The sequence below is a fragment of the Megalobrama amblycephala genome, linkage group LG22 (genome assembly GCF_018812025.1).
Source record: "Megalobrama amblycephala isolate DHTTF-2021 linkage group LG22, ASM1881202v1, whole genome shotgun sequence".
NCBI classification, from domain to species: Eukaryota; Metazoa; Chordata; class Actinopteri; order Cypriniformes; family Xenocyprididae; genus Megalobrama; species Megalobrama amblycephala.
The window spans coordinates 14,274,913-14,419,091 of NC_063065.1; the positions used below are offsets into that span (position 1 = coordinate 14,274,913).

The following is a 144,179-nucleotide window of genomic DNA, read 5'->3' on the forward strand; positions in this document are numbered from 1 at the left end:
TATCTATGTATACTTGCATGCAAAAAAACGTTTTTTTTTACGACTTTTGTTTATTCCGATTCTAAGATTTAACCTTAAAAAATACAAAAAGTGTTTTGTAAACAATAGTTAAGCGATTTTATTAGGATACATGTACCTTCTTGTAGCTAAACTTATGAAACGATGAAGTTTTCATATATTTTGCAATTTCGTTCTGACATAATTTCAACATTCTAAGCTTTCTCACAAAGAAAACTGATGATAACATACATGCCACATAACAATGTGATTTAATCACAGAGGAAAAGACTGCTGAGGTTTTTTCATGCACTGTTTAATCACATTGAACCATCTAACAGATAAATTAGTTTTCTCATTGCATACATCATGTCTTTAATTTGCAGCCCTTTATCACAACATTGCATATTAGTTTCAGTGAAAAGACTCCATCAACACAGCTTGGTTGCACATGATCAGATTGGTCCAAGCAGCTATCCGTCTCATTGTAAGGTTTTATACATTTAGATGCCTTTTCAAAGTTTGTTTGCTGTGCTCTTTACAACTCGCATCTTCTCTGTTTCTCTGCAGATATGTGGACTGAAAAGAATAGAAGGATGGTTTGTTTTTGTGTAAGGAGCTGGTGCGATGCATGCCTCTCTTTGGCCGTGAAGGCATCCCTCCATCTTTTGGCGAAGCAGTATGACTGTGGCATTGAACTCGGGCCCGTTTCAAAATGATCTCCTCACGTTTGTGCTTCTCAAAGTGCGTGCTCCTGCTCAAAGAATTGGTGTGTTTCCTGAGTAAGCTGGGTGATAAATAGGTGGATTTTGCCAGGCAACATGAATGTTCTGAAACCTTCCAGGGACGAGCCAAGCCTGGCCTCAGCGAGGAGCTTGTAGAGCTTCCAGAAAAATGTCTTCCATTCTTTTTCCTGTTATTTTGGGGGCTGTGTGGTGCATATAGTGGACTTTGCAGGGCCACGGCATGCAGTGGACTGGGATAGCGATACACTTCCATGCCCTGGTGACCTGGAAGGTCAGAACGGTAAGTGGGTTGCAGGACCACTTTGGGCTGAAGTATGTCTGAAACATCTGGCCAGTGCGAGTCTGGATACAGATCCGCCACAGATCGGAAACCATCCTCGGGAATCGCCTCATCGGAAAAATGGGATTGAACTCCTCTATGCTCTTGCAATAAAATGGGTCGGCGTCTCAGAGGTTTCTCATCTGTGAAACATTCTCTATCTCCAAAAGAGCTGTATTTTAAGGAGGCCAAAGATGCGGAGAGGGAGCTGACAGTATCGTCACTGTCAGAGGGGGTAAAAACATCCCCAAAGTTGCTATCGCAAAAACCAGAGCTTGCTCTTGACCGACTTTCCATGTGCGAGTCAAGTTCTTGGTGATGCCAGCTGCTTTCCGTCAGGCACTGATGATGAAGAAGGTCCTCAGATGAATGACTGGAACATGACCCAATTCCTCTGGATTTTCTTGCCTCATGAATGGCCTCCTCTGAAAAACTGCGCCTGAGCTTTAGTCGGAAAGAGTCTTTATCCACCCAGTAATGATGCTGATTATTTGTTGAAGTTGAATCTTCAGGATCGGCTTCAGGTTTTCCCAGGGCCGTCTCCACCATTGCTTTATGTCTGACTCTCAGGACCTCCAACTCCAGCAGCCCTGCCAAAGTAGCACGAAATCGCTCTCTGATACGTTTCCTCCCTGTGCTGGTCCATGGCACCACTTCAGCCTCTTCTCTGTGCACAGCGGTGGATAACATCCTGGCTGAAGGCTCAAAATCAGGCTGCCTTTCACATTGGAGGTCTTTATAGTAAAGTCGCTCATATCAATGCAAATACATTTAATTCAAGACCTTTGTATTGGTCTACCTCTGTCTATTGATAAGATTTTCACTAACCTTTGACCTTAGGTGAAGAATATGTTCAAGATAAAACTTAATGCTATCAATGTGAGCTTTAGAAGTTGACAAGTTTAACTGCCAACTAAGGTTAACCAAGATCAATATCACTGCAAGTGATAGCTGTGGCTTTTTGTTAATATTTTTGTCACTGTGAGTACTTTTGCTGTCCATGTATTATGTAAAATTAATATTTAATTTTGTAACATTTAAAGAGGTCAAATGAGAAATATTTAAAATATTTTTTAATGCAGCACACAACTCAAACATATAACCAAAATGCTTTTTGATAAATCAGACTGTTTTTGTATGTATATTGATTTAAATCTTTCTTCTACCTATAGTTAAATCAATCAGAGTTGAAAATGGCCTGTAATCTTATTCCTAAAGATTTAACTGTTGGTTGTTTCACCATTTACTGATGCTATTAAATATGAAAACATCAAGGTGCTCTGTATTCTTTAACTTCTAATATTGTTTTCGTATCTCTTCATTCATTCAAATACACTCAAGGGATTGTTACTACTACTATTGTTTAATCATCATTGCAATATATTCACTCTACCTTATCAAACACTACCAGCTTGTTAAATCTTATTTAACTTACTCCACCTTGATTTACAATAAAGCATTTACTACAACTGAAAAAACAAGACACTCAATTTCTGTGTGTATCTTTTTATTTACAAGCAGATATCAAAACATGTAATCCTGCATTTGAAGATGTGACCGCTTAAACAGGACCTTGATACACCCATCAAACATATTTCAAGACAGAGCTTCATTCATCAGCATCAGATTCTTCATCATCTTGGCTGATCTGGAAGTAGCGCAGCTCATAGCTTTCCTTATCAGATGCCACCACCCTCAGCCAGTCTCGCAGGTTGTTCTTCTTCAAGTACTTCTTTGTGAGGTACTTAAGATACCTGAGGAACATGGGGTTGTTAGTATATAGGTAATACTTTTAAATAAAACACATAATAAACAACAGAATCAGTTGATGTAACTAATTTCACCTTTTAGAGAACTGCTTCTCTGATGTGACGTTGATCTTGTTCTTCTGACGCACAATTTGCACTACATTTCCCAGGTTGCCTGTTTTGCCATTAACCTTCACCTTCTCTTTCAGAAATGTTTCCTGTTAGTAATAAAACAGCATGACCACTAGGGAAGAGAACCCTAGGCATTTAACTAGGGAAGGGAACCCTAGTTATGACACGCCATTAGTGATGCAACTACCTGCACACAATTTATGATATTTATAATACTGTTTTAATTTAAGTATGCAAGGTTAAAGGATATTCAGATCAGAAATTAATAGTGAATGTAATTGAAATGTACAGATTTAACAGAAAAAAAGTAAAACATTAATTTGATCATCTAGCCAAAAAAAACATTGAGTAAAAAAATATCAAAGACTTTTCCATGCCCATAAGAACCCTGACAATCATATAAGTCGTGTTTAGTTTACTTACAAAGTTGGCAGAGTCGAGAATCCCATCCTCCACAGGATGAGTACAGTCCAGGGTGAACTTCCAGCCAGCACCCTTTTTATTCTTTTTCACAACGGTCTGCCTTTTCTAAAGAAACATATGTATATGTTTTATAAATAAAACTGAACTTAATGTTAATATTTGCTTTATAAACTCTGTCATAATCAAATACATTTATGTTTGAATTCATGTCATGCTAAAATGCTCATCCACGTGTCTGCCAAGTGTACGTCAAAATAATGAATTAAAATATTATTTCATATGCAAAAACTAACTCTGGGTGATATATTATTTTCAAATATATCATATCTGATATTTTGTTTACACAAAGCAAAAAATAAAATGCATTTAACATAAAAAGCTGTCTCCGGTCGACACATACCGGTGCCATCTTGGTGAGGTTGGCTTGAAAGAGGAAGTGCCGTATGTCCGCGCAAGAGTTCACGAAATTTCTCGTATTTGATTGGCTGTCGGTTTGGTGCAGGTCTTTTAATAGGTACTCTCTTTAGCGCCTGATTACAATTCCTATAAAATCATGTTACGATAAAGGCTGTTTGAACTACGTTATAATGACCATAATGTCTGTATCAGTTCGCTTATGTATTAGCATAGCATACAGATACCCGATTAGCGACGTCCAATTTGTGAACGATCGTTCTTTACAGTCGGATCTTTTGAATTAATCAGGCTGAACCGATTCACACAACCGATCTGGGGTGCGTTATCCAAAAGCATAATTGCTAACCTGTTAGCAACTTAGTTGGTTGGCAATGGGAAATTGTATTGCAACCAACAAAATTGCTAACTTAGTTAGCAACTATGGTTTTGGGAAACGCTCCCCAGAACAATTCGAAATGAACTGGTCTGACTTTGACTCTCTGAGCGGTTCTCGAGTCAAGTAGAAGCATTTGAAGTGAACCGAGGATTTGACTTTTTAAGCACATGTAAAAAAAAAAAAAAAAAAAAAAAAAAATATATATATATATATATATATATATATATATATATATATATATATATATATATATATGGCACACTGGGGAAGTAATATAATTATGCATGACGTAAAAGAATCAGTTTTTTGGAACCGGTTCTTTGAAACGAACTGTTCGAAAGAGTTGTTCACTAGTTGTTCGATTCGCATGGAAAGATTTAATGTTTTTCCAATTTTTTTAAATTAGTCAATTACAAATTGACTACAAAATGTTAATAATATATAGCTATTCTGTTTCAGCATGCAAATACACCCGAGTCTGAAAAGTTATGCATTCCACAGCCACAACATGTCTTTTGTATCACTTACCATTTAATCGAGATGACTTTATTCCATCTTATATTTCGTGTAATCCCTATACGTAGGCTACCTACTTCATGGCTCGAATGTATTTGGACGTTGCTGACAATCCCGTTTAACATACAATGAACATGCAATATATCTTGCATGCTTTAATTTTGTGATTTTCCCATCTGATTTTCATTATTTTCCATGTATACTCAAAAGTTTGAAGGCAGAGACTGGCCTACTAAGAAATCATGACTCATCCTTACATCATTGTGCAGACATACCAAGACAAACTTGGGTGAGGCCTCAGCAGACACAATGGGTAAAACCTGAGCTGCCAGTTGTTAGGCAGATTTCAAATCTTGAACAAACTTAAATAGTCACATAAAGATTCCTGTTTGTTTGGTTAAATTTTTAATGTCACTCAGCTACACAACAGCAAAATTTGAAATTAATCCATCTGAATACTTCATGTAAAGACATAACTGAACATATGAGAGAGCGCTCACTAGGAGCCAGTTGATGGATGAAGTTTGTGTGTTTGAATATACTGCAATGCCACATGTCTCCAAGACTGAAGTGCAACACTTTCATTGAGTCAGTGTTGTCTGGGCACCCGGCCACGAGTGGGAAATGAGCGTTTGGCTCCACCCATGCAGAGGATTTGGCAGCCCAACCCAACAAAGCTTTGTCTTTCCTTCCCAGTTATGGTCCATGCCCTCACTTTCTAAAATTATGTCCCATGCCATTTATATAAGTTCTTAAACCTTAAATTTAGCATTTAAAACCATACAATAGACATTAAAGAATACACATAATATATACACATGAATGTATATTTTGTACCGTCTTAGTTCAAGAACATAAACATCGCATGTTGTGCTACTGAACACTTAGGTGATGTACCTAAAATCATACTTCAAAACAGACACTTTTTGAATAAAGTATAATATCTGTACCTTAGTAAATGAAGTCGTCCCAAATGACCGGACAGGTTAGACTAAGTAACTTTTAAACACAAGGATATTCATTCTCCACAGACTGAGAGATAAAAGAGCTCACGTTAAATATTACCAGAAGAAAAATCAGCTGTGTATATGAAGCAACACCTTGACCAGCATTCAGGAACTTCTTTCAGTACTGATGAAGTGCTTCATAAAAAAAATAAAAAATAAAGAAAAGGTAATCTATTAGGTTTTTATTTTTTGCTCTCTCCAGTCAGGTGACAAAGGCCTCGAGTGAACAAAGGAAGATTAGAACTCGCATGAAAGATTCAGTCCTTAACAAGAGCCTGAGCTCATTCTGGGGCAGCACTGATAAGAGCCTACCTGGAGACAAATACAGGCTTCAACACTTTATTTAATGTCGTCACTGACAGCCAAAATCAAGCTGGCTGCTATATTGGGTTACAGAGGTATTCGCACATGGCCATCACATCCTTTCCACTTCTGTACAATTAGAGACTGGCATTTAAGAGGACATTTCACTGGAGTTTATTTCTCGGTCATAGCGATTTTTACTTGAGAACGTACTCAAAGTACTGCAAGAACAAGGAAGTGCCAACTACCAGTGTGCATCTCACTTTGGGGGGGAAAAAAGGCATTCAATTGAGAGAAATTAACCATAGTGCCAGCAATGGCATTGATCATGTAAGGAGAAAAGTAAAAGTATGGCACCCAGAAAGGGAGAGGAAAAAAAAAATAAGTTCAGTGTCAGTTGGGGGCTTCCTCTCTTCGCAACACGTTGCATAAATCCTGCTCACTAGTTACTATTAAGAAATTCAAGAATACAAAAGGAAAAATGGATCCCATTATTTAACGTTCAGGAATGTAAGTGGTAAAAACTTGAGGGGAAGAGAAAAAAAAAAAAAAAAAAAAAAAAAAAAAAAAGTGGAATGGGGGAGGTCGAGGGGTAAACACTGACAATAATAAACTTCTTACCCGAGAGAATGCCAACTGACCCGACAAGTCCAGCACAGTATTGGAAGGAGAAGAAAAAAGGAATACAATCACAACAAAAATGTGAGGTTGTTTGTGAAGGCCATAGCTTTGGTGACAAATAAAACCAAAAAAACAAATGCAAGAGATTTGTTAAAGTGTAGCATGTTGCAGCCTGAGCAGCCCAGTCTCTCTTCCTATTTGGTCATGGGTTTGACAGCCACTGCAGATTCTTCGCCCATAGCTGAAAGCACAGTAACCTGTGAAACAAAAAACAATGAGTGCTTTACATTGACAAGCAGCAGCTAAAAACTAATTCCTTCATTCAAACCGGTGCACTTACCAACATCTCTTCACCAGCTGCAAATTTGCTTTCGATTTCTTTGCCCAGGTCACCGTCTGGCACGCGCAGGTCCTCACGCACGTCACCATTGTCCATCATAAGAGAGAGGAACCCCTCGCTGATGTCAACCAGCTAGGAAAACACAAGGACACTGTTCTTTTAAAAAGGAAGAAATGATTTTGCGTAACAGAAGAATATCTAGACGTCTAAGAAAAGCTAAAGCGTTGCTGTGTTGTGTTGTTTCTCTGGTGGAAAAGATTCACCTCAGGCAACCAATTAAGTTGAAACAACTCAAAGTATGAAATACAAAATATCAGCTGTGCACTGAACCAATAATGCTCTAAAAAGGAAATTGAAAAGAAAATAAACCTAGAAAGATACTGACCATTTCAGTTTGGGACGCAAGAACATTAAGAGCTCAAAAAGTCTTCAAAAAGCAATGCAAAACATGCCAATAATTTCAGCACACCAACAACTAGCACATTAAATTTGTGTCCAACTAGTTAAAATGACTCAATGCACTTAGTAGAAATAACGAGTAATAATGTATGTAATGTAAAGTATGGTGAATTCTGAATAAATCTGACAACACTGCATTGAAGATTGTAAAAAGTTTGCCTTTATTGCACAAAACTTGGGCTACAGGTCAGGAGAACTGTAACTGACTTCGGTAAAGTTGGTTTTATATTCGCACATTCGGACATCCGTATTCAATAGCCTTGTTAATCACACTACATTGGACATTCGGCGGACATTCACAAGTAAATATGCCATTAAAACAATACTTGCCTATTTTGATAGACTGTGAAAAATGTTGTAAGTTGACAATCGTTGGTTGTCAATATGTCGCTGCTTAAAATTCGCAAACATTAATTTATTGCACATTTATTGGAAAGTCTGAATTTATCAGAAGTCCGAATGTGCGAATATAAAACCAACTTTACCTAAGTCTATAATTGAAGGCACACAAGTCACATGTACTCCCTCTAAAAAAATCTTGAATTTCATAAAGCCATGCATGCCTCACCTGGTAGTCATTTCTTTTGGTGTTAGGCACATCCATGTTGTGGGTGGAGGGGCAGATATCTTCATACTTCTTATTTGTGAATATGTCAATTCCAACCAAGTGAACCTGCAAAGGCAGACTCGAGTACTTAATACCAACACTCGCAGGTTAAAAACCACCATGCAAAAAAGCGATATCCAAATATTACCTTTGCATGACCATGCTTGCCAGTCTTAGAAGTGGACATTTCAACAATTTTGCAGGGGCGACCCTTTAGCACCACGAATCCGTTCTTGCGCAGGGCGCTGCACTGCATGGGGTAGGTGGCAGAAGCCCCGGCATCTCCGCTGGTGAAATCAAGATCTGGATCTGCCATGATGGGGATCTAAACAAGGGGCACTGGAGGGAAAAAAAAAAAAAGGACAAGGGGAAATTAGTACGTTTTCACTTTCTCACAAAAGAACATCATAGTTAAGTCACGTGCTAATGAGTCAGGTTTCCACTGCACGAGATAGCCACAGTCAGGCACCAGGGCTGCCTTATAAACTCAATAGCTCATAGCAGTTATATATTAATCATTTACCAAAAAGTTAAGGAGCTATTTTATAGCGAAATCACTAATTAAACGACTTATTTATTAGCACTCAACCCCGCCGCATCTTGCTGCTCTAATTTCACCACGTATCGAATCAAAGCCAAATAAACGTCAAAACTTGATTCAACTTCAGCTAACGGTCGTTTCTGTTGACAACGTGTCGTTTAAATACTTAACGAGCCACACCTGACACTTTACGGTCGTTATTTTGCACTCAATGAACACAATGACCACGCCGAACAGGCCAGATGGACTCTCAGAAGGCTATACATGCTAACTAGCTTAAATTATCACGGCTTCACCATAAAGACTCATTATAAAAAGACTACGCGGAGTATCTCGTTAAGTCGTTGATTCAACGTCACCGTTTACAGAAACGCTAACAATAAACCGCGCGAAACGCGTCTGATTCGCGTGGCGCACGTCAACGTGGTTTCGCCGCTGATCAATGATTCGGCTAAGAGGCTAACGCCCCATCCTTCCGTGTAACTGAGCATTTGAAACACACATAAATATGTTACGACAGGTAAAATATTACTTAACTAACAAAAGCGGGGGGAAAACAGGTCTCGTGCGGGTTAGCTAAAGTTTCTCACGTGTCTCTTTTTCAGTTAAGTCACTGCGCGCGCGGGGAAAGGCCTCGCGCGTGCGGCGCTGTGTGTGTGCTCGCGGCCTGCGAACTAGAGAGCCCCTCCACAAGCCGCATTAAAGAACCACCGTAACGCGCTTTCTCACGACGATCCGGTTACGTTCACCACCAAGATGCGCACGTTCAAGTCCGACAGCATTTAAGAGAAAACATAAAGATTGGAAAGTTCTGTGTAATTTTTCGTCACAGTTCTAACACGCTTCCATGCAGCACTTACTTCCAAGAAAAAAAGGAACGTCAACGCGCAAGCGCGGCCAATTTTAATGCGGCATCCGTACAGTGGGCGGGATTCCTCTTCTTCTGCAGAAATGAGGCTGGATTGGGCTTGAAGCGTATGCTTAGTGCCTCTTAGTGCTTAGGATCCGTGGACTGAACTCATGATTGAACTTCATGAATGGTGCCACCTGCCATATATATATAGCCTATATAAACACACACACACACACGGTGATTGGGACACTTTTTACCATTTTACCACCAGATGACTTGGAAAATTCACCCTTATTTATATATAATATATGTGACCCTGGACCACAAAACCATGTCGTGATGTACATCATCTGAAAGTTGAACAAATAAGCTTTCCATTGATGGTTTGTTAGGATATGACAATATTTGGCTGAGATACAACTATTTGAAAATATGGAATCTGAGGGTGCAAAAAAATCAAAATATTGAGAAAATTGCCTTTTAAGTTGTCCAAATGAAGTCCTTAGCAATGCATATGCACTCACAAAAAATATATTTTTGATATATTTATGGTAGGAAGTCCAGGGTCACACACACACACATGTATATATAGGCTATATATATATAACTTGGGTAAAGTTGGTTTTATATTCGCACATTCGGACATCCATATTCAATAGCCTTGTTAATCGCACTACATTGGACATTCAGTGGACATTCACAAGTAAATATGCCATTAAAACAATACTTGCCTATTTTGATCGACTGTGAAAAATGTTGTAAGTTGACAATCGTTGGTTGTCAATATCATGTTGCTGCTTAAAATTCGCAAACATTAATTTATTGCACATTTATTGGAAAGTTTGAATTTATCAGAAGTCAGAATGTCCGAATATAAAACCAACTTTACCCAAGTATTTATATATATATATAAGTTATATATAACTTGATTTACTTAATTTAAAAACTTATTTTTGCTGGAATTGTATTAAGTTGTTTATTGACAGATATTTTAATAATTATTATAATATATAAATGATATATGCTCTATAAATGAGTCAAAACTCACGTTAGACAAATGCTTTCAAACACCTAGTCCAAAATTGTCAGATCTGAATAAATTTTGTGAATTCTGTCCTTTAAATAAACATCTTCAAGTCATCATGAAAGCAAAATTGTGAGTTTTCTTAATGTAATTTAAGGAATATTTTTATCTAGTTTATATATATATATATATATATATATATATATATATATATATATATATATATAAATGGAATTTTTTTAATGGAATATTTTATTTTTTTAATGGATTTCTTACCATGGATATGACAAAACAGTTTATGCATATTATTAATATAAAATATATATAATTGTTTAATATTAAATAAGTCAAACAGCACACATAGTCTGGTTTGATGTGTCAATTTATTAAAAAAAAAAAAAGGCAAAGAAAATGTCTGTTTTGGGTGACAAGTGAACACATTGGGTGAGTTTCCAAAATCTGAAATATTTCCATTTATCCATTTCACATTCTCCTCATTCAGAAACGCTTGACTCCATCTGAACAAGACCAAAAACTGGAGTTTCAGTCAAAGTAGAAAAGAGTCTAACATGAAGACTGACAAAATCAGTAATGCTCATTATTGCTAACAGCTTTTCTAGACCGATCCATCAACCTGCTTTGATATGCAGTCTTCAGGGTTTCCTCTTTAAACATAAACACACTGAGTATTGATTAACAAGACTAGAATAGAGCCACAAACAACCCTATAATATTCAAACATATTTGCAGTTAACAGGGGTGAATTTATTTCATACGGAAAGGGCACTGAACAATACTGCATTAAAATAAAAAACAAACAACTTATAAAAAAAACCTAAAAATTGTTGTAAAATAAAGCACTCATATTAAAGCATCTCTGACACTATTTCATAGTTCTTAGACAAACTAATTCAGAATACAGCTAAAGAAAACAATCCCTTAAAATAAAAAACAGCAATACTACTGCTGCTTTCTAAATACAAGATTTAAGCACTGTACAAAATAATAAATAAAAGGGATCAGAATATCAAGCAAAACTGGATTGTTAAAAGTTTCATGACCATAAAATATTCAGTTTAGCTCTTTTGTGGGTTGAATGACACAAAGGAGATTTTGGTGATTTAGTTTGATTTACACCATAAATTGTAAGCAATAAAATATAACACCCACTACATGGACTAGGCACAGATTCAATGAGATCACCATCTCTTAAAAGTCCAGGCTACATTTAAAGTTACATTTGGAACAAATCTCTAGTTTAATAGCCTTAAAAATCTATTTATAAAATATTACAGCCTGCATATTTTGTGAACAAAACATATGCCCAGTTTCAGCTTCAGAATGCTTGTAATCTTGAAATCTCACAATTTCTCATTTTAGTGTCAGTATGCTTGTATTACGCATCTAATTGGTGGTTTTACAAGCTTAAAAACATAAAAACGGCATGTTTAAATCAAACACACACACACTCATTCAATCACACATCCATACACTGGAGCAACCATAATAAAATAACAGCCAATATCCAGAATGCTCGGTTGTGCTATAAATCTCAGAGTTTAATACACGCAAAAAATTAAGAGAAATACAGAAATAAAACAACAACTCGCTCAGCCCGAATATAAAGGATGTACTTACAGTATTAATGTCCATATTAAGAAAGAAAATGAGGTCAAGCACACATCAAAAGACTTTCCACACAAAGCAACCACACTGAAGGTGGTGCGTGAGAGAGGATGAAGAAGTCAAACGACCTCACAGTTTACATCTGTGTTGATAATATGGATGGGAAGACCCCATAAGTACTTCAAACCTGCACACACATCCACTCAGTTCACAGTTTGATGGATAAAAAACATGAAGTCTCAAAAGATCCTAGTTGTGTCAAGTGAATTTCACACTCTATTGCCCTTACAGAACAGTAATGAAAATATAGAAAAGTACATAAAGGACTCGATGATTCCATCTATTTGAGTAAAATGCCATGTCGTTTGGAAGGACTTCAAGTCTATTAATGGGCGATTCTGCAATTAGAGGCATTTTTGAGTACACGAAATCACGACAAAATGTTCTTCAAATTGTTTCATACAACATTTATGATTTTAACGTTCAAGTAGAAATAACGTGACGGTTCTTAAAAAAAAAAAAAAAAAAAAATTGTGAATCAAAAATCTAATGACTGGTATTGGAGAAAAAGAATAATAAAACTACAAATAATCCAAATAAACGGAATATATTATTAGGATAAAATAGATAAAATGACAGAAATTTCCCCTTAATGCCACCCTAGGGCACTGAAAAATTCCCCTAATTGAAGAATCACCCTAATATGAAGTGTAGGCTTGATTTGGCTGTTGCACAAGACATTGCACCATGAATTATTAATTATTATTTTGTAAAAAAAAAAAAAAAAGCTTCCATTTCTGAAAATTTCTGTCTGGCGCTCTACACTTAAACACCTCTGAATGTAATACATGTAATGACAACATAGCCTTCTTTAACATTAGTCAATTTACAACATACTTAATCGCCAATTGAAAAATCCTATTATAATTGAATAAACTTGAAAATTGACTGATCTACTGGTTGCATTTCAAAAAGACACAATTCCCCCGGGAGAATAAATACTTGCCTCTTCAAACTACGATATTGCGTCACTTACAAAGTTTTCATTTACGGCATCAGTAGTCATTACCGACATAGAAAACTGAACCGGTCCAACGGGTGAACAGAAACGAGGTAGCCTAAAAGGAAGCTCTATAAAACACTACCCTTCGTTCACCGATTCATGTGATTCACACAGAAGAGGAGATGGATCAGAACCACATACAGCATCGCACATTTCTGTCACAGTTCTTATGCATTCGTTTCGGAGGGCAGGACTCTTTTCCAGAGAGAAAGTGGATATTTACAGAGGGCGGTAGTGAAAGTCCCTCTAGAAACAGCTGGAAATTATATATCCATCTTGAGGAGAGGTGAGCAATTGACTCACCAGGCTCGATTCCCTTGGCCTTTATTGCACTTTGCTGAAAGTCATGATAAAACAAACTTAAAAATACAAAACCGCAGCACATTCTTATCCTAATGACATGTGGAGGTGTGTTACTCCTGATATGAAAACAATTGCTGGTTTGTTAATGGAAATATATCTACCGTTTTTTGTATTGTTGGTGGAAAGCATTACATTTCATCACTCATTCACATATACACACACACAGCAACTTTCATACTCTAACAGAATCTTAATGTACTTTTTTATGTTTCAATACAAAGCTCTGTAGTATTTACCATTTAGCTGAAGACTAACTGATCATATTCAATCCATGTGGAAATTTCTTTTCATAGGGCTAGTAAAAAAGGAATAGTTCACCCAAAAATGAACATTTTGTCTATTGTCTTTCAAAACTTTTGACTGTCTCAGTGTCCAGGCTGTTATTTTTCCATACAATGTAAGTGAATGGTGACCAGGGATGTCGATTTTCATGATTCATTAGTAAATGATGACTTACATTTGAGCCTGTTCCTCACAGAAAACATTATATGGCTTCAGAAACTAGAAATATAGTGCACAAGTTATTATTGTGTTTTTTTTTTTTTTTCTTGGTCATCTTAATTATATGGAAGAGAGCAGCTTGGACATTCTGTTAAATGTCTCCTTTCTGAATGTGTGTGACTGAAGAGTCGGTCATACCGTTTTGGAATGACATGGAGAGTAAGAGAATTTGAATTTTATGATCAACTATCCCTTTAACCCACAATATGCATGAATACGTTGCAGAGACAATAGAAATAAACTGAAAAAAGTTCTGTTTTACAGCACAATCTCCCTGAGCACAAGGAAAACAGTGCAAATCATGTGATGTGAATACTATAGAGCTTTGGCATAAAACAAGGAATGCACAGTATGAATATTCAGGATCATTTATATTTCCTATTATATGTCCATATCAGCAGGCATCAATTTCCATCCAAAAAATGAGCATGTTCCCTTTCCTTACAGAAAAATGCATAAACATCATTATGGACTTAAAAAATAAAAACGAGCAGCTTTGCAAATTCATTTTTAAGGCATTCTGTGGCCAGCCCGAAGTGTGTCTGCTCCAACATAATGTGGTAATTCATAAAGTATGATACAAGACTTAAATATCAGTTTCAATTCACACATTAGAGTGATTTTCACATGACACAAACATCTGTGTGCATTCCAAGCTGAAACATAAAAAAGAAAAAGGGTCGATCACACAAATCAGGCTCAATGGATTCATCCCGCAAGGGAGGTTCACCGACGTTCAGCGCAACCGTGATAAATTATTGTGTCAAAAAGTGTCTTAACAGTACAAATATTCACTCTACTCTGTGGGTCTTATTTCCCATATTTCCAGTCTTTACCTCCAGAAGAATCTAGATACATATTTGTAAGGACAAAAACATCAGAACCCCACATATGTTAAGGAAAGAGCCATAAAAACAACGCAGACTGGTGGTTCTCCTCCGGCACCCCTTGCTGTTTGTGGGGGCGTGTGGATTTTGGGTTTGTCTTTGACTCTTCTGAGAAGGACCCAGCAAGGTTTGGTCTTTTTGCCATCTGCCAGATTATCCAGAGCACCTGGATTTTTCCTGTCTTTCCTTTAGTCACACTTTTCAATAAAGTAGAAAAGGTCCACAGATACAATGCAGGGGAGGGCGGGAATGAATTACCAATTCATCATGGAGTTTCTGTTCAAGGTCATGAAGAAAACTTGGCTGCTGCCTCCTGATCTGACCGAGGCAAAGAACACCTGCAGGAAAGAGTCCAGACGGAGGAACGGACGTCATTATATTGGCTCTTATTCACACAAAGGAGCAAACTGTTACAATCTACTGCCTTTTGTGATTTTCTACATTCAGTTTTTGTTCGTTATCAGTTAAGAGTTAATATATTTAACTGAAGCTAAAAATCATACAAAAAAAAAAAAAAAATCATGCACTGAATAAACATAAACTGAAATAAATAAAATATATAAAAACTTTTATTTTGGCTAGTTGCCAAGGCAACATGTTCTATTTTATTATGTTTAACTTAATGTAATAAAATAAATTAAAACAGAGATAAAATTAATAAAATCTATGGACAGTATAACTATAAAAAAATAAAAAATAAATAAATAAAAAAAAGACAAAAACACAAGATTACTAAATGAAAAATATAAAAAAAACCTAATTTAAAATATTAATAAAAACTATGATACTAAAACAACACTTATCAACTGACACATGACACATCCATAATAAAAAAAAGAAAAATCTTTTGAAAATATCATTTTAAAAACTCAGTGTATTTATGTAGGTTTAGTTTTGAAGAAATTTTATACTATTTACCATTTTTTAAAAATATAATGACAGCTAAAGGTTTATACGCCATGAATAAAAATCAAGTAAAAATTTAATAATGTGTTCCTTAAATTTGAATTATATTTTTATTATATTTTATTTGTAGTATTAAAGATAAAGGTAAAAAATATAAGGATTTTGTTAAATACTATCAAAATGTATAAATAAAAATAAAAATAGATATAGATATACTACATAAATAGATATATATATAATTTTATTTTTTTAAAGTCAGCTTGTATTTTGGCATAACCTTTTATATATATATATATATATATATTATTTATTATATTTATCAAATATTTTATATTTACATATTATTTATTTTATATATATATATATATATATATATATATAAATAAATAATAATAAATATAAAATATTTAATATATATAATAAATAATAAATTATATATATATAAATAAAGTTATATATATAATATAATAAAGTTATATTTATTATTATTATATTTATTAAATATTTTATATTATATATATATATATATATATAATATATAAAAATAAAGTTATATGTATTTATTATATTTATTAAATATTTTATATTTATATTTATTCATTATTTATTTTTATATATATATAAAAATAAATAATAAATATAAAATATTTAATATATAATAAATAATACATTTATTATATATATATATATATATATATATATATATATATATATATATATATATATATATATATAATACATTTATTATATATATATATATATATATATATATATATAAATAATACATTTATTATATATATATATACACACACATATACATATTATATATATATATATATATATATATATATATATATATATATATATATATATATATATATATATATATATATATATATATATATATAAAAAGAGTCTTAAAACAAATACATTTTATTATATTTTTGAATAAATTATAAATAAAACAAAATAAGCAGCATGTAATTGGCCCACATAAAGGCTAATTTAAGGGTGTAATTTTTAAATACTTTTTAATGTACCCAAGAAAAAAAGTAAATTAAAAGTAAATTATGTTAATAACATATTATAAGACATGATCTTTACAGTTATCGAACGTAACTGAATCAACACTGAACTGACCTTAGCTGAACAATGACACTACTGATTTGAACTTTGTATCACTCGATCATTATTTTCCTGTTTATCACTGTAAGCTGCTTGTAAAACAATCTGTATTATATGAAGCGCTAAAGGTGACTTGACTTGACATACTTTATCATTTCTCTCCGAAAGGAACTTCAGTCGCTGTGCTCGCTTGTGCATGAAAACTCCGTCGAGGTGTCCCGTTTCCACGGAGCGGATCTCAATGGCTTTCTCTCCCCAGCCCATGATCTGGTTGGAGTGGATGTAGGCTGCAGAAGGGGAGGGGGGAAGGTAGCGAACATACACAAAAGACAAAAGAAACATGTGACAGGAGAGCGCTGACACCAAATGCAGTACATCATCAGAGCACCCCGTTCCTCAACGACTTCTGACGTCCAACAGCAACTTGAAACTAGCCCAGATCCAATGAAAACAAGCCTGCCAAAGCCACCCCACATCATCAGGAGGTCATTATTGCAGCAGTTTCTGAGCATCACAAATTAAAGCATGATTGAAGTACCAGTAATTATGGTTATTAGGAACAAGGAACTAGCATCCAAATCCAGAGCTCTTTGGATACTCATGAACTAACATCAACTCTCTCCGAGGACTTCCTGTGCCCTTCATAGAGATAATGATGATCTGGTTGTTTTGATTTCCTTTGCTGCTGATATCTTGTGTAGAAAATGCATGAGTTATGAATTTTACTTTGTTATTATGAATGCAGAATCACTGAAGAGTTGAACATAATTTGGATGAAACATTAATTTGTTCAGAACTGAGGGGGTGGGCGGCTGCTGGTCTACATCTGAACCCTCAGTATCAGACGACAAATGACAAAAGACATCCAACTAAATCATAACATTAACATTCTTCATGGATGAGAGATGAAAACACATATACAAACAAACATTAAAGCTGGAAATTAATTTTAGAGGCACAATATCTGATGCATGATAGTAGTTAAAGCAAGAGCTGGAAGACACCAATATCTATACAGACAACAAGAGTTACATCGAAACTGATGACGGTCTCTCTGTCCTGAAAAAATCTATTTAAATAGGTTGAATATATTTTTTTTTTTAGTTTTGGGTAAATCTCATGAAAATGGATCACATTTCACTCCAAAATCAAGAGAATGTTTTTTATATATATATTTTTACATGAAAAAAAAAAAGCAGCAATTTTTGAATTGTGAAATGTGAATCTTTTTGCATATGGACATTGTTAACCAAAAAATTTGCTGTAATAGTTTTTTTTTTTTCCAAGCAAAACACTTTACATGAAGAAAATCAAGCATATTTTAGATAGAGATTTTAAAAATATATATATTTTTTTTTTCTTCATGACAAACAATTTGCATATGCAAATGAAGTAGCAAAACATCAAAACATAATATGGATGTAATACATATATAATACGAATGTCTTGTTTCTTTATTATGATTTTAGGGTGAAATATGACCCAGACATGTTTTCTGACATTCACCCAAGTACGAATATAGTCTAAAAATAAGATCCAAGGTCAAATCAGAAAAATTTTTGGGCTTTTGCTCAGAAAGGAACTCAGATTAAGTGGTTATTAATAACAAATATATATATATTAGGTTAACAGTGTGAACAAAACAGTACACAAGATGTGCCAGACATACAGACAAACATTGCACTCTGTGTCAGGGTTTAGTTTAAGTGGGCCAAGGTGGGGTGGGGCGGCATAGGTCAAATTATATGGGCAGAAAAGCGGTCTAGTTAAGTGAGGGACAGGAAAGACAGAAGAGCAATGAGTGGACAGAGACATGCGTGTTTGTGTGTGAGGACTGATTCAGAGAGGCTTCATTCTGAGGGGTGACGGGGACGGTCAGGTGCACTCGCACAGACCGGCATCAGGGCTCTAGAAGGAGAACAGGAGCGTTTTGTGTGAAATAAACAACCAAAACCTACCAACAGAGGTGGGCATCTCTCCCCACTGGAGCACCACGTCTTTAGTGATTCTGCCGTATGTGTTCACATAGACTCCCTCATCTTCATAACACAGAAGCATCTCCATGCCGTCGGTCTTGGGAAGCACCACAATGGCGTGAGGGGTAACACTGCCCTGAATCTGGGAAGGGAGGGGTGGGCGCAGATGAGCCTTGGGGTGACAAAAACGAGCCGTAGTGCAAAACATTCCCCCCACTAGGTGACGCTCTCCCCCCTCCCCCGGGCCGGCCCTGTCAGTCATGTTTTCTGCTCCACTGTCTCGTGCTATGGGTGGCCAGAGCTTCTCCCTTCGAGAAACTGCTGCAACAATCGAGACTCCTGCCCTTTCTCTCCATCACACCGACGCCTGAGCCCAAAAGCGCCCTGCTAATAGGCTACCATGGGGCATTGGAACGGTTTGGCTGCTTTGGTTCGTGTACGTTTGGTTTGTCAAAGGTCGTAGATCGGGGACATGTTTTCCTCTTACAGTGGAGATGCTTTTCTATCACACTTGATAATATTAGAACAATACTTACAATATCATGAAATCTGTTTTAGTCAACTTCATAACCATTCATCTACACACAGAACATTCATACGTGCTGCTCTAAACTGTGTAATCAGGGTCCAAAATTCACTTTCTGCCAAACCAGGTGATTTCAGGCCAATTTAAGAACTTGAAATTGTATCTTTCATTATTTTTATTAATGATATATATTTATATTAATATATTAATTAATGAATACTTTTATGTATTACTTATACTATGATTTAGCGGTTTTTATATATGTGACAAATTATTGGTCATTGTGGTAGCATCATATATATTTCCTATATTTTAGGCATATATTTTTATCTTATATGTTTTTAAATGCACAAAACAACACCTATGTAGTTTATTAAGTTAATAAAAAGTTAGTAAGATATATGCTGATAATAAATGATGCTGATAATAATAACTTATGATGCATTTCTCATTGAGGGACAATTTGTTTAAAGACATGAGTTGCGCCAGATGTCTTTAATAATGTCTTAATATTAAAAAAAAAAAGAAGTTTTGATTTAACTAGTAACAGTCCAACTTATGTCAGACAATTAATATGTATACCCTCTGTTGGCTTAAGCCTAGTCCCAGACTAAAATGCATGTTTGAGCTGTTTTAACTGAAAGCAACTTGCACTGACATATCTTAAAATATGTCAGTATTATGTCTCAAGATGCACACCAGTAATGTTTTTTTCTAAGGCACATTTATAAAAGCTACTTTAAAGCCCTAATTCAACTAAAGCCTAATCCTAGTTTAATCTAAGCCCTGTCTGTGAAACTGGGCCATTACATATTAAACAAAATCATTTATTTTTTGCAGTCACTAAAAAGTTACCAGCCAACTGGAAAGAATTTTACTTTTCTCACCAAAGCCGTTTTTTTTAACTTGCATTTGGTTTGAGTGTTAAATTTGGACCCTGTCTGTAATTAAAAGACACATATGTGATACAGACATCAACACTACAGTGCATGCCAGTGTCCCTGGGGAGGAGTCGTCCTATTTAAAGCCACTTGGAATCAGGGTAAGGAGGGGAGAGCTGCCTTCGCTCGGCCTGTCGTCACTTACGTGGGATGGAATGTAGATATCGTATGGATTCCCAGAGTCGACATCTATCACGTGAAAACCAACGCTGGAGCCATAGATAACCTTTAACCTCTGACCCTCCTCCACTGTCAGGTCCACAAGCAGAGGCTTGTGCTGAAGATCTGTGAAAGACTTTGGAGAGACAGAAGAGACACTGAAAACATGACAAACAAGCTACTGAGGGACTCTAAACAATGACATTTACAACGAAATATGCTCTGTGCAGGTGTACTCTGAACGCTCTCACACTCACTAGGCACTACAGAACTAAAATAGCTACTTAATTTGCACATTTCGTGCTCTGCATTGCAAAGGCCTATTTTCTTATAAAGAAATGCAGTTTAGATGCTCTTTTTTAAAAAGGGGGTAAAGGGGGTCTCTCTGGACTGGACATTTGTCTCACCTTGAAAGCCATGAATTTGTGGTATGGTTTGGGAGCCCAGGCATAAATCTCCACTGCATTCTTCAATGCAATCACCAAGAACTTAATCCTCTCATATTTGACTGTTGAACAACAAATACATGTGAAAATATTACTAAGATTTAAAAAAAAGAAATGGGAATATACCAGACACACAGAAAGATGGATAGACAGTCAGATAGACAGATACATAGTCAGATAGACAGATAGACAGACAGACAGTCAGATAGATAGATAGATAGATATAAAACGACAGACAGAACGACAGATATATAGATGGACAGAACGACAGATAGATGGACGGACAGATAGATGGACGGACAGACAGACGGACAGAACGACAGACGGACAGACAGACAAGACGGACAGAGAAGACGGACAGACAGACAGATGGACAGAACGACAGACGGACAGAACGACAGATATGTAGATGGACAGAACGACAGATAGACGGACAGACAGAACGACAGTTGGACAGAACGACAGACGGACAGACATACGGACAGACATACGGACAGACATACGGACAGACAGACAGACGGACAAAACGACAGACAGTTGGACAGACAGACAGTCGGAGAGACGGACGGACAGACAGTCGGACAGAACGACGGACAGAACGACGGACAGAACGACGGACAGAACGACAGACAGAACGACAGACAGAACGACAGACAGAACGACGGACAGAACGACAGACAGTCGGACAGAACGACAGACAGTCGGACAGAACGACAGACAGAACGACAGACAGACACGACAGACAGACAGAACGACAGACACGACAGACAGACAGACAGACAGACAGACAGACAGAACGACAGACAGACAGACAGAACGACAGACAGAACGACAGACAGAACGACAGACAGAACGACAGACAGAACGACAGACAGACGACAGACAGACGGACAGAGACAGACAGAACAACAGACAGACAGACAGACAGACAGACAGAACGACAGACAGACAGAACGACAGACAGACAGAACGACAGACAGAATGACAGACAGAACGACAGACAGATGGATAGACGGATAGACATACTGACAGAACAACAGACAGACAGATAGACATACAGGCAGATATATAAATAGATGGATGGATGGTTGGATAAAGTAAATTTAGGTATAAAAACAATTATTTGGCCAAAAAGACCAAAGGGACATACCGACTTTATAATGGACACAACCCTCTAGATCACCAACAGTAATCCATCCTTGTTTTTTTTCTACCTCAGGGTCATTGTGAAGTATCCTGTTTCTGAGCCATGACAGATAATAGACCCTCAGTTTATTCTTTTTGCCTGTGAAAAAAAGAGGAATTATAAACCTCTAATTACATACATATAATCCAGAGATGTAACAAAACTAACTGAATAGACAAAACAGATCTTTGTCCAGTCAACTGGAGAGTTGATGATGAACTCACCTGATATGGTGACCAGGACATTGAGACCCTCCAGAACGTCCATCTGTTGAAAGCGCCTGCGGTTGATCAGATTGTAGACTTTGCCTTGACCACTGCGATCTAGTAACATGAGCCCATTTTCTGTTCCTACTAGCAGGTTCACTCCTATAACGATCAAAAACAATCTGAAGTTCATAATACGGATCTGAAGTGATATGAAGGCATTTATGCTCCTCTCAATTAGGAACAGATGTTGAGTATAAAGTCTGAACTCACCCCATAGTGCAGCACACAGGATCTCAGAGTTGAAGCGCTTCTTGTACTTGCGGATTTCCGGTGTGTCGCTGTGTGGCCGGATATTGGTGGGATTGACATTAACAATTGAAATTTTCCGAGCCTCATTCAGTCGAGCTTGTTCCTGTTCCTGCTCCTGCCTCAGGAGCTCGTCTGCAAAATGAGCTGCGTGGCCGAATAAAAACACCATAATCACGGACTGTTTTTCTTTGCAGTAGGATCTTGGTGAGTGCTCATCATATCATGTATGTGAAACATTAGCACACCTTTTTTAACAACAAAGGGCCACTGCCAGAGCTGGCGCTCCATTCTGAGCATTTCCACTAATGAAAAGGACACCAGCTCTGTAACTATTTCAGTGAAAAAGGTGCATAAGAGGTGGATAAGTCACCTGAAGCAGGGTTGTCCTCGTCGTCCTCTGTGGGGGAAGTCTGATACACTCGTGGGTCCACAAAAGGAGTGAAGGAGGCTTTAGATCCAAACTGCCAACATGGAGAATCAGGATGTGAGAAACAAGCATCCACAAACCATGTAAACAGTCTCATCTAATGACTGACTGTAGGCCACAAATGCAAGAGTTTCCAATATGAACTAAACGCAACAAGTGCACAGTTTTGTCTGCAGTTAGAAAAGTCCATTTACCGTAAAATGTTAGCAGGAAAAGCAAGCACTGCAAAAGTTTTTTAACTAATCAGTATTGTATGTGTGTTTGTTTTCTTACAGATTTATTTCAAGATTGTCCAAAAGTTTAGGATGTGTAAGAATTTTATTTTTATGAAAGAAATTAATACTTTTATTCAGCAAGAACACATTAATTTGATCAAAAGGGACAGTAAAGATTAGAAAATGCTGTCTATTTATCAAAGAATCCAGAATAAAAGTTAACTGTTTTCAACAATGATAATAATAAAGTTTTGTGAGCACCAAATCAGCATATTTCTGAAGGATCATGTGACACTGAAAACTGGAATTATTCACAGGAATAAGTTACTTTTGAAAATATATTAACATAGAAAATAGTTATTTCAAATGTAATATTTCACAATATTACTGTTTTTACTTTATTTATGATCAAATAAATGCAGCCTTGATGAACTTAAGAAATTTCTTTCAAAATCTTTAAAAAAAAAATAAATAAAAATAAAACAATCGGTGTATGTGTGTAAATATTACACTTTTTTTCCAAGTGAATTAATCTTAACACGGCGTTTAGATATTTTCACTGAAAAATAAGTAAAATACTGATTAATAAAACATTTTTGCAGTAAAGCACAAAATCAGGCCATTTACGAGAAGGGAAAATGGGGCAAAAGGGAGAAAGCATCTTATTGACAGGCCACTGTCCTACATGTATAAATGTTTAAAAAAAATGGAAGCTTAAAATGATAGCAAATGAAATAAAGAGAATAAATATGAAACAAACAGAAAATTTTTTAATAAAACCAAGGAAAGGAACATGAGTTATGACGAGATCTGGGCTTCAGTGAATCTACAACCAGATAAACATGTGCATCTGAATTGAATGGGGATTGATTAGATGTGTCGGGTTAGAAATTTGAGGGTTGGAGTGCAGGGTGGCTCTAACAGGCTTGTCCGTCACCTACTTCAGCCACAGAGTCCAGGTCCAGCCCACTAGAATGCCGCCCAGGACCCTCGCCAGGCGAGTGGCTTTCCTGCACTAGATCGGGCAGATTGGAGTTACCGGGGAAACCATTGCTCTCGGCATGACCGAGCTTTCTTTCCCCAAACGTCTGCAGAGAGGAACAGAAAGAGGAGTAGGGCTACACTACTGCAGGCCCCTTGCGTGGCTAAGCCATCTTGCAGAGATATTTGGGAAATGCACAGAGTGTGCCTCTGTCAGCAAGTGTGCGACAAGCTTGATCAGAGATTTTGTTGGAGAAATCAGAAGAAGGTGAAAGAAATACCAAAACATAACCCAATAAAACAAGGCTTAACAAAGGCAAAAATAAACATGAGTTGGTAAACTAAAAGAGAAATAAAACGGTGACACACTAGAGGAATGAGTGTAGGGAAAGGAACCGGTCTAGGCAGGTACACCTACCTCTCGCATCATTAGGGTGCTGTCTTGTGAATTTTTGCCAAATGAATCATTGGCATGAGAATCCTCCTGGTTGCCCATTGAGTCAGTGCCACCCTGGCCAGCAGAAGGCCTGTTGGAGAATAAAAATACTCAAATGACGTCTATAAAGGACGAAGCTTTTTTTTTAAAGATATTTTGTCAGAATCAAAACAAAACCAAAATCAGTTTTGTTATATTATATATATATATATATATATATATATATATATATATATATATATATATATATATATATATATATATATATATATATATATATATATATATATATATATATATATATATATATATATACACACACACACACACAGCTCATGAAAGTCCAAAATCCAGTATCTCAAAATATTAGAATATTTCCTAAGATCAATCAAAAAATGGATTTTCAAAACAGAAAAGTTCAAGTTCTTTAAAGTATGTTCATTTGTACACTCAATACTTGGTCGGCAGCACATTACAGCAAATGACTTGCTCTAGCACAAATTACAGCATCAGTGAAGTGTGGCATGGAAGTGATCAGCCTGTGGCACTGCTGAGGCACTATTGAGCCTTCAGATCATCTGTATATTGTTGGATCGACTGTTTCTCATTTTTCTCTTGAAAATATCCCATAGATTCGGGGGTCAGGCATGTTGGCTGGCCAATAAAACACAGTAATATCATGGTCAGCAAACCACTTGGAAGTGGTTTTTGCACTGTGGGCAGGTGCTAAAGTCCTGCTGGAAAAGGAAATCAGCATCTCCATAAAGCTTGTCAGCAGATGAAAGCATAAAGTGCTCCAAAATCTCCTGGAAGATGGCTGCATTGACTTTGAACTTGATAAAACAATGGACAAACACCAGCAGATGTCACGGACCCCCAAATCATTACTGACTTCAGAAACTTCCCACTAGACATCAAGCAGCTTGGATTCTGTGCCTCTCCAGTCTTCCTTCAGACTCAGGGACCATGATTTCAACATGAAATGCAAAATTTACTTTTATCTGAAAAGAGGACTTTCGACCACTGTTCACTGTCCAGTTCTTTTTCTCCTTAGCCCAGGTAAGATGCTTCTGACGTTGTTTCTGTTTCAGAAGTGGCTTGGTAGTCCTTTTCCTGAAGATGTCTGAGTGTGGTGACTCTTGATGTGCTGACTCCGGCTTCATTTGACTCATTGTGAAGCTCTCCCAAGTGTTTGAATCGGCTTTACTTGACAGTATTCTCAAGCTTGTGGTCATCCCTGTTGCTTGTGCACCCTTGCCTACCCAATTTCTTCCTTCTAGTCAACTTTGCATTTAATATGCTTTGATACATCACTCTGTAAACAGCCACCACATTCAGTAATGACCATCTGTGACTTATTCTCTTTGTGGAGGGTGTCAATGATTGTCTCCTGGACCATTGCCAAGTCAGCAGTCTTCCCCATTAGTGTGGTTTCAAAGAACAAGAGATACCCGGAATTTATACTGTAGGGATGGTCATTTAATGAAACTCAAATGTAAATATTCTAATATTTTGAGATACTGGATTTTGGACTTTCATTAGCTGTACGCTCTAATCAACAAATTAAAAAAAAACAACCTTTTGAAATGTTCTACTTTACATGTAGGGAATCTAGAATATATGAAAATTTCATTTTTTAAAAATAATTTACAATAAAAAAAAAAAAGAACTTTTTCACGATATTCTAATTATATGACCAGCACCTGTGTATATATGTGTGTATATATATGTACATATATATGTATATATATATATATATATATATATATATATATATATATATATATATATATATATATATATATATATATATATATATATATATATATATATATATATATATATATATATATATACACACACACACACACACACACACACACACATATACACACATATACATATACACACACACACACTCATATATACAAGATGAAAAGCTTAACTTAATTAGAAATGTTGCCTTGGGTACTAAATAAAATAAGTTGACGTTGAAGCTGAAGTACTAAAATTTGTAAAATAAAAATAAATTAAAAAGATAAAAAAACCTACAATATAAAAATGACAAAAGCACAAATTTACTAAAATTATAAAAATAAAAGCTAATTCAAAATATTATTAAATACAATAATAGTATACAAATAATACTAAAATAAAACTGTATCTGACAGACTTAAAGTCACAACAACAACAAAAAAAGAAAGAACAGTTTTGGTGCACTCACATAATGCGTGGAATATCACTAACAGGCACAGTTCCATCATGAGCCCCGCCTTCTCCATCCTCCTCCTCACTGCTTTCTGATTCTTCACTGGACGAGGAATATCCGTCACTTTCCTGGGAGGCCGGTTGGTTTCCTCATTGGTTCGTAGCTCGCGGAGTTCTTTGGCCAGAGCAGTGAGGTCCTTTAGGGCAGGGAATGACGGGTCAGGTCGGAGAAGGGAGAGGAAGACAAAAAGAAGAAGTATAAGGTTTAATTCATGCCTTTAACTGCTTGATTTGATCTCTAGCGAACAATAAATCCACCAAAACGTAAACAGCTTTTCATGTTTTAAGCCTGTGAAGAGCACACGCTACAATAATTTATCCGTTAGTAGGAGTCATGACGATAAACTTCGTTTCGCACATTTAGGTCATGTAAATGGCACCGAAGAGATTACCAGAAACAAACAAATAAGCAAAACATTACAGATAAGCAAATCAAGTAAAACATTTTATAAAGATTTACAAATCAACTCTGAAGGTGGGGAAAAAAAATATCCGCCATCATTTCGGAGAATGATGCACAACTGTATAAACCATCACATGCACAAGTCAGAGAAATAAGAACACATTGAAGAACTGAAGCAGAACTAGGGGTTGTTCCTGAGGCCTGTGCCCTGCATGCAGAAGGTTAGTAGGAATCAGCAGCTCCTGCTCTGTGCCCGTCTTACCAGCTCCTCCTGTTGACAGGCCACCAGGCAGCCAGATAGAGAAAAAACATCACTGAGAAACCAGAAGTCAACTCAACAATAATGCTTGAGATGCTAATTTCCATTTTTGACTGATTGCACGACCTAACACCTGGAGTATAATGCTGTAAACAATCAAGAGCGTTTAAAGATGCCATGTTTCATTTGACACAAAGGAATAGAAGTACAGTACATTTAATATATTGTACTGTTGATTACCTGAGATGCTAACGAAAATGTTTAGCCAGAAGGGCTGGGACAATACATCGATTCTTGATTCGCGATACAAAGAATCTGGAGCGATTGTATCGCGATTCTCTCTCAAATCGATTCTGAGCTTAGTTTTTAACAGCAGATAGCACTGCGTGCTGTAGAAACAGCTGTACTCCGCTTGCTTCCAGTTCCTTTACACACACAACTTAAATTTAAAATAATCATTCATAAATTTTGAAAAGGTTGAAGTGAATTACAAGGATGTTCGCAGTGGGCTGTTTACATTAATCTCGCGTCATAAAAGCATTCTGAGCCGAGATGCAAGTATATTTAACCACTTACATGACTTATCACTCTCCAGCACTCTTCTTCGTAAGCATTTGAGTGTACAGTTAAAAACTAGCCTAGAGCGCCATCTGCTGTTAAAACTAAGCTCAGAATCGATTTGAGAGAGAAAATATCAGAATCGATCCAGAATCATTGTATCATGAATTGTGAATCGATGTATTGTCCCAGCCCTACTATCCAGTGGTCACAGAACACAGGAAACATGGTATGCGACCAATTGTACGTTATCTAATACCAAAATGATATTGTATCTGAATCATGAAACATGAGCTGAACCAATTTCTGTGCAAACTGTTCGCTAAATCATTCTTATGTAAATTGATGCATTGAATGTAATGTGACAATATATGTAAAAATGGGTTTATGAACAAATTTGTTGTAATAATCTGATCTGTATGCTACAATTTATGTAAGAGTAGTTTTATTAAAAAATTGAAAGAAGTTCATTCTGTTTGTTTGCTCACACTTTAATGCATCATTATGCTGCGTTCACACCGAACGCGTCTGGGGCGTCTGAGGCGTCTGATTTACATGTTAAGTCAATGTAAACGCGCGTCTAGGTGTCCTGCGGCAAGAATCAAGCGTCTAGCGCGGCGCGAATTGAGCGTTCACACGGCTGATGCGTGAATTGAGCGTCTGAACAAATCTGAACTTTGGCGTGAATTTGCGGCGCGTTAACCAATCAGGGACTCTGCTTTGGTAGTAACGTGTTTATGATGTGATCAGTGGTGGAGACCAGAACAAAGATGTCGCTGCGTGTGGCCACCCTGAGCTCTATGATGTGTCATAATATTTTTATGGAGACAGAAATAAAAAGGACATTGCCTGGAAGAGAATAAGCGAAGAAATCGGACAATCTGGGGTGCGTTTCCCGAAGCGAACTATGGTCGCAAGTTCGGTCGTTACCAATAGAGTTCAATGGGACTTACGACCATGGTTCACCAACGATGCTTTCGGGAAACTCACCCCTGGTTAGTTGTAAAACTTTTTGCATTATTTTAGCCGTTGATACTAGCCCACCTTCTAGCTAGCAAAAGTCGGCCGGCATAACCGAGTTAAATTGCCGCTACAGGTTTCCAACTGACGAGATTATGTGTTTATTCATAGGATCTGTGCAGAAAGAAATGAAAGCCCCTCCCATGACGCGAATTCGCGTCTGAACACACTTTGTTTAGACGCGCGAAATGAGCGAATTTTACGCGCGTCTGAAGCGTCTGACTTCAAAATGTTCAAGCGTCCAACTAGACGCGTCTGGCGCGAATTTGACGCCCCAGACGCGTTCGGTGTGAACGCAGCATTATGCAAGAACATTTTTACGAACAATTTAAATGACTTTAGATATCGCAACAATTTACACAAGAACGATTCAAGAAATAATTTACACAGAATTTCGTACTACTTTTCTGAATGCATCAACTTTGTTGCATCAATTTGCATAATAGTTTTGCGAATGATTTTCAAAGAAACATTTTGATTGCATTAATTTGAATGCGACAATTTACGCAAGAAAGGTTTTACAAATAATTTACACAAATTGTCTTTGAATACGACTATGTATGAATGATAGGGCTACCCTCGACTAAAGATTTTTCTAGTCGACTAGTAGTCAATATTTGTTTTAGATTTGAATTGGTTCATTTAAAAGTAGATATTTCAAGCTTTCCATAGATATATTTCTCATGTCTGTGAGGCAAGTATATGCTATATTATATTATATTATATTATATTTATTATGTCTGTAAGGCAAGTATATGAGTTTCAGTTCATTTTTATGACACGCTCAAGTTCACAGAGACCGAGACGGCAGAAAGCGCATCCTGTTTGTTTTCATTATTTTACGAAAGTACAAGGTTTTGTTATTATGAACTTACAGAAATAAAAGCAAACCATTTACAGTTTCGAATGTTGGATTATTCTTATCTTTATGACCAAAAATGGAGTAATTTAAGTTAAATGCAAGTGATCTCAATGTCATGCAGTAAGCGCGCTCGCCACACAAACACTTGGATATGCGCCAAATAATGGAGCACATTTATCTAGATTAATGTTAGAGAGTTAGACTAGCCTGTTTGTACGTTTCAAGTGATAAGCTATATTTGAGGTCGATGAATCATGAAAGATAGGCGAATGTTTGGATTTCCTGCCATTACCGATCTGTCCTGTGGAGTTTTTTCTTTCTGCGACAAACCAACTAATGCCAATTTTGGTCGACTAAGCCTCTTCTTGTCGACTACTAGGGGGCAACCATAATGATAATTACAGTTAATGCAAAAAAAAAAAAAAAAAAGCTTCAGAAACCATTGAATGCTCTGTACTTCTATCCCTCCTGCTTTGTTTTCATTTCATGTCAAATTAAATGAAAGGTTTACTGATTAAGGTCAATTAAAGTTAATATTCTTAAAAAGCTACACAATTAAATAACCTCAATAAGGCCCCGTCCACACGGAGACGAGTTTAACTGTACATGCAAAAATTTTGTATCGTATAGGCGTTTCGTCCAGATGGATCCAGCGTTTTCAGAAGGTGAAACCGCTATTTTTTGAAACCAGTCCCAGAGTGGATAAATCTGAAAACGACTCCCTTGTGTTTTCGTGTGTAAAGCCAATCCGTATGTTTTGTGAAACGATGATGTCATCACCCCACGTGTCGACCCTAGTCAGACACCGCTAACAGCACAAAACAGCAACAACATTAGTGTACGACATGCTTGTGTTCGTGTTGCAGAAGCTACCAAACCTAAAGCTTTATTTGTAAGCTTTACTAAAGTTTGTATACAGCGTGCAAAGTTTATGCGCATGCTCCAAGTCTTATTCTTTGTTTTTAGTGTCTCTCTCTATTGCAGAATTACAGCGCCACATACTGATCTGGCATGTATACTACATCGTTTTGAGTCGTTTCAGTGGTTTTGTGTGTATGCAGATAAATCATGTGGCTTCATGTGAACGTAGCCTAAGATACATAATTGCAGTGTAATTGCATAATTGGGTCCTTTTTTAAACAAAAAAACATAACATTTTCCTTGGCCTAAGACAGCTGTTGCCTAGGTAACAGTGAAAACTCTGAGATGGAGTCAAGGATTACTGACACTGTGAACGACTGTGACAAATTGGTGCGATGGAGAAATGTGCAACTAATGATGGTGACTGACACGGTGTCTGAAGCTGTGAAGAAGACCGACAGACAGAAAGATTGGAGGGGAGTTAAGGAATGAGAGGTGGCGTGAAATATTGATGAGAGAACGATTGAAGACATGAGAGGGCGAGTGACAGAAATAGATGAAACAGGCAGTGAACGAGTGCTTGAATGTAAGGAGCACAAAAATGGGCAGAAAGAGATGAAGTGAGAAGATGTCACTAACCTCATCTACGGCTTTCTTATAACTCTGGAGAAAAAGAATTGACAATAGAGAACCACGGGTGGAGGAACAATTGAGCGGATTAGACAAAATGTTAAATGAGAAAATGGTTAGTAACACAAAGCGGCACACAGTCTTTTTAACTCCGAGACAAATGTGAACATCTACATATCTAAGCTAGTTGAAGGTTATCGAAAGGTTATGAGTAGATTAGCTCAAATGAGATTTGATTTACTGGTGATACATTAAAGAGCCCATAAAATTGCTTGACAAGTTGTATTTGCTGCGTTTACATACATTCTGCTGGCTTACATCTAGCATATAGATGTGGACTAATAGCCACAACACTAATTTTGAGTCTTTAATTGATGGTAAAGACACATTTGGAAAGAACATCAACTCTGAGTTAATTGGAAAACAGTGCAGATCTTAAAAAGATAGTTAGTTTAGGGTTAGATATTATCATTTTAGGCTTATCCTGGTCTTGGAAACCAGCCCTGTCAGAGCAAAAACATTTGAAGCACAGTTACACTTTGATGATACATTTTAGGAAATGCGTTTCTCACCGCTGGTCGGCTGGGTCTGGTCACCTCCCTGTTCTCCTCCTGGTTTTTGGCCTTGGATTCTTGGGACACTGCTGGGGATCCCTCAGGTTTACTGGAGCCTGTGGGGACAATTGAATGTCAAGACTTGGTGTGCAGAGGTCAAATGTATGTGCTCAGGCTGAGAGAATATTCCAGAGGGTCTCTCACCTCCCACCCGGTTCCTCTCACTGGAGCCGCCCTGAGAGCTGGGCGTGCTAGAACTGGAAGAACTCCCACTGCTGGTTCTCTGGAGAGCCGACTCCATGGGAATCCGCAGGTCTGGGTTACTATGGCAATGGTAGGACACACGGAAGATGTGAGTTTATCATTTCGATCATAGAGGACTGATTAACTTACTACTAGCAGTAAGGAGTTAAAGGGGTTAAAGGGTCAAGATAAATAAATAAATATATATTATATATGTATGTAAGTTAGTGAAAAATGTGTGGGATGTATATACCTGGCTCGGATCAGATGTGCTCCGGTTCTTGGTCCAAGTCCACCTGGCCCATTCCCTGGAGAATTTTTTCTCACCAGCGCAGGGGATATGGAAGTGGTCCTTTGCGGCACCTGAAGCATGTTAACAGATGTTACTTTACTAAAACGCACTTTAGAAAAACAGGTTTTTCAAAATATAGGCTTAGTTTTTAATATCCTATAATCACATTTATTTAAAGGTGCCCTAGATTCAAAATTTGAATTTACCTTGGCATAGTTGAATAACAAGAGTTCAGTACATGGAAAAGACATACATTGAGTTTCAAACTCCATTGCTTTCTCTTTCTTAGGTAAATCTCATTTGTTTAAAAGACTTCCGGAAAACACGCAGATCTCAACATAACACCGACTGTTACGTAACAGTCGGGGTGAACGCCCCAATATTTGCATATGCCAGCCCATGTTCCCAACATTATGAAAGGCATTTGACAAGGGCAGCCAGTATTAACGTCTGGATCTGCACAGCTGAATCATCAGACTAGGTAAACAAGCAAGAACAACAGCGAAAATGGCAGATGGAGCGATAATAACTGACATGATCCATGATATCATGATATTTTTAGTGATATTTGTAAATTCTCTTTAGAAATGTTTCGTTAGCATGCTGCTAATGTACTGTTAAATGTGGTTAAAGTTACCATCGTTTCTTACTGAATTCACGGAGACAAGAGCTGTCGCTATTTTCATTTTTTAAACACTTGCAGTCTGTATAATAACATCTTCATTCTTTATAAATCTCTCCAACAGTGTAGCATTAGCCGTTAGCCACGGAGCACAGCCTCAAACTCATAGAGAATCAAATATAAACATCAAAATAAATACTTTACTCACATAATTCGAAACATGCATACAGAAAGCATGACGAACATCTTGTAAAGATCCATTTGAGGGTTATATTAGCTGTGTGAACTTTGTAAATGTGCTGTAATATAATCGAGAGCTCGTGTGGCAGGGAGCACGCGAATTAAAGGGGCGGCGCGCTGAAAAAAAAAAAATCAGTGCATAGTTAATGATGCCCCAAAATAGGCAGTTAAAAAAATTAATTTAAAAAAAATCTATGGGGTATTTTGAGCTGAAACTTTACAGACACATTCAGGGGACACCTTAGACTTATATTACATCTTGTGAAAAAGCATTCTTGGGCACCTTTAAATGTTTTCTTATATTTTTTTTACAATATTTGAAAAGACCTGTGATCCACCAGTTGAGACCCACTGCTTCAGAGTGGGAAAAAAAAAAGGGAATATTACTATTAATATCATTGGATTACAAGGAAAACCACACATTTCATCCCAGATTATCACCTTTGGAGGGACATCATCTTCCTGTCTCAGCCAAGAGCTGCGGTCAAACTTGTCATCTCGGCTGGTGATGCGAGGTGGTGGGGCCGGGGTTTCTGACGTAGGGTCAGAGTTCTGGCGAGGCATTGGAGGTCGGTGAGGTGACAGACCCTCTTGGAAGGCTGAGACGCCCTGAGAGGACTGATCATGCAGCGACTGGGATCCTGTCATGGAGGAGCCATGGGACTTCACCGAAACTAGGTGCGCCATCTGAATTAAGACCTTTGGGATCAGTGTTTTTCACAACACATCTGAACTCTGTTAAGACAAATCGGGAGGTCAAGAAGTACCTGAGGCTCTACCGGGCGATGCATGGGAGGCGTCCGGGCCTGCTGTATGCCTCCACTGCTGAAGGACTCTGAGCGGGGAGGCAGGGAGGGATCAGAAATACGATTGGCCACTTTGTGCTGGAGAGCCGGAGAGCTCTGGCGGTTCTGCTTGGAACGTTCCTCAACCTGACAGACAGAGAGGATGTTAGTGTCCATGCAGTTCTTCACAACCAATCTGTTTCCTCTTTGCTTGGGAGTCAGAAAGGACTGCGAAACTACAAAGTACAGTGGCTAACGTAGGATCTGCACTAAGCTTTTATATTTTTTACTGCTATATTATTATTATTATTATATTGTGACCTGTAGCACTTTAAGAAGGTTGTACAGAGACTTCTCTCTGGCAATCTTATTCATCTTTAGCATTCACCGAGATTATTTTTCAATCTTTGTCAAAATTCGCCTGTTCCAAATTCAAGAGACGGCCTTGTTACAAGACATTTTAGATATTTTTAGACCTGTTCCCTGAGCTTGACTGAAGATAATCTTTTCTTCACTTTCGCAAGCCCAATCGAAATGACTCAATAAGCAAAGACGAAACATACAACCAAATGACAGCAAAAAGAAAAATCATCAAGTTAAAGACAGAAAGGAAACATATAGTCGATTATGTCCTGTATATTAAAGGAGATGCTGAAAAGTAGCCGTTTCTGAACAGCTGTCTCAAATTCAAACAACAAGCCTCAAAAACTGTCATGCACCATTCACAAGCATTTCCAGACATGAAAAGAATCATTTATAGCCAATCTAGAAGTCAAGTGTCCAATGAGACAGAAAAAGCCATGTTAGTGAGAAAACCATGTTCATTTCTGCTCTGAGAATAGAGGGAGGTTTGGATCTGAAATGACTCAGAGTCAGTCTTCAGAGCGCAATTTTTTTTATCTACAAGTAAAACACAACCCCTTATCAACAACCCTTTGTAACTGTAACAATGTCTAAAGCACAGGTTCTCAACCAGGGGGCCAAGACTCACTAGGGGGTCTCAGCACACTTCCAAGGGCGAAGCAAATTAATTAAATACATTAAAAAAAATAAGACAAAAAGTTTACAATGAGCTAAAAAGCTAAATTTAAGTAGAAATCATTGTTCATATTAGGGCTGCACGATCATTTTAGCATCGATGCCGCGATATGCGGATCCGCGATAGTCACTTTGCAGGATTATGTCCTGTCAGTTTAAACTTTCAAGTGATTTTAAACCATTTAAGCGAGAAGACGCGAAAGAGAACTCAATTGCGATCTTGCACTCTGTTTTCTGTGCGCACCCACAGCACACAAACACCGAATTCGGTTCCCCTCTACGTCTATTTGTGCTTGAACACATACACACCAAATTATGTGAAAACGCTCGCTTATGGCTTATGTGAACAAACAATTGAGAAAGAAAACGGATGCGTATCATTATATTAGATCCGTGCATTCTGTCTTAAAGTGACAGTAGCCTAATATTTCTGCTGTCGGCTGGGCCATTAATGTTAATCAAACAACAAAATACAAAAAAAGAGAAAAATCACCTTTTTAGCAGTAAAAAAAAAGATTAATTATGTTTAATTTATACAGTGAAGACAACGCAGTGTTATTTTAAATTTGATTATTCAATTTCTGTACCTGAAGACTTAACTGAAAAACAAAGTACATTTCATTTGTATCGTTGTTCTATTATTTATCTATGCTTGTAATTTGTGTATGATTTTCTATGCAGATTCACTCCCTACAAAATCACCCAAATCATTCTAGAATGATTCATTAGAATCAAAATCAGTTTGTCAAAATCGTGCAGCCCTAGTTCCTATTTCAATTTGTTCACCCAACTACTACCATTTTTATTTACAATGAGGGTCATCATGGCATATAATAACTTCATTTAATTATTTAAATATATTGACCCTCCTAGTTTCTGTAAATAAGTTTGAAAATGAGCAAATAAAGATCAGAAATATTTTGGGGCCCTTCAAATTGTCTTCGATAACGGAAGTCCTTGGAGTCAACTAGGTTGAGAACCACTGGTCTAAGGTTACTCTTGTGGCCCAACACATCCAAACCTCTCTCATCTTTGCCCCACAAACCCCTGCTCCTCCGTCATCAAATTTCTGTAAGAAGAAAAGGAGCGATAGGTGAGATCAAAGAGAAGATTACTGAAGATTATGGAAAATTAGAACAAGACGACAGCAAGAGCAGAAGCTGTCTGAAGAAAATCCACCAAACTAACTAGGAGACAGGAACACGTTCACCCGGAGAACAAGAGGAAAACAGAGACAAGGCATTCCAGAAGTGATCATCCAAATGCCCCGATAGAAATTTGGGAAAAATATATTTTCCCCCATTAATTCTTTGATAATACACCATGACCAGATCGGTAAGTGTCTAGGTCATGCCGAAAAAAGGAGTCATGCTAGCGGAGGCAGACCTTTGAGACATGTAAGTCTCTCTCAATATCAGCCCCTTTGCTGGAGGGACCTGAACTGCGGACCCGGGACTCTTGCTCATGCTGCTGCTGGACCATCCTGAGCAGCTGGGATGGATCTGGCTCACAAGACACACGGATTCTAGGACGTTCGGCCCACTGACTATCCTGAGCTGAGGCTCGACCAGCTCCATCTCTCTCGAGTGGGAGGCTGCTGGGTAGGAGGGGGGCCTTGTGGGCTGATTAGAGGGGTTCAGGTCAAGAGGGAGGAGGTGGCCGACACGTTTTTCTCCAGGACCGTTAAACGAATGGTGCTTCTTGGGAGGGATTCGAGGGGAGTTACTCTTAGCTCTCTCCATCACCTGTGTTCAGATAAGCACAATAAAACCGTTCAGATTATGACCCACAAAACTGAGGATGCAAGGAGGCCGCTTCAGAGCACGATAACCAAAAAGCATCCAGTGGATTCTGAAACCAATGGAAAAATTATTCACAGGAAGCAAGATACATGGATTAAGTGGATTAAATGAAGTGATTAGTAAGAACAAATGACGTAATGTCCGATGTCATCTATAATCAATGACTGTTGAATCTTGATAAAGAGCACTAGGGCTGGGTATCGATACAGATTCCTGGTTCAGTTTGTTTCGGATTCATAAGCTCTCGATGCAGTGCTAATAAAAAAATGTATTCAATTCGGATTCATTTGGATATATTTCAGTTATAATGTTCATTTTGCTTACTTATAAAAGACACTGTCTCTCTTTTAATGCTGTAAATTATACAGGGCAGTGTTTCAGATTCAAACCAGTAAAAGAACTAATTCATTAATATCTCATGAATTGGGCTATACTAAACCTGTGTATGTTTTTGATTCAGAACCAGCTCCCAAAAAAATGTCATTTGTTTAGTGAATTGGCCTACAGTCATGTGATGTATGTTTTTGAGTCACTAAAAAGAACTGGCTCATAAGATCCGTTTGATCGTGAATTGCTTTGTAGTTTTTGCATGAAGTCCACAAAGACAACTAAACAGAAAGACATGTCTTGCCATTATTTCAGTGGTATATTTTCTTTTAATTGCAAACTCACATTCAGCATTTTATGACACAATATTCGGATCATTAAAAAGAAGATTGCGATTAATCAGAAAACATCAATTTTCACACAACCCTAGATAGTACTAATAAAGTAAGAGTCCTAACCAGATGCATTTGTACCTCTTTGGCCCAGGCCGGTTTGTCACTAGGGTTGACAGAGTCTTTGTAGTGGTACAGTTGTTTTTTGTCAGCAGGCCGTGGCTCTTGTTGCTGTTGCTGCAGCGACACCAGGTAGGCCCTCTCCTGCTGCAGCTGCCGCTGCAACCGTTCAGCCTGACCGCTGCTCCTCCAGCTGCTTCCGTTTATATTCCTAGACAAAACAGGAGAACGAGAATGAGGTGAAAAAGGCCAGATTTGAGGGACATATGAAGCACGTCCTCCACATGAGACAAAATAATGCTAACAGGGTGAGACTTTTGTACTCCTAAAAATAACTGGAGGCTATCAGAGGTCTCAACAGATCTATAAGCTAATCCCACCGATGGCCCGATAGCCGTGGATCCTGAGTCTAATATCCCAGAGAACTGAGCAATAACAAAGAGCTGCCACAAACCCCAAACACCCCAGATCAATTCGCACAATCGATACTCTCTCTGAGTGCACTGGGGACCAACAGATGCCATAAGTGCAGAAGATGAAAAGAAAGGAAGTGCAAGTACTTTAAAGGTGATAGTTGAAACGTTAGTTTACCAGCAGAAGAGCTTGTTCTTGGAGAAGCTGCTGTTGAAGAATCTCCAGCTGCCTTTGCTCTTCTTCTAACTGCCGACGGATATATTCCTAACCCCATAGCGCAGCACATCAGAACGAGAGCGAGAAAGAAAGAGATGAAAAAGAGATGACAGGGCCTTCAAAGAGTTTAAAAGTGAAACAATGAAAGATTAATCAAGCAAATCCGAAGGTAAGAGACCCTGATAATAACTTGCTGCCCTGCATAGATCCCATGTGACCTTGTGTGTGATGAGCTCACTACCCAGAAGTCATTGGTTTAAACCATGGAATGAGCCATCTATGCACTGGGGAGTTAGTACCCTGATCCTAATTTTCCAGAGCAGGTCAATTAACCCCAGACTGCTCCAGGGGAATGTCACACCAAAGAAAACGGTGCTTTGGAATAAAACCACTTCTGTTAAACTGACAGAAACAGTGGGTGCATAACAGATGGAGATGCCATGGGATGTCAATGGGAATATAAATCTCTAATAATACCTTTTGCAGTAAGTTACAATCATTTTTAGATTTAGATGATATTTTATCATCTACTGCAGGTGATAGATCTGTAGAGTGCTAACATACATTTACAGTACATTTCAAAAAATGTTTTTGAAGGAAATTAATAACTTTAATCAGCAAGGCTGCATTAAATTGATCAAAAGTGATAAGAATTTTATAATGATACTAAGATTTCAATTTCAAATAAATGGCGTTCTCTTGAACTTTCAATTCAGTATCCTGAAAGAATTGTATCACGGTTTCCACAAAATTATTACTGTCTTCAACAATTTGATATAATAACCAAATCAGCATATTAAAATGATTTCTGAAGGATCATGTGACACTGAAGACTGGAGTGATGACACTGAAAATTCAGCTTTGTCATCACAGGAATAAATTACATTTTAATATAGTAGTATAATATAATATAATATAATATTCAATAGTACTATTTTTTTATTGTATTTTTGATCAATAAATGCAGCTTTGGTGAGCATAAGAGACTCAAACTTTTTAACAGTAGTGTACATATATTAAATTACAGTATTATAGAGTAAAACAGGTTTGTGGCAGTGCACTTGGGCAGAAAAAACAAGCAGAAAGTCTTTACAAAAAGGTATATGGAAAGAAAAAGGCATGTTAAAAGAAAGGCCCCATTTGCAAGACATTCCCTTATTGAAAGGATGTCTAGGAAAAGATTTTGAAAATGGAGACATCTGAATTGTCCCTAAACTGAGGCATTGTGGAGGACACTTTTACTGTCATTAGCAACAAAACTATGAAATGCTTCATGACAGCAAAGAAAATGCAGTGCTTTGTTGCTTTAAAGGCACTTGAAGCCTTGTTTTTTGGAGAATGTTGGGAATATCTATTTCCTGGCAGATATTACTGAATTAGTTATCCCAAAATAACACAACTGTCTCTGAGGCTCATTAAACTGCAAAAAATAAAAAATAAAAGTGAGTGCGGGACTTTGAGGTGCTTTTTGTCAGTTTAATCATTACGCAAATTCACAAGGCAGTCCATATATGCTTAGCAAACTAACAGTGAGATCAACTTCACGAGCAGCTGTTGCTTTCCCGCTTAATCTCTCGTTACAGTGGTTTCGACATGATATTTGAAGGGCGGAGTTTGGGGAAAGGGGCATGTGTAATTAAAATTAAGTTACAGAACTGCTAAATCTCTTATAATGCTTAACTTTTGGCATGAATGAGAGCTGGTGAATCTTCATTGTCATTTATTGCTCAGTCATTCTTATTTGCCTCTACACAGACTCTCACACACGGCCCGTGAGACTTCCTCGTTCACTACTGAACAGGGCTCAAGCAGCCCAACTGCATTTAAAAGGGTGGGTGAGTGCTTTAAATATGCATACCAGCCAGCAGAACATTTCCCTCCCTGAAGGAAATGAGTCATAGACTGGAGAGAACGCTTTAAATAAGGGACCGAGGCAGACAGTTACAGTTGAGAACAAAGTGCATGTCTGATTACATATGATTAACAGAGGGTTTAAAAACAGAGTGCATGGACAGATTTGCTGTCGTCATGCACGTCTACTTTCAAAAAAATTTGCATATGCCCTCATGTATTCCTAGCAGTAACGTGTGTGTATGTTTACGTGGAGAGACAGACCAAAAATATTTTTTGCCCCACCTTATTTCGCCCTAAATATAAAATCTTTTTCTCATGGAAAATGCATTTCAATAATGATTATTTGGTTATCATGGCTATCAAACATCAAGCAGAAAGAAAACAATTAAAAATTGGTTCTGCATATCAGTTATTCTGCATATCTGCACTAATTATAATCAATTAATAATATTAATCGCAATTAATCACATACAAAATAAAAATTTGTTTACATAATATATGTGTGTACTGTGATTATTTATTATGTATATATAAATACACATTTAAGAAATATATACATAATATATATAATTTATATTATATGTAAATAATACATTTTTGTTAAATATATACATGCATGTGTGTATTTACATAAAAATTTACAGAGTACACACATATATATTATGTAAACAAACTTATTTTGGATGCGATTAATTGACAGCACTAATTTTAATGGTCAATTTTACTGTTTTTAAGGACATTTTGTGATAAACAACTTTGATTCTGAGTTTGTAATAACTTGATATTTAATCTGGGATCATTAAAAATGAAAGAAAACGCTGGAAAAAAAGCATAAAATAAAATATCAGTTATTGAACACTTGAATACTAATTGGTATCTGTCATAAAAATTAAATATAGTGATCAACCTATCAATGTGTGCCATTTATGAACAGAAAGTACATCTCTGTAGTGGTGAATCATTGGGAGTTTGTTAGCGTGGTGTTAGCGTGGAGTGCGAGTGTGTGAAGCTGCCATGCCACTTCATCTCTTCTCTTCCTGTTCATATGTGTGCAGTTGTCAGTTCTGGCATGGTTTAGCACCCCTATCTCTTTTTGCATAATGGATTATGGGTTAGTTTGTAGTGATAGATCTATATACATATATATATAACAGCCTGAACAATTGTACATTTTCAGTCCTGAAATATTTTTCCAAATCATTTCTTGCCCTCTTTCTATTTTATTAATTATCAACCAAAAAATATTGGTCAACCACAATAAGCCATGTATGACTGTGGATGTGTGTACATATGTACCTGCTCCCTCTCAGCATGCCTCCTCTCCTCCTCTCTGCGGAGCTGCTCCATCTCTTCATATCGCCTCCTCTGCTCTCTCTCCTGCTGTTTTCGGAGCTCTCTCTCCCGTCGCTGTTGCTGTGAGATTATAAACACAAGTCCTCATTAACGAACCTCCCATTCCTATATATAAATCTCAGTGCTGACTCCAACTTTCGGCCTTGATTCACAATAGCATATGCAATTCTTTCTTTTACCACTAGGTGGCGGTGTAAAGGACAATGTATTTGGAGCAGGCAGCCATGCTGAACGGTCTTTCCCCAGCAGGGGCTGCTGACAGGAGCTGTGCTGAAACGAGGTGGCCTGACAGTGGACCAGCGGGAGATAGATGTGCTGAATGAGAGGTTGACGCCCAGCCGGGCCACCTGATTCATCCCCACAGGTTCTCTGCTCCCTCCCCTACTGAGAAAACTCTACATCACATAACTCTACCGGCTCAGTGATCTTCGTCTTTCTTTGTCTCCCGTTTGAAGTATTCTTAAGATGTCGGGTAACCTTCCTGTGGACTGATCATAGCTCAGTGTCTCCCAGGGACATTAAAAAGTGGCAGTCATCTCATGAGCCATTACACACACAAAATAGAATACAGGAAGTACGTGTCTGAGTGTGACCGAAATGATAGCAAAGCATATTATCTGTTTGTTCTGATATGGTTGCAAGGAAAAACAATGCTAAATGCAAATAATAAAATTCAACTAAGCATATAATCACGCAGGATAGCAGAAGAAAATACTTCCTATATTTTTGTTGTTGTTCATCGGTCACCTGGAAATATGGTGAATGCTAATAACATGTTTGATTCATGTCAGCTGTTGTTGTTGTTAATAATTCTGCATGTTGTTTATGACATTATTAATAAATTCCAATGCATTTACAAAACTTTGGTTTTGTGTTGGGTCATAACTTGATGTTTAATGTAAAATCAGGGTACAAAAAACTCACCACTAGTTAAGGATGTATAATATCACTATAATGCTGAAGATTTTAGAAACATGGCTGCAAACCCCCAGTCTTTAAACCGTATTTCACGTCCCTCTCGTCTTACCTCCTCTAGTCTCCTCCTTTGCTCTTTTTGTTCCTCAATGCGCTTCTGTCTCTCGGCCAGTAGTTGGCGCTTGTGTTCCTCGTTCTGCTGCTGTTCTAGCTGTTGTCTTCTCAGGGCTTCGGAGCGCTCCTTATTGGCCAACTGCAGACGCAGGAAGTCCCGCCTCAAGGTCGACTCACCAGGGATGTTTATGATGGAGCTGTAAGGAAGACATTAAATAATCAAGAAGTTAAGTAAATTCACTATACCCACATATACATGCTTATGTGTGTGAGCGTAAAAGGTCTATGTACCTCGGCTCTCCTATGTCTCGCTCTTCCTCCTCCTCTTCACTTCCACTGTACTCGTATTCTGTCTCGTCTGAAAAAAATAAGATGCATGTTTTAGGAATAAAACTTGTAAGAGAAGGCTGAAAGGAATAAAACAGTCACATATTCTAAAATATCCATATCCAAAAATTTGCATAAAACAAAGTTTTTTGTTAAAGGTGCTAAAGAGGATGTTTTGTTTTATACATTTTTGCAATATTACTTGAAACTGTCTTTACTAACTGATAAAAGACTATTTATTAGGTGCACTGAAAGGAATAATATTAATATACATCATCTGTGCACGAGGTAGGGCCTTAAAAACATCAGCCAATCGTTTACGCGATCATCGCGTAAACGATTGGCCCTCTGGCTTGTCAATCACTGCCGTGACATTCCTTATGCGAGACGTGCGCGGATGCGCGCTCCAGTAACTTTCCACACTCTACAGGCGCCGCATGCAATGTTTTTGTCAGGAGACAGGAGTAACAACTGCAGTCTGACATAATGAATCCACTAACACGACACAGCGAATGCCGGTGGTAAACACTCGTGTTCCAATACTCATGCACGAGTTTTGGGAGGCGTTCCCTCGAAATGAGCCGTGAAGGAGGGGGGTTGTTCTTACGCATGCGCTCATTTCAAAAACTCACTAACAGTCTTTGGTTTCTCAGTCGACGAAAAGATCCTCTTTAGTACCTTTAAATATTAGTCAACGCTCACTAATAATAGTAATAATAATATTAAATAATAATAAAATAAATAAATAAATAAAATGTATTTTAAAATGACAAATAATAAAATAAATATGAGTTAAAAAAATAGTTATAATTCTTAATGTTCTACAGAAATCGATTGTTCTACCAATCGATTGGATTCTGATTCTCAGGGTTTTGATTCATTTTGATTTCAATTTCTATTCGATACTGATTCATTTGGTTATATATCAGAACATGCCAATTTTTCTTAAAAGGTACAGAAAGCAATTTCTGAGAAATGCCGTTTAAAGTGGATTAGACAAGCATCAAAACAAACTTGTAGCCAATCAGCAGTAAGGGGCGTGTCCACTCATGAGGGGGAGGTGCCTGTGTTGCATAGGGTGTTTGTGAATGGGGGCGGAGCTATCAAAATAGGGGCATGTTGCTTTTGGGTATGGGGCATTTGTTTTGGTATTTTCAAATATCTCAGAAATCGCTTACTGCACCTTTAAGGAAAACAAAAAAAACATTTCAACTAAAGCTGTAAACTATATAGGGAACCCACAATTGGTACATTACTATATTGATGGTTAAACTGAACAACAGACTCCAAACTATTATTAAGTTACTATTTTTTGATATAACACTCAAATAAAAATGGAGTTGTAAATAAATTGCCGTTTTAAATTGCATTAAAGCAGGTTTTATATAAACTTCAATGAATTGGAGTCATTTTTTAAAAACAAACATTTAAACAGTGAATATAAATATATTTTTTATAAACATATACATGCACATTTACACAAATATTCATATTCTTCACTTACAGGTAAAAATATATAATATATGTAATATAGTGTATATATTTAGCAAAACGCTCCTCTGTAGAGTTTGTTTTCTAGCTAACTAATGAGCTATGGACATTGAAGTTGTTTTATTGATGTCTTTCCACAGTTGAAACTCTGACTGACTAATTACATGAGACATGACACATTTCAGTAAGTTGTACTGTTTCTTTCAACATACTTTCTGTTGTTCATTCATGTTTATTTCTTGCAGTATAACTAAAGAAGAGATGATCGGTTCACATGCCGCTTGAACTGAGCGATACAGCGATCTGTCATGCCACATTAAAGAACTTCAAAACGAGATGTGGTGTTTGAAATTCAAGATAAAATTGAAAAGCTGAGCAAGCTGAGACTTTTCGAATCATATCCAAAGTAACAAAGCACAAAGCTTATTGTGCTTACTGGATGGGAGTTGCACTACAAATAATGTTTGGTGAAGTTCTGTTCTTCAATAGAAAACAGCATAGACTAAAAGATTGAGCTTGGGATTTAAGAATCAATATCGGTTCATTAAAATGAAGATTGATTAAAATCAATTAAATCAATATCGTAAACTCACCCCTCTCTCCTCTCTTCTTTTTGGTCCGGTCAATGTGGTCTTTGAGCTGAATTCGGACCTGTCTCTCGTTGGGGAGGTCTTTGATGAAGGGATGTTTGATGAGCTGTTCAGTGCTTGGTCTCTGATTGTGATTCTTCACTAAACAGCTTTCAATGAACGACTGGAACTTTTTAGACCTACAGAGAATGACAAACCATTGAGTTTCCTCTGTTTTAATGCTCAAGCCTTTTTATTATCAACAGGCAGTGTATATTCAAAATGATGTGGCATTCAGGCATGTTTGACTCACCACTTCTTGGACTTGAGACGGGGCGCTGGGTTTCTGGGAATGAGGAAAAGGGCGCGCATGGGATGCATATCACACAGCGCTGAGAAAACAGACAAGTGTGTGCATTTAGTGATCACAGTGTTCATATTAAATTTCATATAAAATACACCATCATGTGTTTGAAGTGCCGCCATTATGCTTTCCCAAATATTACCTTTCATGTAGTGTGTAATATAGCTATTTGTAAATGTAAAAGTTCTGTAAACTGAACACTAAATGGGGTTATTGTGTCCCAAAAGAAAGAACCGAACTGCCTGAAATGAGTTCCAGTCTTACTTCCTACTCAAACCTACGGAGGTTTGTAACAAATTTGCATAATGCCCACACTATGGTCTACATTAGCTGCCTGGGAACGTCTACTTTGACCCGCCCTCAAACACTGTAGTTGTAGCGGAGGCTTGGAAGAGTTTGATAAGGTAAAACTAGTCTCAGGCACAGTCACGCCCACAGAACATCTGATGCATATGGCACACAAAATTGGAAACACTTCCGGAGTAGTCATTTGATTGGTTCGAAGTAATCATCTGATTGGTTGAATTGTACAGGATTTCCGGGAGACGTGTGTTGCGTTCTTTAACGGTCCACCTGGAAACAAAGATGCCTGATGCCAAACCCCCTCATGGAAAAAGAAGCCCGTCACGTTTACAACTGTGACAATGAGCGCTTATCAGGATCAAACTAAACACTGGATTTTCAAAACTATGAGAAGTATGTAAAGTTCGTGGAATAGACTCTGTAAAATACATCCAAAATATGGTTTTACACACCGGTCTGTTATTGTACGGACTTCGACGTTACGTATTTTCACGCCCCTAAACATGACGTGGAACAACACAAGCTGTGATTGGTAGCTTTACATGTCAGTCAGACGGCCTCTGGGTGGTCCTTGGTTGCTATGGAGTCCAGACCTTCTGATGTCCAAACTGACGTCATCATTACTGTTCATGACAGACCCTAAACAGATGCTTCACATACACTGGGCCATCTGACCAATCAGAGCAAAGTCAGCTCTCAGAGAGACTGAATCCTTTATCAAACCATTTCAGACACTGTGGGAAAAGAGGCGATGCTGCAATGTATATTATGAGAAAAAGTGTTTTTTGACCTTGGATGCATGTAAACCTATTGTAACAAAATTAAGAACCTTTAAAATAGCATATTAGGGGCACTTTAACATCATATTACATTGTGTTGAACTTACGAGGGGCTCCTTCTGCCATCTCAATAGCCGTAATTCCCAGCGACCACAGATCACTCTGTAACAAAAAGGTGTTTTAGGACGTGTGCCTTAAGCCCCTCACACAAAAGCAATCAAGTGCTGTGAGAAGAAAGTGACAGCGTAATTAAGAATCGCTTGAAATACCTTGAAGTCATATGTGGCGTCTGGGTTCTCATCACAGGCTATGACCTCTGGAGCCATCCAATATGGTGTGCCAATAAAAGTGTTCCTCCTACCGACGGTGCGGTCCAACTGTGCACTCACACCAAAATCAACTGTTGAAAACACGCAATCACACACACGCACAAACACCGGGAAGATTTGGCCTTAATGTGTCTGCGTGCAGTAACGAGCGGAGAGGTCTTTGATGAAGTGCATGCTGCCATCTGCCTCTGTGCCACTCTTCCCTCATCACTGCAGGCAGCGTTGTCATAGCAACCAGCCTGAACTGTCTCCCAAACTGAAGCAACTCAATGACAAGCCCTAATAACTCCAGAGGAGGGTCACAGGTTCCTCAACATACAGATTCAACCAATAAAAACACACATACATAAACTAACATTGAGGGAGTGACAAGCTTCTCATAATTCAAAGTAGTTAGATACAATGTATCTACACTGAATATCTAGATTATTATAAAATTATCAGTTCATATAATTAAAAAAAAACAGGTGATATCAAACTTGAAAACATACACTACTGTTCAAATGTTTAGGGTCAGTAAGATTTTTTTATTTATTTTTTTAAAGAAATTATTCAGCAAGAATGCATTAAATTTATTTATTTTATTTTTTTTAAATGTTTTTTTTTACTTTGTAACATACAAATATTAGACAGCACAACTACTATTATCAGTTTTCAACATTAATAATAGAAATGTTCCTTGAGCAGCAAATCAGCATATCAGAATGATTTCTGAGGGATCATGTGACACTGAAGACTGGAGTAATGATGCTGAAAATGCAGCTTAACCATCACAGGAATGAATTACATTTTACAAAATATTTAAATAGAACGCAGTTCTTTTAAATGGTAATAATATTTCATATTATTAAAGTTTACACTGTATTTTTGATCAAACAAATGCAGCCTTGGTGAGCATAAGAGACTTTTCAAAAGCAAAAATCTTGCTGGCCTAAAACTTTTGACAACAATTCACGACAAATTAATCAAGGTTTTGATGAATACATTTGAATACGTAAATGCTTGATTAGCGTTTTTATCTCAGTGGTAAGCTAATACATTTCTAACATTCATACACTAGACAGTAGAGTACATATAGTGATTAGTATAAGTGCAGAATGTACATTGTGTTAATGCCCTCAGGGGTAGGGCTGCACAACGATTAATCGCGATTAATCGTTTGCAAAATAAAAGTCTGTGTTACGCAATATATGTGTGTGTTCTATGTATAATAATTATGTATATATAAATACATGCACATGTATAAATTTAAGAAATATATACATGTATAAATAAATATACATATTTATATATATTTTATATTACATATAAATATAAATATTTTATATATAAATATAATTTTTGTCTTAAATATATACATGTATGTGCATGTATTTATATATACATAATTATTATACGCAGAACACACACATATATTGCGTAACACAGACTTTTATTTTGCAAATGATTAATCGCGATTAATCGTTGTGCAGCCCTACTCAGGGGTGTGAACTCACCAAGTTTGACTTCCGCATTTTCTGTGAGCAAAACGTTTTGTCCTTTGATATCACGATGGATGACTTTATGTTGATGCAAGTGGGTCAGACCCTATCAAAACCAGATGAAGAGGTTAAACTCAATTGGAGAAGGTCATCAAAAATAACACATCTGGAAGCTAATGACATTTTCAAGCGGTCCATAATACACACAAACTCACCCTGAGGATCTCTCTGCAGATGTACGCTGTCCACTCCTCCTTTAGAGAGTTCCCTTTGGTGTTCTTTATCAGGTCCGTCACTGAACCAGCGCCACAAAACTCCATCACCAACTACAGACACACAACCTCAACTAAATTAGGATAAAACCTAACAAACCACATGAATGACACAATGATAATTTAGAGGAGAACCACACTGGCGCTGTCACACATACAGACTTTGTCATAAATTTAACAGCATTAGAGGTCATGTGTGAATAGGACCTGATGTTGAAATGCTGGCTAATCAGCTCCAGCAATTTGCTGGTTTAAGAAGCTGTAACATGAAAAGTTGCCGTTTAAAAATAATATTAAAAATAAATTTAAAGACCTAAAGCAAGCGTGTCAAATACCATTGAGGAGTTCAATCCAGCCTTTGAGGAACAAAAATTAAAAGTAAAAAAAAATTTTGATTTCAAAAAAGATCTATAATGTTCCATTTTTTAACTACAGCAGCTTAAAAGTGGCAGAACCTGTATTTTATTTAGACGCCACATTCAACACTCACACTCACGAATTTCACCTTTTCAGCTGAAACTAGATCTGTAAGTGACACAACTGTCCCAGGGCAACTTCATTTTCCCACTTCGAGTTTTGAAGAAGTTTAAATGACAAGACAGAAGGGTACAATAAAAAGTATTAGTGGTTAAAAAAAAAAGAGGAATTTCACAATTCTTTCCAGAGAAGAGAGTCCAGAGAGTAAGATTTGACACAATAAAAAATTCAAACCAAGCAGTTTCTTTTTTTCCCCTTCAACCCTACCTTTGTGTTAATATAGAGTTTTAGTAAGTGGCAGTGACATGCAATCTTCTAAACCCAGTTGTGTTTTTACTTCTTTGCCTTTATATTTTTTTTTACCCAGGATATTCATAAAAAGAGCTCTAATCTCATTGGGGGCCCCTGGGGCACAATAAAAGTCAATAAATATAATTCATGAGCAGAATATGATGTTATTTCTGAAACACTGATTGGTTTTGAATGCTCTCTTGAGATAGCCCTCAGATGGGTCTAAATATGTTTGGCCTCTGGGACTCTCCAAAGTCACGACTGCTGAGTTGGCAATGTTTTTTTTTTTTTCTCTAAGGGAAATCCTTCTTACAAAGACCCCCAATGGAGGCTGTTTGTGCTGACAGAGGCTCTAGTGCAAGTAAATGTCTTCAGTGTGTCACTTATCTTTATGTTGCTGGGCAAAGAGAACGACCACGCTCACCACAGAGGAAATGAGGCTGGCAGTCTGCATTCAAAGCAAGAAGGTGAAAACAACAAGGTCTGGGCACCTCTGTAAAGAGTGTGAACACTGCATTTCTGAGTGAGAAATCAGCTACTGTTTGAAAGTGTTACCTTTCCAGTGTTGAGAAAGCTATTTTGAGGATATAGCTTTAAGCTATAAGATTTCTGGTCTTATTGGTTTATGTTATTCCAAAGTAAAAATGTATTGTCTTCGTAATCTGTAATCAAAATGTAATCCTGAAAATTTTATGATTATGTTACTTAGGCCAATAGCCTTGTGGGCAGCACTCCGACCTGTAGCGAGTTCGAGTCCCGGCTCGCACACCCTTCCCCATCCTGTCTCCCTCTCTCACCCACTTCACTTCCTGTCTTCACTATACAATCTCAAAAAAACCTGCAAAAATAAATCTTAAAAAAAAAAAAAAAGAAGAAGTTTTTATCAAACTCTCATTTGCTTTGGCTCTATTCTGGTATGTTATCCAAACCTTTCAAAATTTAAATGAAATTTACAATCTGAAAAATTTAAATTTGAAATAAAAAACAGAAATTTGAAATTTAAGATGAGGAAAATAAAATAAATTAAATCTAAAAAAAACCCTACAAAAAAAAACACATAAAATTAAAAATACTGAGAAGAAAAAAAAAGGAAAAAAAAACCATCACTACAAACTACACTACGTTTACACAATCACAAACTAAATAACCCTGATTCTTTTCGTGAAGACTGACCCAGAGCTGGTCATCCATGCCAGGTGGGTTCTTCTTGATGAAGGCACCATAGTAGGTGGCTATGTTTCGATGGTGGGAGTATTTTTTCAGCATGTTGATCTCAGCTTTGATCTCCTCCTCCTCATCCTGTCAAATAAAACAGACAACACTTGAGACAGAGCCGGAAAATATTGTGTATCTTGGTTTATGAGCGAGTCATTGTCGGGAAATGGACCCATTTGTGTTTTAGTTTTACAATGTGAACAGTAAAAGTATATAACTTATATTACTTTTATTTTTCAAGGTGAAGTGTGTCAATTCTGTGCCACTAGCAACAACAAAATTGGAGATAAAATGATTGTTTTCAAACAGGATTTCCCAAACACTCCCTCCAGCTGTCATTCGCCAGCCAAACAGATAGCCCCACCCCAAACTCATGCCATTGGTTGAGTGTGTTGCTATGTCAGGCTGGTTAGAATGCTCAGACAAAAATAAGGATTCACAATGCCTCACAGAATCAACCTACAAATCGCTTACTTATAGTTATCTCTGTATATTACACATTATTATTATTAATTAAATAAATAGTATTTTAAAACTTAAGAATATCAGAATAATGGGTTATAGAATAAAAAAATATTAAAAAGCTAATATTTTAATATATGGTATTATAATATATATAATTTATGTTAATATCAAAAGTTTAGGGTCAGCAAGTTATTAAAGAAATTAATACTTTTATTCAGCAAGGATGCATTAAATTTATTAAAGGTGTCAAAGACATCTTTCCACAAAAATATTAAGTAGCACAACTGTTTTCAACATTGATAATAATAACAAGGAAAGTTTGAGCACCAAATCAGCATATTAGAATGATTTCTGAAGGATCACGTGACACTGAAAACTGGAGTAATGATGCTGAAATTGAGTTATTTTAAACTGCAAAAATATATCACAATATAATCATATTCTATGACGTCTATGGTGGTTACAGCCCTTGAAAGTTTTCTAATTTAAAATGAAATAAAGGTACAAATGGCACTAAGAACGGCACCATAAATGTTTGTGTGCGTGTTTAAATTACATCATGCACAAAGGAAAGTGTGAAAGTGTGAAAAAGTCAAACCGACACAGAAATAGGAAACTGTTACGGCCTGCCCTGCTTGCGCTCTTACCCCTGTGACATCCATGACCTTGATTGCAGCGAGCTGGCCCGTCTTAACATGGCGTCCCTGAAGAGAGAAAGATAGGAGAGAGGAAATATCATTTACGAGTATCATACGAACATCATGCCAGCATTATTGAACGTGTGGTAATGAGATCTATCTGTGGCAGAAGAATAGGCTGACGTAAGCCTCTCTGGCAGGCACCATCATTACGTAACAGCATAGAAAAAAAAACACACACACTCACTTCCTAAAATGATTGAAACAGACCCAAAAACCTGTGTGAATGATCTCAGGATCTTGGCTGTACCATTTCATGTTTGTGAATGTGTGTGTGTGTCACAATGCCACCAGATGACAACTCCGTTTGGATTGGATGAACCTCCAAAAGCATTACGCAAGCTGGACTGTTGCACTGTTATGGAGGAACTGAAGAAATGTGGAAATGGCAATCATTGTCCCGGGTCTCCCCCAATTCCCTCCTGTTTACCTGTTAAGTTCCTCACTTCCTCTGAGCTCAATTTCATTTCATAACCAGAATGAGGGAAACAGACACTGCGGACACAGATCATCTGCACGCACAGCAGGTCCCGTGTTTCGGGACAATAGCAGGAGATACCGCAGCAGATCTGAGCAGAAGTGCATTCATCTGAACGGCAGAATCACCCAGTGTGTGCTCTTCAGAATGAATTATGCACACTTCATCTCCTCACCCAACACACTCCCACCGCTTTGATTCTAAGCAGAGGAGATGTTTCGGCGAGAGGAGGAGGGAAGGAGTGAAAAAAAGGTGGGAAAGAGAAAGGAGGACATGAGAAGAGAGCATCACACAAGTCCCATCAGTGCTCATTAACAACTTCAACTGCTATTGGAAAGTATTAATGAGTAGAAAAACCCAGACAAACCCCATGGCTGTATAAAAATAAGAAAATCACTGTGTGGGGAACTTTGACATTTTATCAAACCATGGAGCCATGGCGTGATGTGCACTTGAGTGAGTTCGAATATGGCTCATGACACTTCTTGATCCTATTTTGAGCATCTAATATCTAGATTTTTACTAGTGGTTGAGTCATATATAGCCACATTTAAATTATTGGCATTGACTGATAATTGTCAGAATCGTGACTTAGTAGTATAGTACAAATCTGTTCATTTTACAGGCTTTTTTTTTTTTTTTCAAATTGGTTCAAGTTCAGATTAATTTACTAAATGTTACACAAAATAAATATAAATTGAACTGCAGCATGTGTTATTTACCATCTTTAAATTAAAAAGTGTAATATCTTATATACCAGCTTTATATCAGCCACCCTGCTCTCTAAAACAAAGGTGGAGTTTGTGAGAAGCAGCATTTACTGTGAACTGAGCCACTCTGAAAACATAGTATTATAAGTTGTATGCATGCATTTCAGTTTTATTTAGATTTGTGCAGCCCTATTTGTGTATTTTAATGTTACTTTAAGCCTCGTACACACCGGGACGAATATTGCGCCAGCATTTTGAGACGTTTTTCCTGTTCATACCCAAGCGTTTTTCACTGGCGATGCGCCGAGTGAATGTGCAAATTCACTCCCTGACAGTATATGGTGCTTGTGCTGAATGGTAGTGCAAATAAACATATTTATGAAATAAAATAAAAAAAGATAAAAATATAGATATAAAATGGCATATATATGACAAGGAGATGGTAGTCAGAAACGGTCGTGCAAATAAGTCACAATGACAGTAGTGCAAGTGAACGGTAGTGCAAAAGAACATTTATGAAATGGGCATTCTCAACTATATTTCTTGAATGTAAAAAATAAAATAAAATAAAAATACAGAAATAAAATGGCATATAATACACATCTATTGGTGTGGCCATGAACTGGCAGAGCACCCATAGTTTGTCATCTGCTTACTTCCTCTTCGTCGTCTTGGTATCAATGTGTGCTCAGCAAGACTGTTTTGTGCTTGAGCGCCACCAAGTCGCATTTTACTGTAACTTCAGTAGCTCCAGGCACATGAAGAAAAGTGCCTCACTGGTCAGCCAGTTTTTAATGCGGCGAGTCAAACCAAAAAAACGAACTCAAGGCGTTTAAAAAAAAAAAAAAAATGCCGCTTTTACGCCTAACGTTTTTCGCGTCGGTGTGCACACTCACATTGGCGCCCTTTGTTTAGTCACGAGGCGTTAAGCGATGGCGATAATCGCGAACGATATTCGTCCCGGTGTGTACAGGCCTTTAGATTTAAAGGCACAATATGTAATTTTATGCCACTAGAGGTCACCTATTCAAAGCAAAGGCGAAGCGAAGTTGTCATCTTCATTGCACAGCCGGTGGAAAAGAATCCGGCGGGGACTAGAGTAGAAATCATGTTCATGAATGAGATTATTAATGTTACTGTAGTATGAAGCAGAGCTAATGAGAGACGAGCACGACACACGCCTCAAAAGCAGCAGAACTTTTATTATGCCACAGTCGCCACTTCCGCTTCTTCCGGTCAAGCATATGTGGGGTAACGCAGCGCTGTTTATCATTAGATACATTTGAGTGTGTTGAAAATTGTGTTATAACGTTACTCTGTGCGTTCGCTCGGCGGCTGTTATGAGACACTTGTCGCACACTGCAGTAAGCTTGATTGATATTAGAATATCATATTAATAAATGATGGATGGCTTTTGTTGCTAAATGGCATGCAATTAATTTTAAAACATCGTATGATGGAGAAAATTCTGTATTACTGTTAATAAAAATAAAGCTGCAAATGATTATGCTATCTTAGCCACTTGAAAAAAAATAGTGTTTTTCTCGGAGGCATGGTAAAACATGGTACTCTCGGAAAATCAAGAAAACTAGATTTAAACAAAATGACTAACAGTGTTGAGCTATATAACAATGAATAGTTTTCCGTCTATAAATGTATCCAAACAGTTGTTCCCCTGTCTAATAAAATATAATATATTAAAGCGTCTTTGGTGTTTCCATGGTTTCTACAAAATAAAACTAGAAATTGAGGGTGATGACGTCACTTATATATGCGACACAATGACAAGGGATGGGACACTAGTTAAAATTGCTTATTTCTCTCGATTTAAACATTCATGGAATCTGGGAAGTACACAAGTCAACAAAATATATAACACTGTTCTAGTGGTTTTTGGATATTTTAATCCAAAAATCTTACATATTGTGCCTTTAATTAGCTTTATCAACTCACGAACCCCCTACAGTTCCCTCACAAACCTCCAGGGGGTCACTGATGATTGCCATGTTATGTTTTAAGTGGTTGCCAGGGTGTTGCTATGCAGTTGCTAGGGTGTTGGCTTTGATATGGCTTGGAAGGGAGCTTGTGAACTGGAAAGACATGCTGACTGGACAAAAATGTTGGCTAATTTGAATACATCTGTGACAGAAAACATGAGCCAATCATCATAATAATACAATCGACTAATTGTAATAAATTATGCTGGCATATTAATGAGTCGGATGTGTGGACATGGTGAATGGGTGCATGTGTGATGGATTTGCACCCTAAAGCTCCACGTCTTTCCTGATGCGAAGAGTCACATGGCCGACTGCTAACTGGAAAAACCATCTGGCATCCTGACAGAGATTAACTGAAAAGTTCTGGAGCCCTGACGTATAAGATAAGACTGTCCTTAACTGCCATAAGCCATAAAAAAAAGCAAGGCGCGAATGTGCAATATTACTGATAAATATAACTACAGTGTGTTCAGAATGGAATATTAACATACTGCATTAACATATATGCCATATACTGTACACTATTTTTAGAAACAAAATGCAAAACAGTATGTAGTAATGTTAGTAATGTAACCTCATTACATTGCATGTTACATTTTGAAAATAAATATGGTTATTTTGATAAATAAATACAGCTATTTTGCAATTTTATGTAAAAATGTTTTGCACTTTGACAGGCCAATCAAGTCAATTTCACTTAATTTAAAGGGGTGGTTGATTACGATTTCACTTTAACTTTAGTTAGTGCGTAATGTTGCTGTTTGAGCATAAACAACATCTGCAAAGTTACGACGCTCAAAGTTCAATGCAAAGGGAAACATTTTCTTTTAAAAGAATTCTCTGTTTAAGGACTACAACAAATGTCTGGTAGGGAAAATCGTCATTTTGGCTGCGTGAGATTCTCCAGCTTTGTTGTTGTTGAGCAACCAAAGCGTGACCTGTTAAAGCTCTGCCCTATTCAGGAAAGCGGCCGAGAGCAGCAGCTCATTTGCATTTAAAGGGACACACACAAAAAAACGTGTTTTTGTTCACACCCAAATAGGGACAAATTTGACAAGCTATAATAAATGATCTGTGGGGTATTTTGAGCTGAAACTTCACAGACACATTCTATGGACACCAGAGACTTATATTACATCTTGTAAAAGGGGCATAATAGGGCATTAATTAGGTATTTGAGATTTTAATGCCATGTCAGTAACTGATGCTATTCTCATGGCAATAGTTGTCGAAAAAGATTAAGAACACAGAATGTGTTTTTAATCTTTGAAAAACATGAGATGTGAGATACATTTCTTAAAAATGTAACTGATTTTAATTTTTTTGGAACACCGTGTCATACGCGAGACGCTGCAAAAGACGCAAGACGCGAGCGCATCCGGCATACATGTTCGTCTAACAATGGAAAAGTAGGAATGGAATGCATTGGAATGGAAAAAAGTGTTCACTGTGAACGGCCTCTAATGTATAGTGCACATCTGCAAGAGGTAATCTGGGATTTTCATACAGAAAAAAAAAAATGCATACTGTATTTATTGTACCGCATAACACAGTTTCAAAAATATAGATGTTTCATACTTAAAAAGATTAGTTTTTTTCATACTCATCTGCAGACTGTTTTTGTAGCCTATGTGTGATGGATGTAGATGCTTTTACAAGCCAAACAGATAAGCACACTATGTGGTCACAGAATCCTTCTAATCTAGAATGGCAGCTGAAATGCATACTGAGGTCTGTTCCTATTATATCTGAAATGACTGTAAATGGCTATCGGAGAGCTTGCGGTATAATGCATTGTAACTGTAGCCGCAAAATGTTGTCAGGAAGACATTGCTGTGCGGTTTCATCATCACAGCTGCTATTGGCTATCCTCAACAATCCAATCATGAGAACTAAGACGATATCTGCAGGAAGGTAGGGAAGCCAAACAACGGTAATGACAGTCATATATTGTAGAAGTTGTGAAAACGGAACAGTTATTATTGTACAATCAGGATCAGGAAGTCATTTGTCACTGCGAGACTGGTGTATGTTTGTACCGCTTAACGGTAGACACAGGGTGCCAGTGCAAAAAAAAAAAAAAAAAAAGCACAACGCACCACTTCCTCTCTGTAGCCTAGCAACAGGCCTGGAAGGCGGAGGAGGTTTGTGATTTTCACACTCTTCTACAGACAGCTCCTCTTGTTCCTGAGACATGTGACCTAGCATGACCCTCTCAGCTCAGTCTCTGAGAGAGCTTTGGAGGGGCCAGAATCTCTTCACTCATCTTCCATTCAGAGAACAGTCTTCAAAAGACCACATGCCCTTCAGTCACTTATGGAATGCAGGAAGTTGGTGTTTTATTTAGAGCCTCATTGTGGAAGCTTCCTTATTTAACCGTAAGCTCTGTGTTTATCTCATAATGCATGGGTGAGAAGAACATGCTAAGGCATCACGTGGAACAAAACGTTTGGGTACTTTAACTTTACAAATTTGCTGCTACAATGCTAGGGTGTTGTGGGTGGTTGTCAGGGAGTTGATATGGGGTTGCTAAGATGTTTTAAGTTAGAGATGTGCAAAACTACATAAATCAAGTCGATGGGTTGCCTGACGACTAGAACTGGGTAAAAAAATAAAAAAATAAAAAAAAATAAAAAAATGTATGTATATATATATATATATATATATATATATATATATATATATATATATATATATATATATATATATATATATATATATATATATATATATATATATATATATATATACACTGATTTCTCGATTTTAACCGATTCTCTTTTTGAAGAACCGATATTGAATATTGATTCTTAAATCCCAAGAATCAACCTTTCAGATGCTGATTTCAGTTGATTAATGAACAAAACTTTGTTGAGTGCCTCCCATAAATTGCAACAAGCTGTGTGCTTTGTTACTTCTGAAAAGAAACAGTCTTAGCTTTCAAATTCTGCATGTCAAAAGTCAAAGGCAGCACCGTGGTGACCATGTGAACGGATCATCTCTTCCTCTTTACTACAGCACAAAATAAACATGATTGAACATGTTGAAATATATAGTACAACTTACCGAAGTACGTTTCATGTCTCTTATAATCGTGTCATCGGTGTTTCAACAACGTCAATAAAACAGCTTGTAAACAAATGTTACATAATATTACATTTAGCACAGAAAAGCCATTCAATGTCCAAAAACTTGTTAGTCAGCAAGAAAAATGAGCTTTAAAGACTAGCATTTTGCTAAATATACACATTATATCGCATATTCATTGTCTTTTTACTTAACCTGTTCCTCAGTTAATGTTTGAATAAATCCATCATGTTTTTATTACAGCCACCATTAAAATGTTTATAGAAAACATAAGAAACATAACATAACGGCTGAAGGGCGTCGTGCCTGCAATCCCTTCAGCCGTGACTTATTCAAGATACAGCACTAGCCTCGAGTACCTTGTTGCTTTTATAAACCGGTTACCACACAATACAAATATTAAAGCCAAAAATATGCATCAATGCAACTTTCATGAAGTAAACTTTCAATAAAAGCCTTCCTTCCGCCGGAAAAAAATGGTCCCTGACCGTGAACAGCAACAGAAGTTACATTATTACGCCATTAGATGGCGGCAAAGACTGTTTTTATGAGTGTGTCAGTCAGTAGCGAAGACTTTTACATTGAAAAGACTGAATTGTTTTGAAAACGGAACAAGGCGCAACTGACAAATGCTTTGACTAGCACTGTCAGTCATGGGAAAACCCCTTAACTGTTAAAAGGACAAGATAATACATCGGACATTTAAACAGATTTTTTATTTTGAACATAGGACTGACCTGAAGGAAAATGCTAAAAATGAATGCAGGTAATAAACTTGCTCACTCGATCTCTTTCTCACAATACTCTTCTACATAATACAGTAAACATTTAGAACAATATCAATGGAGAACAGAATCAAGGACAGGAACTAACGGTTTTAGAATCGTCATTAAAAATGTATAATTCTAACATTATTATTCTAAAAATTTCACTATGTGTAATTTAAATGCAAGTAGCCAACAAATCAGTTAATTGTAACCATTATTATCATAGTGATGTACCAACTGGGGTTCACTGTATAGTTTACTGGATTAGTTGAGAGATTTTTTTTTCCTTGAGGAAATTTGCCATATACTATACCCGATAGGCCCCAATTAATCGATATTGATTCTAATTGAACTGAAATTGAATCTCAAGCTTGTGAATTGAAATCAAATCAAATCAAACAACAAATATGAAAGACTTTAGGAAAACTGGTTTCTGTTTCACCTGAACCGAACTGGTTGTGTTTCTTATGGGTGCCCATCACGTGATTTTCTGTGAAATCTGTCAACTCAAACCTGCAGACTGGTGCTGACTTGTCTAGACTGTAAATAGAGGCAAAAATCTGGGCAAAATCTATGTGGTGTATTCGAGCCTGAAAGGGAGCACAACAAAATGGAACAGAATGCAGGGGGTCTTGAGACACATTGAAAAGTTAAACTATTTTTAACTTGACATGCCATCTCAAAAATCCAATGCTCAAAGGCCAAAGATGTCCGTGTTAATGTGTGTGGCTGTAGTGATGGTGCTTTAAAGGGGATGAACATATTTTTAGAGGGTGTTTTACAGTGAAAACTGTCTAAAACACGGCTAACAAAAGCTATGCTAAAAACATAATCAAAAAAGAAATCTAGATGAAACTGTCACCTCGCCCACCTCATCAACAAATCGCATAATCTAAGTTATCATTCAAGGTTCTTTTTTTGAAACCTTTATGACTTTTTTCTTCCAGGAAAAAAAAAAAAAGTTTTGTTGAATGTCAGAACTGCTAAAATTCATAACTGCTAAATTTCAGTTTGTTCCTCACACAAACCATCATATGTTTCAGAAGACTTAAAGGTGCCCTAGATTCAAAAATTGAATGTACCTCGGCATAGTTAAATAACAAGAGTTCAGTACATGGAAAAGACATACAGTGAGTCTCAAACTCCATTGTTTCCTCCTTTTTATATAAATCTCATTTGTTTAAAAGACCTCAGAAGAACAGGCGAATCTCAACATAACACCGACTGTTGCGTAACAGTCGGGGTGTACGCCCCCAATATTTGCATACGCCAGGCCATGATCAAGGCATTAGACAAGGGCAGCCAGTATTAACGTCTGGATGTGCACAGCTGAATCATCAGACTAGGTAAGCAAGCAAAAACAATAGCAAAAAATGGCAGATGGAGCAATATTAACTGACATGATCCATGATAACATGATATTTTTAGTGATATTTGTAAATTGTCTTTCTAAATGTTTTGTTAGCATGTTGCTAATGTACTGTTAAATGTGGTTAAAGTTAACATCGTTTCTTACTGTATTCACGGAGACGAGCCGTCGCTATTTTCATTTTTAAACACTTGCAGTCTGTATAATTCATAAACACAACTTCATTCTTTATAAATCTCTCCAACAGTGTAGCATTAGCCGTTAGCCACGGAACACGGCCTCAAACTCATTCAGAATCAATGTAAACATCAAAATAAACACTGTACTTACGCGATTAGACATGCTGCATGACGAACACTTTGTAAAGATCCATTTTGAGGGTTATATTAGCTGTTTGAACTTTTTTTATGTTGTTTAAGGCAAGCGCGAGCTCTTGGGGCGTGAAGCACGAGATTTAAAGGGCCACACACCCTGAATCGGCTCATTTCTAATTATGCCCCAAAATAGGCAGTTAAAAAAATGAATTAAAAAAATCTATGGGGTATTTTGAGCTGAAACTTCACAGACACATTCAGGGGACACCTTAGACTTATATTACATCTTTAAAAAAAAAAGTTCTAGGGCACCTTTAAAATATATCGACCGATTTTATGATGCTTTGATTATGCATTTTGTAGCTTGACCGCCCCTAAAATCTTAAAAAGTGTGAAAAGAAAACTCAGAAGCTTTAATATAAGTGTCTTCATTTCCATCTTTCTCCTTCATAGCAGATTTCTCTCAAAAGCAGTGTCATGTGAGTGGGAGATGAGCACTCCCAACGCTGCACATCCTGACCCAGAACCTATTTCTTCTAATACAGGGCACGTTTTTAATGGCTTTCTGGATCTCCCAAGATGGCGCCCCACCGGAGAAAGGGCTGTGTGGGACTTTCTGCATGGACTCAAACTCCTGAATTCCCTTTAAAGTCAGCATGAAATGAAATTTTCTAAATGCATGTTATAGACAAAAAAAAAATAAAAAATATGTCAACTGGACCTTCTAGACTTATTTCTGGTGATGTATGCAGGACTTTTTCAGTCATTTAATCCGATTAAACCTTATCTCTGCAAGCTCATCTTCATCTGCCTCCACTTTTCAGTGCAACAGACACATCTAAAAGTCCAATCAACAACCGATAGATAGAATCAAGTCCCCACCCTACATTTTTTCTTTTCCGATAATCCGTTACGCTGTGATGTACGTCAAAAAATATATAAAAATCTATCACTAGTTCAGTTTCATCGTGACTAATGATTGGTCTAGCTGCATCTAGTCAAATATAATGATCAATACTTCTCAGATGCTGATCTGTTCTTGCAGGCCAGTGAGGTCATAACCCATGACCCTTGGACTAATTAAACCGCCTGCCAGCAACGCAGGAGTCCAAGAGTTCAAAGAACCCCCGTTAATAAGAATAAGAACACTCAGCAACCATCTCTCTTTCAAAGCTGACCCAAATTGACAGATCCACAGGCTGAGTAATAATGTGAAAATGAGGCCCTGTTTCCAGAATCTAAATTACAGTACAAAAAAGTACCATGTTAAGATGAACTCTGTAAACTCCAACAGAGTTGTGGAAACATGCTGCTACAGACCTACAGAGTGAGGCAGAAGACATCTGTTTAAGACTGACTAAAAAAAGAAAAAGGTTTCGCTATGGACCAGCACATCTGAGCTTCTAAGCAACTTAGTTCTAAAGAAATTACCCTCAATTTATCCATGATGCTTCAGACACCGTGAAATTGGCATTGGGTAGTGCAGTTGATTTAACCAACTAATTCTGCACTGATGGAAGCCTGAGGACCTTTTATGTAGTATTTGGCATTGTTTAGTTATTGTAAAATGTGCGTCGTTCATTAGCATTACGTCAATAGGGTCAAAATATGTTTTTAATGTCCAATTTAAAAACAACACTAACACAAAAAACAGTTAAAGAGGTCATGATGTTTTTTTTTGTAGCAGTCAGTTCTCACCACACTAAAAAATGCTACAAAAGTGGGCGTGGCGAGCTGCGGAGTGGAGGGGGAAATAGGGGAGACCGACCACACAGCTTCCCACAAATGCACTCTGCAAATTACCATTATTACACGACACAATATATGCAATGGTTTTGTAAGCTCACCAAATTAGACAAATACACACATATCCTGTGACAGCTATAATTTAATGCACAGCATTTGTTCTGCAAGGAAAATGCATATCAACACGCTGTTGCATCTCTAATAACTTTTGAGGCTTATTTTGCAGCATTTTTTATAAGCCGTTTGATTGGTTAAAAGGGTCGTAAGACTGGTTACACTCACAGTGTGGATGAATCACGTTTGTGTCGAAGACTCAGGATCTGTTGAGAACTTGTGACGCAGAAAAACGTACAAAGCAAAAACAAACACTCATTTTTGATCTATTAATGCATCTCTCACTTACTGTATGAGATCTCACTGTTTGAAGGGCCTGTCATAGGAAATGAAGGCATGCTGTCGTAAATAATTAAGCGAGGCATCTTCTCATAGGATAAGGACACGCAGTCTCATGAATAATTATGAGACGCAGATGAGTCATCGATTTACTATAGTGCAAGAAAACGTCAGACACAAAGACAAATTTAAACTCGTAAGTTGAAAATAGCACAAAAAGATAAAAATTAACTAGTTTTCTCCTACAATCAAAACTTACAGATGGTAACATTGTCTTCTATGATGTTCAACACGCATAACTCAGAAAATTTGGTTTAGGGTTTCATGACCCTTTAATATTTTCCTTTTCCTTTAGTGTGTACTGTATCTGTTTGTGCATGTATACGATCTGAAAGTTACAGAGCTCACAAAGTGAGTGAAAAACTATAATAGTGATATTAAAATTAAAATTTTTAAAAATTACATAAAATTACAATTTAAAAAAAAATAATAATAATGTATTCCTGTGATGACAAAGCCTTCAGAAATCATTCGAATATGCTAATTTGGTGCTCAAGAAATATTTCTTATTATCATCAACTAAAATTAAACATTTGAAAAACATGATACATTTTGTCAGGATTTTTTGATAAACATTGGAATCTTTTATAACTTTATAAATCTCTTCACTGTCATCACTTTTGATCAATGTAATACATCCATTGGACTGAATAAGTGTTACAAAAAAAAAAAAAAAAAAAAAAAAAAAGAGTATATTTTTATTTATTAAATAAATATGAACAAACTTTTAAGTGACTGCAGAAAAAAATGAAAATATATGTCTGAACTGACATTACAAATCCACTAGTTCACCAAATTAGCATAAACAAATTATGTATTCCACTTAGCCCATAATATTCGTAAAGATAAATAATGACTGATTTCACATTAACAAGAAAACGAATAGGAGTAATAAAGCAAAGAAATCACATAATGAAGCAATTCAAATCAATAGTCTGACTCAAAGGGGGAGGCTTGTCATCTAAGATCAAGAGTCAAGAAAAAAAGTCATGGTTACCAAAAGAAAAACTATTCATCAATGCATAAATAACACGAGTCGCTGAATTTCACTGACACTATTCTTTCTTTTGCACTAAACATTCAGTCAATCATGGCTGATTGTGACCTGAATGTGACTTCCCCAAAGCCAACAGAATGTCATCTAAAATGTCTAATTTGGTTCAAAAAACTACTCATTACACATATGCCTGCTGTTCTAAATAATATCTGAATTATAAAAGATGTCAGGAGCATGCGCTTGTGCTTTTGAAAAACTCCCACACGTAAATGAGCAAGTGTGTTTTATATTCATTTTTATATATATTTGAACCGATTAGCCCACGCAAATCCGGTGCATGAACACCACAGACTGTGCTTTCTTGTTGGCTTACCAGACACATAAATTTACCTTTACAAAGTAAAATAAAAACTAATGCTAACTAAAGTAATCCATTTATAGTGGCTCTCTTCCAAAATGTGAACCTCTGTTAATCTGGGCTCAGACTACCTCTTTGTCCAAACTATGGTAACTAGGAGGAAGGACAGAGGGAATGTTTGGGAAACACGTTTGCCAAGGAAAGCACGACTATTACTATTGCTATTGCTCACATTATTGCTAAGTGTTAATATTCGGTGAGTAACTCATCCTGTACAGTTTGTGTAACATATGAATTATAACTCCCAATTGTGTGGCTTGTTAGAGGTGCACTATTACTTCTGATTCACGCGAAAAAGGAAAAAAAAAAAAAAACAATAAAAATGGGAAAGAAATTCCATAGATTTACATTAAAGAAGGTCTGGACATTTCCTTTTGAAACAGGACAGATCACAGGGCTTCTACTTCACTTTATTAGTGATTTGCACTGTGCATATCGCCACCTACTGGCCTGGACTAATTTTTCCTTTGTTTATTTCCTTCTTTTTTTCTTTCTCTTCTCAAATTTTATTTGCCTTTTATTAATACTTTTTGTGCGGCAAAAACCAAAATAACGACTTTATTCAACAATATCTAGTGATGGGCGATTTAAAAATACTGCTTCATGAAGCTTTGAAGCTTTACAAATCGAATCAGTTGTTCGGAGCACATATCAAACTGCCAAGGTCACGTGAGCTATTGAAATTTCAAAACATTTATGACGTAACAAAGCCTCGTTTACTGAAAGCATGTGACTTCGGTGCTCCGAACCACTGATTCAAAACAAGAGATTCGTAAAACTTCGAAGCTTCATGAAGCAGTGTTTTGAAATCGCCCATCACTAGATATTGTTGAATAAAGTCGTAATTTTGTTTTTTTGCGAACAAAAAGTATTCTCGCCGCTTCATAACATTAAGGTTGAACCACTGTAGTCACATGTACTTTAGTACTTTTCTGGGCGGTTGAAAGTGTAAATTAACTTGCTTTCAATGCAGGCCTCACTGAGCCTTTGGATTTTATCAAAAATATCTTAATGTGTGTTCCAAAGATGAACGAAGGTCTTACAGGTGTGAAATGACATGAGGGTGAGTAATTAATGACAGAATTTTGGGGTGAACTGACCCTATTACTTCTGATTCACGCTAAAAAGGGAAAAAAAAACACAAAAATGGGAAAGAAATTCCACTGATTTACATTAAAGAAGGTCTGGACATTTCCTTTTGAAACCGGACAGATCACAGGGCTTCTACTTCACTTTATTAGTGATTTGCACTGCGCATTAGTGTTGTCAAAAGTACCGACTTCGGTACCTATCGGTACTGAAATTTTAAAAATGTGACGCTTTGAGCGCTGTTGAGCGGATTCGTAAACATCTCTGATTGGCCATTGTGTTGACGCGCTCATCGGATATGCCTGTGATTGGCTACAATGATCAACGCGTGGGAGCATTTGAAAGCACACGGAAGTGTTTGAATTTGAAAGCGTTTTGAAAGCGGGAGCGCGCGCGATTGAAAGCAGGTGTCTAACAGTGGACCGATCCGCGATAGACGCCTGCTTTCAAACGCTCACGTGTGTATCTGTGTAAGCGCTTAGTGAAGAGATTAATTGATGACTATTTACAACGTTTTTACAGCGCTGATCATTGAAGCCTATCACAGACATATCCGATGAGCCGTGAAAACAACAGCCAATCAGAGATGTTTATGAATCCACTCAACAGCGCTCAAAGCGTCACATTTTTTAAAATTTCAGTACCGACTAGGTACCGAAGTCGGTAGTTTTGACAACACTACTGTGCATATCGCCACCTACTGGCCTGGACTAATTTTTCCTTCGTTTATTTCTCTTCTCAAATTTTATTTGCCTTTTTTAGTAGCCAATAGGCTTTACTTTTTAGTCAGTGGCAGTTGGAATTGGGACAGAGCCATTCTCAGTCAAAAGAGCTTTTGATTGGACAAAAATCTGTGTAGGGCAGGATGAGTCACAAATATATTTGTCTCCAGAACAAAGGATTGTTTTTTAAAAAGCATATATCTGCTAAAAGCATCAATGTCTAGAAGTACTCTAACATAAAAATGGACTTAAAGCTAACATACCTGACGCTAGGGCTGCACGATTAATTGCACGAGATTGTCATGCGTGTCTCATCAGTAAAGCCGGTTCTGTGATTAGCGGTAAATGTCCATCACCTGCTTTCAAATGGAGCGGCACTTAATATACAGAGCCGTAGTTCGCGGACAAGCTACGCAATAACGCGTTCATAATCGCAGATGAATCGCTTTCGATTACGAACGCGATATTGCGTAGCTTGTCCGCGAACTACGGCTCTGTATATTAAGTGCCACTCCATTTGAAAGCAGGTGATGGACATTTACCGCTAATCACAGAACCGGCTTTACTGACGAGACACGCATGACAAAAGCATGCGATTAATCGTGCAGCCCTACCTGACGCAAAACTTCTTGATAAACACCAGGATTTAAAACAACTCTGAAATCACACTGAAAATATGGTTTATGAATAGAGGAGTTCTTGGTAATGGTATGAGCGCACACACGTCTTAAACGGCACATTAATAAGGAATGACAGTACAGTGAAGCTGTGATTCAGCTGACAGTTTGGTGAATTCCACTGCCTCACATGATTTTTAATTTTTCTCCTTTCTTCGCACCATTTCTCTTTCACTCTCATTAACACATGCTAACTATACACGAAGGGTGCCCCTTCGATTGGCTGAGTTAATCTTTTTCTGTCTTGCATCAGTCTCATTCTTTGTCACAACAATCCCTTCGTGGGAGATTAAAGGAAACCAAATCTAGCACCTGATAGGATCTGACCCCTCCATACACCTTCACAAGTGGGCAACACCTCAGAATCACACCTCCTACAGGTTTTCTCAGTATACTGACTGCACTCACACAGAGAGCTCAATGTCAACCCCAAAAACTTCTGCAAACTGTGGCTTTTCTCCGAGGACTCTAACGTGACTATTACAACCACATCCTCTTTCACTTTTTATATTTGTCCAATAACTCAATATGTATGCGTAATAAATTCTTATTCAAAAGGAAAGTTTATCTAAAAATAAAGAAGTCTGACATCATTTACTCACTCTCATATTGTCTCAATCCTGTATGGCTTGAGTGGAAAATATTCTGCTATATACACTATATACACTACATTAAAACTTTGGGGCCGGTAAGTTTTTTTTTTTTTTTTTTTTTAATAAATTTGCTCTTTTATTCAGCAAGGATGCATTAAATTGATTAAAATTGACACAAAAAGTGATGAAAAGCTGTTCTTTTGAACTTTATTCATCAATAAAATGTTTCTTGAGCACTAAATCAGCATATTAGAATGTTTTCTGAAGGATCATGTGACTGAAGACTGGAGTAATGACGCTGAAAATTCAGCTTTGCCATCACAGGAATAATTAAATAATTCAAATAGACAAGTTAAATTTAAATTGGAAGAAAAGAGAACCAAGCACAGTTACAGAATAGTAAAGAAGTCCATACTACTAATGCACTGTATTTGAAATTGTCAGAAGTATTATTATAGCCTTCTGCAAGATTCAGCATACAAGTTGTACGTAGCATATGATTTCCAACATTTTTACAGCATCAGTTCACATTTGTATTCATTTTACAAAAAGAAAGGAGCAGCATAAATATTCTACCATTTCCTTTTGTGTTTCACAGAAGAAAGAAAGTCATACAGGTTTTAGAATGACAAGGATGAGTAAATGACAGGATTTTCATTTATTTGGGTAAACTAATCCTTTAAAAGTACTGCATTATGACAGTGGGTGAGACTGACAGACTGCTTAACTGATCCTACATCACTGCTCCAGGCTTTAGTTTTTGCTTTAATCTTTGATCGGTATCTCTTCATTTAAAAAAACAGATCAATAGTATTTTCCTAGTAATACCCAATAGTATTTTTCAAATTAGCAGTCTGATCGTTGTGGATGAAGACTAAAGGAATGTCTTTTCACCTTCAAACCAAAAAAAGAAACGCCAAACCAAAGAAGAACTTAAAAATTTCAAGCATGCCAACTTTTTTGGAGCGTATCAAACTGTACAAAACCCAACACCCAACCCAAAAATCATAGATTTAACAGTTTTGTTCACACACTGACAGATTCCATTCACAAACAACACGAGTGAACACAAGAAATCTCGCAAAATCTCTCACAGTCAAACATGACTTCAGAGTAAACAAATATGGCGGACAACGGGCAAGACCAATTGGCGATAATAGTGTTTGGACTGCTTTTTACAGAAAATTCATGGAAAAAATAAAGAAAAAGGTTTGGATGAAGTTGTGGAGATTGTAATACTTCTGTCTGCTCAATTTCTGATTGGGTATTGTTTCGTTCCACTTGACAATCTACAGAGTGTGTGTGTGTTTGTCCTTGGGGTTCCCCTCACACAACAGGATTTAAAGGGTTAGTTCACCCAAAAATGAAAATTCTGTCATTAATGACTCACCCTCATGTTGTTCCACACCCGTAAGACCTTCGTTCATCTTCAGAACACAAATTAAGATATTTTAGATTTAGTCCAAGAGCTTTCTGTCCCTCCATTTAAAGTGTTTGTACGGTAGACTGTCCATGTCCAGGAAGGTAATAAAAACATCAAAGTAGTCCATGTGACATCAGTGGGTTAGTTAGAAGTTTTTGAAGCATCGAAAATACATTTTGGTCCAAAAATAACAAAAACTACGACTTTATTCAGCATTGTATTCTCTTCCGGGTCTGTTGTCAATCCGGGTTCACGACTCCGCAGTGATGCTGCTGACGTAAGACGCTGCTGACGTGTTATCCGGTGTGCCCGAGCTTCGTTTACAGTCTGAGGCAGACGCACACTGTATTCAAGCTATTCTACATTGTTTGTATTTTGGTATTGCTATATTTTTTAAATGGTGCGTAAGTGTGCATGTCGCGGATGTCCTAATCGCCAAAAACAACGACGTAAAAGTGCGTTACCAACACCGACAAATGAAAGGATTCAATGGAATCAATTCAATGGAATCAATTCAATGGAAAGGATTCCGAAAGAGAATACAATGCTGAATTAAGTCATAGTTTTTGTTATTTTTGGACCAAAATGTATTTTCGATGCTTCAAAATGTTGCAGATGTCCTAATCGCCCAAAACAACCACAGCGACGTAAAAGTGCATTACCAATGCTGACAGATGAAAGGATTCAATGGAATCAATTCAATGGAAAGGATTCCGGAAGAGAATACAATGCTGAATTAAGTCGTAGTTTTTGTTATTTTTGGACCAAAATGTATTTTCGATGCTTCAAAAACTTCTAACTAACCCACTGATGTCACATGGACTACTTTGATGATGTTTTTATTACCTTTCTGGACATGGACAGTCTATTAGGGCTGCACGATTTGGGGAAAATGTCATATTGCGATTATTGAGGTCAATATTGCGATTGCGATATGCGATAGCGATATAATAAACAAATAGTATCATGAGTCATCTTGCTTGGGTCTCTATGAAAATGCACACACAGATTACTGATAATGCTGAAATGTGTATTTCTTAACTCAAACTAGCAACAACAACAAATAAATGCACAGTGTTTTCAAATTAAAATATTTTTACAAAATTAAATAACACCTTTGCATTACTGCAAACTTGTTATAATCCCATTTAAGATGTTTGTTTCTTTACTAATCTGTGGTTCAACGGATCACAAAACTCACGGTTCGGATCACATCACGGTTATGACGTCACGGATCGGATCATTTTTCGGATCAGCACAAAAAAAAATAAAAAATTGGGGGATGGGGGTAACTTAACTTTGCATGTATTACTTAGCCCACTTAAACTACTCTGATACCACAGCATAAACTACTAGCCTAAGTAATACATTATTAAAGGCAAGTGAACAGACTGTAAAAAGAACAAATACTGTACACCAATTACAACAAGCATAGATAAATAATACATAAAGTTACAAATAAGGTCTAACTGTAGTATTAATTTTCATGCACAGAAATGTAACATACACCACTATGTCACAGCAGAGAAGAAGTGCTTTTTGAAGTTCCGTACAGAGTGAAATCTTATTACATGAAGTACATTATATTGCATAGCACACTACATGATACAGACCTATGCATGTATCAAATTCAATACATCAATGTCTTTCAAGTGTTTTTCCCTTTTTACTTAATGATTTCTTGAATTTTTTTTACAAAAAAAATTGATTTTGATGATAATTTTCTCTATGACTCTGTACCATTGTCGCACAACGTTGCCCTGAGGCAACGAAAAAATAATTGTTTTTAATCAATAAAATGTTCCCAAAAGAACCAAAAAATTATGTGGAATATTTTTTTTCATTTGCCATCAACATGTGTGCAGTAGGGGGTTAATATAGATTAATCTTTGTTAAAGCTGTGTTTTGTTGTTTGATTTACATGACAGACAACAGCAGGTATTTATAGGTTGCTGTCACTTTAAGAGTAAGACATGCACGCACACATCAGATAGATACACTTCTGAATTCTCACCTCCTTCACTTAAGAAATTAACCGAAAGTGTTTACGAGAAGACTTGCTGAGAGGGGTATTTTGACTGACATAATGCGTGTATGTGACCATCCAAGTGCATTGAGGACGCGAAAGAGAAATCAATTTGGAGTTTGCGAGCTATAACGCGCCTCTCTCTCTCTGTGCGCGCGAGCCTTGTATGCAGGTGCGTCATGTGCGCACCGATAACAGCGCTGCGTGCGATACCGAATTAAATCCTTTTGCCTCTTCTAGCGCGCTGGAATGGTTTTATTATATCTATTTAATGTGTAAACTAGCAAGACAAACACGTTCAAATGATAACCTTTCACTCTATTGCGGTTAAAGTTGCAATTGATCCGCGAAACACATGCGTCCCGAACCGTGGGCCTTGGTCCGTACGGATCACGGATCAACAACGATCCGTTTAACCACTACTAATCTGGGTTTATAATCGTATAGCCAAAATATTGCCATGCTACCATACAGAGGTAGCATTTTTTCTTGCCACCAGTTCAGTGACCGTTTGCTCCGCATCCATCTACCCGTTCTCTGCGCTGCACACTGGAAAAAGTCGTGACATGACCATGCGCGCCACACGTGCCACTGCTTAAACTGAAACTGACTGGTCTTCTTTTTGTTAGCGGTGTATACAATGGGCAAACGGCTCTCAGAGAATGGGTTGTCGTGTCCACACATGTATTTATTTATTTATTAAATTATTATTATTTTTATTTTATTTCATAAAATCGCAGCATTTTGCGTCATATAATCGTACAAGCTTGACATCGCGATTGCGATATGATTAATCGTGCAGCTCTACAGTCTACCGTACATACACCTTCAATGGAGGGACAGAAAGCTCTCGGACTAAATCTAAAATATCTTAAACTGTGTTCTGAAGATGAATGGAGGTCTTACGGGTGTGGAACGACATGAGGGTGAGTCATTAATGACATAATTTTCATTTTTGGGTGAACTAACCCTTTAATATTATAAAGCGGCGAGAATACTTTTTGTGCGGCAAAAACCAAAATAACGACTTTATTCAACAATATCTAGTGATGGGCGATTTCAAAACACTGCTTCATGAAGCTTTGCAGCTTTACAAATCGAATCAGTGGTTCGGAGCGTGTATCAAACTGCCAAGGTCACGTGAACCACTGAAATTTCAAAACACTTATGACGTAACAAAGCCTCGTTTACTGAAAGCACGTGACTTCGGTGCTCCGAACCACTGATTCGAAACAAGAGATTTGTAAAGCTTCGAAGCTTCATGAAGCAGTGTTTTGAAATCGCCCATCACTAGATATTGTTGAATAAAGTCGTAATTTTGTTTTTTTGTGCACAAAAAGTATTCTCGTCACTTCGTAACATTAAGGTTGAACCACTGTAGTCACATGTACTGTCTTAAATATAATTTTAGTACTTTTCTGGGTGGCTGAAAGTGTAAATGAACTTGCTTTCAATGCAGGCCTCACTGAGCCTTTGGATTTTATCAAAAATATCTTAATTTGTGTTCCAAAGAGGAACAAAGGTCTTACAGGTGTGGAATGACATGAGGGTGAGTAATTAATGACAGAATTTTTGGGTGAACTGACCCTATAAGAGCCCAAATATTCAAAATGTTGTATATTTACTATTTGAGATGGGTGCGGCTCCAATGTTCTTCCGAGCAGATTCAATCACTTTTAACACACCACGCACCACAGGAAAATCTGATAAGATATAGAACCATCAAGATAATCAGGACTTTACCTAGGACTGTCCGAAGGGGAGAATTGGGCCCATAATTGGCCTGATTATCTTGTAGTGTGTGGGTGCCTTAAATCTCTTTTCAATTGAAAAATCTGACTCACACACTAGTTTTTGAGCAGGTAATCGAAGTGGGCGAAGGATCTTTCAGAGAAATGGCAAGAAGTATAAGAAAACACATGAGTCTTGACATGCCTGGACATACCGCACGTATGACGCAAGAGCTGCTGAGGCACTAACAGGTAAGTGCAGATCTTTGAACCGAGGGAGAGGGAAAACATCTTTTTGAGACTGAACTAGATATATCCACCCAATCACACATATCATATCTTACTTATAGTAAACCATTAAATCATTATTTACCTTATATACTTGTCCATAGGTCCCATTTCCCACAAGCTCCACCAGCTCAAATATGCCCGCAGGGTCCTGAGGGAGAGAAAAAAATAATAGAAGAGGAGATTAGCTTGCATTATCCTGTCATTGAACATCAAGGACAATCACACATACTGTATACACTGAGGTCATCATAAAGGCTGATACTGCAGTCATTAGACCTAACAAAGCGTGTCAATTAAAGTTAAATATCCGTTTACACACTGAACATAAAAGCCTATTAAGGTCTTTAGTGAGCCAAAGCCAGAAAATGTTTTGAAACGAACTCTGAGGTTAACTTGGAACCGATTTCCGGCAAACCAAAACAACTTAATTTCTTTTTTTTTTCCTATAATTGTTTTCAAATTTCAAAGTACAAAACATTAGCGGTTACCAGTGTGCTGTAATACATGAAAATCCTGCCTGATTGGAAATGTCTGCAATCATGACTGACTTTGAAATTATTAAAGATATTATTAGCACAAGAACCAATAATATCTACCTGACTGTGCCGTTTCTATTTAAAAGTGAAGGCAAACCACATTATGCAGGGGTGGGAATATAAAAAGCAAACAAGACTGAAATCAAATCACTCTGACATGTCATTTTCATTTAATAACACTAAAGCAGTTATCAAAGCTGTCAGAGCTCAGTTCAGCTCCAACAAGCATGATGCTCATGAAAATAAGCACAACCAATAAATAATGCAATACACCTGGTACAATAAGCTAGATATGTTGCCATGGTAATCTGACAAAAGCTGCCATTCATGTCAACACAGGGGTAATTTATGAAATATGGTTCAGTGAATTCACAGAAAATACACAACAGCTTAAAACAAAATGATGGGATGAAGCTAGTGGAAAATGAAGTTTGAATTCAGGTCGATTGACGGATTCAGTTTATTTAGATAAAGTTAATGAATGGGATATTCAGAAAGGACAAGGTGTATGTAACAAAAATACAATTGTAATGTTTTTTTGGATATTACCATGACTCTTTTGAAGAAGGGCCGTAATCTACAAAAGGTCCAATTGGACAAAAGGTCAATTTTGCAACCCTCATCGGCAACCCTGTCTTGGGGTGCCATAAAGGCACACTTGACCAATGAGAATCTTAGTGAGGCTGGTCCAATGTACTTTATGAAATCTAATTCACTGTATTCCCACTAACTGTCAAACACTCCATCAGAGATGTCTCCTATAAGTACTCTAAATGCCATGGTATGAATAATATGATAGTCATATTACAGTATCGTAGGATATATCAAACGTGGAATTTGATCACCTTCTGATCAAATGGTATTCCAGTAAAAATATCTAATCATTCAAGCAACAAGATAAACTTAATTCATGATATATTATCAGAAATGTTTTATGTTCAGTTTTTATACTCAATTGGTAAATAAACCTCATTAAATGTTGTTGAATTTATTCAAATAAGAAAAAAAAATTCTATTAGGCATAAATAAACTTTAATATATACACTACAAATTAAAAGTTTGGGGTCGTTAAGATGTTTTTGAAAAAGTCTTCAAGTGCTAACCAAGGCTTTTATTACAATTGTAAAATAATTGATTTATAATTTTAAAGGTGCCGAAGAATATGTTTTTAAAAGATGTAATATGGTGTCCCCTGAATGTGTCTGAAGTTTCAGCTCAAAATACCCCATCATTTTTTTTTAATTAATTTTTTTTAACTGCCTATTTTGGGGCATCATTATAAATGCGCCGATTCAGGGTGTGCGGCCCCTTTAAATCTCGTGCTCCACGCCCCAAGAGCTCGCGCTTGCCTTAACATAAAAAAAGTTCACACAGCTAATATGACCCTCAAAATGCATCTTTACAAAGTGTTCGTCATGCAGTATGTCTAATCGCGCAAGTATGGTATTTATTTGGATGTTTACATTTGATTCTAAATGAGTTTGAGGCTATGCTCTGTGGCTAACAGCTAATGCTACACTGTTGGAGAGATTTATAAAGAATGAAGTTGTGTTTATGAATTATACAGACTGCAAGTGTTTAATAATGAAAATAACGACGGCTCTTGTCTCCGTGAATACAGTAATAAACGATGGTAACTTTAACCACATTTAACAGTACATTAGCAACAATGCTAACAATACATTTAGAAAGACAATTTACAAATATCACTAAAAATATCATGATATCATGGATCATGTCAGTTATTATCACTCCATCTGCCATTTTTCGCTATTGTTCTTGCTTGCTTACCTAGTCTGATGATTTAGCTGTGCACAGATCCAGACATTAATACTGGTGTAATGCTTTGAACATGAGCTGGCATACGCAAATATTGGGGGCGTACATATTAATGATCCTGACTGTTACGTAACAGTCGGTGTTATGTTGAGATTCGCCTGTTATTCGGAGGTCTTTTAAACAAATGAGATTTATATAAGGAGGAGGAAACAATGGAGTTTGAGACTCACTGTATGTCATTTCCATGTTCTGAACTTTTGTTATTCAACTATGCCGAGGTAAATTCAATTTTTGAATCTAGGGCACCTTTAATATATGTTGAAATGTAATTTATATCTGTGATGAATTTTCAGCATCATTATTCCAGGGTTTAGTGTCAAATGATCCTTTAGAAATCATACTAATATGCTGATTTGGTGCTCAAGAAACATTTATTATTATCATCATCATCATCATCATCATCATCACAGTTGAAAGCAGTTGTGCCGTATAATATTTTTGTGGAAACTGATACATTTTTTCCAGGATTCTGTAATGAAAGTTCAAAAGAAGAGCATTTCTAATGAAATAGAAATATTTTTGTGATATTATAAATGGCTTTAATGTCACTTTTGATCAACCTAATGTGCACTTAAAAAAAGCCAAACTTTAGAACAGTAGCTTTTTTGTACTGGAAAATCAGCCAAAATAATGATTAAGAAAATTATTTTACCATCACTGCAGCTTGAAACCACCAATGTATTCTTTTTGTAACATTTCTTTTCTTAGGTTTTTCTTTTCTTATAGTTTAAAGACTCTAGAATCAAAAGATTCAAACTGACAGGTGAATTATGAATTGCAGCCAGAAGGAAGTACGCTGCCTTGGAACGGTCTGAAATAAACATGAATTTACAGTGAATTAGAGGCAAGCGGTTGCAGGCTAAAAGTAGAATGACACAGTAGGAGTCTGTTATAGTCAGCTCAGATTCTTTAAAACCAAGCATGACTTCTAACACCCAGCCACAGAGTCAGTGTGGGAAGAATGAGGTCAGCACAGTGCTCAGCGTTCGGACAGAGACCTTATACTTGACGTCACTGCTGCTAGTTTCGAGCGGAAACCTCAATTTCTCCACTGCTTTGAAACCTGATAGAACATGAGCTTCCCGAAATTACACAACTGCACCGTCACTGTACCTTCAGGAACACCTTCTACCTTAAAAAAAAAAATAAAATAATGCACTCACACTTCCATCTTACTTAACTCTTCAGAAGTGCATGTGCCTGAACCTGTGTGGTACTTGACATAAGACCACAAACACATGTTCTTTACAACGCAATGTATAATTCACACACTGGGAAGAGGGTACAGTATATGCCCATGTTCACCACAATCTATTTTGAGAATATTGTGAGACGTTTGCCCTCTCAAACAGAATGTTTTGCCTCCAAAACACAATTCATACAGATGGGACAGGCATGAGGAAGAAACTGCTGACCAAAATGAGACCCCCACATTCTGCTTACGGATGTAAAGATGGAAGAAGTGGCGCATGTTTCTCCGAGCATTCAGCAGTTTTAAATGATACACCCTTACTTCTGCCAATTCAACTATTACAGGGAAATAACACAATGAGTCAGACTGTTTTTCAAGAAGCAAGTTCACATTTCTCATTGAAACGACACCTCAGGCGTCAGGCTAACACTGACAGAGCACACCGGCGGTCCACAGCAGTGCAAATGTAGCACCCCGTTTTATTTATATATATACGCATTTCCCCCCATTCATTTTCTCTATAGGGATTTAAAAAAAAAAAAAAAAAAAAAAAAAAAAAAGAGAGAGAGCACCAAGGTGATTCACAACATTACTGATGATTCACAACAAAAGAGTATCTGAAAAACTGAGAAAACTGCAAATTCTAAATACTTTAAATGAATAAAACAAACATTACAATATAGTATGTTACATACAGAAATACAGTATGTTCTCAATTGATTTTGTTCATTGAAGCTTACTGTATTATGTAGAAGAGTATTGTGAGAAAGAGATCGAGTGAGCAAGTTTATTACCTGCATTCATTTTTAGCATTTTCCTTCAGGTCAGTCCTATGTTCAAAATAAAAAAAATCTGTTTAAATGTACGATGTATTATCTTGTCCTTTTAACAGTTAAGGGGTTTTCCCATGACTGACAGCGCTAGTCAAAGCATTTGTCAGTTGCGTCTTGTTCAGTGTTCACAACAATTCAGTCTTTTCAATGTAAAAGTCTTTACTACTGAGTGACTCACTCATAAAGACAGTCTTTGTCGCCATCTAAAGGTATAATAAATGTAACTATTTTTTCCGGCGGAAGGAAGGCTTTTATTGAAAGTTTACTTCATGCATTGATACATATTTTCGGCTTTAATATTTGTATTGTGTGGTAACCTTATTGCTTACATAATATTTCATATATTTCAATATATTTTATTTAAAAAATTATAATTTATTAGTTTATTACCAACATAAAATAATATTTTAATGTTTATGAATGCAGCTTGACAAGTCTTCAGTGTCACATGATCTTTCAGAAATCATTCTAATTTGGTGCTCGAGAAATTACTACAAAAAAAAAAAAAAAAAAAAAATTCTGAAAACAGTTGTGCTGCTTAATATTTTTGTGAAAACATTTTTAGGAGTCTTTCATTGGAAAGTCCAAAAGAACAATTTATTTGAAATCGAAATCTTTTATAACATTATATGTCTTTACTATCACTGCTGATCATGTTAATGTCTCCTGACGATACCATCATTTCCTCCTAGCATTTTGAGTGCTGTTGAGCGGAATTAGAGGTAAACACCTCTGTTTGGCCATTGTGTTCACACGCTCAATAGATATGTCTTTGATTGGCTACAAAGAACAACGAACGGGAGCGTTTGAAAGCACACGGAAGTGTCTGAAAGTGTTTTGAAAGCAGGAACGGGAGCGTTTGAAAGCTTTCAAACCCTTCTGTGTAAGCACTCTGTGAAGAGCGTCAAAGATGTCCATTTACAACATGTTTTTGAAGCGTTGACCATTGTAGCCAATCACAGACATATCTGTTGAGCACGTAAACACAATGGCCAATCAGAGGTGTTTAAGAATCTGCTCAACAGCGCTCAAAATGCTAGGGGAAATGCTGGTATGGTCACATTTTTCACATTTCAGTACCGACTTTGTACCAAAGTCGGTACTTTTGACAACACTATATTAAACCAGTGTTTTGATTATTCAGGTAAATTTTATAAATGTGTAAACAACATTTACACATTTTATTTTTTAAAATGTTGCTCTGCCATGTTCTGTAGTGGAGTAGTTTTGAAGATAAGGTACCATGGTAATATATGGAAATGCCATGGTATATAGCAATCCCTCAATGGTATCAAAGTATGCTTCAATCACACTGTAGCTTTAAACCCCACCTGTGGCATTAGCATGTTGGCAGGGTCAGTCCCATAAGGGCCATAAATTAAGTGGTCCACTTTTTGAGTGGAGGCCCATTCACTTGATCTCTTGAAAACACCACTAAGGAAGGGGACCATCTGCATAGATTCCCATCTACTGTGCTGAATGGTAAGCTTTTAATTAGATGTACTGGTGAAAAACACTTTGTGCAATGCATGTTTTGCTAAAAAGGTCATTATAAGATTTATAGCAAGTGAAAACCTGTGGGCTTTGCATTAATACTTTGTACATGTGGGCTTTGTGTGAATGTAATGAAAGAAAAAAAAAGAATACAGCAAAATGGCTGAAAAAAAATAGACTAGGACAAAGCTCTGAACCTTCTTCACTGCTAGTAAACTGTGAGCCGTCATAAGTTAAAACTAAACTTATCTGAGCACTCCAATGCAGATATTCCATATAAACAAACCCCTAAAGTGCACAGCCATGTGACCGTGCTGTATGTATTAGAACTCAAAGCCATCTTCAAAGGATTTTCTGAAAGACCATTGGAGACCAGAGCATGTTTAGACATGCCAAGCTGAATGACAGCAAATGCAGCTCTGCACAGCAAAGAACAGGAACGCCTGATAAACAATATACCTGAGAGGGGAAGTTGAACCCGTTGACCGGGGCAATACAGTAATGCAACACTAGTAATTACATTTCTTGTTAATCCCCACTCAGTTAATCACCGGCTATAAGAAAAGCTAGGCATAAAGGGATAATTCACCCAAAAAAGAGAATTCAGTCATCATTTACTCACCACCTTGTTTTTCCAAACCCGTATTCCATTCTTTTTTTCCGTAAAACAAACTGCTTTGTTCCATTTAATTAAAGATCAGGGCTCAAAAAAAAAAGACCATAGATGTCAATGCGCTAGATGTAGCCATGCCCTATTTACTCTGTTTTCTGAAGTCGAACAATAGCTTTGTGGGAAGAACAAAGTGAAATTTCAAGTCATTATTCAATAAAAAATTTCCTTCTCAAATATGACGTCAATGATGCCACATGCTATTCATTTGCACGTCACATGACCAAATGCAGCGGAGTGGCGTGAAAAATGACAAAAGGGACCTATAATGCCCCTTTTACAAGATGTAATATAAGTCTCTGGTGTCCCCAGAATGCATCTGTGAAGTTTCTCAAAATACCCCACAGGTCATTAATTATAGCTTATCAAATTTGCCCCTATTTGGGTGTGAGCAAAAAAAAAAAAAAAGTTTTTGTGTGTCTCCTTTTAAATGCAAATGAGCTTGCGCTTCGGTTGCTCAACAACAACAAAGCTGGAGAATCTCACGCAGCCAAAATGACGATTGTCAGTAAGGGTGTTCAGCCTTACATTGTTCAAACCGGAGTCAGATGGAGAGATTCGGCAAGAAGTTACAGCATTTAGAATGCAACTGGACGTTTCTGAATGGTTAGTGGATACATTTATGTAGTGGCTGACTGTGGTTGTTAATTCAATTCATCGACTAGCATGTGCCGTCATGTTAATCTTTTGTGCAAATCCAGCATTGAATTGACCATCGTGTGTGAAGCAGTCCGGCGTAAAATGACGGCATGGTAACAACACTCTACTGCAACAACTCTTCCTCTTCTCTAAAGCAGCCCAACATGGCCTCACCCCCTTTGTTGCATGTTCTCTGGGGCAGGGTATATGTAAATTTTAGGGTTAGTGATGTCACAAACCCAGGAAGAAGCTTGTTGTAGTCTATACCAGCCATTTGCTGTAGTCCTTAAACAACGAATTCTTTAAAGGTGCCATCGAACGTTTTTTTTAAAAGATGTAATATAAGTCTAAGGTGTCTCCTGAATGTGTCTGTTAAGTTTCAGCTCAAAATACCCCATAGATTTTTTTTTAACTGCCTATTTTGGGGCATAATTAGAAATGCGCCGATTCATGTTGCGGCCCCTTTAAATGCTCACGCTCCCTGCCCACAGAGCTCGCGCTTGCTTTAAACAGTGCATAAACAAAGTTCACACAGCTAATATAACCCTCAAAATGGATCTTTACAAAGTGTTCGTCATGCATACTGCATGCATGCGTCGGATTATGGGAGTATTGTATATATTTGGATGTTTACATTTGATTCTGAATGAATTTGAGGCTGTGATCCGTGGCTAACGCCTAATGCTACACTGTTGGAGAGATTTATAAAGAATGAAGTTGTGTTTATGAATTATACAGACTGCAAGTGTTTAATAATGAAAATAACGACGGCTCGTCTCTGTGAATACAATACGAAATGATGGTAACTTTAACCACATTTAACAGTACATTAGCAACATGCTAACAAAACATTTAGAAAGACAGTTTACAAATATCACTAAAAATATCATGTTAGCATGGATCATGTCAGTTATTATCGCTCCATCTGCCATTTTTCGCTATTATTCTTGCTTGTTTACCTAGTCTGATGATTCAGCTGTGCACATCCAAACGTTAATACTGGCTGCCCTTGTCTAATGCTTTGAACATGAGCTGGCATATGCAAATATTGGGGGCGTACACCCCGACTGTTACGTAACAATCTGTGTTATGTTGAGATTCGCCTGTTCTTCGGAGGTCTTTTAAACAAATGAGATTTATATAAGAAGGAGGAAACAATGGAGTTTGAGACTGTACTGAACTCTTGTTATTTAACTATGCCAATATAAATTCAATTTTTAATTCTAGGGCACCTTTAAAAAGAAAATATCTCCCTTTGCATTAAACTTTGAGCGTTGTAACGTTGCAGACGTTGTTTATTCTCTAACAGCAACATTACACACTAACTAAAGTGAAATCATAATCAATCACCCCTTTAAAGTTCAACCTGCTCCTCACAAAAAATTTTTTTTTTTTTGCTTCAGAAGATGGATATTTTTATGGTCATTTTTTGGAGCTTGACAGCCTGTGGTCACCAAAAAAAAAAAAAATCATGAGTTTGGAACAATACAAGTGTGACAATTTTCATTTTTGGTGAAGTATTACTACAAGACACCACAGATATTTCCAACCTTCAACAGGAAAATAGAAACCAAAACAAAGACGTATTATCTTTCCGTACCGAACGAAACCACTATAACACAAAACCACTGGGTTTACTGGTGCATAAAACATGCTGAATCTAGGAAAAACATTGCAAAAATTTCCATTGAAGGAAACTTCTCCCACATATAAACACATCTGGCAGGACCTCCAATGCTCAAATAATCACAGAACCTCATTAGTGCTTCATTACAGCGATTCATTACTCTTGACAGTGCTCCAGTTATCATCCCAAATCCAGGAATCCCCTTACAACCGCATCTCTCCAACATTTACTCAGAGGTGAGGAGGTTATGATGAACGTTTGCTCTTTGGTGATAACAGTCCTGATAATCTTCCAACGTGCGGGAGGGCGAGTATTAGCTTTTCATCTGCGCTTTTACTGAGTAACACTGTCCTGGAGCGCAAGAGGCAGATGTTGCTGACCAGAATTATAAAACAAGGAAAAGACTAAAAACACTGGCTGACATCTACAGCTGGGACTCCCTCCGCCCCCTTGACATGACTCTGGGATGTAACAGTCCTTTACCCATTAATTATTCACTGGGAAACACATGAGGCAGGAACTATATGTTATATGTTAGCTCTTCCATGCTGGCAAAACAGGTTGAGCATACACACACTCTTCTGTGGCTGGAACATGCAAATGGAAACATGGAATGTTCCCATAATGCACTGCACAAAGCCACCAGCTATTGTGGTTCAGAGAAAAATGGCACATGACATATTCAACAAGACATTTAAACCCAATGGACGACAATAAGTGTTATTTTTCAACGCATATTTTATGTTAAACAGAACAAAGAAAGTCATACAGGTTTGGAACGACATGAAGGTGATTAAATGATGACAGAATAAGGTAAATAAAATGATGTGGTTAACATGATGTAAGTTCAGTACAACCATCCGCTGGGACTCGTGCACTATATATGTAGCACCAAACACATTGACCAGATCTGTGTCAGCGAAACATAAAGCATACACTTCCCCTGTGAGGCAAGACCATGCGCACTGTACTGGGTGACCTAATTTTTAAGCACAAAAGATCCTGAGAGAGTGGCGAGCTCGTGAGCAGACATGAGGAAAATAGCTTTGCCCATGGGTAGCGGAGAGGGGAAAAAAGCATTAAAGATATACCTCACATGGAGAGACACAGGAAAGCTTGAGAGGGCCACTGTACTGTTTCTGAGTCTAGAGAGTGTCTCAAATGCCAAACGCCTACACAACGATGTAAACATAGACATGGATGCTCAAGACGCCAGTCAGGCATAGTTAGCGGTTTCCACAGAGCAAGCAAACCGAATTCGACATATAACACACTGACTGACTAATTCGGAGAGGAAACTTTCCATTTGCGAGACACGAGTCTGAAATTGTTTTTAGTAAATCTTGAGCAATATGATGCAACGACATTGAAGACAGTAAGGTGATGCTAAACAGTCACAGGTTAGCTGCTATCTAAACTGCTCTATATTACAATATATAGTAAAACCCCTCTCAGCTTCCCACAATCAACTGATTACCTCACAAATCATGTCCAGACGTGACTCAAGCTGCGCAGGTAAGATCATGTTGCATAACTAACATGCCTACAGTCAGGGTCTGTCATCTCACTCAACGGATCTGACACAAGCCCACAGTAGGAACACACTGTGCGTGAGGAATATCACTGCTGCAGTCTGAGCACTCAGGATTCACAGACTATGAACCTAGAGCTTCCAAAACAAAAAGACCAAAGCAAGAATCTCTCTCAGAAGAGGCCAGTCTTGAGAAATGAACGATGATATAGCCAGACAACATGGTGCATTACTGAGTATTTAGTTTGCAAGTTTTGAAAACATGTTCTAATGTCCAAAGTTATTTAAAAAACAGGAGCGGCGTTAGGTCTTTTCTTCTGAAATGTGATGTACATTCGAGTATAACAGCTTATCGGAAAAAAATGTAGGGTGGTGACTTTGTTCTAATAATTGGTTGTTGACTAGATGTGGGCGTTGCACTCAAAAATAAAGGAAGATGAATGCGAGTTTTGAGGGGTGGGGTTTAAACTGACTAATACACAACACCGTTTTCAATCAAAAAAGGAAAATTATGTGTTTTCGCCGTTCATTTAAACGATAACAGGGTTTTTTTGGACCTGAAAGCGCAAACTTTTGAAAACGATACCGTTATCGTCTATGTGCAAACTACAAAAATGCAAATTAGTAAAAACGGTGGCGTCGTGCGCGTACGTATTACATGTTCAGTCTATTGCCGCATAGTTTTTTCATAGTTTTTCAAAGTGATATCGCCAACTACTGGCCTGGCAGCATAATACAGCGTTTTAAATCGTTTTTCGTGGATCCGTGTGAACGTGGATCGTTTTGACAACTTTGTCGCCTGTACGCGAAGAACGCAAGGGAAAAACATTTCTGTTTTTGTCGTACACGACTGTTGTCGTGTAAACATACACTAAATGACTGGCAAAGTCCTGCATAGTGTCGTTTTTAAATCTATTACATGGATTTAGAATAGGGCTGCACGATTAATCGCATGCTATTCTCACGCGCATTTCGTCAGTAAAGCCGGTTCCCTGATTACCGCTAAATCACCATCACCTGCTTTCAAATGAAGCGGCATTTAATAGACGGAGCCGTAGGTCACTGAAAAGCCACGCAATATCGCGTTCATATCGCAGATGAATCGCCTGCGATAATGAACGCGATATTGCGTGGCTTGTCCGTGAACTACGGCTCCGTCTATTAAAAGGCGCTCCGTTTAAAAACAGGTGATGGCGATTTAGCGGTAATCAGGGAACCGGCTTTACTGACGAAATGCGCGTGAGAATAGCATGCGATTAATCGTGCAGCCCTAATTTAGAAAATGGTGATTTTCATTTCATGCCAACTTTAAGCTTAATTTAGCATCGTTATTTAAACAAAAAGTGCAAACACAACATACAGGACGTCATGTCATGGACGGCATTTAACGGAGTAATTATTCATTGATCATAATGAGAACCATCTTCATTTGCACATCTTCATCTCGCGCTCATTGAAGTATACGCGCGAGACATCACTGCCGTTGTCAGAGCGCGATCAGACCTCACGAATCGAGTGATGAATGCCGTTGGACATAGTGGTGTATTAGAGGTAAAAAATGATATAAATACTGTTCGGTTTCTCGCACAAACCGATCGTTTCGTGTCTTAGGACATCAATGTGTCGTCACGAGCCGCAGGGTTTAATTTGGATTTATCTGTCGTGTTTTATTTACTCTTATAGTCCAAGTTCCCGCTGACTTGCATTATACCACTGACAGACGGCAACGGTTGCAGTTAAAATCATCATTTGTGTTCTACTGAAGAAACAAAGACACCTACATCTTGGATGCGCTGGGGGTAAGCAGATAAACATCAAATTTTCATTTTTGGGTGAACTATCACTTTAAAAGAGCACAAACATTGTTGCAGGAAAGTGGAGTAGACTGTATGTTTTTACGTTTTGGATTTATTATTATTATTTGTTAGATGCTGAATATCTCGACTCAACAAGGCATTTTCCTTGGTCAAAGTCCAGTGTGACCGCCTCATAAGTCTTGCCAAAATCAGATGAATTTAAAATTGTACTTTCCCGACCCTCATACTTTTCACTTTTATCATTATTCCGCTGGCAAAATCCAGTCATTCCAATAGGAATCTTATCTGAGAGATCTGGAGTTTCGCATGAGGGTGAAAAAGCTCCCCACTCAGATTTCGTCAATTTTCAAATTGGTCATATGGATTTGCCACACTGACCACCAGAAAGCTGTTCGTCTTGAAAGTGACTTTGGTGTGAGCTGTGCTTTATACAGCGCTACACTATTGACAAAACCCAATGGATATTTTTTGCCTGTGAAATTTAGCTAATGTGACCGCACCTTAAGCCTTGTCAGATTCAGAAATTTGACAATTGTACTCTATCCCACATCCCGGCCTTTGAACATTACCAATTCCCGGTTTGAGTCCAGCAGGTTTTAAGGGCCAGTGATTTTTACTGTTGTTGAGAAAGGGAGTACCCATCAAGCAGAGCAACCAAAAAGGAACTCAAGAGTAGCCCAGAGCGCCCAGGATCCAGAGCAGCCCTGCACACACCGCTCTGTCCACCCAGTCAGAGGATGCATGTCACAGAGAAATTATCTCAAACAGAGCGAACAAAAGAAAGTCATACAGAAGCTACAAATTCAACAATACGTGCACATGTTTAGCACGGAACATCTTGATAGTATATCATTAACATATAATGGCGGGGACAAGAAGTGAAGCTGTCTGCAATTTTTATAGGCCTCATACAGCATAGGGCATTTCAGTCGGATGAATGCAAGATACATTTAGTGTAAAATATTCAACTATAATTTCACTCAAGTCTATGCAAAATGCGGATGACGCAAAAAATACTCAGTGCGAAATTATCATAAACACTTGGTAGTGCAGTCATAAAATGAACGCCGACTTGTGTCTATTGAATAGGCTGTTTTAGTATTATCATTCACATCCATGTCGCATAATCAGGAACTCAACACGAATTGTGTATTCATAAAAGCATTATTTCCTCAGATGCTCGAGGACAAACATATAGTGCAGCAGCTTTGTCGTTAAAAATAATTATATATAAAATATTTGCATTATTCCTAATAACAAAACATATTTACATATCTCTAAAATGCATCTAATTTTTCTAATAATAAAACTATTCGTACATCTCTGCTCAGTGTGTTTTTTTTCTCGGTCAGGTGCATGAATAACAGCTCCCATATTTCCCCTCCATCATTAATGGCGAGATGCTGAACATATTTCACCCATTGTAAGTCAAAACATCTCACTGCACTGAATCCCTCCACTCACCCGCAGAGCAGACAGGTCGATCTCATCCAGACTCCTCGCAGGAGAGTCACTCGCCATGATTATGTGTTATATTCAACAATATAATGCCCGAAATATCATGAATACAGACGCCGAACTGATCCGTGTAATACACCAAACAGGCTGGATTGACTTCAATCGGACCAGATGAAGCTCCCGGATGGTGCGAAGTCGCCGTTCTTCGCAATTCCAGGTATATAAAACCGAATTAGCCGCTATATAGACGCATGTAAAGGAGACATCTCGCGCTGATACCAATGATCTGCTGCTGCACGAGTCCAAAGCACCAGCGAGCACGAGTGGACGTGAATCAGGGCTCGGCGGGGAAGGCGTGTCAATCACTGGGGTTTCTAGGGCGTGGTCAGGGCGAGGGGCGGGGACAAACTCACAGTAGTTTACACGGACACTTGAAAATAAGGATTACAACAAGGTGAGTTGACATGCTCGTCAAATTGGACATTTAAAAAAAAAAAAAGTTAATTCCGAAATTTACATTGACTGTGTGTCATTTGTATATGTTTTAAAACAAAACGTGAATACTTCATACTACTTTTGTAACCATAGACACAGAAAATGTATTATTGTTGTTGTTGTGATTGTGTGCATGTGTTGAGCTGCTTATCATGTGTAAGACCAGTCAGAAACAGGAAGCCATAGTTCAGACAGTGAGCCACAAACAGCTTACTTCCTCTCACCTTCCGTTTATGTAAGCAGCGCGATTTATAAAACACCTCCCCCCACAACACTTTCCTCTCACGTTTGTCTTGGCAGAAAACATCCTCTCTGACACACTTAGTGTGTCATAACAGCAGTCCCATTGAATGTTATGAGCTAGTATCTATCTATCTATCTATCTATCTATCTATCTATCTATCTATCTATCTATCTATCTATCTATCTATCTATCTATCTATCTATCTATCTATCTATCTATCTATCAATCATCTGTCTGTCTGTCTACATGTATCTACATATCCATTTGTCTATGGGTCATTGACGAATAAGGTATTTAAAAGTGTCAAAAAATATAATGGAGATATTCATTTTGAAGTTTTATTAAGTGTTAACAGTGAAATTGTGGTTTTTATAATCCATTAACATTGCTTTTGCCATTTATTACAAGATGGGCAAAATTTGTCACCAAAAAAGTCATTTGGTTTAACCAAAATTTCGGTTTTACTGAATGACACTTTTGGTTATACCAAATGACGATATTTTCAAACAATGTTAACAGTCTGATATCTAGATATCTAGCAAAAGGACAATCAAATTTTATATTTAGTACAAGTTTTTAAAATATTACAACATTTTACATGTTTTATAGCGGTTGTACCGCATGATCTGATGTTTCGGGACATGCATATGAGCAAGTGAAGACATGAATTTTTCAAATAGTTAAGAGAGTGTTAGTTACTTTGCTTCATGACCATGTGGTCCTTTGTCCGAATGATGTCACATCCTGTCACATGATATTGACCGCATGACTTGATCCAAAATGGTCTCTTTATATTGGTTACTCCGAATGACAGTGAAATTAATTTTTCTGGACATTCTTTCTCATAACAAAGCAACGACTTCTACACATAATTTTAATACCATTTTGCATTATGTTAATATATGATGTTATAAAATCATGCCAGAATAAAAAATATATACATTTATTACATTTTAAGATATTTTAATCACAAATTAAATGGCTGTATTGGCCTTTGGACGGTTAAACCGAATGACCTTTTGCCACTTCAAAATCTTTAAAATACCTTTATATGTAGCAAAATATATTTAAAACCTTTTGGATTCAACAAAATAGATGAAGTTGAACTTCCTTACATACTTTGGATGACATATCTTTGTTTTGGGATATCTGTCTATCTTTCTTGCCTGCCTGTCTGTCTATCTATTTACAAATGAAAGACATTAGACTACAGTGAATAGTGCTCCATCTAGCGGTTGAAGTCTGAAATAATTAAGTCATATATGCAACTGAATGGGGATATTAATTAAATTCTAAAGGCAGTTTGTGCTGGATGAGGTAAAGCCAAATTATACTGCTTCTTACAGATATTGAACAAAAAAATACAGGCATAAACGTGCCTTAGAGGAATATATAAGTCTTGAAATCATACTCTGTGCCTTTTTAAAGCTTTTCCCACAACATCTTGTTTGTAAAAATCCATGTTTCCCCAGAGTGAATCCCTGTCAAGCATTCAGCCAGTGTGAAGCCTCCCTTGCGTAATAGCTTTCATCTTATCAGCACAGAATGTGTTATATGTGTGCTACATTTCTCTCATTCCTTTTCACTATTTGCCACAGAACAGCTTTTGTTCCCCAGTGACTTTTGCTTGTAAAAACAGGCAGTATTTGTGTATTTGAAAACCTGATTGTCTTCTTGCGCATCAAAGTGCTATCTGTTGCAACAGCACTATTAGCATTAGCATTGCCTGTGAGAAAATGTTTTGTGCTGACAATGCAGTCAACGCCATTGCAATGGTTTGTGCAAGAGCCTGCCTTTATGATAAGATCCTTTGTATTTGTGTGGCTTAGCCTGATCACATTTCATGCCTTCAAACCAGATTTGCTCCCATTCATCATTGTCAGTGTTGTTTAGTATTTCTCTGAAGAAATTTTGAGGAAAAGGGTAGTTATCTTTCTTCCCCTGTCTAATGGACAATGAATTAACTAATAGTGTTAGCAGAACAAAATCGTTCACACTAGTACGCATATCATTAAAGACTTCGCTAGACACGCATATGTTCTGGGATATTTATTAGGAGTGAAAACCGTGGTTATGCAACATTTCCCCAGTGGATTCATGTGAAGAATGAAGTAGGTTAATCAGGCCTATAGCAATAAATAGGTTCTTGAAGAGCCTCATGTTGGATGCAGTAAACAAAATGAAAAAATCGAGAAAAATAAGAAAATATGAGGGTCATATTTTACATTATCTCACTTTTTTTAATTGTAAAAAGAAAGCTTACTCACAGGCACATCTCAGGGTTTTAGACAACAATGTTCAGACATGCATGAGCTTGAGCACAGGACGACATGCTTTCTAGTAATCCTGGCCTTTATCTTTCCTTCTCATTTCTTTTCCATCAGACAGAAATGACACTTTGTGTTTGGGCTTGTTCTCTGCAACAGAGACCTGCTCAAGGCAAACTTTAGGCCAGAACATTTATATGATAACTTAATATCAATTTGACAGTGAAATGTAATATTTGTTTGTTAGATTAAGAGGCATCCAAACTCACTCATCAGGTTTTATAGCTTTATAATCGCACTGAAGCATTTCTCCCATGTGACGCCCCATAAAGTGATCTCAGCACTATGTGAGAGGTAGGTCAAAGGTCAGGAAATTGTATCAGGGACTGTTGCTCAGCTGTAGCTCATAGACCGCAGTCTGCAGGGAGCACGACAGCTGTACATATCCCAAAGAAACAAATGTACACACCACACACCCACACAAACCACTGAGACAGTGAGACAGTGTTCACACATTCAGTCATTATCAGAAACCCCAGAGCCACACACACAAAGTCAGCAGCAGAACAGACATCATGTTCCAATCAACCATTTGTGTAGTAAAGACGAGATTCAGGGGCTGTTTACACGACACCGTTTTCAATTAAAAGCTTTTTATGCGTTTTGGCCGTTCATTTACACGAGAACGGCGTTTTGGTGGCCTGAAAATGCAAACTTTTGAAAACGGGTTTCAGGGTACGTTTACACAACAACGATATGCTTAAAACGGATAAGTTTTTTCCTTCGAGTTTTCCGCGTACAGACGACACCATTGCCAAAACGATCCCCATTCATACGAATCCGTGAAAATGACTAAAAACGCTGTATTCTGCTGGCAGGCCATTAGATGGCGATGAAACACTATAGACTGAACATGTAGGCTGCGTCCGAAAACTGGTAAATGCTGCCTTCTGAGGACACATTTCAAGGTAGTAAGGTATGAAGGCACGTCCGAATCCAATGTTAGCTTCACTTCTCATGAGATAGCCTACCTTCCTCAGATCGATTTTTGAAGGAAGCATAGATGTATCCTTAGCTGCCTTTGATATCCCACAATCCTGTGCTTTCCATTCTGTGACAGTTGAGCTAGAAAAATAAAGATGGCGTCCGAAAGTTGCGTTTGCTGCTCAGTTTGTGTATAAATGTACGATTTTGACCAACAAATTTCAATTTTGATATAATTTCTATGGAGAAATTACTACTGTAATAATTAAATATTTATTTAGTTCTCACCAAAGCTCGCGCTATATTGCTGTAGATCATTAAACTGTTACGCTGCCTCAGAAGTCTGTCCGAAATCAATTTCGTGAGGTACCTTCATGCACAAACGCTGCCGTACAAGTCATTCTCTTATAAGACAGCGAGGCAGCAAGACAGCTACCTAGGTTTTCGGACGCAGCCGTAATTGTAGCGGTTGCACGTCATGCGCATGTGCGTGATGTCATCGTTTTCGCAGACTAGTGTTTTTGTTGTTTACACGGAGACCGTTTTAAAAGTTTGCGTTTTCAGGCCACCAAAACGCAGTTTTCATGTAAATGAACGGCCAAAATGCATAAAGAGTGTTCAGTTTTTTGTTGAAAACGGTGTCATGTAAACGGCCCCTCAGTGTTAAAGGTGCTCTAAGCGATGTCACACGTTTTTAGGCCAAAACATTTTTTGTCACATTTGAAACATTTCCTCACTATCTGCTAGCTGTCTGTCCCCTGAACACACTGTAAAAAAAACACGGTCTCTGTAGTCTAAAACTACCTGGTGCAGCCTGGACCACAAAACATAATAAACATGCTCCAGCCAATAACCGACAAGAATGATTTTAAATGCACGTTCATGACTCTTTCAGGAAGCACGGATGGGAGGGGAGGGGGAGGAGGAGGAGGAGGAGGAGGAGGAGGAGGAGGGAGGGTCTAGCTACCCTCACAGCAAAAGAACTCCGCGGCGGATCGTCCGCGGCCGGCTTCCGGAACGCATCCGCGAACGGACCCGTATCGGTGTCTACTTGCGCGCAGTGACGGATCCGCAACGAAGGCGGATCGCGGACCCGCCATGGCTCCGCGCTGCATCCGCGATTAAAACCTTACCTCCACGGCGGGACCAATTGGGACCTGCAAATTGATACAACCATTACAGTAAAGGTGCATGCGTGTCTGTGGATCTGACATGGGTCCGCTCAGGATTCACTGATTGACAGTAGAATTTACGGCGCCGCCCGGAGGCGGAGCTGATCCTCTGGGCGGCGTCAAAATGAATGTGACAGTCACGTGGGTTTGGCGACTTGAATGTGGATTCGCCTAGGAGTCTCCTGCCGTGTGGGTAGCCTCTGTTTTGTTTGACAACACTTCGAACGTCAACAGGAAGTTACTCCACCCAGGATTGCTTAGAGCACCTTTAACTGTAAAAACGCAATCTGTGAAAACGGTGGCGTCATGCACATGCGAATTCCATTTAGTCTATCCACATTTTTCATTGTGTTTTCTCTGAATTTGCAAGACTTCTGATTTATTAGCCGCTATAGGGAAATAACGAAAAGAATATCAAAGTGCAGTAAACTGTAAAATTAAGGTGGATAGGAATGCGTGTTTGGCGCGAGTGTAACGGAGGCCAGCTAGAAGTCGCTGTGTGAGTAAACCTCACTTCTCTGATCTCAAGAGATGCTCTAGCGACTGATGCTTGAGGTTGCAGCCTTTAGCCTCCTTATTAGGGCGTCCAACTCCCTCACCGGAGACTCAGGTTCGGGACCCGCGCAGAGTGGGGAGAGTAGGACATGGGTGAGGAGTTACATTGGTGCCGTGACCTGGATGGGAGTGAGGTTTAGGGGGGTGAGTGTAACGGAGGCCAGCTAGAAGTCGCTATGCAAATAAACCTCACTCCTCTGATCTCAAGAGATGCTCGAGGTTGCAGCCTTTAGCCTCCTTGTTAGAGCATCTGACTCCCAAGCCAGAGACCCACGTTCGGGACCCGCGCAGAGTGGGGCGAGTAGGACCTGTGTGAGGAGTTACATTGGTGCCGTGACCCGGATGGGAGTGAGGTTTAGGGGGGTGAGTGTGACGGAGGCCAGCTAGGAGTCGCTGTGCAAGTAAACCTCACTTCTCTGATCTCAAGAGATGCTCTAGCGACTGATGCTAGAGGTTGCAGCCTTTAGCCTCCTTATTAGAGCATCCGACTCCCTCGCCGGAGACTCAGGTTCGGGAGCCACGCAGAGTGGGGCGAGTAGGACCTGGTTGAGAGGTTACATGAGTGCTCTGTAAAAGAATGCGCAGGCGCATAGTCTTTCTTTACAAAGTGACATTGGCAACTACTAATACATATGGCAAGCCGTTTTGACTTTTATTCACATCTCAGGATATGAATTCTTGATATCAACAATTCAGTTCTTGATATCAGGAATTACATTTCCACTAGTAACAATGTTACTTCTTGATATCAACAATTCAATTATTGATATCAACAATTCAATTGTTGATATCAGGAATTACATTTCCACTAGTAACAATGTTAATTCTTGACATCAACATTTGAATTTCCACTAGTTAGAACTAGAATTATTGATATATGTAATTGTATTTTCACTAGTGAAATGTCACCATAGGCTGCCATTCAAATTCAATTGTTGATATCAAGAATTGTTTTCTTACTAGTTGAAATTCCAATTTCACATATCAGAAATACAATTCTTACTAGTAAAAATCATAATTTTTTATATCAATAATTACATTGCTACTAGTAAAATGCAAATTTTTGATATCAAGAATTCAATTGTCACTAGTTGAAATGTCAGTTCGTGATATCAACAACTGAATTGCTACTAGTAAAAATGTTCATTTTTGATATCTGAAAATGTATCTGATATCAATATAATTTCAGATATCTAAAATGGCTTTCTTACTAGTATCAATCACATTCATGATATCAGAAAATAACATTGTCACTAGTGAAAATCAAATTATTGATATCAAAAATTAACATTGTTACTAGTAGCAATTCAATAGTTGATATCAAGAACTGACATTTCAACTAGTGACAATTGAATAAATTATTGATATCAAAAATTAACATTGTTACTAGTAGCAATTCAATAGTTGATATCAAGAACTGACATTTCAACTAGTGACAATTGAATTCTTGATATCAAAAATTCACATTTTTACTAGTAAGAATTGTATTTTTGATATGAGAAATTAGAATTTCAACTAGTAAGAAATCAGTTCTTGTTATCAACAATTGAATTTGAATGGCAGCCTATGGTGACATTTCACTAGTGAAAATACAATTGCAGATATCAAGAATTCTGGTTTTTACTAGTGGAAATGTAATTCTTGATATCAAAAATGAACTTTGTTACTAGTGGAAATGTTAATTCTTGATATCAACAATTGTCACTGTTACTAGTAGAAATGTAATTCCTGATATCAAGAATTAGCATTTTAACTAGTGAAAACTGAATTGTTGATATCAAGAATTCATATCCTGAGAATGAATAAAAGTCAAACCGGCTTGCCATAAATACAGCGTTTTTAGTCATTTTTGCGGATCCGTGTGAACGGGGATAGTTTTGATAACATTGTCATCTGTACAAAGAAAAAAAAAATTCAATTTTTAGTACATCGTTGTCAGACTTAGACAGATACTGTAATTGTAGACAGACATGCAGAGACTGGACAGATAGACAAACATAGACAACAGCAGAGATAAGAGATAGACAGAAAAATCCACCTCAGTAGTGTGAAACTCATTGTTTAATCATCTGTATAACATCAATTTACATATTCCATAAACATCCCAACACATATAATGTGTGTTTTTGATGATAAATATTTTGTGCAAAAATGCAATTCATGGGGAAAAGAAGATAGAAAGAGAAAAGAAATCAGTTCCTGAACTACTATAAAAGTGCAGATACACAGTCAACAGTGCAGACATTTGAGTGCTTGGCTAACAACAACTGTTAGAAGTTACTTGCTGCAAATTTATAATGCGAACACACATGCTGCGATCTTTACAGTGACGTAAATCCTGAACAGTTTATTTTAAATCTTAACATGTCTGTAGTTGATTTAGTACTTTTAAATGGAATGTATGATGATCGATGGTTTCATTACTTTGAGAACAGTTAGTAAACTTCATAAGAGCTTCAGGCATAGCATGTTTCTTTACAGTATACTGTACTATATGGACAAATAATTGGAATAAATCTCAATACTACTCTGTATTCTTATTAAATAAACTCAATTTGGTCATAACAGACAAATGCTTTGGTGAATTTCAGTTCATACTCAGCATGAAGTACACAGTAAACAAATAAGGCCACCAAAACATGGCAATTCGTACCATAAGAAAACAACAATTAATGGACCATGTCCACTATCACAGACCCATAAATCACCTTGAGATATAGTACACAAGGAATGTTTGCGCTTCATATAGAGAAATGAGAAAAGTTACACAGACAAAGTTGGCACTTAAATGCAGAGAATAATACATATTCAGTGCATGTTACAGGGCACAAAACCATTCACAAATGATGATGAGCAAGAATCAATACAGCATCCTTCTCCTGCAGCACGGGTCCAAGGACACTAAAAACTTCACAAAAGCATCCATCATCTTGTATAGGACTTGTGAGGAGAGTTCATAAAAAATAATATTAGTTTAAGTTGCATAGTGTTAGAATATACAATCAAGTTTCGAACAGCGACGAAACAAACCAGTCTGATGTCTCCTCCGGATTTCCTTTTCGGTCTCAGAAGTGTCCATTATATAATAAGAAAGGTAAAGTCATTCCTGGTATATCTGCAAGATTTTCAGTTTATTTTAAGCCCGGTAATGCTGACAGGTTCTCTCACGTCCACACGTCCATGGGCACCATGGCTTCTTTTGATCCGATGGGTGGCAGAAGGTTCTGCTCGCTGAGGAACTGGAGTGGGAACTGGACCAGGAAGCCCCGAATCTTCTTCAGCTCCTCTTGAGCACGGGCAGGGTCCTCCTTCTCCAAACCAGGCTTTGAGAGGTAGCCATCCAACTCCAGAATTGCCCTAACATCGCTGGACGGCAAGCAGCGGAACACCTGGAGGAGATGTGTTTCAGTCAGAACATGTGAAAAGCAACTTATAGACAGACAGATAGATAGATAGATAGATAGATAGATAGATAGATAGATAGATAGATAGATAGATAGATAGATAGATAGATAGATAGATAGAAAGATGGATGGATGGATGGATGGATGGATGACCTTCTGGTAGATTGTTGCATTCCGGGCAGCTGTGGTCATCCACACCTCCTTGTAAAACTGGTCACTGATAGGGTCCATCACGTCAATGCTGGGGTCAGTGTTGGCACCTAGAATCATCCTATTGATATCAAAGGAAAGTAGAAGACATGTTTGAACCTTATTTGCATGTGTCTAAAAATGCTAAATTTAGACTTGACTTGAACGAGTCCTGAACTTGAAACACTCCAGCCGCAGACTCAATCCGAAGCGTCCGGCCTGATACTCCTGACCGTCCATGAGTGACTTCACGGTCTGGATATCCTCGTAAATGACGGCCACCTCACTGTCTCTCTTACCCAGCATGCTCCGGTCATTGATATTGGCAGAACCTGATGGATGCAATATAAATTTTTGATTATGATAAAATGAGAGAAAGTGCATTAAAAATCTAAATGATTGACATTTGGAATGCAATATTACATCTTAACAGAAGGAGGAGCCATTTTTCTCTGATATTTTTTAACATTTGTACTTAACAAGTTTCATGATTGCTGCATCATTCCTACTAGCACATGTGTATAGATGATAGTCATCATGTGTATTTCCTGTCTGCAAATTCCTATTTTTACTCACCAATGATGACGGTGTTGTCATCTGCAATAAGCATCTTGCTGTGCACATATATCAGTTCAGTCACCAGCCTTCCCTCCAGCTCAGCGTGGGTCCTCAGACCCCCAAATGAGATGTAATTCATCCAATGATCACCCACTGCAGAAGACAAAGAGAGAGAGAGCAAATAGGTTTATTTTTGTTTTTTTATAAATTAATGTTTCCTTTGATAATTACGCAGCTTGAAGGAATAGTTCAGCCAAAAACGAAAATTCTGTCATCATTGATATTTACTCAGAACATTTTGTCCATCCAATGCAAGTCCATAGGTTCCAAAACAACACTGGATGAACATTTTTTTTTTTTTTTTCATCTTTTGTTTACAGAATGTTTGGAATAAGGTTATTACAGTTAACTAAAATTAAGATCATAAAAACTATTTTTTTTAGTTTTTATGATCTATGATTAGTTTTTATGAATTTTTTTTTTTTACTTAAATTTATTTAACTTAATGCATAAAAAAAACACTAAAATTTAAATATAAATATTAAAAAGTATTTAGACATATTAACCCCCTCAAAAAACAAACAAACAAAAAAAACTAACAAAATTAAAATGAAAACAGAAAATATAAAAATAAAAACCAATTCCAACTATTAATATGATACTAAACACTGGTTTAGAGTGACAAAGGATGACAGAATTTTCATTTTTGGGTGAACCATCCCTTTAAAGGTCCCGTTTTTCGTGGTTTTTTGAAGCTTTGATTGTGTTTATAGTGTGCAATATAACATGTGTTCATGTTTCGCGTGTAAAAAAACACAGTATTTTTCACATAATTGACTTATCTGTATACCGCTGTTTCCACTGTCATAAAAACGGGCTGATGACTTCCTTGTTCTATGAAGTCCCTCCTTCAGAAATACGTAACGAGTTCTGATTGTGCCAGCGGTTCCTGTGTTGTGATTCGACAGCTCTGAGCGCACCTTGCCCGGAAAGGTCACGCCTCTTACCATAACGTGGAGATGCACGCGCTCAGTGTTATTGTAAACATGTCTTTAATTTTACCCTATCAATTTGAGCCGGAATCTGACCCGGTGATTGGACTGCGGGATGAAAATAACAGCGTTTCGACGACATGGCGACAAACACACTCTACAAACGCAACTCTTGTGTATTCCTGTGGGTGGAGGTTAGTCCAAAAACTGTTTTAGTGACGTCATTAAAGAAGGAAGTAGAGGGATGTAGTCCAAATTGGCCGTTTGATGTAGGCGACTTCTGTTAAATAAAATATCTCGCTTGGCATTGAACTTTGAGCTTTAAAATTTTACAGATTTTATTTATACTCTAACAACATTACACACTAACTAAAGTTTGAAACATGGGATCACGAAGAACAGGACCTTTAAGGGTTAAAAGCATTTGGAAAATGATTTACTCTAACTATTCAACAAGCATCCATTTTTTGTTTGCTTATATTGAAAAATATTGATTAATATCAGATAAAAGTCACACAAAATTATCTTCAACTTTATGCCTTAAAACTATTTTACACTGTTTTTGAAGCAATAACTATAATAATAATAATAATAATAATAATAATAATAATAATAATGAACTTTGCAACTTCAATAATAATTCCTTCCAGTAGAGCATTGCACTAGCAATGCAAAGGTCAAAGGTTTGATTCCCTGGGAAAACAAGAACGGCTAAAATGTGTTCCTTGAATGCATTATAAGTAGCTTTCGATAAAGGCGTCTGCCAAATGCCTAATTGCGATTATCACAGGCACAGAAATTCGGTTTGAATTAACCAAGCTGAATCTGAAAATCATTTCATATTTAAAGTCATATCATGTTAGTTCATTTTGACTCTGACATGACCGAATGTGGTGACGTCTAAGTGGCTGAGTCATTTCCAAATCGGACATTTCGTATATATTTTGACACTTGAATGAAAGTAAAAGAAAGTTCCTCTGAAACTATCTGCTGGTGTTACTGTCGTATAGTTTACTTTAGAGTCACTTTAGAAAAATAAGTGTTTTACTTACAGTTTAATCTCATATTTCTTAATTCTTAAAATACATTTTATATATAAATATATTTTTGTATATTTTTGTTTTGTATATTTTCTCAACCAGTTTTATTTGAGCAGGAGGATATGCAATTACACAGCACATAAACTCTTAACTGTGTTTATAACCACACTAGACTACTGCATTTTCATAGAACAAAGATATGTATCTGTGTTCGGGACACTGCGGGACTGCTCGGATTCAATGTATCTGCAACCAAACACCAATGCTGTGCTGGATAATTCAAGCACAAAAAGAAACTTCACTCCTTCCTCTCTCACGGCGGGGTAGTAGATGCAGGCCGAATGATTGTGACACTGCAACGTGTCTGACTGCAAGTAGATATTGCAAGATAAAAAACGCACATATTTCTACTTCTCCACAACAAGGCCTTTCACAACAAACCACTGAGTTTGTCTTTTACTATTAATTACATACCACAAGATGGCACTGTTGTGTTTTAATGTTCTTAAGGCTAACGTCCCCTAGAGGTCAAATTTTGGCTGGTTAGTGGTCCTGTTAGCCCCTGCTGGTAGATGACTTTACTACATCATCTGACTAAAAAAAGCATCTTATTCCAATGAAGGACATGCATTTTTTTGAAAACTACATATAAATTGCAAATATTTTGTGTTTTACAACAGCTGACCTTCTCTAAAGTATGAAAAAGAGAGATGTAGTAAACTTGTTTGAGAATACAAGACACAAAATTATCTATTATAATCCATTTGAACAGTTTTTGGGATGGGAAGCCTAAATGCTTTATAGGTAAAAGGTTAGCACAGCAGGAAATACTTGTTTTTTTGCTCTTGTCTGTTTGAGCCTCTCCTTTGAGACTGAAACCCAAACAAATCAACAAAGCCATTAATTTTTCAAAAAGGTAGAGACGGAAAACCACACAGGCCTTTGAGTGTCTGCACTGCATGGGTCTACCACAGGAACTTCACAGAACCCCCAGGAAGAACATCTGGTTAGGATACGAGTCAGATCATCTGAAGAATTTTAGACACACCCTATACAGATTAAACATTGATGGGTATTTATATATCTTTGTACTCACTTTCTTTCTTCAGCTGTGAGATAATGGAGCAGTCTCCTCTAATCATGGTCCTGCACAAAGATTGGAGTATTAAAAATGACACAATCGCAGAGATGACCAAATTTACAAATTCCTCCAATGGAACGGTCCCTGTTTATATGATAAATGATAACTTAATATCTTATAATATTATCTTGCAACTAATAATCTCTTACCTTTTATCAGTAAATGTAAGAATGTATTGGATTCAATTTCAAATTCAATTTGACCATATCAAATTTTTCTCGATTTTTGGAAATAAAAGACAATGCCGTCAAATTTCAGAATTTCAAACTTTCTGTAGTCCAAGAAGAGGGAAATAATTTTGTTTATATATATACACAATGAAATTAGTAAGATTTTGTTATATTTTTTAAAGTCTCTTATACTTGCCAAGCCTGAAAATGTTGATCAAAATACTAATAAAAATATTGAGTAAAAACAATAATATTGTGAAATCTTGTTACAATTTAAAATGAATGTTTTTTATTTTAATATATACTTTAAAATGTAGTTTATTCCTGTGATGTCAAAGCTGAATTCAGCACCATTACTCCAGTCTCCAGAGTCACAGGATCCTTCAGAAATCATTCTGATATGCTGATTTGGTGCTCAGAAATCAATTATCTTTATTATTTTTCTCAAGGATGCTTTGATGAATAGAATGTTCTTTTCTTCACTGTCACTTTTGATATACTGCATCCTTTACTGAATGAAGTATTTTATTGTATATATGTTTGTTTGTATATATTAATATTTAGTGTTACCTGTAATTGAAGTGCATGACTGCCTGTATGGCACTGCCACCACCAGTGTTGATATCCCCCTCAAACCCAGGAAGCAGTGGTGTCACCACATACACACGGTACTTTTTACCATCCCTGTGAACCACACAGAAAGAACAAAAGATTACTTTTGAAGTGAGATCAATATGAGAGATGCTTTGCCTAAGTAAGGACTTATACAGTCTATTTATCATGGCTGGATATTTTTTTTACAAATGAAGAATACATTTTTTTGTCTTTAGACAAACACTTGTCTCTATGTCCTATTGATTTACAAGTGTTTCATTAATAGTGTATCTTTGTGTGTTATAGGCGTGTGGACCAGATAAAAGACACAAGTTATTGACTGCAGCTCACCGATACGCTTTTATGATCCTCTTGGCGATGGCGTCTCCAATTTTATTGTGAACGACTTTGTTGTCAGCGCAGCTTATGAAGAACTGGTTCTGAAAGAGGAAATGCACAACATTAGGACATCCTGTGTTATTCTGTATAGACAGAAAAGCCATAGTCTCTGTGGTTTCATCAACACTGTGACAATTAGATGGGCATAATATGAAAAAAATTTAGAGAATTAAAAATAAGTCCTTTGTGCCACACACCTCTATGTAGATATAGTGTTCGCTGTGTTCAATCGCGTTGACGTAAGCCGTGTGAATCGACTCCTCGTGGTATTTTATACCTGCTGACCAGTCTGAGGCGGATCGTAACACCTGAGTAAAGAGAGAATTTGTATTATGAAAGCTGTACGTGGTGTTTGTCTGTAGGAGGTCTGATGAGAATATTGATGTTTGCATATAATTTTACCTGGACATTAGTCAGAGTGCAGCCAGGGACCTGATACTTGATCTCATTTGCAGTAGTATGAGATTTAGGAAGGAGGTACGGGTATGACAGGGATCTGTATTTGGGCTTCATGATCTGAAACAAGGTGGCAATGCAAATACAAACATATTTAAATTTGTTTATGATTTAAGTTAACAGCACAGGGGTTGACACTAAATATTTTTGGGAAGTACCTTGTGGCGTGGCATTTGAAACAAAACTAATTCCTTTTAAAATATTTTGCATGCAGCTTTGTACTAATATAAAAAAAGACTGGAATATCTGTACTTGTAAAATTATTTTAAATGACACACACACGCAAAGTATACACTTTTACATACATTTATCTTGAAGTAAAAAAAAAATTAAAAAAAAGTCCATGGACATATTATGTGTCAACTATCCACATACCAACAGAAAATTTTGGTAGACGGCATGAAGACATATGGTGCTGATTGATCTCCTCACCTTTGTGAAATTCCAGCGCTGAATAAAATGCCGTGCAACATCTCTGGCTGCTTTCCCATGAACCACTGAGGCAATGTCATGCCAAGGCATTCTAGGAGTTATGTGCCTGTCAATGAAATCTGGAAAAAGAGCATATTGTAGAAATAATTTTTAATTTAAATGTAAATAATTTGGAAAAAATAAAAATTAAAAACATGTTGATGGTAATTTTTTTTTTTTTTTTTTTTTTTTTTTTTACAAATGTACATAATATTACTTATAATTCATTATTATTAATTATGTTAATTTAAATACTTTAATTTTTTGTAATTGTACATAATGAATACTTTACTATTATTATTATTATTATTATTATTAATAATAATAATATATTTTATTTGTTGTATTTTATTTATATGAATAAAAAAATTATATAAAAACGTTAAATGCTGTAATCTTCAGAAAGCTTGACTTTAAATGCAATGATTCACCATCAAAAGGTTTATCCAACTGGATCCAGTCCTTATGCACAAAGTTGCAGTAATCTTTGCCGTGCCAGAAACGGGTGTTCCCCATCAGGCCAATAACATCCGCTTGCAGATCCTGTGTCGCTTCAGTCTCTGATAAGAGTGACAGATAAAAGAAATTCAACAACAAACAACAAAACAAATCAAAGAAAAACACAAACGAGAGTAGAACTTTATTCATAAAATCATGCATCAAACCAAAAACTACACCCAAAACAACTTTTTACAGAACACATGAAAAAAAAAAAAACAACAATCCATACTTTCTCACTGCTGAGTTACTATCGCATCAGTCCAAAATTAATACACATGCTTGGAATCTGCAAGCATTGGATTTTCTCTGTCTTACTCATCTGGAAGAGTCTGCAAGAATACAATCTGACTGTTGAATCACAGCAAACCACACAGTGCTCTGAGTGCCCCGAGTGTTTTGAGAGGTTGCCTGTTCGAAATGGATGACATTTGACTTCTAATAAAATAGTTCTTTACAACAAAATCGTTCGGAATCAGAATTAGAGGCAGCCTCTCAGAGTGCACACCCGAAACATCTCACCCAAGCCTGATTCTTACTCACCACTTGGGCACAAGCAGGAGGGCATGGACACCCTCAGCTCAATCCATTTAAGAGGGATCAAATTTTGGTGGCTGCAAATACTATTAGAATAACCTAAAGAAAAGGGTGCATCTTTACAACCTGGACAACCCTCTTTTAAAACGTGTGGTGTGGAAGTGGTGTGAGTAGAAAACTATGTATTTGAACACGAATATAGATTCTAGACAAAAATATTCATGAGCCATTTTAATATCACATCTATTCCTCAATATCTTAAGCCTCAACTAAAACCTTAAAGGTGCCCTAGAACTTTTTTTAAAAAGATGTAATATAAGTCTAAGGTGTCCCCTGAATGTGTCTGTGAAGTTTCAGCTCAAAATACCCCATAGATTTTTTTTTAATTCATTTTTTTAACTGCCTATTTTGGGGCATCATTATAAATGAGCCGATTCAGGGTGTGTGGCCCTTTAATTCCTCGTGCTACATGCCCCAAGAGCTCGTGCTTGCCTTAAACAACATAAAAAAGTTCACACAGCTAATATAACCCTCAAAATGGATCTTTACAAAGTGTTCGTCATGCAGCATGTCTAATCGCGTAAGTACAGTGTTTATTTGAATGTTTACATTTGATTCTGAATGAATTTGAGGCTGTGCTCCGTGGCTAACGGCTAATGCTACACTGTTGGAGAGATTTATAAAGAATGAAGTTGTGTTTATGAATTATACAGACTGCAAGTGTTTAAAAATGAAAATAGCGACGGATCTTGTCTCCGTGAATACAGTAATAAACGATGGTAACTTTAACCACATTTAACAGTACATTAGCAACATGCTAACGAAACATTTAGAAAGACAATTTACAAATATCACTAAAAATATCATGCTATCATGGATCATGTCAGTTATTATTGCTCCATCTGCCATTTTTCGCTATTGTTCTTGCTTGCTTAACTAGTCTGATGATTCGGCTGTGCACATTCACACGTTAATACTGGCTGCCCTTGTCTAATGCCTTTCATAATGTTGGGAACATGGGCTGGCATATGCAAATATTGGGGCCGTACACCCCGACTGTTACGTAACAGTCGGTGTTATGTTGAGATTCGCCTATTCTTTGGAGGTCTTTTAAACAAATGAGATTTATATAAGAAGGAGGAAACAATGGAGTTTGAGACTCACTGTATGTCATTTCCATGTACTGAACTCTTGTTATTTAACTATGCCAAGATAAATTCAATTTTTGAATCAAGGGCACCTTTAATAGTTCATGTTTTTCTGTACTTATGGTAAATACTGTAACATTGCATAAGATGGTCAGTCATATGAAACTGCTGCCAACGGGCATTACAAAATCAGCTGTGCTGTGTGATAACAGCTGAATGTGGGAGTTTAGGTCAGTAACGTGTCACTAGTCTGCATTCGAGAGCGTTCCAGAGGCGGGGGCGTACTCACTTTCTTCTGAGCTCTCAACGCTGCTCACACTGTCTGCAGGTGCCAGCCCGTGTTTCTGCAGATGCCTGCGGATGCTGAAACGGGCCTTCTTGGTCTTCCCATGTCCTTTTAGTTTTGGCTGGTCCAGTGTGTCCACAGGCAAACTTTTACCGTTAATGTGCACTGCGCTGGGCCCATTTGATGGAGCGGCCATAGCAGGAGAGGCTTCAGATGCGTTCTGTGACAAATAATAAGACATGTTCGAACTAAGCATATCCCTCATATCATATCTGCCTCCATTTAGTTATGAACGTCCAACTTCCTATGATCTAATCAATTCCCGGCAGACAAAATCAGTCCTGCTCTATATTTTTTCTCATTCTAGAAGCTAGTTTCACTAGGGTATATGTCGCAATATGGAAGAACTAGTTGATTAGTTGAAGAACCAAACATAAAATTAAAAAAAATGACAAAACACAACAAAATTACTAAAACTGAAAATATAAAAATATAATTTAATATATGAATAAATACAGTAATAATATATAAATAATAATAAAAAACATAAAACATAAGAATATGAGGTCCAAACCTCTGCAGACACAGCAAGAGACCTGGTGACACTTCCTATGTCGGTCAGCCGATGCTCCCGATCATCCCAGCGTCCGTACGCCAAGTCAATGCCTCCCACGAAAGCCACTGATTGGTCAATAACTATAATCTTCTCATGATGCGCCCACAGGTACACGGAAGAGGATACGTGGTCAGGGTGCCTCATTACCTGAGAAAAAAAGTTTATTATTGGCGGGTCCTTCCTTCTCTGTTTCTTTGGTGTGGCGCAGTGGTTAAAGATCGCAAAATGGATGCAAATGCGACAAAAACTACAATTTTGCGGCTAATCTTGTTGTCATTGGTGAGAGGAAGGAAAACTTTGTGTCCATATGCAGCTGTCAGACATCATATTATTAGAGTGTGAGTTCAATAATAAACAGAGCAGTTGTTTTAATGAGTCATAAAGTTCAAACTGAGTATATTCCCCATATCAGATCTGCCTCCATTTAGTTAGCAACGCCCAACTTCCTATGATCTAATAAATTCCTGGCAGACAAAATCAGTCCCACTCAGTGAATCATTTAGAGCTTTACTACTGACTCCTTCACTGAACCGTCACTTATTTTCCGATTATGTCACCTCAGTGTAATTTAAAGCTGCAGTCCGTAGTTTTGCCTCTTTGTCGCCATCTCTGTTTGAAACCTGCAGTTTCAGTTGTTTGCAGAATTATTATCTGTACGTGCACTGTGCCTCGGCACGGCTCCTCAGCGTGGATGAATCTAATGTTTGCTGTCAATCACTGCACCGGTGTGTTGTTGTTGTACTTTGGAATCACAGATTGTAATCTTGGAAGTATGACCGACATAAGAATTTTCAACGGAAAATGTCATTTGAACAAGCAAGCACATGTCAGACACTTTTGTTCTGACCAATTGAGGGGGGAAAAAAAAGTACAGTAAATTGCGCTGCCAATGATGATTAAATCTAACGATCGCTTAGATCGGATCACGTCAAACTGTGCAAATTATTATTATTGTTATACTTTCTCAAATTGTTAATGTTAACAACATCAGCATTGTATGACTATGTGTAGGCTATTTAGTGTGTATTAGCATTACCTATAGATCTAATTTCCAATATTAATTTGTCATACCATACAATCCGCCATCAAAATGATAAGTTTAATTATTGCAGCAGCTGTGAGAAAAGGCATAAATGATCCTCCTCACATGCGATGTATTGTACTAGCTGGGACTCGTTCTTTATGTATACAGACGTGACGCAAAGACATGCTTGAATTTCCTGCGGAAACCCACCAGTACCACCCGAATTAAAAAACATTATTACAAGCTTACCGTTGTGAATCGGGCTAAGGTAAGGAAATAGTTTTGAACACTGGCTGGTTTGTACATACCCAAAAATTAATTTAACCAAAAAAAAGTTACGGGCAGCAGCTTTAAGATAAATATTCACAACAGAGATTTGTTGTAATAAAATGCTATTCTAAAAAACACAAATATTTTACAAAATAGCTGAATCAACTGTAAGGGAAACTTTGCTCGAGTGACCTATCAGAACCATAATTATTACTTTTACATAATTTATTTAGTAAATTTCCATGACTTTTTAAGATATGATTAATTTCAATGACTGTTCCATGCCTGGAAACCACAAATTATTAGGGGCCAAGCACCGAAGGTGCGAAGGCACCTATTGTATCCGTTGGCGTTCTTTTTATTATTATTCTGCTTCTTCTTCTTCTTCTTCTTCGCTCTGGAAGTCTATGGCAGCCCATAGAACCGTATGGTAAAAAGTTGTGAAATTTGGTACACAGTTAGAGGACAGTCTAAGCTATGTCCATAGCAAATTTGGAGTCTCTAACTCAATCCCTCTAGCGCCACCAGCTGTCCAAAGTTGCACTTATGTTTAAGTTAATAACTTTCGAACCATAAGGGCTAGAAACAAAATTCTTTTTTCCTCTGATTCATTGGGTCAAGACATCATTTTCCGTCATGAAAATTTTTCCGCGATTTTGAATTTTCTGAAAAACCTACTTTTTCGAACTCCTCCTAGGCCGTTACTCCGATTTTCACGAAAATTGAACCAGATCATCTTCAGACCATGCCGACAAAAAGTTATGGAATTCAAGTCGATTCCTTAAACCGTTTTCGAAAAACATGTGAACAAATTGTTCATAATGCTTGCGAAAATAGACATAAGGCTGTATCTCCGCAATGCTTTATCGTATTCAGACCAAACTTGGTACATGTCATCAAAAGCATGACCTGAGTCAACCTGCAGCGTTTCGGCGCAGCGCCACCTACTGGTCCAGAGATATGAAAAATTGTTTTTTTTTGCTTATAACTTTTGATGGTTTTGTCCAAAAATCATGAATTCGGTCTCGTTGGATTCGGGGCATCATGCCGAGTCAAATGATATCCAATTTTCCCATATCGGCCATTTTGACCATCGGCCATTTTGAATTTTGTGCTAAAATGCTGTATTTTACGAACGCATTAGCGTATCATTACGAAACTTGGTATGGGTCATCAGCACAATGCCCTGAAGGAGCCTGAGAGGTTTCGGACCAGCGCCACCTTGTGTTCAAAAGTTAACAAAATTTACAAAAATGCTAATAACTTTTGACTATATTAACCGATTGTAATGAAACTGACCTCAGTTGATTCCTTGGGTCATGCCAAGAACACAGATATCAAATTTGCCATAGTCGGCTGAACTTCCTGTCCGCCATATTGTTTTTCTTTAAAAACCTACTTTGTCGAACTCCTCCTAGACCGTTGCTCCGATTTTCACCAAAATCAAACCGTATCATCTTCAGACCATGCCGACAAAAAGTTATGGATTTCAAGTCGATAGGTCAAACCATTTTCGTATACCGGAGCAACGAATTTGAGGCATGATGCAAAACCCAGTCTTTAAGCTGTATCTCTAAAATGCTTTGACATATTGACACCAAACTTTGCGGTTGTCATTGTCAACTCACTCTGACCATACCGCATGAATTTGGCCACAGCGTCACCTATTGGTGGAAAGTGATAAACCAGTAAATCTTTATTATTGACTGTATATGTGATTTTTCAGCTCATTTGCCTAAAATGATCCTAATAGGTCTTTAATTGCTCACTGTTGCAGTTGGTCTGATGCTCCCAGCCATGTTGGCTGGCTTCTTGTGCCGTTTTTGTGCTTGGCCCCGTAATTGCTGCTTGCAGCTATATTTATTATTATTATTATTATTTCATTTTTCATCCAAGTTGCGATGATTATCCCCATTCACAATGAAATTTCACTGGATCAAAGTTGTGCTCCACATACATATTAAACATCAAATATGCTTGGATGCTCTGTAATATTGTTTTTTTCTCTCTATTCTATTCTATTCTATTCTATTCTATTCTATTGAAAAAGCACATCTAATGTGACATCTGTTAAGGACATTGGTATTCTAAAGTCAGTATGTCCAACATAGTCTCTGATGTTTCCTGATCCTAAATGGCAACCAAACAGCTGTAGGTTTGAACTTCATAAGAGTTGATTCTATATTAAATCGATAAATCACGATAATATGGTGAATGGTTCAAAGCATTTGCGTGGATAAGAGTGCAATCAAATAAAGTAACGCTAGCCAAATTATGGGATAATTGCATTAAAATGAACCACATGTGATTAATCACGATTAATCGATTTGACAGCACTAGTCAATTCATGAACTGACTGTTTTTTGTTTTTTTTATCTCACCTTGATATTGGGGTGAAGTTGTAATAGTGTTCGTTTGCTGTATTCGCTGTTTATGCCGAGAGCCAGTTCCACCTCCTTGTACAACATCACAAATATCCGCACACCCTTTTGCTGCAAGAACAAACAGTTCTTGATGATCAGTAAAGCAAATCCACCAGTCAATATTAATATATAACCAAGAAAACAGAAAACACCCTGGAGTGTAAATTATTACATTAGAACAGTGAATGGAAAGGTTTTATTGCTGGTGCAGTAAAGCCACAGATGGACAGTTTTTCACAGCAGCTATGGGTTGGATTAACTCACCGCTTGCCGTTTCAAAATGCAATCGAGTCGCCAGCGGTTGCCCTCGACGACAGGCCTCTTGAGGAAGATCTCAGGGCTCAGCCTGCAATGACACACAGCACTGACCTTATGAGCAGGGGAAGCATTTGTAACATCAAATATGCATAAACGTCTAGTCTCACATCTCACTGTCGCTTACATAATTTCAAATGCATTAAGCTAGGGAAAAAAGCAGACACACACACACACACACACACACACACAGGAATCTCACACTTGCAGGATGTCTGCCGCATTGACTGAGTGATGCTGTAACACAGCACCAGGCATCTGTCTGATGAAGGTAACAGATCTGTTTGGCCATTGCTCCCAGCTGGAGGTGCCCTCTGAGAGAATGCGTACAAAGTATACAACTATCTTTCTTTCCCTCTCTTTTTCTGCTACCTTCCTTTGGACTTTTCTTTCAGTTTATGACCTAAATGTTATGACAAGACAAAGCAGTAAAGCAATACATCTAATCTCATCCATCTGAGCTGTTGTGAACGTGACAAGCAACAATACATCGTGATAGTCACTTGTTTCAAGTTTCACAGTTCTCACACTTAAACTGAGCAATAAACTGTTGCAGTCATACTTGGTAACTAGATAATGATTTTTAAAAAAATCTAATTAAAAAAATAAAAAATAAAAAATATCATCGTCAAAATATCATTGCGCCTGCTGCACCCATGGTACGGCAGCAAAGTTCCTAGTTTATTACGGTTTATTGGAATGAGAGTATAGTACCTAGCCATATCGGCCTAGAAAATTGCAGCTTTTCATTTTCCGTCGGTCTTAGTACACGATGTAACTACAGAAGAGTCAAGTTTTGAATAGGAAAAATATAGAAACTCTTTGGTCATTTTTGAGCGAGATGCTAACGGTCTAATCAGATTCAATGAACTATGCTAAGCTATGCTAAAAGTGGTACCGCCAGACCCGGAGTTCAGCTGAATGGATTCGAAAACGGTAAAACTCAACTGTTTAACTCTAGGGGAGCTGGAAAATTAGCTACTATTTTCAAAAAAAGTGGAGTGTTCCTTTAAAAACCTTAATTTCATCTTGGATGACATGGGGGTGAGTAAATTACCAGAAAATTTTTATTCTAAAGTGAACTCTTTAAACATCAAATATGTGTAATTTTGAAGTTTTGTATGCACATTCATTTTCTTTTTGGACAGAAAAAGCACTTGCTGTGTTACGCCTGATTAGGCCACTGATATCCTAAAGTCTGCTGTTGTTTTCTGTGTTCAAAAAAATCCTCTAAGAAATGCACTCCATTTCCTGCTGCCTTCCTAGAACTGGGCAAGGTTATTGATTTTCACCTCTGGAATTTATTGAGGAAACATTAACCAATGCAGTTCTCTGTGCATTGTTTCTGAAATGAATCAATAGTAACAAAAGGAAAGAAGAATATATGGGAGGGGTTTTATCTCAACATACCACCAGTCAGTGATAAAGATCTCCTCCTCTGCCTCCTCCAGCGCATTTGCCACATCCTCCATGTACTGCTTCCCATTCACATACCTGAAACACACACCCAAGCAGTCAAATCAATGGGTAATGCTGATAGTCCCAAGCTCACACTCTCACCGTTTCTAAAACTTAATTACATAATTTTCATTATTCAGGGAACAAGCATGCTAATAGGTCTTAATGCTGCAACAATGAAGAACAAATCATCTGCCCAGACCAGAAGTAAAGCTGCTGCCCTAGATACTATCTCGCTCCTCCATAAGGTCAAAAGAGGATGGAGTCTATGGTTACACTTTCCCTCTCATTCTCTCATGTTACTCCTGTTAAACAGGCTTCACCCGAAGACACAGCAGCAGACGGCTGAAGCTTTCGCATGTTTATCTGTTCTAGAAAACCTGAGAGTCGAGACCTGCTTCTGCTAGTTAGATTATTGATTTTTTCTGGATAGTTCTGAAAAACATCAACTGAAAATTGTGAGAAAAGTCGAGAAATAAAAAAATAATATAATCACTAATATAATATAATACAATTGAATAGCTAATATAATATAATTTAAGCTAAAAGTTAGCTTTAGTTTGCTTAGTAAACCCAAATAAATTATATTATAATCATTAATATACTACAATACAATAAAATATAATACAATATTATATTTTTAACAAATAAATAAAAATATCTAAATAAATAAATGTAAAATATTATATAATAGCCAATATAATTTAATATAAAAATAAAGATAAACGTTAGTTTTAGTTCACTTAGTAAACCCAAATTATTTATTTTTTCAATAAATAAATATAATATAAAATATAATACAAAAAAATATGATACAAAACAACAGCTAATATAAACCCAAATTATTTTTATTATATTATTTATTAATAAATAAAGTTAGTTTAGTTTGCTTAGTAAACCCAAATTATTATTTTTTCAAGAAATAATATAAATCAATAATGCAATATAATAATACATAAAATAATATATTATAAAACTAAAAGTTAGCTTTTTTACATTTCCTGAAGAAAATGCGAGTGGTTCCTACCAGTGTAAAAGTTGTTGCCACAGCGCTAAGGCTTTGTGGGGTGGTTGCCAGGGTGTTGCTAGGTAGTTGATTCTCGCCCCAAGTCAAAAGTGCCCACCACTAAGGATCTATATGATCTTTTCAGTCATTGGATGCACGTAAAAAGCAATAATTACCATTTAGATGGGATGTTCTTCTGTTCATTGGCAAAGGAACCAAAGCGGTGATCCTTAAGGAAATTGCTGCCGTACTTGCGCACAAATTCATCAACTGCCTGTCCCCACCAGCGGGCATGACGGTAACTTGTGAACTTCAGCACCAGAGTCCTTTAAGAAGCAGAAAGCTCTTTCACTTTATCAAAAAAATAAATAATTGATGGTGCATGTCAACTGCATTTTGCCTTAATGACCGCATGAGGCTCGGTTCACACACCTGGACAGACTGTCTATGCGGACACCATGCTTCGTCTCAGTGTCTTTAGTGTCCATTTTGATGCCGAACGCCTTATCCATCAGCAGGACAAATGAGATGGCACCTGAGTCTGGCTTCATGAGGAGTAGGGAGGAGTCCTTCACCACCATCCACCTATAAAGACCAACAGTAAAATATTACAAGATGGGATTTCCTTGAAAATCATCTCTCTCCATTTTTAACCAGGGTGATTGTGATCCTATGCAAGCGGAGAATGAATGATACCACACTGACCGTTTGGACCAGCGGTAGCACATTTTGCTGTGACCACAGCAGTTCAGTCCAGGAATACGGTGACCTCCTGACCTTTTCAGAACCATACCCTCCCTAGGACGGAAACAGTGCAAAATGTCAAGGATCGATTACAAAAAAAAGACAAGAATATATCTATAAATAATTATTAAAACATTTTTAGCCAATAAACAAAGCGTTCTTACAAGCCTTTTGGTCCCAAATCATGAATGAAGGACAGCTGACTCACATCAATGAATTCCATCTATGGCAAAAAAAAAGACAAAATTATTTGTTAATGCATGTAAATTTGCATTTAAACAACTAAAAATACTGTACATAATCCAAATATATACATACCGTTGCATGGTAGTTTCTATACATTGGCATTTTAAGCAGCTTATTCAAGTAGTCTTCAAGTTGTCTCTGTGAATAAAACCACACTAGTTAGACACAAATCATCTGAAGATGTCAGCAGTGTACTACAGAAACAGGAAACTGACTTTTCGACTAGAGACTTGCTCTTCCCTGGCCAGTTCTTCGCCTCCTCCCCGGGGTAGACTTGGCATGTGCCGTTCAAGGTTCCTGTTTATAGTGTGCCTTCGCTCTGTGTGACTATTGCAAAGACAGAGGAAGAAATCTTAAGATTACCAGAAACACACTGCATAAAGTCAGCACGTAGACCAGTGGCGTTCGTGACTCAATCACTGCCCTATAGGTGGGATGAGACAATAAATTGATGTACCCTTTTGTTGTAGTACTATTTACATTTATGTTTAGGGAAAAATATGATTACATATACACTAGAGTTGAAAAGTTTTGGGTCAGTAAGATTTTTTTTGAAAATTAATCCAGCAAAAATGCATTAAATTGATCAAAAAAATTTATAATGTTACTTCTACTTTCTATTCATCAAAAAATAATGTATCTTGGTTTCCACAAACATATTAAGCAGCACAGCTGTTTTAAACATTGATAATAATAAGAAATGTTTCTTAAGCAGCAAATCAGCATATTAGAATGATTTCTGGAGGATCATGTGACGCTGAAGACTGGAGAAATGATGCAAATTCAGCTTTGATGTCACAGCAATAAATTACCTTTTAAAATAGAAAACTGTATAAATTGTAATGATATTTCAGAATATTACTATTTTTACTGTATTTTTGACCCCAAGCATTGAATAGTAGTGTATATATAACAATATAATATTATATTGCATATAAAAAATATATTTTAAAATATAACATAATATAATGAAATTAACTAAATGCAATTATTAATATAAATATATTATTAATCCTTTTTAATATATTATTTATATACTTATAATACAATCAGGTCACCTGCGGGAGGGCAAAGGAATTCTCAGGAAGGTCTTGTAGGCACGGAGTTCCCTGTGAAGCTCCATAAAATGTTTCTCCTTCCTCTTTACCAACCAGGTGAAGTTTCCGTGCCTCATCTCTATCTTAAACACTGCCGGAAGCACCTGGATACAAGACCAGCCAACAGGGATAGAAACTTCTGTGATCATTTACTCACTGTCATGTCATTCCAAATCTAAATGCTTTATACTGAACAACACAATCAAGTAGAATTGGATGAAAATACATGTAAAACTATAATATGACCTTAGAAGACTTGGAATATAGTGTACATGCAAGTCGTATGGACCACTTTGATGGTGCTTTTATGGTGTCTGTTTGGACCTTGACAGATATGGTCTTCATGGTCATTGTATGGAAGGAGCTTTTCTCAAAATTCTCAATTTTTGTGTAAAAAATAAAATAAAAGCATCTGGGTTAGAAACAACATGACGGAAAGCACATAATTAACTATTTCTTTAAGATTTCAGCTATTTAACAAACTACTTCCGAAACGAGTGACGAGTGTTCATCAGATTCTTTAACAGGGCCTTTTGTCATTATTCTTCTGAAAAACAATTTTGCATGTGCTAAGTATTTTCGTATATGGTGTCCAAATCTCCAGGGCAACATGTAAATTGCCCTGGCAACCTCTAAATCTCCCAGGCAACAAATATACCTCGTCAGCCCACATACTAACACTTCATGAAAGGGAACAGGAGTGGGAGATCTCACCTTAGAGACGCTTCTCTGGGACGTGATGTTGAAGCGATCCTGGGCAGAAGTGAAGCGTTCCACCTCCAGGATTTTGGCGGTGATGGGAAGCGCAGTAAGAAACACTCGTGCCCCCGACTCTTTAAAGCCTTTTGTTTTATACACAGCCGAGAAGGGGATGCGGTTTTCTGTGGACAAAATACTTGAAATTAATTTCTGACAGTTATACACACTACTGTTCAAAAGCTTGGGGCCAGTAAGATATTTCTTTTAATGTTTTTGAAAGAAGTATCTTAAGCTCACCAAGGCTTAATTTATTTGATCATGAATATTGTGAAATATTATTACAATTTAAAATAACCATTTTCTATTTTAACATATTTTAAAAAATTTAATTTATCCAAACATTACACCAGTTTTCAGTGTCACATAATCAGAAATAATCTAATATTTGGTGCTCAAGAAAATTTCTTAGTATTATCAATGCTGAAACAGTTGTGCTGCTTAATATTTTTGTGGATGTCATAATATTCAGGATTCCTTAATGAAAAGAAAGTTCAAAAGAACAGCATTTATTTGAAATATAAATTTGTACATAAAATTGTAAAAGTATTTACTGCCACTTTCGATCATTTTAATGCATAGTTGCTGAATAAATATATTATTTAACCCTTATAGGGTCTTTGGGGTCTGCACAGACCCCAAACGACGTTTGCTCAATTAAAAAAAAAATGTTCTCTTTGTCCAAATGACATGAAACTTTGTACAGTTGTTAACACTTTCTAGATCTACAAAGAAAAAAAAAATTGGAGTGATAGCTTGTTTTTATGTTAGTGTAAAAAAAAAAAAAAAGGGTCACACTCAGGGTCTCCGGGGTCTCCACAGACCCCAGACAACAAAATGTAATTTTGTAACAAAATAATTGTTTTTTAAAAAACAAATGTAATTTTACTCTGTTTATTAATGTTTTTACTTCATATTTGTGCAGTTTTTGGAGGATTTTTCATATCTTTTAAATTTATATAAATAAATAAATATTTTTTTTATACAAAAACAGCTTATTATGTAAAATTCACTTTATAAAAGACCAACATTTCTAACTTTCATTCATGGGGATAATTTGACATGGTTTAGTGTAAGATTTGTGCCCACATTTTGGAAAATGCAGTTATAAAAGTAAAAAAATATCATTTTTACCAGTAGATGGCTGCAGAGCTCCACTATTTCCTATGTGCTATTTGACTGACGGAAAGACATCTTTTCACAAGTATTTTTCAGTTGGATTTATATCGAAATATTATGAAATCACAATAAAATGACTTTGTACTGAAAAAAATAAGTTTTTCAAAAATGTTGATTTTGAGGATGAATATTGTCCATTTTCTAAGTGGAGTCTCATCATAATGTAACAATATTGAAAAACTGATTTTTTCCATTACAAAAAATACTAAACTTTGACAAAAAGTAGCTTTTATTGTTATAATTGTGATTTCAGAATATTTAGATATGAATGCAACTGAAAAAAACTTTTGAAAAGATGTCTTTCAGTCAGTCAAATAACACATAGCAAATAGTGGAGCTCTGCAGCCGTCTACTGGTAAAAATGATTTACTTCTATAACTGCATTTTCCAAAAGATGGGCAAAAATCTTACACTAAACCATGTCAAATTATCCATGTTATCCCCATGAATGAAATTTAGAAATGTGGGTCTTTTATAAAGTGAATTTTACATAAAAAGCTGTTTTTGTACAAAAACCTATTTAAAAAAATATTTTTTAATTTATTTATATAAATATAATAAATATGATAAATCCTCCAAAAACTGCACAAACATGGAGTAAAAACATTAATAAACAGAATAAAATTACATTTGTTTAAAAAAAAACAACCAAGTATTTTGTTACAAAATTGCATTTTGTTGCCTGGGGTCTGTGGAGACCCCGAAGACCCTGAGTGTACTTCCCAAACGAAGACCGCACAAGGGTTAAAAAAGAGAATATCTTACTTGCCCCCAAATGATAGTGTATATGAATATTATCTCAACAAAACTTTTTTCTCCTCTGTTTGGATTATTTTGTGATTTTATGTAATTCTTTATTTCTTTTACCTGCACTATTGGGGTCCCGGCCATCAAACTCCTCTTCCCCATCACCAATGTCAAGTTCTCGTGTGTCCAAGTTCTCCATGATATCAGTCATATCATTGGCCACCAGATGCAGGGTGCTTACCGTGGGTTCTTGCTGTCGCAGCATGGCTAACAATCGGCCTGCTGGCCAGGGCGCTCCTTTGAGACACACAACACTTTTTTTAGCATGGGAAATGAGGAAGTATTAAAACTGTTTGCTCTTGACATAAATTCTTCAAACATTCATGGAATGGTATGAGATATGATGTTCATCTTGTTCAAATATTGTATCCTCAATAAAAAAAATGTCAAACAAACGTGTGTGTGAGCATGTGTGTGTGGTTTGACTTGTTTGGGGGGAGGAATGAGATTAGAGAAACTCATTCAGGACTGAAACAGGAGACAAGTCTCTGCTGACTGTATAGAGTTGAGGGCTAAACAGGGGACAACGGTGAGCAGTCTGCATTCTCAGTCCTGTTCCTCTTTCCTCCTAATCGCTCACAAATAGGTTCAGGAAGCATAAAGACATCACATACAAAACCAAAAATCCCTCTTTTGTCCAGACATGATACATGTACCCGAGCAAAGCAATTCATTAATGTCACAACAAACCTCACCTTTGCACTGTCCAGTGAAACGGACACAAATCAGAGTTTGAGTTTAAAGATAACTTATTCTCTGTTTAAAACCAATGAAAAGGCATTTTTGTCCATAGTGTGCCATAGTACACTACTGTTCAAAAGTTTGGGGTCAGAAAGACTTCAAAGAAATTATTCAGCAAGGATGCATTAAATTGATCAAAAGTGAAAGTGAAGACATTAACATTGTTTCTTACAATGTTTCTATTTCAAATAAATGTTGTTCTTTTGAACTTTCTATTCCTCACAGAATCCTGAAAAAAGTACCATGGTTTCTTCAAAAATATTAAGCAGCACAACCGTTTTAAATAATAAGAAATGATTTCCGAAGGATCATGTGACACTGAAGACTATAGTAATGGCTGCTGAAATTCAATGTATTTGACAATATTACTGTTTTACTGTTATTTTTTATAACCTTGCTGAGCATAAGAGACTTCCTTCAAAAACATGAAAAAAAAAAATCTTACTGACCCCAAACTTAGTCCTTTTTTTCATCCTCCTTTACAATCATCAAAACTATCTTACTTTTTCATATGCTCATTTCGCATTCAAAAGATATTGATCATAATGAATCATGGTTGAGATGTCACATTGGTCTTTCTAGGAAATGGCATGTCATAATGAATACATATAAATTATAAAATCGTTCACTCTTCATATCAGTACTAACCATGCAGAACAAAATGACCAGGATGAATAATTAACTTTTAAAAGTTTAGTCTAAACTAGACCTCATATTTCATGACATTATGATACCTGTAACACTTTAATCCACTCTAGACTAAGCAAACTGTGTATGTGAATGGGTCTGTGGCTTCCAAGTGAATGTTTCTTGTCTATAATGAAATAAGTCTTGTTAGAATAGACGCTCTCGGAGTGAAGATCTATTAAAGTATAACGGTTGTTTCCATGGATGTGAGATGGAGCCATCACAATCATCACATCTGCAATGGTTCAGACACTTCTCTGCTGAATGAGCTGTTAGCGGACTTAAAGTGTGATTACGAAAAAGTGGATTTTCTTAACCACAACAGCAGGACTAAAATAGATCTGCTCCTACTTCCTTTAAGATGATTCGCTGATACAAAGGCTTTTGAAGAGAAGTTCATTTTAAAGAACACAATATTGCAAAACTGCAGTCTCAAACCAACCTTGGTTCAAGTATGGAGACACAAGCAGTCTCTAGTCACCCTGTGGTTTTCTCTCTAAGAAAAATAATAGAATTACATTGATTTTGGACTCGTATCAGTTTTCCCAATGTTATGATCAAGAGCAATGCCTTGACAACTAACACTTCAACAACGAGAGATGCACTAAAATTCTGGCTGATATGATAAGCTGATCATTATTTTCATTTTATAGTCGATAAATAGTTTATATAAAAATTCTATACTACTGTCTCAATCAATAAATTAAAAATAAAACACTAAACTAAATTCAATCATTTTAAATAGTTCAACTGAATTTAGGCATCACAATATTATAATGTTCAGTATGACGAATGGATATTCATTTAGAGATTTGATAAAGATTACATTTAACAGTGTTAATAAATTATTAGCATTTTTTTAAAATAACTTAAGTGTTAGATGACGACCAAGGTAATCTATGTAAAAATATGGGAAATGAGCATGTACTATAAAAATACAATATCAACCAATACTGTATATATCCAATATTAACCAAAAAAGGAACTACAATACTGACGTGTGTTTCCCGTACAACGACTTACTACTTAAAGGATTAGTTCACTTTTAAATAAACTTTTCATGATAATTTACTCACCCCCATGTCATCCAAGATGTTCATGTCTTTCTTTCTTCAGTCGAAAAGAAATTAAAGTTTTTGATGAAAACATTCCAGGATTTTTCTCCTTATAGTAGACTTGAATGGGCACCAAACGGTTGAGGGTCCAAATTAGGTTCACTGCAGCTTCAAATTGTTCTACATAATTCCAGATGAGAAATAAAGGTCTTATCTAGTGAAACCATCGCTCATTTTCTGAAAAAAAAAAAGAAAATTATACAAGTTTTAACCTTAAATGCTCATCTTGAACTAGCTCTCTTCTTCTTCTTTATTAGAATTCCAGCAGTGTAGATGCTGCTAAGTGTATTGCTGCCCTCCACAGGTCAAAGTTTGAACTAATTGTTATATACTATTGAACTAGCATATTGCATATAAAAATTAGTTCAAACTTTGACCTGTGGAGGGCAGTAATACACTTAGCAGTGTCTACACTGCTGGAATTCTAATAGAGGAGAAGAAGAAGAGAGCTAGTTCAAGATGAGCATTTAAGGTTAAAACTTATATAATTTTCAATTTTTTTCAGAAAATGAGCAATGATTTCACTAGATAAGACCTTTATTTCTCATCTGGGATCGTGTAGAACAATTTGAAGCTGCAGTGAAACTAATTTTGACCTTCAATCGTTTGGTGCCCATTCAAGTCTACTATAAGGAGAAAAATCCTGGAATGTTTTCATCAAAAACTTTAATTTCTTTTCGACTGAAGAAAGAAAGACATGAACATCTTGGATGACATGGGGGTGAGTAAATTATCAGGAAAAGTTTATTTAAAAGTGAACTAATCCTTTAACTACCATAGTATGACGTATCGGTGAAGAAATCAACTAGCTAGTCACGACTGTTTTCTGAAACCGTATTGTCACTACTTTGTCATTCACCACCATGTTGGTTAATGTCATGCAGGTGGTCGAGTAATAACTTCTTTTAATTAATCCATTTGATATCGAAATAATGCTAGAATTTTGCTCATTATGGACATGGCATCTGAGGAGTAATTTTCATTTTCTCAGTTATTTTGCTAGATTTCCAGATTCAGTCATAGGCTAAATGACGTAAATGACATTTGTATATATTCTAAATAAAAGATATAGATTGTACTGAATGTCAGCTTGCTTATTTTGCTCAAGATAAGGATTTATTAAATCCACGTCATGCAAACAAGAAACTATGCTTCTAATCACAGCTCGAGAGTTGTCGTTCCAAGCACAAAACTTTGCGATGCTGTATGTTATTGGAACTATGGTTTCAGGAAACACCGACTTGTGAACTATGCTGATAACGACTGAACTTGTGACCATAGCTGGCTAACAATGCTTTCGGGAAACAAACCCCTGCTGATATATTGCACATCCATACTAAATAGTGCTCTGGAAAAATCTTAAATTCTGAAAGAGCATTGGCAAGAGCTTTCGGCTGTTTGAGAGATCCCTTTTCACAGAATTATTGGTTCTCGTTCACCAATTCAACTGGCTCTCGTCTCGTCCACCAATTCACAAAAAGCTCAATTTGGTAAATGTGGGCTCCTACAGTGATGAAAGGAAACTTACAATATAAGTTTCAGGCAAAAACAGGCTGCTGTGGGTAACAGAGCTGAAGAGTTAAAACAACACATTCACCAAAGTAACAAATCACATAGGTTTGCCATCAAGTTTTAAAACGGAACAAGGACAAACACTAGATGTTTTTCCTAAAAATCCTCGTAAAAGCCACAGACATGCGGACGTACGCAGGTCAAAGACTTTATTCAAATATTCCTCGTTTTATGTAAATCAGACAGTCAAATAACCTTGAGTTCCAGTGTTGATACCTGTCACACACATACACAAATCTCTCTCACATCGTGAGGTACCAAAAGCAGCCTTTTAATGGTTTACATTTCAGTGTTGCATAGTCTGCAAAACACAAATTCACACATGCACCACTTCTTGTACCGCCACTGACTTTTGCTGAGAAATTTTCACCTCCATCAGGATGTGGAAACAGATCAGTTCTGATAAGATGAGGAATGCAAGCATGCATTCTAACAGTTCAGGAAATCTCCTGTTTTCACTGACACACCTGCAGGTGTGAGGGTGGAGAGTGATAGATTTGCTGAAAAACTACTTCTTAAATAAAGGAGCTTGACTGAAAAGCAGCATCAAAGTCACATTCCCATCACCACAAGATAAACACCCTCAAGTTCTCCACACCCAACCTCATGCTGCTTCAAGTGTCAAACTGAAGCACACAGAAGTATGTTTATGTAATTGATCCCCTAACTAAATTAATCCCCTAATGTAATTGAAGTCCTAGGTGTTTAAAATGTATTGTGAGAAAATAATCACACTTTTTAGTACTCAGAGTTTGTTAAAAATCACGCACATGTGCTACAAACATGACTGATGCCACAAATTGTGTACTTATTTGGGAAGGGTGTACTATTAAGCGATCAGGGTTATGATTTATATCTGGCAGACAATAAACTGGATGCCAAATTCTAATTTAAAAAAAAAGACCCAAGACATATTTAAGGACCAGTATATTATAGATTTGTGAGTGGGCCAATAAAGCTGTGTTTCCATCGAAATTACCTAGAACAATTTGTCCCAGGAATTTTTTCCCCCAGACCTGTTGCTGTCTGCGTTTCCATCGTGGTCTAAAGTACGGTGAAGATTAGGCAAATTAGTCCGATGATGACTTTCCAGTTCCTGCTGGATTTCGTCCACTGCATATATGCTTTATAAAGCCTGAACCTTGTCGTCGGTCCATTGTTCGTATTTTTTGTTGATTTAAATAGCAAACAACTCTTACTGCACACACCACAACTTTTTAAATGCTGGTTGAAATAAAATGCTTTGTGGAGTCAACCAATCAAAATGCTGTGTGATCTCAACCAATCAGCATGTTCAGTGCCCAAGTCTCACCCCCAAAAGTCCCTGAATTTTGAAAAAGTACTACCTCATGAGCAGGGACTTTCTGAGGGGGAAATTTTTTACCCGGAAGTTCATTTAGACCCTAAGGTTGAAACACACCAAGTACCACCCCAAAGTCCCTAGTTCCTGGGGAAAGTTCCTGCAGTGGAAACGTGGCTCTAGAAATCACCCTCCCAACCACTTAAGGTGCTTAAGTATACTTAATTTTCCGCGTTTCTAGCCTTTCTTTTGGTTGTAAAAAATCTAGTGGACTGTTTTTAAAGCGCTCAAATCACTCACACGTGCACTGTTGTACTCATACCATACGTCCGGACACTGTGCTGCATGCGGACAATGTGCGGGAACATCCGCGAACCCACCTGATGACGAAAATTGCGTCACATGGACAGTGCGCAGCCGAAGTATACTTTGGGGTTTAGAGATGCCCTAACGACATTCAGAATCCCCTGGCACCTGCATTCAAGAAAACCCACAGAAAAACTTCTTGGAAATCACTTAAGAGATGCTTAGCAACCATTTAGAATTTCCTAGCAACGGCATCCCAATTAAGAACATCTAAACAACCAAATAATGTCTTGCAATCCACCAAGAGATGCCCTAGCAATCACTCATCACCCCCTAGCCACTACATAAAAAAGGTCTTGGCAACAACTACTCACAACACCCTAGCATTATGACAGCAAATTTAGCAGAAGCTCTCACATTCTCTTAAAAATTTTAAAAATATAGTTTTAATTAAAGCATTTAATTATTTTGTTTCTGTTTTATTCTTCTTTTATATATGAAAAGGAAATGGTAGGTTGCACTTTAATGATTAACAATATGGGCTTTTTGGTTAAAAAAATGATTGCATGCTCTGTAGCGATCCAGGAACTGCTGCAAGCTGAGCCATGCATTGTTCCACAGGCTGCTCCAATGGGACTATATCGGTAATTAATGCACAACCAATAGTGCTCGTTGAAAGGTATCTGTTAAACTGGCAAGTGACCAAGTCTTTTCAAACACAGAAGCAGGAAAAATGGCCACTGTAACCTTGTGTGTGCAGCATGGAAGCATGTCTCTCTATAACAGTAAACGGTACAATCGGTCAAACCGGTATTGCCACAAAATTGTCACCTGCCTGCACAAGTATCCAAACAGAAACTACTACAAAATTATCTTACCCTAATGAAAAAAACCCACTTCCATAAAGGTTCAAATAACATTGAAAAGATGAATGAAAGGGACCTGACAATACAATATTATATTAATATTTGGGTTCAGATGCGATACTATTGTGATTATTTTGGTTTATTAGTCCATTATTTTGCAATATGTCATTCAGCAGGACTTTTTCCTAAAAATATCAATGTGAAAAAAAATGAAAGTAATTTTTGAGGTGAGAGTATTAGTATAGTATTGTGAGGTAAAATATTACAATATTATGAAATGTAGATTGTTTTCCTTTTTAACAAATGCCATCAGTATCACTTAAAATATGAAAAAAACTAATAATTATATAGTGACAAAAAAAATTACACAAAAAAAAAAACATTTCTCATATTTTATTGTTATTTTTTATCTTATATCTTGTATAACTAACAATATTTTTTGCTTATTATAAGTTCCAATATATTCTGACATATAAAATAAAATAAAATAAAATAAAATAAAATAAAATAAAATAAAATAAAATAAAAAATATGCAATTGTCTCCAAACAAATTCCAGGCATTTCAGCCTTTTTATCAAAAGATATTTATTATCATGCAAAACAGACTGAGTCAAGTGCATCCAAACCTTTCACTGGCACTGTCTTACCATAAGCTATTTTCCCAAACATTGTTGGTATGTAACCTTATTTTAATAATTGATAAAATACTATGTTCTGCACAGAGAAAAATGCTCTAACAAGCCACATTATGATTAGTGAGAACCAAATGCAAATCGACAATGTTTTCTGTGTAAATAGCAAGAGTTGGTGGGAAGTATATGCTACCAGATACAAATCAGGTAGGTGGACGGCGTTCACTGTAGGAGGAATACATTGCTCTCTAAATTCCCCAAATCTCCTGCAAACCAGGTGCTGAATTCAGATTCTGTACTCCATGTTTTCAACTCATGAAAACAAATCCAGTTTAGATGACTTTAAATCAGTCAGCACTCAAATCCAATTCTGCACATATTCATCTCTGATTAATATGAAAATATGTCTGCCTATATTACATTCATTGACATGCTGCAGTGACTCATGCTCTCCCACATACATGTGCTCAAACATCTAAGAAATCACACCCTCTGTACAAACACAGATCTTTCGGATCACTGAGTATGTATACAATACATGCATTTGAATCTAGCAGACTAAAATAAAAAGTGACCCATGACAGAATGAGTCTCTTCCTCATTTCTGCCTGTTTGAAATGCAATGATCTGACAGAGAAAAAAGATCTGAAAATATGATCTAAACCCTTTCAGCTATTTTAAAAGAGGTTTAAATGTCCATTTAAAACAAATATGCAAAGCTGGAAACTTGACTGACTTTAAAAAATGTTCACTAACCTGCCCGCACACAGGCAGAGACGCCCCCATCATTTCGGTTATCCTCGGTTTCTTCTTCTCCCCAGAAAAGTCAAACTAACCAGAAGCGTTTAACACAGTCAAACACACACACTGTTACAGCGCTCACAGGCAAACAGCAGTGTGTGCTGAAGTATATGTCCAAGGAGGGGGGTAATGGGGGCTGAAACAGAGTAGTCACATGTCAAGACGGGGAGGAGCCTTACTAGCCCTTCCAGAGATGCTTCTTGTGCCATATGTTTTGTGTGGGATGCGTTTCTTTATCTCTCCTCTTGGAGACCGATATCTCATGCTCAGAAAAGTGCTATTTAGGTTAATATTTGCCAGAAGATTCTGTGCCAACATCTTATGTAACACTACCCTTATCTTCAACATCTTAGATCTCCCTCTCTTATCGCCAAGTGGACTGAGTCTACACACAAACATATAATTCATCACAACCTTCATTTGCTTTTAATCGCATTTTAACCCGTCAATCTAACGGATGCACATCAGATTCTGGACTCCAAGCATAGCATTTAAAACAAAGCTGCGTTCGAGCCCACAGTCCTTGTTGAAAGCTGTTATTAAACGCTCATCTCCTGGTAGGACTGCATGGCAGATGACATGACAGTCCATACACACCCACACGGCGTGCAGTCACACATAAGAGCGCGTTCCGCCCGTGTTTGAAATGTAACACTTGTGGCTCTTTCAGTGGTGATGGAAACCTGAGATACTGCAGAAAGCAACAAAAACTGCCACCACAGATGTGATAAAGGACATAACTGTGATGTTTCTTTACACAAACAGAACCAGTATCTGTTGAACAACTCAAATTATGTTGACTGAGACATTATAATCCTCATTTACATCCCTAAATATAACTCTGGAACAGCATACCATGCAGTATATTGTATAATAATACTGAGTAACATATTGTTGCATTTTGGGCCTGGCCTATAATAATACGCCAGTACCATATTATTGTATTGCTTGTTTGATGATTACATTTAGAAGAAAATTCAATAATACTGCAAGAATTAGAATTATATAACAGTAAAACACTGTTGTTTAAATTTTGGGGTCAGTATGTTTTATTATTATTCAAAGATTCTAGGGGGAAAGAACTATATCCCAATTTCATATATATATATATATATATATATATATATATATATATATATATATATATATATATATATATATATATATATATATATATATATATATATATATATATGAAATTGGGATATAGAGCCCTAGAAGTGTACATACATAACAGTTTAATGTGTTCATTTGGTGAAATTGGAGTAAAATTTTAATAATTTAACATTTTTTAAAGGTGCCGTAGAATAGAAAATTTACCTTGGCATAGTTGAATAACAAGAGTTCAGTGCATGGAAATGACATACAGTGAGTCTCAAACTCCATTGTTTCCTCCTTCTTATATAAATCTCATTTATTTAAAAGACCTCCGAAGAACAGACGAATCTCAACATAACACCGACTGTTACGTAACAGTCGGGATCATTAATATGTACGCCCCCAATATTTGCATATGCCAGCTCATGTTCAAGCATTAGACAAGGGCAGATTTAACGTCTGGATCTGTGCACAGCTAAAATCATCACACTAGGTAAGCAGGCAAAGACAATAGCGAAAAATGGCAGATGGAGCAATAATAACTGACATGATCCATGATTACATGATATTTTTAGTGATATTTGTAATTTTTTCTAAATGTTTCGTTAGCATGTTGCTAATGTACTGTTAAATGTGGTTAAAGTTACCATCATTTCTTACTGTATTCACGGAGACAAGACTGTTGTTATTTTCATTTTTAAACACTTGCAGTCTGTATAATTCATAAACACAACTTCATTCTTTATAAATCTCTCCAACAGTGTAGCATTAGCCGTTAGCCACGGAGCATAGCCTCAAATTCATTCAGAATCAAATGTAAACATCCAAATAAATACCATACTTACGCGATTAGACATACTGCATGACGAACACTTTGTAAAGATCCATTTTGAGGGTTATATTAGCTGTGTGAACTTTGTTTATGCTGTTTAAGGCAGTCATGAGCTCGGGGGTGGGAAGCACGAGAATTTAAAGGGGCCGCAGCCTGAATCGGTGCATATTTAATGATGCCCCAAAATAGGCAGTTAAAAAAATGAATAAAAAAAAAAAAACTCTATGGGGTATTTTGAGCTGAAACTTCACAGACACATTCAGGGGACACCTTAGACTTATATTACATCTTTTGAAAATGCATTCTACGTCACCTTTAATAAAATAATTATAATTTGTTTAAATAAAATATCTTTCTCCTTGAACTGTATGTAAATTCCATAATTTAACCATCAGAGCAAAAACTATTGACAAATAATAATTCAAGTACCGCTGTGGACCTCCATTTTCTAAATGTACAAAACAATGTAATGCACTGTAAATCATTTATTGCCTGCATCAAGCACAAATCAGACACGAATCTTCAATTCAGAATCTAAAACAAGCCTAAGCTTTGCTCTGTACTCATTCCCACCCTTGAACAACATCAGTTGGCGACTGTGTTGATCAGTTTTAGCCAGGCACTGTGTGCTGGTCATATATTAACTGCATGTCCAATAGATTACATCCTGCCTACTGCTTTTCTAAAGGGCTTACATAAAGAATTACAGAGGAGGGCTAACACACCACTGCCAGGAAATTCCTTCCTTATTTATTAATTTATTTTTTATTGAAAAATCAATGCACAATGAAGGCATGTTACCAGATAATGTTCAGAAAGCAGATAAATATGTCACTGCGGAGTACATCTGAAAACAATCTGAGCATATCCGAATCCACACTGCACTATCACTAGTACTCTGTTTATCACTGCAGTTAAATTATTCAAACAACCATCTGCAAAAAATGCAGTTCATTCCTTTGGTCCCTTAATGAGATTTCTGATAGCACAAATTTCATGTTCTAAACAGTAAAAACAGAAAATAATTGGATATTGGCTATGAAAATCCATGTATACTTTATACAAAACACTGCAGACATGATCAAGGTTAAATCTTTGGAGTAAGCGCCCTCTAGTTGTGACCAACGCATACTACCTTTTTATTTTCTTCCTAATCCTGCAAGCAGAAGTGACTTAACATTGTTAAAACTCACTGGGATTTGATTAAACACAGCTCGTGATTTAATTTCACACCAGCTCTGCTAATTGCAATTCTTTCGTGCCTAATGAACACTATTATGCTCAGTAAACAGTGTCTCAAGACTCAGAGGACAGTGATACTCAAATGAAATTTTTGAAATGGCTGAAAATCCCAAAGAATGCACCAAAAAATGAAATTTCTGTCATTAATTACTCACCCTCATGTCATTCCACACCTGTAAGACCTTCGTTCATCTTTGGAACACAAATTAAGATATTTTTGATAAAATCCGAGAGGTTTTTTAGCCCCCCATAGAAAATGACATAATTACCACATTCAGGGTCCAGAAAAGTAGTAAAAACATCATTAAAATAGTCAATGTGACTACAGTGGTTCAACCTTAATGTTATGAAGCGACAAGAATACTTTGTGTGCAAAAACAAAAAAAATAACGACTTTATTCAACAACGACCATATCTTAATTTGTGTTCCGAAGACAAACGAAGGTCTTATGGGTTTGGAACAACATGAGTGCGAATAATGATAGAAATTTCATTTTTAGGTGAACTAACCCTTTAACACAAATATCAATTTAGAAATTAAACAACTACCCTGTTTGACGTGACATGCGACATCATCTGTTTATTGTGCAAAACTGAAGACAGAGCGACTGAGTGTGCGTCTGGTCACAGGACGTTCATTAAGCCGGCAGTCATTCCCCTCTAATTGAAAGCGGCTCACAAATGCATCTCGACAAGCATCAGGGTACAACCGCAAATCTAAAACTACTAACAAAACCACTGGCATCAATAGGATATCTATAGCTCTGGACATTGCATTGCAACACAATGCTGATTTTGTGCGTCATTTCATAAGAAAGACGATCACATGCATGGAGGTTCTAGAACAATCCCAGATGCATGAAGCATAAACACAGGATCACTATTGCTCATCCTCCCTTGGTGAACTCAACTTCCTGTCCCTCGAGAAAAAAAAAAATAAAATTACACATAGACCACAAGCTCTGTTTCCTCTTTACTTGAGGCTAGCACCCATGCACGGTCATGTCACTATTATTTTACTTGCTTAGTAAAATAATAAAAAACAGAAACACTTCTCTAAGGATTGACCATAAAAGGGTTCTCAAATATACAACTACAGTACTGTACTTAACAGTATCATGTGCATTGCTAAGAGGATCCAAAGTGTGATGATGCACATCAACCACAATGAGAGCAAGCAACACCACCAACTTGCTCAACGTGCAAAAGTGGTAACACATCTTGTACAGCCCCCTGTACTTAATAGAAGAGGAGGAAGGATGATATCGCTACAGGGGAAAAGTGGTTTAGCAACTCTTGTAACCTGGCAACATTTTTATCAATGTAACGTACAGCAGATATGACACGTAGATTAAGCGTCTCCCCCTGTATAACATCAGCATTATCACCTGACAGCTCCGCTGTATCAATAGACCTGTCACATCACGTGATCCATGGATGTAATACTCAGAAACCACACCCATGGGTCTTGAAAGTGCAGTAATACACAATCACAGACTGTCTCTATTCAAGACACACACATTATCTAAATGTGAGTTGTTGTCAGATGTGACAATTAGCCTCATTAGGGTACAAAGGGTCAAATAGCAACTCTTTACAATGGCAAACACATATCGCACACCTTCCCACTAAGTCAAACAGACACTCCCATTCCGTCCCAAGATCCTTAAGGGGACTGTTCTTATAACAAAAAATAAATAAGATGACCACACAAACTTTACAGAACTATGCAATACAGTGTGGTCACGACCACTTTAACGATAACATAATTCAAGTTTATGTAAAGGTTAATCTGCCAATCTCAAACCTACATTTTAATCTAGAAAATTAAGTGTATTCATAATACGTGTTTGGATGCATCTCACAAAACCTGTCAAGAATTGCCCAAGCCATTTTTCACACCCAAAGCAAAAGAAAAAATATATATTTTCTTATGCAAAATTACATACGCAATGACTGACACGTGATAAATACATAGCTCTACTCTTCTGTTTGTCAGTACAGCTCTAGTGGCTTTTTGTAACTAAGAATCCATTCAAGTCATAGAAGTTGCCCTGCAGGTACAGCAGGTTGTTTGCCTTGCAAAATTATTGGGTGTGGGCAATGATAACATAACTGCATAATTTGAAAGGTGTCATACTCGTACTCTAATTAATCTAAACAAATCAAATTAAATCTTTTTAATAGACTCATCTGATGTGATGCAGTCCAGATGAAATATATGGCTGCCACCTTCTGTTGCCATGCGTTTCAAACATGTCACTCACTCGTTGCTGCATTACTCTAGCTTTGTACATTACTCTCATGCCATTACTTTTCGCGTGTTAAAACTTACTAGGTTAATTTCTACCCAGAAAACAGTGCGTTGGTTAATCATAAAAGCCATGTAAACATACCTAATAAAAAACTGGAGGCACGTCCGCGGTGCTCTGAATCCGATTCTCAGATATAAAGTCAGCACGAGAGGAGGTGGTGAACGCGGATCATCTGGCTCGCGCTTCCTTCTTCTGCACAGACCCGCCCATTTAAATTATGCATTTGCTTCCACACCCCCCGAGATGTGTTAAAAATATCAATTGTCGTGTTCATATGCTGGTATCTGTTTGGTCATCATCTGGTTTTGAAAATTATTAAGTAAAACGTACACGTTTATTTGAGTAGTTTATAAGAATTTCTAAAAGGGGTTTAGTTAGTCTCGAGTTGTCACCTGTATAGCTGTCAAACATTTAATTAGCCAAGAAGCTTTCCAAGAGTGTTAATAAATATTTGTATCACTCACTTTGTCTTTGTTCGACCGCGGAGACTGTTGTTTTAAAATCAAAAGTCAGAATGCAGCATCAGAGATGATGGTCTTATTTGGAGATATGAGGGTCTGTCGCTCTACCATTGGAAAAAGCGTAACGGCTAACTTAGGATCACGTGTGCCTTGATATCCAATCACATTAGGCTACAGCCTTGACGTCGTTGAATTTCGTTGTCGTTCTCGTTTGCGGACAGAGAAGTGCCGTAAAGTGATTCATACCTGTCCCGCAATTGTCCGTGACTCCTCTAATAAGACAGCATTTATTCCCCCCGTGTAAACTCTTAAAAATAGATCACATGATAAGCCGTTTTCCCACAAAATAAATTTATTCCGCGTAGTGAAGCCTCTCCTCCATTGACATCCATTAAAAAATGGCCTATTGTCTCCTTCCCTGTGTACCGCAGGCGTTACGCTTTTTTGGCTAAGTTGCAGGCTTGCCTCTAAGTGGCTTTGGCAGCGTTCCCTTCTCCACAACATTGCTCGGCGCGGGTTTCTCTCAATAAACAGGGAGTGAGAAAACCCATTATGGGTATGGTACCGAGTGATGACGGAACGATTGGAGGAGTACTTGGGAGGAGTGGGGAAACTCTGTCGCTCCGGTCCACTCATTTACGGAGTTCCAGGCTGGGTCAAAGTCCCTTTAAGACAAGTCAAGTGCGTCCCAATTTGCGTACTTATGCACTATGACGTTTTTAAGTATAAATAGTGCAAGTAGTGCGTTCACACTGAAAATTCCAAAAAGAAAAAGTACACTTAAATACCCGGATGATGCACTAAAATAATGGAAAAAACAAAGTGTGGAATGTTGGACACTTCAAAAAAAAAAAAACCCGCAGTCATCATGCTTTCAGTTCATTTCATGTTTGATTTTGATGTGACATAAAGCGGTAATATCTAACTGGGTGATCTGTTTACTTACTTTTCAATTAGTCTTCCCATTGACGCCATCATTTGTTCAGTCAAACTGAGAGGCGGGAGTTATCGCACAAACCAATCATAACCAATTACATCCAATCATAGCGCGATGGAGACATTGCCTCCTCTTATGTGACTTTCCCCCATTCATTCTCAATTACCCCCCCACAAAACCCACCGCACACTGGGGGTCTAATGATTTTCTATGGTTTCCTATGAGAGCAAAGGGAGGCATGACTCCTGCTGTAACTTTACCTGTGGGTGTTGCTGTTGGGCAGTGTTCCTTTAGAAATACGCGTGACTTGTGCTCTTTTTAATGTCATAATTTGTAATATTTGTGTGGTTTTATATGTAATATGGATTATTTTCTCATCCTATTTTTTTGAGGAGGCTCTGCCCTCCCTTGCCTCCTCGGAGGAAACGCCCATGGTTTTAGTGTGTGCTCTTCTGTGGAGACAGCGAGTTGGTGAAGAACTAAACAAACAGGCCAATTTTGTTGAATATTTTCCAAATAGTTGTGTTTAATAATGAACAGTTTTGCATATTTACAGTCAGAACTGCTGTATAAATCAGCATGGCTGCAGCAAACCTGCAGCCTACATATGTTTCATTTGAAACATGGAAATCACAAACATAGCTGGGGCCACCCAACAGTCCCCACCAGCAAAACAACTCAATAAATAAAAAGGGTAGCTAATAAAGTTAGGGTTAGACAGTGCTTTAGGCTACAAAATTAGTTTGCGGCAGACTTAACCACAGCTCTTATCAACAGAGTTGGAACATATCTGATTTATTTCCACATATGAATGAGGCCTCAAAACGTCCGAATGCATGCGTTTTTTTTCCCTGTTTACAGTTATAGAACACATCTGATCTGTGTCACATATGAGCAAAAAATTGGAAATGGGTCACATTTCACTGACAGTGTAAACGAGGCCATAGACGCCCTGAGACCAAACAAAAATGGCTGTGTAGGCACACTGCTCACAAAATTTCAGCCCATGTTCTGTTTACCTCACACAAATGAGGGGTTCACCTTTTCACTTCTTTTAAATTTCCTTATCATGCTTTTATATTGTATGTAATAATTCATATAGTTTTGAGATTATCAGGCGTTTTATCACAATTAATCTTGTTTACTAATTAAAGCACAGAATCTGATCTTGCATCAGCAGGCATGATAGTCGTTGAGGCCCCTTCATGCATGCCAAACGTGCCTTTAGTGTTACTACGATTTTAATGACACAAAGGAAGCATATTTTCCTTTCTTGCTATCGGAAAGATTCTGATGGTCAGAAGAGACTCTGTACACATAGCAGGAATATTTTAAATTATTGACATTATTTATTTTCAGTATGGTCGTTTGTTTTCAGTAAATGTGTGGCTCCAAAGATGATAATGGTCAAATCATGTTTCAAATGTTTTAAAATATTTTGTGTGTGTGCAAATTAAATACCAAACTGGATGCAACTTGCTGTCTGTCAGGATTGTTGTTACAATCCGCACCTTGAAACTCAATATACTGGAAAAGCAGGAAGGGGTTTTAGTGGAATATTTAACCACACAGACAAAAGAAACAAAACATGTTTTGCTCAAATTCTTTACGTTTTCAACATTTCTTGAAATATTTTGAGCTAGGAATATGAGAAGTGTCCTCATACTTAGATCACATATGCGGACACTGGTCTTTTAAGTGACAATGCTGCCATCGTGTGGTGAAAATCGGAAGATTAGTGTTCCTTACCACATCACGTGATTAGTTTCAGATTTATGATCAAAAATGCAGATATTTTAAACAAACATTTCTGAAAAGCAAACCACTTGAAATGCAAAATAAAGCCTTTGTGAAATTTGTGGCAGAAGACCGTTTCAGCCACATTTGAGTAAAAAAATATAAAAAATAGAAACTTTCTCATAATTAATGACTTCATGCAACTCGGAATACAAAATTTTGATTTCAGGGGGACTTTAACCTTGGCTTAATATTTTTAGCTATATTAAAATAATGCTTTTTGACTGAACTAATTTTTTAAAAGCTACATTAAATTTTATTCAGACATGTAATTCTGCTAAATATTGTATATTTTTGAATAAATTACACATTTTAGCATTAGAATAGATTCTCTGCAACATCATCTGCATTCTGCAACATTAGTTTGGTTATAAAATTAAATCTAAAAATAACCTGCAGGGAACGTTCTGGGAACGTTCTCTTTAGTTTGCAAAAAAGAACCATTTGGGAACGTTGTGTTTGCTTGGCATCTGATGTATGTTTAGACCGGTGAACGCAAGCAGGAGACGTTCGTTATAACGGTAACCGCTCTACACATTCGTTCCACACCTTCTCGTGCGCATGGAAAAGTATGGAAGATATACAGGTCATTAATGTTATTTAATGGTGTTATAAATTGCACTTTGTAGATTACAACGTGCCATGTTTGCTGTTCTCGCATTTACAGCGATTTGACCAGCAGACGGCGCTAGCTTACCACTCCCTTCTGAACTCCTGCTTTGTGCATGCTTAAATGAAATAGGAAGTTTCTCACTAGGTGTGTTTGATTTGAAGCTGCGCTCCAAAGACCGATCGGTGTATGACATCAAAGTACCGCAAGAGTGATTCGAAAGCATAAGTCGTCTGCTCTCTAATCACTCTCATTTATTACACCTGTAAGACCTTCGTTAATCTTCGGAACACAAATTAAGATATTTTAGTTGAAATCCGATGGCTCCGTGAGCGTTTCGGAGCGCCAAAGTCACGTGATTTCAGCAGTTTGGCGATTTGACACGCGATCCGAATCATGATTCGATACACTGATTCATTGTGCTCCGAAGCTTCCTGAAGCAGTGTTTTGAAATTGTCCATCACTAAATAAGTCATTATTTTGTTTTTTTTGGCGCACCAAAAATATTCTCGTCACTTTATAATATTAATATTGAACCACTGACACTCACATGAACTGATTTAAATATGTTTTTAGTACCTTTATGGATCTTGAGAGAGGAAATGTCATTGCTCCCTATGAAGGCCTCACGGAGCCATCGGATTTCAACTAAAATATCTTAATTTGTGTTCTGAAGATGAATGAAGGACTTACAGGTGAGGAACGGCATGAGGGTAAGTAATAAATGGCAGAATTTTCATTTTTGGGTGAACTAACTGTTAAATAATTTATTATTTCTTGGGCTTCACTTTTTGACTTTCTCTGTGTTTGGGATTTTTCCATTGTGCAGCTCATGTACCTACCTAGACAAAACAAGAAGTAGTAGTCCTTGGACACACCGACACTCTCACACACAACCAGAAGTTGAAGACACACACACATTTACGCACATACATTTCTTATTTGTTATTATATTTCTTGAAATGCCATACATGGTAAGGTTTGATTCTTAAGTCGTATGATTGGATGCTCAAGCCATCATGGAGATTGTTGTTTGACCTATGTCTATAAATATGACCCTTCTTCCTGAATAAATCTGAGAATGCTTTGTACCACACTTGATCTGTGTCTGCTTGGTCATTCTCCTGAGGCCTCGCGCTGCTTCCGCCACACATCACAGGGGTTGAGGCGCCTGTTTCTTAATTGATGACTGGAATTACAAATATTCTACCTATTATTGAGATTTTGAACTAACAGTTTGGGGGCTCGTCCGGGATATTCCCAAGAAACACAGGACTGGGGACTGAGAGGTCATCCTTCATCACAGGTAAGTTGTTTTTAATAATTTCCTGTGGTGGTAGGATTGATTGAACTCATCCCATAATAGGTAGTGTTATCCTTGGATGCAGCTCTAAGAGTTAGTCCAGGAAGATTTGTCTGTAAGGGTACTGTTTAAACGCACAGCTACCTGGCAAATATTTTGGTAATCCCTCCGTGCGAGGAAGATCCGTGCAGATCCACTCTGACGGAAAACAAAGTGTTGATGGGAATATTCCGGTTGACGAATTAATAAAATTGGAGATTTTGATCTAACACTAAGATGAAAAGATTTATCTTAAACTCTGTCATGGAAACTATCAATAAAACTTAATTAAACAATTTAATAACCAAATAAAAAGAAATTTATACCTGTGTGGTATTACGCTGTGTCCACATTGGACCAGGAGTTTGGAAAATGGATAAGCCTAATGGATGATTCAGCAGCGGGCACCATCTTCTGGTCAGATGCAGGAATTCATTCGGCGCGTGACTCTCACAGTGCATTACGGGTATTCTCTAACCACTGAACTTACATCAGTTGTGCACCTGTCCACTATGGTTTTGGACACCCCTATAAATGGCTGTCACCTCAAATATTGCCCTATTTAAGGGTATAGGGGGTGAGCATTGATGCTCCCTGGATTTTGCGCTGCATTATGGGATTTTTTAGGGAGTGAACGTTCCAGTGCACTGGGAGGATTTTGCGATTGAGACAGCTCTTGTAATAGCTGACTCCCCAGTGCCCTGACTACTGAAATAGGGAGCTGACTGAGACGCACCCTAAATCATTATTACGAGAATGTTTCTCATGAGAAAAAGTGTGCCATTTGGGATTCAGCCTACAAATGGTGGTCCGATCAAATAGTGCCCTATTTAAGGGTACAGGGTGCAATTTTGGACACAGTCTTTCTCATTATTATGAGAAAGTTTATCATTATTACTAGAAACTGAAGTGATAGTTCACCCAAAAATGAAAATTCTGTCATCATTTACTCACCCTCAAGTTGTTCCAAACCTTTATGAATGTTGGTAATCAGACAGTTGACGTAGACATCGACTTCCATAGTAGGAAAAAAATACTATGGAAGTCTGTGACTACCGTCAACTGCTTGGCTACCAACATTCTTTAAAATATCTTCATTTTTGGGTGAACTATCCCTTAAGTCATAATTATGAGGAAGTTTCTTCTCATTTTTTCCAGAATAGTTTTCAGTCACGTGACTGCCACAGAGGCCTGGAGGGCAAAACATGCATAGAACTGCATTATAGATTTGCCAATTTTTCAATTCAAAAGAAGAAAAACAAAAACTTGAACAAAAAAGCAACTTTTGGGTGCTTGTGATCCATATACAGCACCTGCTGCAGTATTTCAACTACTAATAAAAACAGCAGAACATTCTAGAACGCTTAACGTGAAAAACACTTAAAGTGCCTTAATGTACTAAAACAGTGATGTTAAAAGATCAAATTCAACCTTATTGAACAGGCATACCATATACAGGCAAGCAGATGTGCCCAGAATATGAACAACAGGCTAAATGGTTGTGTTTTCTTTATAATGATTTTCTATGGAAAAACGCTTAACGAGAAACTGCATTGTGTTTATATTCTGTTTGCCTGTACATAGTATGCATCATCAATAAGGTGTATACTGAATTTGGCATTTAAATATCATCGTCTTATTACCTTAGTCTTAGAACAAACCTGTTAAAAAATGAATGGCAGGCAATGGAGGAAAGCGTTGTTTTGCCCTCCAGGTGGGCGTTCCTATAAGGGTGTAACGTCACGTGAAAACTATGAATAGTATGACATTAACTCATTATTATGAGAACGTTGCTCATTATTATGACTTGCAGAATCTTTTTTTTTTTTACTCAGCAGTAAACAGCCTGCCATAGTGGCAGGATAAAACAAATAAGAGGAAAATCTTAGTTGAGAATCCAGCAGTGTTTCATTAAAAACCCAAAAATGGCCAAACAAACATCAACCGGCAAACAGCTTTCAGCACCCTGGACAGCAGCAGTCGCCGCTTCTATTTATTAAAGGAAAGCACGACGATTCATTTTTCTGTTACATATTCTTTTGAATAAGATGGTCTAGTCACACCACCAGGTGGCATAAAATGAACAAATATTACCCATCACCTTGCAATCCAGCTTTCAATCGCTCTATTAATGCAATAAGTAGCCTATCTTATCTGTTATAAATGTTAAAAACGCTAAGGACAGTTGCAAACATACAAAATACACCGCAAAGGAACAAATACACAAATCTGCATTTCACAGTACAATTAGTCAAGGTATCCTATGCGCATGCGTGGAGTGGATCGTGTACCCCCCGCGCGCAGCTCAGGTCGCATCATTGACAGGTTACTCGCGTGCACTTCTCATACTGTGCACTGAACACCTGTAAGATGTGCATGGAAACAACAGCTGGGTGGAAATCATGAGGTGCCATTAAGCCCATGCAAATCCTCTGAAACTTCATCATAATGACTAATTGGACAAACGGGTCCAGCTGCCCGTTCAGCATCACTTTATGTGCTGAGGACGTTATGGACAGTAATGCCACTGCTGAGGACTTTGAGTACCCGGTCCATCTCTTCCCAGTCCCTATACTGACTGGCATCACAGTGACGTGCTCTTTCCTGTTCCTCGTCGGAATTGCTGGGAACCTGTTGACCATTTTGGTGGTCACTAAATACAAAGACATGCGAACCACCACTAATCTTTACCTCTGCAGCATGGCACTTTCAGACCTGCTCATTTTCCTCTGCATGCCCCTCGACCTGTACCGGGTCTGGCGGTATCGACCGTGGAACTTTGGCGACGAGCTGTGCAAACTCTTTCAGTTTGTGAGTGAAAGCTGCACGTACTCCACCATCCTCAACATCACCGCCCTGAGCGTGGAAAGATACTTCGCTATCTGTTTTCCCTTCAGAGCAAAAGTCATCGTCACGCGGGGTCGGGTAAAAGGAGTGATTTTACTCCTCTGGACTGTGGCTCTGTGCAGCGCGGGACCCATATTCATTCTGGTTGGGGTCGAGCACGAGAACGGCACCAACCCCTGGGAAACCAATGAGTGTAAAGCGACCGAATATGCCATCCGGTCCGGACTGCTTACTATGATGGTTTGGGTCTCCAGTGTGTTTTTCTTCCTCCCGGTCCTCTGTTTGACAGTGTTATACAGCCTCATAGGCAGAAGGCTCTGGAGAAGAAAGGAGAATCCAGTCGGACCAATTTCTAGTCGAGATAAGAACAATAAACAAACGGTCAAAATGCTAGGTGAGCTCAACGATGCCCTGAAAAGTCGGAAAAATACTTTGTATATTATATTATATGTTTGAAAATCATATGTATTAGTATATGTCGCGTGGGGTTTATTCAGAAAATCTGACATTTGTTTTCTCTTTAAAACAATTATTTAATTTAATAAATATTTATTTAGATCTTGCTAATTAATGCCATGTGCATAAAGCAATAAGACCCCCCCCCCCCCCCCCAATATAGTGTTCTAATTAAAAACAATAGGCTATTTAAATTATTTTATAATAAAATATAAAATTATACTAGGCTAATGTACATTGATTTATATTTTGACATTACAATTTACATTAATTATTAATCATAATCAGAATAAACTTTTTGTTAATCTTGTGCACGGTTGTAAGGAAACGCAAAAAAAAAAAAAAAAAAAAAAAAAAACGCACCAATGCTGCTCCTCCAATCATCTGTCCTGAAAATCTTAATTTTTGATGGTCTAAAATTCGCTCTTTTCTGTCATACACAATTAATACTATTATTATATTATTATTAAACTATTGGATATTCTATATTACAACTTTATAGACCTTATTTTCCAGAGAAACAAGCGCGCCGCCATCTTTAGAATATTGTCTTTAAACTTCCGGTTTCGCGGTAGCCCTGTATATTTCTATGGAAATAAGAATAAGAATAATTAACTGGTGAAGAGGATTTACCTGTTGTAGAGTCAATGAAAGTTATCATGAGCATTGTAATGTTTAAAGCAGATGTCTTAACAAATGTCAGTAGACCGGGAAGATTTTAAAATGAGCAGTTCATTCATAAATACAAGATCGCTGTTGAAATACAAGCCGGAAGTCAAAAGACAACGAGTGCAGCGCTGAAAAGGGGCGGGGCTACATAAGGTCTATAGACCATTAACTATTAGGCTACTTGAAACCAAGAACTGCATCCCCAGCTTTCATTTAAAACGTTGAACTTGTTTTTATTATTATTATTATTTTAGTACCAGGAATCAAATTACTTTAATGAAGAACACATACAGCGGCTAGAAGTAATATGAATCCAAAACAAATGACTCTTTGTTCAGTTCTGAATCAAAAACATATAACTACCGCGCGAGTCACTATTCGGGAATCAGATTCACTTCTCTTTAGTGAATCAAAACATACAGCGAATGACTCGAGTTCTTGTTAGCGAATTAGAAACACTTCAGTCGGATCAGTTAGCCATTTTGTTACTAAGCATGTTTAAACACACTTTTTGATAGAATATCGTATTAAATGTATGTATTATTTATATCATGCAATTAAAAAAACTTTAAAACATAAAAAACAATAACTTTCTTTCTCTCTCCCTTTATCAGCTGTGGTGGTTCTTGCGTTTGTTCTCTGCTGGCTGCCATTTCACGTTGGTCGTTATCTCTTCTCAAAGTCATCTGAGGCCAACTCTCCTTTCATCTCCCAAATCAGTGAATACTGCAACCTGGTCTCATTTGTGCTGTTTTACCTCAGCGCTGCTATCAATCCAATCCTCTACAACATCATGTCGAAGAAGTACAGGAGCGCGGCGTGCAAACTGTTCGGAGTGAGGCGCGCTCCCGGACGATCAGTGCAGAGCATCGTGAACGCGGAGAGTTTTTCGGTTTGGAATGAATACAGCTGGAGCACGTGACATAGGAAAAGACGTTTTGAAACGTGCACTTTGCAACGCAGACTAAAAAGACGGAAAAAAAACTGAACGAGAATGAAAAGGACAGTCAACATTAACCTCATAATTTTGGCGATATTGAGATTATGCATTTAATTTCAACCATTCACTGAGTCATCTGATATCATACAAGCCACTGCATATTATTTTCAATTTAGCCTGTATATAGCAGTAAAAAAAAATCATCAAACTTCTGAGCCCTAAATACATCAAGTATATTAAAGTATTCTAATGCTGACTGAAACGTTTTTTTTTATTATTATTTAAAATAATGATTAAATATATAATTTTTGCATTTTTACCTTTAGGTGCAACATATCTAGTGCATAGGCTACACCAAATATTAGTGCATTTTATGATAATGTTTATGCACATATTACCATCATCAGCAAACACCAGCAGTGTGACAATTCCCTTTACACTGGTATTCATGCAAACTGTACATACTCTACCCAATGCCTTAAACTGTGTGAAGTACTGGATGACAGAGCACTGTAGATGTAAGCACTCTAACATTGTACCCTATGTGGGAGAGATACAATGGTGCTGAATGATAACATCCCATGCCATTGAAAGCACATCATCAAGCTTGTGTTATTGGATCATGATTCATAAATGCGTAGCAGCCATAAAAAGTGCACTTATTGCAGGTTTGTGAACAATGCTGTGTTTGTAAGCTTTGTGTTTGAATTCAGCATATGTTACTTGTTGGCAATGGCATTCTAATTAAGATTTTTCTGAAGATGCTTGTAAAACACTGAGAATCACTGAGCGGAGACATGTTTTTGTTAATGAAAATATTTATGAAAGATATTTGATATATTGTGTCTATATGCTTTTTATTCACACTGTGATACATTTTCTGGAACGTGTTATTGTGTAATATACATAAAGGTTTTGATGTCATGCAGTATTACTTGATTTTAAAATTAAAATGGATTTTGTGTTATTAACTACAGCTTCCCGTATTTGTTTTTGGAAATACTATATATATATATATATATATATATATATATATATATATATAGATAGATAGATAAAAGTTCTTTCTGGAACTGAATCTGATTGGCTGAGAGCCGTTCTATATTCTAGTGATAACAGCACTCCTACCTTTTCACCGTTTGTAGCCTATACTCCGCTTGAAGCGACAGTCATGCAGCTGAGCAAATCCATCATGATTTTTACAAATACTACACTTGTTGCACCACAAACTGTAGTTTTAAGAGTTTTTTTTAGGCGAGAATGTAGTTGTTTAGACCTGAAATATGTGACACATATTTTATCATAGCGCTTATTTTACAATTTGTTTAGACGTTTTCAGAGATGCGAGCTCCAGGCCGTCAGCAGCCATTCAGTGCTCGTGTACCCGCCGAGAACAGCTTCATCTCGGCCAAAGAATATAGAACCCAAGAGGCCGAGAAGGGTCTGGCTGCAGACCATGGACAAGTGGAGCTCCACTCTCGAACAGGAAATACGTCACCTCCACTTGTGTTTTACTAACGTCTACACCTACCCCAACCCTAAACACAGCTACCCTTCACAGTAATGCAAATACTTGCTGCAGCTAGACCCTATTGGAAATGGCGGAAACGCAGGGCGGCTGCTGGGCGTCGGTGTTTCAATGGAACGTTATATTGACTGTTGCTTCTTGTTGGTGTATTCTTTGTCTCGGGCAGTGCATTTGTCATTGTACAGTTAAGGGAATTTTCTATAACAGCGCTAAAATAGTATCCTTTGTTTACAAAAGTCCCTTTCAATTTAAAAGTCTCTTGCAACTGACTCATTCACTTGTAAAATTTGCCGCCATCTAATGGCGTATTAATATCACTTTAACTCAATACATATTACGCACTAATGGACCCTTTCGCAAAACCAAATACAACATATTATTTATAAAAAACAATATGTATTAAACAATAATATTTAAATTAACAACAATAGCCATTATAAATGACAACAGCAAATAAACATTGTTGTACAATTCAGTCAAACGTAGAAAAGCAGTGCTCTACACTACAGGATACAAGTTAAATATAGCCTTAATATTAAATTATTAAATTACATTAAAAGTTACTCGGCCTGCGGCCTAGTGCCTATGGCCGAATCACAGCTGTGCTGATATACAGCCATATCGCACAGCTACTCATGTGATCTTGCTTATAAATACACATACATATATCATATAAGACAACAGTCTTATATGACTCCGCACAGAAAATCCAATAAAAATGTTTGTTGTGTCCTCCTGTAAAAATAAAATATAAATAATAAAATAAAAATATTTAAAATATAAAAGCTAATATAACTGATGGTCATAAATGAAATACAAACACCTCAAATTGTTTCAGAAATTTTTAAAAATTTATTGTGTATAAATATATTACATATATGCTACAGATACATAATCATCTTAAATACAAAGGGTAGTATTTTCAATATCTATACATTTAAATTGATATGGTAGTTTTTTTTAAATATAATGTCTACGATTATAATTTACATCAATAAATGTGACAGTTATGTTTAAAAAAAAAATGGTAATATGGAATGATTTTCATGAAAAAATACGCAAGCATGGAAAACTATGTCTAGGCCACTTATTACCTGATATCCAGCTAAATAAAAAAAAATAATAATATAAAAAAAATTAAAAAGAAAAAAGTCTGTTTTTCACTTAAGATTCTGGGTCTATAGTTCTTTAAGTAAAAAAAAAAAAAAAAAATGTTCTTCAAGTGTTTCCACTTCAAGTTTTCTAGTGTCAAGTCATTTCAACTTCTTTTAATCAGAAAACAATGGAATGTTTGACAAAAAAAGTTCAGCAAAACATATATAAGATGAAGAGTAGTTGAATGAAAGAAAGAAAAAAAACCTAAAATAAAAAAGCCAAGACATGGCTTAAACTTTCTGTTTGTGCAGATGAAATCACAAGGTTGATCAGATATCAACATTTTCAGAACTAAAGCCAAAACAGAATAACAAACAATACAAATATATCTGAAATACGACAGGTTAATGATGTTAAAATGCTGTGGTATATTTGGAAAAATAATAAAGATTTGTCATAACCCCCCTATAAAAAGACATGCTACATGAGGAAAATATTGAATATGACAGTTTTGATTCTTGTAATAAATAAATGAAGATTGCACTGTGATTTGCATTATAAAGAAAAAGTATATAGCATAAATAAATCCAACAAAACTGTTACTGTATACCTTTTTTGCTCACTAACTTTGGTTAAGGGCTGATTGAACTGGTAAACACGATCATGTACTGTATGTGGCCAGGGTGAAGGGTTAATGGAATACTGAAAGCAGCAGATCTGAAATGATTTGTCATGAAAGTTTGGAATTGCGGATTTAAAGGCACAGGTTCACATCACCTCTGGCCCTCACAAGTCCCTGAGGTACAAACACTCCAGACTTCACAACACTGTACTTTGATGATTGATTGCAAAGACTGTCATTTGACTCTCTTTGGACTGACAGTTGCTGGTGTTTTTTGACTTTTTTCCTTTTTTTGTACAGAAGGCCCAAGGACCCCCTTTTTTTTTCTTTTTTTTTTAAAGACAAATGAAAGAATAAAGCTTTTAAGAAGCTTTCAGACAGACTTTCCAAGGGCACAGATAAGGGAAAGAGAGCACTGGTGCTGTTTATCTGTCTAGACACTGAATTAAAGTAACCAAAACTGACCATTAACAAAGAACATCCTCAGACTCCACTTTTGCATAACTTGAGATCTGAAATTTTGAGATCCACTTATTACTTTAGTGTTAAAAATCTCCTAAATACTAAATATAAAAATATGCTACAGCATCTTAAACGAAAAAAAAACAGGCACAGACGCCGAACAGTACTTTTCATCATTACTGATTTCTTAAAGGATTTCTTAAAGCTGTAACTCACCTTATATAAAAACGGTAAAAAAAAAAAACTGTAATAAAAAATAATAATATGAAATCTGCTCAGGTGGCTGTTCTTAAGTGTATTTTGGTCAATGACCAAAAATTTAATACTTGCTTTAATGGTTTTGCAAGCTTTACTTGACTCAAGTGACAGACAAGAACACGATGTTTCATGCTTCTAAATCAGAAGCTGAAGCAGGAAGGCCATTAAGACCGAGAGAGAGGCCACCCCAAATACTATGAGGCCGGCAAACTGTTCATCTGTAAGGGTTTTGCCCATGGGCGCCCTGGTGACATCCGCTTCCACAGCCAGTGTGGCATTAGAGCGCCGCAGGTTGAAGTGGGCAGATGGGCTGAAGGACCCGAACAGCTCCTGGTTGGTGTCTGTGCAGCGCCTGCATGCAAACACTCGCACGCGGTAGTCTGTGTTCCACTGCAGGCCGAAGAGATGGAAGGACGCCTCGTCTCCTTTATACACCTAAGGCACAGAAGAAAAGAAATGCATTAGCTCAGATCAAGCTCATTAGCTCATATGCAGCCCCATACGCAACAAACTGTGATGCGCTGTGTATTCTGACACCTTTCTATCAGAACCAGCATTAACTTCATGAGCAATTTGAGCTACAGGAGGACTACTGGATTGGATTGGACCACACAGGCCAGCCTTCGCTCCCCACGTGCATCAATGAGTCTTGGCCGCCCATGACCCTGTCGCCGGTTCACCACTGTTCCTACCTTGGACCACTTTTGATAGACACTGACCACTGCA

General features: G+C 37.1%; 6 protein-coding genes and 1 long non-coding RNA gene across 12 annotated transcripts in view; 1 reads left to right on the plus strand and 6 right to left on the minus strand.

The window, feature by feature from the left end:
- Positions 1–477: 477 nt before the first annotated feature.
- Positions 478–3,920, minus strand: rpl22l1 (ribosomal protein L22-like 1). 2 transcript variants are annotated; one of them, XM_048175173.1, is made up of 4 exons: positions 3,766–3,820; positions 3,366–3,470; positions 2,907–3,096; positions 478–2,816 (listed from the first exon to the last, which is right to left on the minus strand). In XM_048175173.1, the coding sequence occupies exon 4, from the start codon at positions 1,750–1,752 to the stop codon at positions 493–495; it is 1,260 nt and encodes a 419-aa protein (XP_048031130.1). In that variant the 5' UTR covers positions 1,753–2,816; positions 2,907–3,096; positions 3,366–3,470; positions 3,766–3,820; the 3' UTR covers positions 478–492. The 2 variants fall into 2 exon arrangements, with proteins under 2 accessions (XP_048031130.1, XP_048031131.1); XM_048175174.1 differs by having other exon boundaries at positions 2,553–2,816; positions 2,907–3,028; positions 3,766–3,920.
- A 1,928-nt stretch (positions 3,921–5,848) lies between these two features.
- eif5a (eukaryotic translation initiation factor 5A) lies at positions 5,849–9,535 on the minus strand. Its single transcript, XM_048174507.1, has 5 exons — positions 9,413–9,535; positions 8,160–8,350; positions 7,973–8,077; positions 6,946–7,077; positions 5,849–6,862 (listed from the first exon to the last, which is right to left on the minus strand). Exons 2-5 carry the CDS (start codon positions 8,325–8,327, stop codon positions 6,800–6,802), a joined length of 468 nt encoding a protein of 155 aa, XP_048030464.1. The 5' UTR covers positions 8,328–8,350; positions 9,413–9,535; the 3' UTR covers positions 5,849–6,799.
- Positions 9,536–10,793: 1,258 nt separating this feature from the next.
- Positions 10,794–86,744, minus strand: tnikb (TRAF2 and NCK interacting kinase b). Its single transcript, XM_048175145.1, is given in 36 exon segments — positions 10,794–15,207; positions 17,048–17,187; positions 18,859–19,018; positions 20,489–20,638; positions 20,910–21,010; positions 22,099–22,233; positions 22,359–22,502; positions 22,614–22,796; positions 23,023–23,113; positions 24,236–24,382; positions 24,694–24,802; positions 26,936–27,038; positions 27,041–27,116; positions 32,145–32,242; positions 32,331–32,449; positions 32,623–32,732; positions 33,965–34,210; positions 34,291–34,455; positions 36,733–36,878; positions 36,881–37,091; positions 37,949–38,104; positions 38,106–38,138; positions 38,519–38,605; positions 41,708–41,824; positions 42,792–42,990; positions 43,085–43,151; positions 45,205–45,380; positions 45,494–45,572; positions 46,734–46,788; positions 46,896–47,026; positions 48,452–48,542; positions 48,652–48,762; positions 50,650–50,775; positions 51,804–51,860; positions 72,827–72,892; positions 86,387–86,744. Coding segments are annotated over 36 exon segments (4,326 nt in total). The 5' UTR covers positions 86,444–86,744; the 3' UTR covers positions 10,794–15,123.
- A 7,396-nt stretch (positions 86,745–94,140) lies between these two features.
- pld1b (phospholipase D1b) lies at positions 94,141–129,988 on the minus strand. Of its 3 annotated transcripts, none has more exons than XM_048174428.1 (26): positions 129,894–129,988; positions 115,982–116,158; positions 113,894–114,060; positions 113,141–113,283; positions 112,298–112,409; positions 112,155–112,220; positions 112,001–112,059; positions 111,798–111,890; positions 111,525–111,677; positions 111,269–111,418; positions 110,039–110,122; positions 108,578–108,659; positions 108,272–108,382; positions 104,555–104,743; positions 103,984–104,200; positions 101,943–102,071; positions 101,473–101,591; positions 100,987–101,100; positions 100,782–100,892; positions 100,537–100,625; positions 100,162–100,275; positions 99,377–99,426; positions 96,267–96,401; positions 95,869–96,022; positions 95,655–95,772; positions 94,141–95,486 (listed from the first exon to the last, which is right to left on the minus strand). In XM_048174428.1, exons 2-26 carry the CDS (start codon positions 116,124–116,126, stop codon positions 95,262–95,264), a joined length of 3,129 nt encoding a protein of 1,042 aa, XP_048030385.1. In that variant the 5' UTR covers positions 116,127–116,158; positions 129,894–129,988; the 3' UTR covers positions 94,141–95,261. The 3 variants fall into 3 exon arrangements, with proteins under 3 accessions (XP_048030385.1, XP_048030383.1, XP_048030384.1); XM_048174426.1 differs by lacking the exon at positions 129,894–129,988 and adding an exon at positions 129,511–129,621; XM_048174427.1 differs by lacking the exon at positions 129,894–129,988 and adding an exon at positions 123,898–124,054.
- Positions 129,989–136,532: 6,544 nt separating this feature from the next.
- Positions 136,533–139,268, minus strand: LOC125258387. Its single transcript, XR_007182599.1, has 2 exons — positions 139,139–139,268; positions 136,533–137,775 (listed from the first exon to the last, which is right to left on the minus strand). It is a non-coding gene; the product is annotated as an uncharacterized LOC125258387 (long non-coding RNA).
- On the plus strand, positions 137,025–140,439 carry ghsrb (growth hormone secretagogue receptor b). The gene is made up of 2 exons (XM_048175301.1): positions 137,025–137,817; positions 139,163–140,439. Exons 1-2 carry the CDS (start codon positions 137,025–137,027, stop codon positions 139,468–139,470), a joined length of 1,101 nt encoding a protein of 366 aa, XP_048031258.1. The 3' UTR covers positions 139,471–140,439.
- A 1,406-nt stretch (positions 140,440–141,845) lies between these two features.
- The window catches only part of fndc3bb (fibronectin type III domain containing 3Bb), an 85,395-nt gene continuing 83,061 nt past the window's right edge, over positions 141,846–144,179 (minus strand). For all 3 annotated transcript variants that reach the window (XM_048174928.1, XM_048174927.1, XM_048174926.1), the window contains exon 26: positions 141,846–143,888. In XM_048174928.1, the coding sequence (XP_048030885.1) occupies positions 143,589–143,888 (300 nt within the window). In that variant the 3' untranslated portion in view covers positions 141,846–143,588. The remainder of the gene's footprint in view (positions 143,889–144,179) is intronic.

Excerpts from the sequence above, each read along its gene's own strand:
- rpl22l1 (XM_048175173.1), bottom strand. The coding sequence starts at position 1,752 with ATGTTATCCACCGCTGTGCACAGAGAAGAGGCTGAAGTGGTGCCATGG.
- ghsrb (XM_048175301.1), top strand. The coding sequence starts at position 137,025 with ATGACTAATTGGACAAACGGGTCCAGCTGCCCGTTCAGCATCACTTTA. Across the intron at positions 137,818-139,162 it reads ACAAACGGTCAAAATGCTAG|CTGTGGTGGTTCTTGCGTTT; the intron begins GTGAGCTCAACG and ends TCCCTTTATCAG.
- pld1b (XM_048174428.1), bottom strand. The coding sequence starts at position 116,126 with ATGCTGCGACAGCAAGAACCCACGGTAAGCACCCTGCATCTGGTGGCC. Across the intron at positions 111,419-111,524 it reads CGCATAGACAGTCTGTCCAG|GACTCTGGTGCTGAAGTTCA; the intron begins GTGTGTGAACCG and ends TGCTTCTTAAAG. Across the intron at positions 101,592-101,942 it reads GTTGGATAAACCTTTTGATG|ATTTCATTGACAGGCACATA; the intron begins GTGAATCATTGC and ends CTCTTTTTCCAG.
- eif5a (XM_048174507.1), bottom strand. The coding sequence starts at position 8,327 with ATGGCAGATCCAGATCTTGATTTCACCAGCGGAGATGCCGGGGCTTCT. Across the intron at positions 7,078-7,972 it reads CCAAAAGAAATGACTACCAG|CTGGTTGACATCAGCGAGGG; the intron begins GTGAGGCATGCA and ends GTGTTTTCCTAG. Across the intron at positions 6,863-6,945 it reads CAGCTGGTGAAGAGATGTTG|GTTACTGTGCTTTCAGCTAT; the intron begins GTAAGTGCACCG and ends TTTGTTTCACAG.